Source organism: Choloepus didactylus, chromosome 2 (genome assembly GCF_015220235.1).
Source record: "Choloepus didactylus isolate mChoDid1 chromosome 2, mChoDid1.pri, whole genome shotgun sequence".
In the NCBI taxonomy this organism is placed as follows: Eukaryota; Metazoa; Chordata; class Mammalia; order Pilosa; family Megalonychidae; genus Choloepus; species Choloepus didactylus.
The window spans coordinates 128,755,400-128,899,578 of NC_051308.1; the positions used below are offsets into that span (position 1 = coordinate 128,755,400).

At 37.4% G+C, this 144,179-nt stretch overlaps 1 protein-coding gene and 1 pseudogene across 1 annotated transcript; both read right to left on the minus strand.

Moving 5' to 3' along the window:
* Positions 1–2,439: 2,439 nt before the first annotated feature.
* RAP1A (RAP1A, member of RAS oncogene family) lies at positions 2,440–117,935 on the minus strand. Its single transcript, XM_037826380.1, has 8 exons — positions 117,769–117,935; positions 28,162–28,245; positions 24,098–24,166; positions 18,387–18,443; positions 15,407–15,547; positions 13,652–13,795; positions 7,854–7,970; positions 2,440–3,645 (listed from the first exon to the last, which is right to left on the minus strand). Exons 2-7 carry the CDS (start codon positions 28,216–28,218, stop codon positions 7,884–7,886), a joined length of 555 nt encoding a protein of 184 aa, XP_037682308.1. The 5' UTR covers positions 28,219–28,245; positions 117,769–117,935; the 3' UTR covers positions 2,440–3,645; positions 7,854–7,883.
* LOC119526876 lies at positions 18,451–21,211 on the minus strand (annotated as a pseudogene).
* Positions 117,936–144,179: the final 26,244 nt, after the last annotated feature.

Below are 144,179 nucleotides of genomic sequence, written 5' to 3' on the forward strand. Positions count from 1 at the left end.
CTGTACTCCATTTTCAAGGATAATTTGCATTCTTTACATTTTTTGGGAATATAAATGCTAAAAGGTGGATGGTTAGACTGCCTGAATGCTCACATTCATCTCCCTCCCTACAAGATGGGTTCTTTCCAGATCCTGGACAAGCACCCAAGCCACTCTGCCCTTTTAAGTTTGGAGCTAAGTCAAGAGGGGCTATTTTAACACAAGGAGCATCTTAAGTAAGTACAAGACTCAAATAAAACAAAAGGCTGTTTTACAGGTTATTTTCCTCCTCCAAATACCTGACACTTTCTTTACATTTGGTTCCACCCCACATATAATTTATAAAAGCATATTTTATGTTTCTAACATTCTACTGTGATTACTTGCAAAGGAAAATACTGAGGTATTCCCCATCTCTTTCTATCCCTCAGTCCCTTAAATAAAAACCAGGCACATGATCTGACAAATATATTGCACCTATGAAGATAATGAGGCAATTTATTTGAAATTGGGCAAGTCCAGAAAATGCAGAATGTTTTTTTACTATTCATCTATGGAGAAAAATAACTCCAACCCAAATCACCTGTGATTTTAATAAAGTTGGCAATAAAATAAAAATTAGAATTTTCCTTAAGGATTAAGTTTTTCCAAGTAGGTTACAAATTCAAAGAAAGAAGCTGATTGTTTCATTGAAGAGAAAGCCAGCCAGTTAAGATGGCAGATGAGAGTGCCAAGAGACGATTAATTCAGGTGGTAGGGGGAAGAGATTAACATGCCAACATCCATATTTCTCCAAATACTCCTAAGATTACTACCCTGGGGTGGCCACAGTACAGTATGTTACATTATTCATAGGTTTGATGAATTTTTTCCTATATTTTCCCTGCCAAACTAGATCGCAAATTCTTGAAGGAAAGCCTCTACGCTTCTTTGTGGGGCATGAAATATTTATATAATAAACAGTTTGCACACATACTTCTAATTCAACTCTTGTATAAGTGTTAATTGATACTGACGCTCCCCCTGGTGGAGGGTAAGATTATAGTAAGATTATGTATTTACTGTTCATTTTAAATCTAGATTGTTTGTAAACACTACCAGCCATTAAAATCACTAGTTTTGTTTCAGTGGAAAAAAGAAATCAACTGTGGCATCAGATCTCCTTTAGATTATAAGTTACTCATATAACTAAAGCCGTTACACTTTAATAGTCACAAATATTGATATGGATATCCTAGATATTTGTCACCAGAGTTCATATAATATGCTGGAGAACTTTTCCAAGCTATAAAAATAGATCTTATTTTCAGGCACCCACCTCTCTAGAACCAAGACTAACGAGTTCATATAGGGACAATATGAAAGCACACATCTCACTTTCTAACAAGATTATCTTCCCATTCTACTTAGCAATTACAGATTTCCTTTAGATAGAACATAGATTTCTGATTTTGGTTAGTACTACTCTGCATACCATTGTGTACTAGAAGTGCATTTTTCTTGAGAGTTCCATCTTTAACCCAAGTGGATTGTATAAGATGTGACAAAGAAATCCAGCAACTATCATCCTTCTCTACCATAACTCAGTTTATGCTACTAGTCAAGCAAATTTGCAACTTGGAGTTATTCTCCCTCAATGATTTCCACTTAATCCGGCAAGTAACTACACAATTTATGTAACAAGGTAATATTCAGAAAATTTTAATGATTTATGAGATGTTTGTCTTACGCTTTTAAGAAATGAAATGTTTCAGACATTTTCCAAAACTTTGTGAGTTTTCAAGCAGAATGACTTTAGAGGCCCTTAAAATAAAATATGCTACCCGAACTTGGACAAATTGGCCCTAATACTTCACTTATTGTTTAAATTTATGACATTTTTGGCCCCTCAATCCCAAACATATGCATAACTGGATCAGTAGAAGGGTAGTGTTAGGTAACTAAGTTTTATTAGAAACTCAAAAGAATACAATTTTCAAATATTTTTCACAATATTTTACTCATTTTTATCAGGTTGGTCAGAACTTACATTTGAAATCTGATATTTAAATTTCAGTTTAGTAACTGATGAGCTGACCACACTCCTGGAAAATCTCAGCAAGAAGCATGAACACTTCTTCACACCTAGTTACAACAAAACAGTATTTAGATCCCTGAGCAATGATTTAGACTTGGGGACTGGTCTCCTCCTTAATATTCAGGGACAAGGCACAGGGTTTCCTAAGCTTGGTTCTTTCCTTCTCTAGCACTTAAATGGCTAACAAGTTGTTTTACCTTTCTCTATGGAGAATATAGAGGTAATATCACCCTAGGTCCATGTCCTACTTAAGCCCCATCTTTTGAAAAATGGAAGGAATTGGGAAAGAAAAGAAAAGCACCACTAGAACCAGCTAAAAATTTTAACTTAGCAACCTTTTCCACACTATTACTATATACTACTTCATATAGTCAAAGCAAAAGCAATGGACACATTCCTTTTATGTTTTTTAACTTTCACCTCTTACATCCTTCATTCTATTATAAAGCAAGTTTGAAAATTTCCACATAACATTTCATTGGTGGGCTCAGGTCCAACAAATTAACAATGGCAACAGGATTCCCTTGATGAAATGACAAGCTGTGGCAGATTTGAAATAGTAAAAATTAAACCCTGATACAGTATTATCTTTTTACATATAAAAATAATACACAGTGGGATATTTTCATTCAATAAGATACAATGTTTAAGACTAAGAGAGAAGATACAAAACTATTCTATGTAGTCCGATGTATTTTACTGTATAGTAGGAATAAATATATCCAGAACAAAAAGCCTGAGGTCTGTTTCTAGAGAAATCACAGGTTACTTTGTAGGATTTAAAGCTGAATATTCTGCAGGTACCAGGCAGATAGAGGATACCTGTGTCATTTAAAACAATCTGGTCATTATAAAATAAAGGTCTTCAATCTATAAACAATAACAAAAACACACAAACCAAATGAAAATGTACTAAAATTTAATCATCCATAAAAGCTGTAATTTAATCTGACAGTAAAACACAAGAAGCAATATTAGAGTTGGTTTAGTATATTATATATTTTAGCTTTGAAAGCCATAGAAATCAGTTATCCCAGTTTTTTTTTCCTATAAAAGACCCATTTTTTCAAAGCATTATGCACAATTTTAATTAGAATATAATGACAGAATGATATTTCATAATTTTTTAAATATAAAATGAAGTCAATGACTCAGAAAAGTTATCTGCTGTAATGAGTTGAGGGGAAATTTCATAATCTATATCATTACAGATATAAAGTATAATTGTTCAACTTTTTAGTGCTTGACAGGGAAGAATCATGATAAAAAGGTCAATATGAAATCTTTTGATTATAGTAGCAATATCTAACATTTGAAATGCATCCATGCTCTTTTGTATAATCATATTAGAGTCAAGTATATTTATTTTCACATCTGTTATAACTGCTATTGCAAAGGAGAAATACTATTGTCTTATTTTCCAAGAGATATACACAGAGCAAATTTTTCTCCAGGGAACTTGTGCAAACCAATATAATATCTAAATTCTTCACATAATATATAAACAGGAGAAGCCTCTTCAGATTTATTTTTTGAAGTCTGGAATGCTGGCACTTTCCAATTAGGCAACAGTTCTTCATTCCTGTAATCTAGAACAAACAGATACAGATATACATATATGGTTAATATCTTGATGCCAAAAGATGGTAGTAAACAAGCAGATATCCAGTAATATAGTAAAACACAATAATTTTGGCTGATCATTACTGGAGAACCAAATTATACTAAACAGCTGAAGTAACAGTACTATTTTAAGTTTCCTCTCCTTAAAAATGTTTAAAAACTAGTCACATATAGAAGGCTGAATTCACATGATAGGAGTCTATAACTGACCAATTTCTGTTATCCTTGGTTTTATTATATTTATTGTTTCATAATATGTCTGATAGTCCTGTCTGTAAAGAGGAAAACAGTGATATTTCATTTCTATCACATTTCTTTCTTATTTTTAAAGTTCCTTTTCCACTATGGAAATAATACATGTCTGCATAATCAACTTTCCATAGAAAATTCTTTATTCAACCATTTATGATTGTATATATTAGGATTGCCATTTTTAATACAGATTAAGACAAGAAGAGATGGTTCATAGTGAAGTGATTCCCATATTCAAGGGCAGAAGACTCAAATTTAGTCTCACTCTTCGGCAGAGAATTAGATTAAAGAATCTTCTGAAGATGAATTTCAGAGGTCTTTAAAAATGGGACATATTAACAAGAGATTAACATGGTTTCTACACAATTTTGCCTAAAGGCCACAGACTAGATAAGCTGCCCTCAAGAATCATGTACTCCTATTAAGCAGATTTATTATAGTTACATAAATCTACCCTTTATCTCAGTACTTTCTGAATAAGAATAACATGGCATTTCAAGTTTATCAAACACAATGAAATGCTCTACAAAGTATTCTGACTGCTAAGTGACCTGTTATTTGGTATTATCAAGCATCCATAAAGTCTAAAATGACTTCAGCACACTGTGTGTAAAATTACATGTTGGGGCCTAAGAATTTATGCAGCCAAGATGAAAGTCTTATTTCCAGATCTAGGCCAAGATTTCTCTTGTAGGGTAAAAACTAACAATACATTATCACATAATTGGGCATCCATGGATGAATTTTTAAAATTCTGATAGGCCAGGAAATGGCACCTCCTCTTTAAACATAACTTAAAGGCTATTTTCTGAGAATTGGAAATTAAACTAGGTTTCATGAAGGTAATGGTATCAATAAGCCAGTCAATTAAGAACTAGAAATGGAGTCTTTATTTTCTCTAACTTTGTATCCTTACCTAAACAAATGCAAACACCAGTAATCTTAACAATAATCACTTTCAGGGAGCTGATGATTTATAGTTATTGAATAAAGATTTCACTGAAAGTCTAAAGCAACTGTTTGACCAGAAGCTGCTTTTTCTAAGCCTGATTACCAGAGGTAACCCCAATCCGTTTCCTCCTTTCTGCCCATTTCCCTTTGCCTTCATTTAACATGGGGTACAATTACTCAGTTGCTTCCCTTAAATGACAGATTCATCCATATCTCTAGGGAAGGATATATTAGTTAATTTTTTGTTCTGGAAGAGAGACTTAGTGACCCAAGAGACTTACAAGAGTTAAAGCAACCAGCTCTCAAGTGGGAACAGTTTACTTTCCTCTAACTAGACCAAGTTTAGTAATATGCATTTAATTAGCATAAAATTACAACATAAATCCATTCCATGAAAAAATTCTTTTATGGTATTGTTTGCCAAATTGATGAAGACAAGTAGAAACTGTTTAGGGAACTGACATGCATAATTAAAGATAAACAAATGGCCCCACAGAGCCTGGTTTCTCATTTGACAGGCAGCTTAAATGTTGACACTAATTTTTCTCAAGGGGTTCACTTTATGAAAATTCAAGCAGTACTTAAAGTCAAATACTATTCAGATGTCTACAGATGAAACATTTATTTAAAAAAGATCCACTCATTAGAGCCAGTTAACATTAGAGAGTTAGTTATCTGTTTTCATCTCGAGGTGGCCAATATGGGGAAGCGGAATGTTTATACAAGTTATAAATGTTTGGCATAGTACTTTTGGTACATTGTGGCTTCACAAGGGCCAGTGTTAAAACTGCTTCCATGTTTAAGCAAAGAAAACTGCCTACATATTCGTTTGTCCTAGCAGGGGATAAAAGGGATAACTGGTTTCAGTCACAAGTGTAGTTATTGTGGGTTCAAGGCTGTGGTAGAAAAGATATGCCATGGATTTTACATATGTTGAACCATGTGTATCTGTGGAATACACAGTCTCAATGTGCATACCTTTGACTACAGCTGCAGAAGTGTTCCTTTAGACAAAAGTTGTGACCCAATTTACTCTGAATAAGGGCAGAATCAGTTCACATTCCATTACTTGTAAAGTTACCTGATGTTTGCTTTCATTATTTTTGCCTCACTCATTTTATTTGTATTTAAATGTTTTAGGCAACCTAAGAACAAACACACAAGTAATGATGCAATAAAAATGAGTTGCTGGATATCCATTACTTTGTGTATATCAACCACAGCAGTAAAGCAAAAACCCATGTATTTAACTTTTTTTTTAGGTTTTTTGCTTTTGTGTTTTTTTTTTTTTTTTGATACTTGGCCAACATGCATATGCTGTAAAAATAGTTAACAGGGAAATAACTTAATGACGGCTAGCTTTGTTTAATGTCTTATGAAATTTTCATGAACAAACCAAGCATAATTGTTAAGAACGTGTATTAAGCTGATGTAAGGGGAATAAGTTTCATGAATGGATAAAAAATAAAAAAATAAAAAAAGAGGTCCACTTATACCTGAGAGGAAATAACTACCCAAACAAAAAAAACTACAATGATATACCACCACACATCCACCAGAATGGCTCACGTTAAAGAGACTGATAATACAAAATTTAGGGGAGGATGTGTAAATCATAAACTGCTGGTGAGGTGTAAATTCGTACAATCACTTTGAAGAACATTTTAACCGTATCTACTCAAGCTGTACATATTATAGCTTATGATCCAGCCATTCTATTCATATACATATAATACATATATATATATCCAACAGAAATGCAATGTACATATGCATAAAGACATGCTCAGAATTATCTTCCAAAAGAAAGAACCCAATGTTCAGTAGGAGAATATGTAAATGTATTGCTAGCATAGTCATACAATAAAATGAACCTCTGTTGTAGGCAACATGGATAATTCTCAAAAACATATTTTTGAGTGAAAACAGCTGTGCCGGTTTGTATATATTACGTCCCCCAGAAAAAGCCATATTCTTTGATGCAATCTAGTGTTGATTAGATTGGAATTCTTTGATTGAGTGTTTCCATGGAGATGTGACTCAATCAACTGTGAGTGACATGTTTGATTGGATAATTCCCATGGAGGTGTTACCCCGCCCATTCAGGGTGGGTGTTAATTGGATCACTGGAGTGGTATAAAGGAATTCACAGACAAAGGGACTCAGAGCTACTGAGAGTGACACTTTGAAGAGCAGCTGCAACTACGAGAGGACAAAACACCCCAAGAGCAACATTTTGGAGAATGCCATTTTGAAATGCAACCTGGTAGCAAGCAGACACCAGCCACGTGCCTTCCAAGCTAACAGAGGTTTTCCAGACACCAATGGCTATCCTTCAGTAAAGGCACCTGATTGTTGATGCATTACCTGGACACTTGATGGCCTTGAGACTGTAACTTTGTAACCAAATAAACCCCCTTTATAAAAGCCAATCCATTTCTGGTATTTTGCATTCTAGCAGCATTAGCAAACCGGAACAACAGCCAAACATAAAATAATATATTATTTGTTTTTGTTTATGTAAAGTTCAAAAAAGAGGCAAAACTAATCCATGGAGTTAAGAAATTGGGGCAGGAGTTACATTTGGGGAGGAGTGACTATTTATTGATATGTATGGGGGTATTCATTTTGAAGATAATTCATCAAAGGTACAGTTATCCCCCCTTTTTTTTTTTTAGATGAACCACTGTTTCCCTTCAATTCAGCATGAGTTTATTAGGAGTGATCTAGGAAGGTATTCCATTCGTTCAACCACTATTTTTTGAACACCCATTCTGTACCAGGCTTAGAATCTAGTAGGTGAGAGAGAAAAATTACTCAATGGATAAATATATCTACAAGTTATATATCACATTTACAAGTTACAAAAGGCCAGAAATACCTAGTAAGTATATTGGGAAGTGGTTATGGTTGGGGAAAAGCCCAAAATAAGAGGATGACAAAGGCATTTGTTTTGCTTTTGGCAGCTTACCTGGCTCAGAGCTGCTGCTTTACTGTGGGTTTAGAGCAGCAGACATGATTTCTTTTTAGGCTTCTTCTTTTCCACTGGTGTTTTTCTATTTATCTGTCTGACCAGATCATAAAATATCTAAATGAAAATAAGAAAAAAGTACTTATTCAACCAACATTTGAGACCTTGTTCTAAAGAAAACAAACAAAACTAAACTTTGTTCTGTTCAATATTATTCTGCTCCTAGATCTGTATTTTGCAACTGTTTTTTAAAGGCGGGTTTCTTAGAAGCCACAGCAGACTCTCAATCAGTATCAAGTAGGACTTACGTATTTACAATGAGGAAAATCAACTTGCTCTTAGTTATTCAATATCAAATAAGAAAAAGAATTAGCAGTGGAAAAATAAGGTAGTGAAATTGTATTCTACATAGAATCTTCTATGCTTCAAAACCTAATTATTAAGAGAATAATTAATGTTCAACTTGCTTAAATTCACTTAATTTTTTTTAATTACAAGAATAGTACAAAGAACACCTGTATATTATTCATCCAGATTCACCAATTAGTAACATTTTACTATTTATTTTATCATTTCTCTGCCTCCCCACCCCTTATTTTTTGCATACCACAGGTCTCTTAAGTTGAGCACATTATTTCCTATGACCAAGGTGCATAACCACCTTACAGTTATTACATTCAAGAAATCTGGCATCCATATAATTTATAGTGCAAATTCCAATTTTGTCAATTGTTCCAGTAAGGTCCTTTACAGTAATTTCTACCCCCAGGTACAGGATCCATCCAGGATCAAGTATTATATTTAATTTCCTGTCATTTTAGTCTTTTTAAACCTGGAACAATTTCTCAGCTTTTGTCTTTCATGACACTGTTGTTTCTGAAAGATAAAGCCTAGTAATTTTACAGAATTTCCTTCAATTTGACTTTGTCTTATATTTCCTCAAAACAGAAATCAGGTTATACATTTTTGGCTAGAATAGGACACAAGAATTATTATGTCCCTCTCAAAGAATCACCAGGGAACATAATTTTTGTTTGTCCTTTTTTGGCTATGTTAGTTTTGGTTAAAGTAAAATCTGAATGCTCGAAATTCAGTTAGAAACTCTCACTCAAAGCCTAATGGCAGTGCAGTCCAGCAGAAAGAACATCAGCTCTGAAGTCAGAGACCTGGACTTAAACATCATCTCTAAAATTTTATAAAGCATTGAAAATTAGGGCAAAATACTTAACCTGAGCCCCAGCTGCCTTACTGGGAAGACAGAGATAATTTATCCACATATGGCATTTGGAAGATTAAGATAATGAGTACACAGTGCCTGGTACGTAATAAACACTCCATAAATGATGGCTATTAATATTAGTTTTCAGGTATTTCTGGCTTAAAATGTAGAAATCTATTACCCTGTTCTAGTACTGGGTTTGGCAAACTACGGCCCATGGGCCAAATCTAGCCCACCACCTGTATTTGTATGGCCCATGAGCTAAGAATAGTTTTCAAATCTTTAAATAGTGGTGGTAGGGAGAAGCAAAGAATAATATCTCTTTACATGTGAAAATTATATGAAATTCAACCTTCAGTGTCTATAAATAAAGTTTTATTGAAAAAAACGGCCATACACATTCATTTACATATTGTCTATGGCTCCTTTCATGCTACAACAAGAGAGCTAAATAGTTGCGACAGACTGTATGACCTGCAAAACGAAAAATATTTACTGTCTGGCCTTTTATAGAATAAGTTTGCCAATCCCTGATCTATTGATTTGAAAGTGACAAATAATATCTGTTAATAAATTCTTTTGGATGAAATATGTAAAGTATCAAAGACAAAAAAAACCAACAATGCCACTTACATCACAGAAGCAGATTATATTAATTCTGATATGATTACAGGTTTTATAGTTCATAGGTATATCAAAGTGTTGAAACATGAAACAGAACAAGGAATTTGATTCTTTGCTGTGAAATGCAAACACTTATTTATTAGTGCTTGGAAAAGAAAAAAACATCATAGAAACCCCTTAATATGACTCATCTGAAATAGTGCTTTGCTGAATTAGCTCAAAAATATACTAGCTTTAAGGGGCATTACTGAGATAACTGGTGAAATTTGAAAATGCACTGAGCCTGGATTGTCAGTGTCAATTTGCCTGATTTTGATAAAAGTGTTGTGGCTCTGTAAGAAAATGTTGTTAATATAAGGACACACACTAAAATATTTAGAAATAAAGAGGTAAGATATCTTCAAACTTATAAAGTAAAAGTGGCAAAATGTGAATAACTGGTGAATCTGGAAGAAGGATAAACAGAAAGTGTTTATTGTTCTTAAATCTTTTCTGTAAGCTTTGAAAGAAAAATATTTTAAAAAATTATCCTTTAAGATGGTATTCAAATAAAATAATTAATTTTTCAAATGGTTAAAAGATTACAAAGCTAAATTAACAGTTAAGAAAGAAAAAAAATCTACTGAATAATTTATTCCAAAGCTAGAAATTCATTATATTCTTTTCTTTCTGCTCCACCTTCCCCACTCTCATCTTCTTCAAACCCTTTAACTCTATTATCTTTTTTCTAAGAAAATGTGAAAACACAGAATTTAGGAACAAATGGCAGTTTCTTTCACAACTTCAAAGTCCAAGTTGTGTGCATAAGCCATGGATGAACTCTAAATAGTTCCCTAGCCTAACACATAAGCTATAATATGAGAAATAAAAGGGTAAACTTAAGCAGTAAGTCAATCAATTTATACGTAGTTTCTATTTCAGTTTCTTCATGCTAGCCAGTTTCCAGTTTCTGATACTATACCAAAAGGTTAACTGAGTTTTGTAGTATTCTAAATTATTTCTTTTGAAAACATCGCCTACCTCACAGCAGCAGATGGTTCAGTGATGAGGGCAAGTTCGAACTATAATATTTGGATAGAAATGCTGAAAGTCCCAAGCCTAGGTTCTTCCTCATCTCTCTGAACTACAGAAAAATCTAAAGGGAACACAGAATAGAGTTTCTCAATCCCTCTCCCATTCCTAAATTGGGATGTTGATTCCAATTATAATCCCAGCCTCAGCATAAAACAATTAATTCTTAATTAAGATTGATGTGATTCTGGTACAGCTATGTTTTGTTACATTCTATTTCAGAACATAGCAAAAGTGGTGTGGATAAGAGTAAAAAGAATACCAGAGTAGCAGTAGGGCTCTTTAGCCAAGCAGTATGACCCTGTCTATTTTCAAATTTGAGACCAAGAGCTGAATCTTGTGAAAGTATCATCTCATTATCTTTAGGCATTCAGAAATCACACAAATGCTTACAAGGCATTAGCTGTGTGAGAAGCTACCATCAGAGGAACTTTCTCTAAAGAGAGAAACATTAAAAGAAACTCAAATTATTACACTCTCAAGAATTTCTAGCATGGAGTTTGAATATTTTCCAAAAAAGTAAAGACTTTTAAGATGGCTAATGGCATTTCATTTTGTTTTTAATGTTCTTCTCTTTTTTTGTGTTATAAACCCTCATGCCAAGGGTTGGCTTTAACATGATTGCTGTGAAAAATGGCTCTGCTGCATTGGAAACTGCAACCCAGGAGGATTTGTAGCATACAGATTCCCACAAACATCTAATGCTTAAAAGGGTGAAAACAAGCTCCTTTTCATTGTGCTCCAGCTCCCAGATGGAGAGGTCCTACGCCCTATGCACTGGGCCCTGGCCCAACCCAGTCTCAGCTTGCTGGGTGAGTACCAGTGAGAGTGAGGACAGGGACAGCAAGGGATCAGATCCCTAAGGTCAATCATCCTGCAGATGCTAGCCTTGCACCAAAGGCCTTCCAGGCAAGCACATTCACCAAATCTAATACATTTTTTGTCAAAGTTATTTAAGATTTGTAATTTTCCTTTTGAAAAGTAAGACTGTGCTACAAATTAAAATGTAATGATTAGCTCCATTTTTCAAAATAACGCCTAGGAAATTATGAGTCCATAACAGATAAAGTTAAAGCAGGAAGCTTAACTTCCTTTCACACTTGGAAGTGAATAAGAAATAATTGTTCTTGAAGATGTCAGCAAGACTCATTCCCCAGTAGGAGGTAAAGTTCTTTAAGGTAGGAATAGTGTCTGTCTGGGTGACTATTACCGCAGCGCTTAACACAGTGCCAGACACCTAGTGGCAATTAATAAACACTTGCTGAATATACAAAATCTATGAATTGCTTAGTTTCTATATACTTGTTAAAATTGGTTTTACATAAAAAAAGCAACATAGTCTCCGTATAACCCAGGAATTCCACTCGTAGGTAGATATACCCTTAAGAATGAAAACATACATCCTCAAAAAATTTTTACACACATGTTCATAGTAGCATTTTTCATATTAGTCAAAAAGTGGAAACAAACCAAATATCTATTTACTGACAAATGGATTAACAAAATGCAGTATATCCATGCAATGAATATTACTCTGCAATAAGAAATGACACCCTGATACATGCTGCAATATGGATGAACCTTGAAGACATTACACTAAAATGCAGTCAAAAAGACGACCTATTGTATGATGCCATTAATATGGAATGCCTTAACAGGAAAACCTATAGAGACAAAGTAGAGTCATGGTTTTCTAGGGCTCCAGGGTTTAGGAGGAAATGTAGATACTACTAATGGGTCTGGGTCTTCTGCTTGGGGTGAAGACAATATTCTAAATGTAGATTTGCTAATATTTGCAGAACTCTGAATACTAAAACCCAATGGATTGTAAACATTAAATTGGAGAATTGCATGTTGGGAAAAAACAAACAAACCAAGTGTTGGGATTCTTGATTATTTGTAAAACAAGGTATTTGTAGCAAGCTTAATTTTTTCTTTCTTGCCAGCTGTTTATGAATCAAGGGAAAATGACCATCAGAACCAAAGGCCAGAGAGGAACAGTAAACAAGTAACAGGACTCTGATAACCTAACTCACTCTTACTCTGTTCTATGTTTTAAGTGATCTGAATTCTGATTACCTGTGATGAGACAGTAAACGGCAAGTACACAGGCAAGACCCAACAGCTTTGGCTTATGTTAAAGTTAAAGTAACCTCCTAAATTTTTGCTTGGTTGTTGAAGGCAGATGGGAATTGCACTGATTTTTTTGGAGAGCCCAGTAAATTATTGGCCCTATAAACCCAGCCATATAGTTCACTTGTTGGGCATTCTTGTCCACAGCTATGTTCTCAAGGTAGTGGAGTGCAAAAGTCAGGGACAAAAGAAAAACCCTGTGCACCCTAAAGGAACAAGTGAATTCAGTTACATTTCCACGCTCACAGAATTATACTTTGAATCAGTTATTGCTCCAAAGGTCACACAGGACACAGAACACCAAAATCTGTGATGCCCATGAAGGTAGCATCTTTCTGTATAACACAAGTTCATATCAATTTTGTACTTTCTTCCTTGACTTTACAACCTATAAACATCTGCATAGATAATTGTACAACATAAGGCTGATGTGACAGTTCTAACACACTATTTTCTGGCACATCATTTAGAGGCTCGGGAGGACTTTAAACATACTCTTTAAATTGAACTTCCTCTGTGCCAATAAGGTAAATTTAGGTGTACCCATTATAGCCAATAAAGTGATCTTATGCAAGCTAAAGAATACAGTTTCTAGGAATTACTTAATGTTTTCTATAAGTTAGAATCTAGACTGCATAAAAATAACAAAATAAGGCTTCATAAAATATATATACATAAATCTTGGCTGTTAACTTAAAGAAAAGGAAATTTAAAAAGCACTTGTTTGTTTTTTCCAGCAGCTGTAGGTTACCTCATTAACATTGATCTTCGACTTTGCAGAAGATTCTAAAAAGGCACAGTTACACCACTGTCTTGCTAAATTCTGACCCTGTTCTTTGCCAACTACTCGCTCATCTTCCAGGTCACATTTATTGCCCACCAAAATCATTGGAACCTGTGGAAAGGAAAAAACATAAAATAAGCACTAACACTCCTTACTTAGTTTCTTACAAGTAAACAACTACCTGCCACTTTTTAAATGTATTAGTTAAGAGTGCAAGCTTCACCAAATACTTGAAAAAAGGTACGTCTAAGCACGCTGGGGGGAACAGTGGAGAAAAGAGGGAAGAGAAAAAACAAATGGAAGAGATCTTACTATATTCATCTGTTAAATTATTTTAAGAAGAGAAAACCTATAATTCTCACACAGACTACTATTAATAGTTGAATTCCAAACAAAAAAATCTCAAGGAAATATAATGGGTAGTGGTAATACAGGGGAGAATGTACTTATTGTGGTTCAAGTGCTTCATCTCACAGGTCCAATAAATGCCAAAAATACTGGCAAGACCAACATAGTTATAGGTTCTACTTCTACATCTGGCACCTAGATATAAAGGCCAGTTTAGATGTTAGGGAGAAATAAGATAAAAATAAAGCCACAATGCAGCTGTGTCTTCCCTTTTTCTCCAAACCATAAATGTTTGGCTATGTCCATCCACAACTCCCTAGGTTCTAGTTAAAACAGACAGCTAACAAATTATAACTTCCTTAATTAAAAGTGCCCAGACACAAAGTAATTTGGTTTGTGAGGTGAGGGACACTATTCAAAAGAAAGGATTTAAGGGACATGGTGGGCCTTGTACCTAAGCCAGGCAGTTATCGTGAGTTAAACACACTAAATATCCACAACTTGATCTTTTTTAGTTTATTACACAGAATAAAGGGATTAACATTACCAGAGTTCAGTGATTTGCATTTCACTGCCTATGAAAAGAACTCTTAGACAAATTAATCATGGGAAAGAAAAGAACTATTTATTAGATTATGGATGATCACAACTCATATAGTATAAATCCCTCCCGCCTATAATATTAACAAGGTCCTGAACAGATGCATACGCTGCCATTAATAATTAGAGAACACATGAAAACAAAAAGATAACTTAAAATTTTATCCTAATTCATACAACTAAATTGGAAGTCTCTGTAGTTCATAATTGAGGTAAACATGTAAAATATACCTTTCTCCATCGCAAATAAAAAAAGAAATACAAACACAACAATGCTATTCATCAAATAAGGCTAGAATTCTAAAACAAAAATTTAAAAATATTAAAATCCAGTTAATGAAAATCTTAATATAATTAAAAGGAAAAAGAAAACTGTATATAAGTAAAAACTACATGAATAGAATATTAGAAAAAAGGAACACACCATTGAGGTTCTTAATAATGTTCTTTGAACATGATTTCAAACATAACTACTACCTTTCAAAGTTCAGCTCGAGTCCCACTCCTATGAAGTATTCCTTGACTCTTCTTTCTCTACCAGACTTATTACCCACATAGCACAATGAGCACTTGATCATACATTTCCTCATTCTCTAAACATCACAGCATATAACTTGTAGGTTAACTTTTAAGTTTTTTTTTGGTCACAGAGGCTTTTTTTAGGTATGTGTTAGATACCCTCCAAATCCTCAACTGATTGACAGAGAAGATAGACACTATTTTATTTGGCCATGCAGAGACTGCAGTATGTCTTATAGGGTGAAAAATACTTACATCTTCTGTGTCCTTAACCCGTAAAATCTGTTCCCTCAGGTCCTGTAAGTCATTAAATGTAGACTGAGCTGTAATAGAATATACTAGTGCAAACCCTTGGCCATTCTTCATATATAAATCTCTCATCGCTGTAAATTGTTCCTATAATGAAAAAAATGCAAATAAATTTCTTGACCATCTATTGAAACAGTTCAAATTAAAATAATCAAAAGTAAGCTACCAAATTTTTTATTACATGCCATCATGATAGAAAACATGAGATGGAACATATAGTTTTAAAACCCTGAAGGGAATGTTCCTGTTCCCTGCTTACAAGACTGACTGAACAATGACTAAACCATCCAGGACAGACAGTCTCAATATTTCTACTGGCAAATTCTATCATCTTGACAATCAATAGACTCTACTTTTAAGAGTTTCTTCATATATTTTTATTTTTCTCCCTAATTTCAAACCTTCAGAAAAGGTGTAAGAATCATATAATGAATTCCACATCCATTACTTAGAGTCACCAATTGTTAATGTTTAGTCATTCATCTTAATTTGGTGTGATTAAGAAACATCAAAATTACTGCTGTTTTAATTTTAAGTCCATTTCCTCTTTTTTTTTAATGGTTCTTTATTTATAAACTTGATGCAAGTTTACAGAATTTACTGTACTTTGCCAAATAAATCTGCAGTGAAAAATAAAATCCCCCCAAAAAACAAAGCATGCCAAATGTGCAGCTGTCAATCTTCTGGCCATCAGGATATTAAAGAATTCAATAATGTATTTAAGATTTAGCCTTAGGTTTAAGGAACTTCAATGCTTCAAAGAGTTCTGCCCTGCCACTTGTTATCTGAACTGGGAATCAGAACTTTATATAAATGTAACCAAGAGAACAAAAATGCCAGAAAATCCTTATTTACTGTCCTCTTATCCAAAATAGAACCAAAAGAAATTAAACATACACAATAATTCAGAAGTGCCAAGTCTCACTGAAGTGGTTTACAAAGTTAAAAACTGAATCTTAAAGCAAATGCATAAAAAACACTTCTGAATTTTGTAACTGGTTTGTGTAGGAAAATGTGCTTCCGGATTTCTTTTTAGAAGTGCTTATTATCTAGAATTTACTTTTAAATCAAACTTGGGTATATTAAAAAAAAGTTGATTACCAACCAAACAGGACTGATACAAGTAAGGCAATAAAATGAAGAGTACATTGATTTTAATCAGATTTTATAAAAGAATTAACATGTTGATTTCCCATTAGTCTTTCAGTGTAAAAGCCACTGATATAACTCTGGCAACAAATTTTAAGAGTCTCCAAATTAGATATCTTTTTTGCTTAACTGTGTAGCTTTTGCTCAAGGAGTCTGTCTTTGTGCCAATCACTTTATAAATTTATTAGCTTACTAATGATTGCAACATCTCGTTAATAAAATGGACATGTAAAATGACTCAGTATTTTAAATAACTTCAGGCTCTATACTGCAGCTCTTCTTCCTAAAGAATACTGAACCAACAAGTAGCAGATTCAGCCCAGCAAGACTCTGATGCCCCAGTGGAAATTACTACTTAAAAGTCTTAAGTCCATTTCCTCTTATTTAGTGACAATCATTACTATATGTTATAACTATACTAACACAAGACAGAATCTTATAAAAACATGCTTTGGGATTTGGGACTTTATATATAGTATAAGGAGCATATAAGGCAGAATGTTAAAAATGTATATATCTTGGGTATTTATAAGGTATACAGTTTGGATCTTATGCCTTAAACATATAATAAGGTCTAACTACAATGGTTTCTTAAGCTTTTTACTGCCTTGGATTCCTGGCTCTCTATCGTGACTACCTTTGTTCTGTCCACTACACTTGAAAAAGTTCTAATTGTTCCACCCTGGCTGATGTACTTATTTGGTGCCCCAGAGAGCCAAGCTATGCTACCACTCGGTTATTTCCCTAGTTTCAAATTCTAGCTTCAGTGTGCCACAGGACTGTGGCTCAGCTTTCCATGCTGCTGCCAGTGCATTTTTCATTTCTAAACTTTGGATATTCCAGGATAGTACCATCATGGTAAACAACTAAATTCTGCCACTGTCCAAATGCTTAATTAACGATAAATGAATTTACTTACAAGTATTACAAACACTAACACTGCTATTCCTATAGTGTTCTTTTGAGATCATGGTCTCTGCTACTTAGCAAATGATACACAGGTAATCAGAGCTTTGAAAATCCAATTTAAGAACAGCCCTTTCATGATTGTTGTGGTTGGTGTTTCCTCCTATTGAGAACACCAACTTACCCTAATCCTAACCCTAACCCTAACCCTAACCCCCTTAAAGACATTAACAAGATTCATGCATCCAACAAATATCCACTGAAGGCCTCCTCTGTGCCAAGGCATTGTTGTGTCAAGTGATTTACAATCAATTACTTGTAATTGTAATCCAAGTGATGACTATGATGTGAGTACTAATATCAGTACACTCATTTTAAGATAAGAAAAGTGAAGCTTGAAAGAATTCTAAAGATTTTTGTCATCATCAGATAATACTTATCTGTCACTAGCCCCTTGAGATGTTAAAATGCTAAGGAAAAGCGAGAACAATTTTTATAAAAATGAATGTTGTCAAAGTCTTATTTAAACTCACAGAAATATCTATCTTAACTAAAATTTTGGATTTAAACACTTTTATCTTTGGAAGCACTGATAGCATAATCCTTACCTCAATACAGAGAGAAGAAAACCAACACACAGATTCTATAGGTTAACTTATATACAATTTAATCATGATATGTTAGCAGTAAGGGTATCACAGATGATTTCATACACGTAAGAAAATTTCAGAAGCCCGCATTTGGAGAATTTGCTCTAATCAGAATTATTTTTACTCAGAAGAATAACTCAGATGACCAAATATGTTTTACAAATAAATATCTATCAAAAAAAGAGGGAGAGAGAGAGAGACAAAGTTAAACACATCCTTACTGTCCCTGCTGTATCCAGGATTTCAAGCATACACTGTTGGCAATCTACTTCAACTTGCTGTAGGTAAAAAAAAGGAAAAAAACAACATCAAAATGTCACTGTTATCTTCACTCACAATACCTATTAACAACTACTAAGCCTTTCTCCATCACACTTACTACATTGGCCAGGACAGAACTTGGTATCATAATAAAGAACTGGAGGTCTTAAGCACAATCTATTAATATGATAGAAGCCAGGACTGTTAATGTAAAGGTTAGTTTGATTACAGTAAATTCGGAGACAATGATTTTTATTTGTTATTATTAGAAGGCAAATGGTCATACTCCAGAATTTAAGAAAATCTGCAAACAGGTATAGTTTTAACAGAAAAAAAGTGTGTATAAACAAATATTTATTTTCACAGACAATAAAGTGCAAAAGTATTACACAGCTCAAAATGTGGACCCCCCAAAAAAACAAAAACAAAAACAAAACTTACCAATTCAAGATGTTCAAGTTTGACTAAAATATGCCCAAACTTTAATTATATGAAAAATTGAATTTAAGAGATAAAGGGAACACAGAAATGCTAAAATAAATAGCACCAAGCTCATGCAGTCCTGCATTTTTAAAAAAGGCACTTCTTTGGAAAAGCTGTATACAAAACGGGAAATTTTATACACTGAATTTCATTTTCCCAGTGTCTTATAAAAGAAGAGAAAGTAGGCATAAAGAAGTACAACCTCAACTGTGTGGAAAACTTGTAATAAAGAAGGGATTAAGAAAAGTGGTAGTCCTTCAGCATTCTAGGATAGTTCTCTGTTGTTAAAGCTTTAACCAGCAACTTATTTGGGGAAATTTCAGAAAAGCAACACTGTCTCCTGAAAATATGTCTATTAACCTAAGAACTATTTTAAACTCTGCTTCTGTGTTAGATAAAGAATTGATGAGGAGTACCACTGATGTGTCACAAACTCATTGTCCCACCAGTATGGGACAGATGTGGTGACCTGAAATACATGTAATTGGTTATCTTCAATGAATCACGAATTACATATGTAGTTTCTCAATTTATCCAGATTGCAATTTTTTTTTTATTACCAAAAAAAAATTCAGAATGTCAACAAAACAGCTGCAACTTCTGTTGTTGTTGAAATTATAGAGTGGTATTCAGTTAACAGAACAATTATTTCAGATAAGCTGCTTCAGAGACTAATGAAGATGAAAAAAACTACCATTCCCATGTATAACTAATTTGTGCTGTGCACCAACAACCTACTTTAAATTTCCATGCCAATTTACAACCTCCATATTGTATCAAGCAAGGATAGTGGCTATTGAAAAAGATCTCCAGGACAGGGCTATCTAAAGACACATTTGGTAGTGTACAAACTATACAAAAAAGACACGTACAGTTTAAAAACAAATTTTATACAGCTTTACATTTCAATTTTTTTCTTTAGAAGGAGTGAGTTGTGTATAGGGTGGGGGCATTAAATGTTTTATAGATAAGAAAAAAAAAAACGGCTAGAACCAACTTATTTGTCATAATTTTCCTCCCCCTCCTCTTTTCTTGCTTTTCTCTGCCTTGATGACTCCCTTTTTTGCCACATCAGGTCTGCCTTTAGCCTGGTATGCAGCCATATACTTTTAGTATTTCTCCTTCAGCTCAGCAGCCTTCTTTTGGTAAGACTGCTTGTCACCTGCAGTGATATTATTCCACATCTCTCTCAGTTTCGCTGCAACATCGCCAGGGACAAGCCAGGATATTCACCTCTGATTTTGGGGTGATACTCTGAACAAAACAAGAAAAAGGCTGAAGGAGTCCTCTTGGGTGCATTGGGATCCTTGAACTTCTTTCTTATTTCCCCTTTAGGAGGGATATAGGTTTTCATTTCTCTTTCCTAACAGGACTTATCTATTTAGCCATGTCTTCGAATTTTCTTTTCTCTTTAGCAGAGACTGTCCACCTCTCTGAGCACTTCTCAGAAAACTCTGAAAAGTTGACTGAAGTGTCTAGGTGCGTCGTCTTGTGCTCCTCCTGGCAAGTTTGCAAGAAGAATGCATGTGACATTTTGCCTCTTGGCTTCTTAGGGTTTCCTCTGTCCATGTCTAGTTAGTTTTTGTCCAAGAGGCAGAGTTATCCAGCACCTGGCTTGCACTTGCCCTAGTACTGTCTCTATGGAGCTCAATGTACTGCAAAGGCTGTCTAGAGCACAATTCTGCATTCAATTTGCAGATGGCAAAACTGCTATATTAGTCTGCTAATACCAACTGATGAATCGTTTTTTTTTTCATTTTTTAAATGAAAAATGAAAAATTTTTAAAAATAATTTCAAACTTAAAGAACAGTTGCAAAAATAAAACAAAACCCATTCAGAGATATCAAATATACCTCCAAACCCCAGATACCCAGATCCATCAATTTTAACATTTTGCCACCTTTGCTGTATCATTCTATTGATATATCATCCTTCCATCCATCCATCCATTCATCTTCTGAACATCTGAAAGCAGACTGCACCCAATATATTCTTTGAACACATAAGTCCATGTACATTTCCTATGACCAAGGATATTCATTTATGTAATCAGCTTAAGTGAAGTTATCAAGTTCAAGAAATTTAATGTTGATATAAACCTGACATTCGATATTCCAATTTTGTTTTATGTCTCAGTGTCCTTTTGAGCCTTTTCTACTCCAGTCTTAGATCCCATCCAATATCATGCATTGTATTTAATTGTGATTATCTTTAGTTTCTCTTTCATTTTCTTTTTTTTTTTTGATTGTTGAAACATATATACAATATAAATCTTCCCAACCCAACCCCTCCCAAGCACACCATTCAGTAGGATTAATAGCATTCACAATGTCGCAGTACACTCACCACCATTCACGTTAATGTAACTTTCCTGGCACCCCATTTAGAACCCCTACACCCGTTCTATATTAGTGTAACAACCCACTGCCCCTGCCCCCATTCCTTGTAATGTGCACTCTACTTTCTGTCTCTATGAGTTGACATAGTCTCCTGATATTTTCTTTGTGATTACCTTGGGCTTAAATTTAACATCCTAAATCTACAACAGTCTTGTTTGCTTTGATACCAACTTAACAACTCTAACAGCATACATAAATATGTTCCTGTATCTCTTCATACCTCCACCTTCATGTAGTTCTTTTGACAAAGTACATGTTTATACACTGTGAGTCCAAAACCACTGACTTATTACATTTTATGTGCCTGCCTCTTAGATCCCATAGTAAGTAAAAAATAGAGTTACAAATCAAAAATACAATAGTATTTGTATTTACATTTACCCATGTCATTGTCTTTACCAGAGATCTGTATTTTCTCATGTAGCTTCAGTAAAATGTTTGGTGTCCTTTCCTTTCAACTTGCCCCAACTCCTGTTAGCATTTCTTTTGGGCCAGTCTAGTGGTGACAAATGCCCTCAGGTGTTGTTTATCTGGGAATGTCTTAATTCCTCCCTCATTTTTGAAAGACAATTTTGCTGGATATAGAATTCTTAGTTGGCAGATTTTTGCTTCTAGCACTGTAAATATGTCTTCCTACTGCCTTCTTGCCTCAGTGGTTTCCAATGAGAAAATTGAGACAATGTTATTGAGGCTCCCTTATATGTGACACACTGCTTCTCTACTGTGATCTTCAGAATTCTCTTTTTATCTCTGACATTCAACAGATTGATTATAACATGGCATGGTGTGTGTCCATTTGGGTTTATCCTGTTTGGAGTTCATTGAGCATATTGGATGTATACATTCATGACTTTGATTAAATTTGGGAAGTTTTCAGCCATTATTTCTTTGAATATTCCCTCTTTTTCTTTTCCTTCTGGGACTCCTGCAATACATATTTTGGTACCATTTATGGTATCCCAAGGGTTCCTTGGGCTCTGTTCACTTTTCATCTTTCTTTCTTATTTCTGATCCTCACATTGGATGATTTCAATTCTTATCTTCAAGTTCACTGATTCTTTTCTCTGCCAGTTCCAATATACTGTTGAAGCCCTCTAGGGAATTTTTAATTTGTTATTGTAGTCTTCAACTCTGTTTGGTTTCTTACCATAATTTCCACCCCTCTGTTGATATTCTCTATGTGTTCATCTATTGTTTTCCTGATTTCCTTTAGTTTTTTTGTCCAGGTTTTCCTTCAGCATTTTAAGTATATTTAGGACCATTTTTTTAGTCTTTGTCTGTAATGTTCCAGATCTGGCCTTCTTCATTGATGGTTTGTAATGCTTAAATATTCTCCTTCACCTAGCCATTGCTTCCTATTTCTTTTTATGTTTTGTATCCTTTTGTTGAGACCTGGACACTGATATTTTAGTGTCATATTGCTGGAATTTAGCCTCTGAGATGTCTGTTCCTTATGCTTGTAGCTAGTGTTATGACAGCTTTCTTTGAATGCCAAATGCTAATGGGGAAAAAAGAAAGAAAGAAAGTCTTTCCCACTCTGCAGACTGACCTGCGCCAGTGCACTCCTTCAGGGCTTATCAGCATAGTGAGACTGGAGAAGAGCTCCAGGCCAAAGCATAGGGACCCCTCCCTGATCCTTTCTGCACATGCCTCTTCTCTTGAGCATTCCTGTGTGGCCCTAGGAATTCTCACATTTACATGGGAAACAATTTTCTCATGGTGTAAGCACTGCACTGTATGCCTTACAGCTAGCAATTCCTTGTCCCTGGCAGCATGACTTGACTGCTCTAAGAGAGGTTCCTGAGCTGCCTTCCACACATAGGGCAAATTCTGGGAGAGCAAGTCCCTCAGGCCACCACCAGACAGGCTGAGCCAGACATACATGCTCCCAGTAAGTGCAAGAGGGTTATTTCTGCTTCCCCCAGAACCATAACCAGGGATCTGTCCTGGAAGCATGGCTGGCTCTGTGCCCAGCCGGTGAGGGGTGGGGAGGGATCAGCCAGGGTGCCAACAAAACCTACACCTTTTAAAGTGGCCATTTTCTTGTTCTGGTGCTCACAGTCCTTCAACTCTCTTGCAGAACTTCTAGACAGATGTTTCTGCCAGTTCTTGCTGGTTGTTCAAATATTCCGTGCGGAGATACAGCCCTGAAGCATTTCACTCCACCATCTTGATGGGGGTGGGGTCCCCTTGATGAACTTTTAATCAAACAAAAGTTGCAACACTCTTCAAGGTAAATCCTAAAAATATCTAATAAAGCAATCCTTTCCTATTTGTTGAAAGGAAGGTTTAATTGTCTACTAGTCTTTCTTTAACCATAACATACTTAGGAAATAAAATCATGAAAAATGCCCACAATTTTAGTCAGCTAATTAAATAGAATATTATTTTTTTGTTAAGACCAACTATCTAATTTTTTTGTAGTGTAAAGGTGAAATATCTTTAAAGTTAATATACAACCAAACTAAAATAAAAATTTCTAGTCACTAGATAACTTCAACCATTAAATGATCTTAATTTTAATCCACAAAAAGCAGTGAAAAAAATACCTACTATGTATATGCAATTTTTCTACAATTTTAAAAAAAACCCATCAGGAAAATATGTATGTTATAGAACAAATTACTATCAGTAACAGAACATGGAGTTCTGTATACCTAAGTAGAATTCTATGTGAAAAATTCTGTCTTGGTGAAACATTTTAAAACAGATACAAAAGCAATCCCATGGATCAAGGTTTAAAGTTATAAGGAACCACTTGTAAGCATGTAAACAAGTTTCATTTTACCTTTCTGTAGGAATCTTCTATCGTTGGATCATATTTTTCAACAAAAATTCCCTGAACAAATTGAACAGTCTGAAAAAAAAAAAACAAAACTGAAAATTTAGGAACTTGAAAGAAAATCAAAACCTTTTGAAAGTCACTTAACCTCACAAAATTGTAAAGATTAAATGAAATGATGTGAAAACTCTGGGTAAACATGCAAAAATAAAGTATCATTATTAATTTTTCAATATAAGGATAGACCCACAACTAAGAGTACAGTTATTACAAAAGGAGGTAGTCATGTTAATAACTGTCAGCAATATTACTGCTGACAATATATGGTTAAATAATGACTATACTGAGTTTTAAAATATGAGAATATGAATAATAGAATAGATTCTAATTTACTAAAAATGGAATTTTACCAGAAGTTAAACTCTTCCTAATACTACTTTATGAATCTATAGTAAATTTTATCCATTGCTCTCAGGGCATAAAGACAAAATGTTCCAAATAAAAAATCATTAAAACAGTCTTTCTAATTACAGAGAAAAGATAACTAAAATTTACTGAATTCCCATTATGTTCCAAGCACTGAGTTAGTAACTTCAGATCAATAATCTTATTCAAATCTCATATTCACCCCAGAAGTAGTGATTTTTTCCATTTGCCAGCTGAGAGTCAAATGAATATCTTCCTGATCCCAAAGTTTTACTTTTTCCATTGGAAAACACTGTCCATCCATCCTTTTCAGATGTTATGTATTTTTATCTCTAACATTTCTGTAAGCTCAGACCAGAAACTAGACATTTTATCATTCAGTGAATGAAAATAAATACAGGAAGAAGACGGGTATGAGATCTTTCCTAGACAGCTTTAAAACAGGGTCTAGTACTCTGCTGCCTAAAAGCAAGGGTAAGAATGTGGACTGAGGTCATCTATACTTAAATTACCCAGAGGAATATTTTATACATTATTTTGGCTTGAGCTAAACAAATCAAACTTGAATACAGTAACCTTCAAAGTTCTTTCTCCTATTTAACTTCAAATCTTCAAAGGAAACTCATGGTACAATCACACCAAAAATGTTAACCATCATTTTTATCAAGAATTTAATTACTTCATCTCATAATTTAAATATGAAAACAAAACAAAACAAAACAAAAACCCAGTCTAAAAGGGCTTCCTAATATGCTTTAGACTAGAACAGAGGTTCTCAGAGGGTCCCTGAGGTCGAAACTATTTTCCTAATAATATTATAAAATGCACTCTCCTTCTTTCTTCTGTTTAGAGTGGAGTTTCCCAAAGAGTGTGTAATATGTGCTATCACAACAGACTGGATACAGTCGCAGGTATAAGAATCCAACTGCCTTTTATAAGCCAGAGTTCCAAGAGATTTGCAAAAATGAAAAACAATCTTATAATTCTCACTTCTTTCTTACTAAAAGCAATTTAGTACTCCTCTGAATCCCATCCCTCTCTCAAATCTCAAGGACATCACATTTATTCATATTGATTTTCATTTGATTCCTTTGGTTTTCCTATTGGATTCCCTTCTTCCTTCCGCACCTCCTGAAGGTCTTTTCTACCAACAATTATTCCCTTCCTTTCCTAAATCATCATTTTCTTCTCCACTGGATTACTGCCTAGAGCATATAAACATACTTTACTATTTCCCATCCTAAACAAAACAAAACAAAACAAAAGCCTCCCTTAACTCTATGATGGCTCCAGCTTCTTTCCCCTTTCGCTGCTCCCTTTCATAATGAATTTCAACGTCTACACTGGTGGGTCCAATTTCTCATCTCTCATTTACTCTCCAACTACCCCAGTATGGTTATAGCACCATGACTCTACTGAAGCTGCTTTTATCAAGACCAACTATCAATGTAACAAGGCCATGTTCCCAGATAACCTCATCTTTTTACTTATTTCTTAGTCAAGTAAAGATATATTCTTTACATACAAGATATACTTGTACTTTGCTGGATCGTTGTACCCTATCTACTCTCCAAAGACTGGGGGTTCCTCACACCTCAGTTCTGGCTCTTCTGTTCTCTCTCTATTCTCTCTGTAGACAACCCACTCATTGCTGTGGCTTTTTATTTTTAATTCTTTGTTTTTGAAAGCATAATTCAGGGACATGAGACCAAATTCAAAAAGCACAAAAGAGTATGCAGTAGTAACTAAGCCTACATGTCCCAGTTATCCAATTCTACTTCCTTGGATACAACTAATGTTATTCATATCTTATTTAACTTTGCAGAGCTATTCTATGTATTTTATAGGTATTTCCCCATCCCCCTCTTTTTAAATGAAATGCAAATGGTAGTCTACACTGGTTGTTTTTTCTACATAAATAATACATCTTCAGTATCATTATATATCAGTATATGCAGAACTGCTGCATTCTTTTTTTCTGCTTTAACTTTCTTTTTCCTAGAGAAGTTGTAGGTTTACAGAAAATTAATGCAGAAAATACAGAGGTCCCATATTTGTTTTCTTTAGTGGCATATGGTATTCTACTCTAAATACATATTAAAATTTACTTAACTAGCCCCTACCGGTAGGCAATTAGGTTGTTTTCAATCTTTTGCGATTGCAAAGATCATTGCAATGGATATCCTTGCTCATGTCATTTTGTACATGTCCACTTATGTGTTGGGATACATTTCCAGAAAATGAATTGCTGAATTGAAACTTACATGAATTTAAATTCACAAATAATGCCAAATGTTCTTCACAGAGGTACTAATTAACACTCCTAACAGTATCGGAATTTTCATGAAATTAAATACCATCACCATATATTAACAGTATCCAAAATCATATCATAGGCTTCTCTTATAAGTTATCTTGAAAATGCAATTATTTATTTTACATATCTACTTGAAAATCTCACAAACATCAAATCTGACATGACTTGATTTTCACTCTCAAATCTGTTCATTCTCTAATTTCCAAACTTTGCTTTATGTGGCCCATCCATAAAATTAGTAGCTCAAACTAAAAACTTGGGAGTCATCCTTGACAGCTCCTTCTTAGTCCTCACATAATCAAAAACTAAGTTATGTCACTTCTATCTCCTGCCTAATTCTTGACCCACCTGCTTCTCTCTTCTTCACAGCCGTGGCCCTAATTCAAGTTTATATAATCCATGATCTGGTAGACTGCATCAACTCCCAACTGGTCTCCCACATCCACTCCGCCACTCTTACAAAGTACTCTATGCAGAGCAGCCAACATGCTCTCTTTTATTTTATTTCTGATTCTACTAACCCCTCTACCCACCGCCAAACAAAACAAAACAAAACAAGAAAAAACAAAAAAACCACCCAACCTTCAATGGCTTCTCAATGCTATTATGAATAAGTTCCATGTTCTTATATGATCTTCAAAGCATTGTCTATCCTGACCACCTCTAACCCCATTTCTGTCCACTCTCCTCCCTCTTCCTTCCTGTCCCAGCTATTCTATTCTTTCAGTTTTTCAAATGCTAATTTATGTTCACTTATCACAGGCTCACTTTGTACTTTTTGTTCAAGATACAGTAAAGTAGCTTTTCATTTAATTATGTGTTTATTCCCTTTCCCCTACTATAATGTAAGCTCCACGAGGGATGGTGACATTTGTTCACTGCTGAAACCCTATCATCTGACATTGTAGAAGCTCAATAACTATTTAGTGAATGAATACAACATGTGTACTAGAAATAATCTTCACTTCACATAAGTCTAAGGTGGAGGAAGGCTAGGATTTATTCTACTGGTGTCTGTAATAATTGTTCTCCTCACTAGAAGGCAAGTTCCTTAAAACATGAGAACAATATCATTCCTTTTTGAATCAAACACTGGTGTCTGACACAGTAGGTAGCCAATAAATATTTTGGTAAATGAAAGAATGAATGAGCCACCATTATAAAACTACACATCTGTGGCTCCTGAATTCCTTACCACCTTTGTGTCAGACACTAGGAATATAAAAAATACTGCACCTTTTCTCTTTAGCAACCAGAAGTCTGAAAGCAAGCAAACCTCAAAGTTCTTCTAGTATTATGCTAACTAATTGTTATGTGCCTAACTTACCAAAGCAGACTTGCCCACGCCTCCTGAACCAAGGACCACTAGCTTGTACTCACGCATGGTGTGGTCTGTTTAAATACTGACAATCTGAAAAACAAAAAATAAAAATCAAAAGATTAACAAATACATTAAGAATACTCTACGACTGAACATCTACATCAAATAACATGGGGTTTTGTTTTGCTTTTGTTTTCCTTAAGACTATTAATGGAAAGACACAGAAATCCATGCATATCTTAACGTAAGTTTATAGGAATATGCCAGACATTTTCATTCACTGAAGATCACCTTAAACTAGACACCAATCATTAGCCTGTTCATATTACTTCTAAGACTGTTTTTGTTCAGAAAACAAGATAACTAAAACCAGTATTTATCTTTTAACTATAATAATGAACCTAACTCATTATGAAACCATCATTTAAACAACTACATATTTGTGGTAGTTTGGAGCTGTATGTACCCCCAGAAAAACATATTCTTAAACTTAATCCATTCCTTTGGGTGTGAACTCATTGTAAGTAGGACTTTTTGATGAGGCTACTTCCGCTAAGTTGTGGCCACCTCAATCAGCATGGGCTTAATTCTATCACTGGGGTTCTTTGTATAAGCAGAATGAAATTCAGACACAGAGAAAAAGTCACAGGAAGCCAGAAGCTGAACATCAATGGAACCCAGAAGACAAAGGAGAAAGGCCATGTACTTTGCCATATGACAGAGGAGCTCAGGATCAAGGATCACTGACAGACAGACAACCCCAGAACATCAGTCTTTGGGAAGAAAGCATTGCTTTGGTGACATCTTGGGCTTTCTTTTAGCCTCAAAACCATAAGCTTGTTTCCCATTGTTGAAGCGGATCTACTGCACTGTATTTGCTTGAGCAACCAAGGAAACTAAACAGTACTGTTTCGAAGTTTCCAAAAATATGAGCTCTAAAATAATGTACAGGCTATTTTATTTGCTATCCTATCATAATTCTATAAAATCTTGTACAGGTGTTAGTAATATACTTGTAAGATACAAATTACTAGAGGAAAGAAAAAATATCTAGCTATCAAGCATTCTAATATAGGTGTAATTAGAATTGAGAAGAAAAGAGGAAAGAAATATGAAGAAATAATGTCAAAACATTTTCCATATTTAATAAAATTTGGGGCTGGCTGCTGGAGATCCTTGGTCCTTGGCTTTACTGTCATATCACAATGCATATGGCAATATCTTCTTTCTCTTTCCAGGTCCCCTAGTTGATTCTTTTTTTTTTTTTTTTTTTTGTATACGAGGATCTTAGTTGTTTTTTTTTTTTTTTTTTATTAAATTCAGTTTTATTGAAATACATTCACACACCATACAATCATTCATGGTATACAATCCACTGTCCACAGTATGAAAACATAGTTATGTGTTCATCACCACAATCTATCTCTCTGAACATTTTCCATACATCAGAAAGAACCAGAACAAGAATAAAATATAAAAGTGAAAAAAGAACACCCAAATCATCCCCCCATCCCACCCCATTTGTCCTTTAGCTTTTATCCCCATTATTCTACTCATCCATACACTAGATAAAGGGGATGTGATCCACAAGGTTTTCAACCCCAGTTGATTTTTGATAAGGGTACAAAGTCAGTGGGGAAGAATTAGTCTCTTCAACAAGGTATTGGAAAACTGGATACCCATATGCAAAAGAATGAAAGTGAACCTCTACATCATACCATATATAAAAATTAACTCAAAATGGATCAAAGACCTAATTGTAAGAACTAAAAACTATAAAACTCCCAGAAGAAAATGTAAGGGAATATATTTAGGATCTTAGGCAATGGAACCTTAAGTCTATACACCAAAAGCCTGAGCAAATGAAGAAAAAAATAGATAACTGGACCTCAAAAAGACAAAACAATCCAATTTGAAAAAGGGCCAAGGACTTGAGTAGACATTTTCCCAAAGAAAACATACAAATAACAAATAAAAACATGAAATGATGTTCAACCTCATTAGCCAATAGGGAAATGCAATCAAAACCACAATGAGATACTACTTCACATATGCTAAAATGGCTTATTATTTTAAAAAATGAAAAATAAAATGTGTTGTGGAGGATGCAGAGAAATAGCAATCCTTCTTGCTGTGGAGAACAGTTTGGCAGTTCTCAGAAAGTTATATATGGAATTACCATAAGATCCAGCAATCCCACTTCTAGGTATATACCCTGAAGAACTGAAAGCAGAAACTAGAACAGGTATTTGCACACCAATGTTCACGTCAGCATTATTCACAATAGCCAAAAGGTGGAAGCAACCCCAGGGTCTACCAATAGATGAAAGGATGAACAAAATGTGGTATACAATGGGATATTATTCAGCTGTAAAAAGAAATGAAGTTCTGAAATACGCGACAATATGGGTGAACCCTGAAGACATCATGTTGAGTGAAACAGGCCAGACACAAAAGAACAAATATTGCATGATTTCACTCATATGAAATAGACTATGCAAATTCAGAGAGGCAGAAAGTTGAGTACAGGTTATTAGGGACAGCAGTGAGGGTGAGGAATGGGGAATTAATGCTTAATGGGTAAGAGTTTCTGTTTGGAGTGATAGAAAAGCTTTGGTAATGAATGATGGTGATGGTAGCATAACATTGTGAACAAAACTAACACCACTGAATTGTATACTTGAAAGTGTTTCAAATGGGACACTTCATGTTTTGTACATTTTATGACAATAAATTAAAACAAAACAAAACAAAAACAACAAATAGCAGCATGGTATAATTAAAAGGTAACCACGTCATTACATTAAATATAAATTGTTTAAACATTCTGATTGGGGAGAACCTAAGATGGCGACTGGGAGAGACAGGGCAAAAAGACACCTCCATGAAAAATACTAGATAAAGGCCAGAAAGTGACCCAGAACACCAGTTCCAGCGATGCACCAGCTGGACAAGGTCTGCTAAATCCACAGGGACCATGCACTTGGTGAAACTGGGAGTCTGCGTTCTGAAACGAATGAGTAAGCTGGCTGAATGTCCGGCAGCCACACTGCTCTGTGGGGAAACCGTGGGTTGGCATTTGGAGGAGGACTAGTATTTTTCAAAAAAAACCCCAAAGCGGCTGCAGATATGGCAGCAAGAACTGCACAGTGAAGCATGGCAGGAACAGGCTGTGCGAACGCCTCAATATCTGGCGTGGCAGAGAGCCTTTTGCCCACCAGCTGCTAATTGTCTCCAAGCAAGGAAGGCAGAGGTGAGCCAAAAGGGGAAAATAACCACACCCATTACAGCCATCTTCCCAGAGGGCTGGGAATGCTCCTGCCCAGCACTGGAGCCACAGCCCAGAGCTGCACCAAAAAAGCCAGTGCGACAGGAAGTATTTCCAGCAACACACACATGCCACAATATCAGGTGTGGACAGTAGCCTTTCGTGCACCCACAGCTAACTGCCCTGGAGCTGGGAAGGTGGAGCTGTGTGAAAAGGGGGAAATTAATGCACCCCATACAGCCATCCTTACAGCAGGCTGTGAATGCACCTACATGGCCCAGAAGCCCAGAACTTCTCTTGAGGGACGGCGTGCACCTGTAAAGTAGCACAACCTTCACTCAGCAGAGGCCCAAGAAGCGCATGGCTTGGAAGAGGGACCCACTTGGAAATCCCAGGGACCATACGTCAATACCAAGGACTTGTGGGTCAGTGGCAGAGACAATCTGTGGCAAGACTGAAATGAAGGTTTAGACTCTTGCAACAGCCTTAAATCTCCAAGAACACCTGAGAGGTTTGATTATTTAAGCTGCCCTCCCTCCGTAACTGCTCAGACACATGACCCACATTCAGGGCAGACAGCATCAACAACACACCCAAACTCAGTGCATCAACTGGACCCCACAAGAATCAGACCCCCACATACCACAAAGACAAAGTTGGGGAGAACTGACTTGAGGGGAATAGGTGACTCACGGATGCCATCGGCTGGTTAGTTAGAGACAGTGTACTCCAGCAAGCTGTACATCTGCCAATTAGAGATTGGGCTTTGAATAATCCTACATATCCTAAAAGAACCCAAACAAGAAAAGCAAGTGCCAAGAGGCCAAAAACAACAGAAAATTTTAAAGCATATGAAAAAACCAGATGATATGGATAACCCAAACCCAAACACCCAAATCAAAAGATGAGAGGAGACACAGTACTTAGAGCAATTAATCAAAGAACTGAAGACAAACAACAAGAGCATGGCACAGGATATAAAGGACATGAAGAAGACTCTAGAAGAGCATAAAGAAGAAATTGCAAGAATAAATAAAAAAACAGATGACGTTATGGAAATAAACTGTTGACCAAATTAAAAAGATTCTGGATACTCATAGTAAAAGACTAGAGGAAGCTGAACAATGAATCAGCGACCTCGAGGACCACAGAATGGAAAATGAAAGAACAAAAGAAAGAATGGGGAAAAAATTGAAAAAATCGAAATGGACCTCAGGGATATGATAGATAGAATAAAACGTCCAAATTTAAGATTCATTGGTGTCCCAGAAGGGGAAGAGAAGGGTAAAGGTCTAGAAAGAGTACTCAAAGAAATTATTGGGGAAAACTTCCCCAACCTTCTACACAATATAAATACACAAAGCATAAATGCCCAGTGAACTCCAAATACAATAAATCCAAATAAACCCACTCCGAGACATATTCTGATCACACTGTCAAATACTGAAGAGAAGGAGCAAGTTCTGAAAGCAGCAAGAGAAAAGCAATTCACCACATACAAAGGAAACAACATTAGACTAAGTAGTGACTACTCAGCAGCCACTATGGAGGCAAGAAGGCAGTGGCATGACATATTTAAAATTCTGAGAGAAAAATTTTCAACCAAAAATTCTTTATCCAGCAAAACTCTCCTTCAAATCTGAGGGAGAGCTTAAAGTTTTCACAGACAAACAAATGCTGAGAGATTCTGCTAATAAAAGACCTGCCCTACTTGAGATACTAAAGGGAGCCCTGCTGACAGAGAAACAAAGAAAGGAGAGAGAGATAGAGAGAAATTTAACAGACGTATATAGAACATTACATCCCAAATCATCAGGACACACATTCTTCTGTAGTGATCAAAGATCTTTCTCCAGAATAGACCATATGCTGGGACATAAAACAAGCCTCAATAAATTTAAAAAAATTGAGATTAGTCAAAGCACAGTCTCTGACCACAATGGAATACAATTAGAAGTCAATAACCATCAGAGACTTAGAAAATTCACAAACACCTGGAGGTTAAAAATGAGGGGGAGATGAAAACATTCCTGGATAATCAAAAGCTGAGGGACTTCATCACCAGTAGATCAGTCCTATAAGAAATGCTAAAGGGAATTGCACAGGCTGAAAGGAAGGGACACTAAACAACTGACTGAAACCACATGAAGAAATAAAGATTTCCAGTAAAGATCACATGGTAAATATAAAGACCGATACTACTGTATTTTTGATTTGTAACAACTCCACTATTTACTTCCTACAGGATGTAAAATACATCAAGTGTAATGATAAATCAGTGGTTTTGGACTCAATGTAAAATATGTAATTTCTGACAAGAACTACATAAAGGTGGGGGAATGAATGGAGGAGTATAGGAACATAGTTTATGTGTCCTATTGAAGTTAAGTTGGTATCAAAGAAAACAAGATTGTTATAGACTTAGGATGTTAAATTTAAGCCCCACAGTAAACACAAAGGAAGTATCAGAGAATATGATAATAGAGATGAAAAGTAGAGTATGGGTTCCGAGAAGTAGGGGAAGAGGCAATGGGGAGTTAATAAGAAATGAGTGTAGGGTTTCTGTTAGGGGTAAAGGGCAATTTCTAGTAATGGACGGTGGGAAGGTGATGGCACTGCAACACTGTGAATGTGATTAATCCCACTAAATGGAATGCTTGGGAGGGGCTGAAATGGGAAGATTTATACCGTATATATGTTTCCACAAATGAAAAAAAAGACAGTCAAATAGATAATTAAATACCATAGATGATCCTGGATGAGATCTAAGAATAGAAGAGAAAAGGCTCAAAAGGACACAACTGGGACATAAGAAAAAATGAAATACAGAATGTAAGCTTTAAATCAATGTTAAATTTCTTGAACTTCTTAACTACACTTAATGTGATCACATAAATGAATATTCTTGTTCAGAGGAAATGTATATGTGAATTATATTATTTGTTCAAGGATGTGTGTAACTTGCTCTCATATGTTCAGAAGACAGAGCAACAGAAGATGGATGATAGGGAGGAAAAGAATGAAATGGTAAAGTGACAAAATATTAAAGTTGATAGATCTGGGTATTGGTGGAGGGGGGTTGGGGTATGCTGGAGTTCTGTGTATGGAGTTTGTATTATTTTTGCAACTGTTCCTGTAAGTTTGAATTTATTGCAAAATAAAAAGTAAAAAAAAAAGGACAAAACCAATCTATAGCAACAGAGAGTTGCTTGGGGCCAGTGGAGGTGGAGCAGGGGTCCTGACTACAAAGGAACAAAAGGGATCTTCTGGGGTTGATGGAGATTATCTGCATCTTGATTGTGATGGCAGTTAAATGGGTGTATACATTTAAAATAGGAACATTTTATTATGGCCTTTAACTTATAGCCCAATAGTTAATTTAAGAAGATCCAATGGGAAAAAAGAAAGGGAAATTTCCTATAATACCAAGTATATAGATAAGAAGAATAAATTAGTAGACTATACAGCAGACATGAAGCAAGTATGAATTTTGTTCTGAATCAAACATTTACAAATTATCTCCCATGTACCTGTTCTATACTAGGTGACAGAGATGCAAAAATGAGAAGTATACTTTTCCCATCCTCAAGGAGCTCAGAGAATAGAGATATAAACAACGTTATTAGAGAGAGAAGATTAAAGGGTGAGGAGAATTGAGGAACAGGAGAGTCCAGGACAGTTTTTCAATGGAAGTAACACAAACGTTAAGTCAAAAACTGAAAAGGAATTTCTAGGTACACAGGTAACAGCATTCCAAGAAGAGGAAGAAGCTTGAACAAACACACTAAATCATTAAATACAGATGATTCAGGAGATACCAAATAGTTCAGTGAAGCTAGAATACAGGGTTTTAAAAGAAGGTGAAAGATGCAACTCAGTATGGAGACTGGGTTATGCTTGCAAAGTAATTTGCCATATTAAAATATTTATGTTTTATCTAATAAATAATGGAGAGAAAATAAAATGATTTTTAAGAAGTAATATGGTTGGATTTATATTTTGGAAAGATTAATGATGAGAGTACATAAAATGGACTGAAGGAGAAACTAGAGGCAGGGAGAACAGTTAGGAACCTACTGCAACAGCTCCGATGGGAAAGGACAAGGGACATGTACAGTGGTATTAGAATTGAAGAGGGGATAGTAGTTTTCCGAAGGTAAAATTAATAGGACTGTAAATGATCAGATTATTATTAATGGAATGGAGAAGAGTCAACAATAACTCTTAGATATCTAGCTTGAGCAAATAAGTGGCTGGTAGTATATCTCCACTTAAGACTGGAAATACGAAAGGAGGTTTAAAATGCTTTTTGTCAAAAATTAAGCTTGACATTCCTATTGGAAAACCAGGTAGAAATAACTCGTAGATATTTTAAAATTCAAGTCCAGAAGCTTGGTAGAGACAAATGGACTAGAGGCACAGACTTAGGAGTCACTAGTACAAAAGAAAGTAGTTGATGAGATCAATCAAGTAGAGAAGAAAGCTAAGAACTGAGCCTGAGAAACAATCACATTTTGATACATAGATCAACAGGGAACCTGAGGAAAAAGTGAGGTGGGAGCAGTTTGTGCTGGGCAGTAGGCATCCTATGCCTCTATCTGTATCAGATGGTTCCCTCATTTTCATTAAATAAAAAAAAAAAAAAAAAAAACCTAACAGTTAAACACAACAGAATATATTTTATAAAAACAGATGCTCATTTCCCTTACCCCCTTTTCCAAGCCTTCAGTGATTCTTAGTTTAAGGAGTCCTGTCATTCTAAATAAGATGTGAATTAATCATTTCTCTTATACAAAGTGGGTATATAATAAGAGGGAATCCTAATATATAGTGAGGCTCATTTATATTGCCAAAAATGCCTGCAGCTTGTCTGGGGCAACAGAATTTGGAGAAAGCACTCAGACAAATGGTCAAATTATTTTGGGTATTCTGCAGCAATAAATTTTTGGGCCCTTATTTCTCAATTCAAGTGGTAAGATATTCAATTTATAAAATTGTTTTTCATTTACTGTATGGAAAAAAAAGTATTTTCTTTACACCTAACAAATGCCATGGGTTAAGAAAACATGCATGTGCACACACATGCAAATACAAGAATAAAACAGCTCATATGAGAAAACACAAAAAAATAACAGATAAGGAATAATGTGGGTTAATACTTTCTTCCTAAAGGGAGTTAGTTCTAACTCATTACTGCCAAGTTAGAAACCACTATGTTCTTCCAAGCAAATCTTATGCCTTTTTATGGAAATCTCTTGTGCCCTGCACTTACAGCACAACACCAAAAAATATCTCACTCTAGTCAAGATTTCCTGACAAATAAGGAGGAAAGGAATAAACATTATACTATGTTTAAATTATAAGTCAATCTTGAATCCCTAACATTATGGTTCAGGTTTTAATGTAACAACTTTTTCATCCTTCCTTCAGCAAAAATACTTCTAACTTTCACAAAACAAACACAACTTGATTTTTTTGTGTGTGAAGCAAATTGATCCCAACTTTCTCATTTCTGTATTCTTTAAATACGTAAACTAATGAAGTAAAGGAAGAAGTATTTCCTACCGTACAACTGAACCTGCAAAACAAAATTCCTTAAAGGAAATTTGGTTGTGATGAGAAATTCTGGAGAAAAAAAATTTATATGAAGGAACACTGAAGGTAATTCCTTAACAAGCAGTTATATTCATGGTTACATATAAATTTAAAAACAGGGGCAACTCTACCACAGGATTTACCCTTGGGAAGACTGTTGCTGCAAAGGAGAGGCTAGGCCTCCCTATAGTTGTGCCTAAGAGCCTCCTCCCGACTGCCTTTGTTGCTCAGATGTGGCCCTCTCTCTCTAGCTAAGCCAACTTGAAAGGTGAAATCACTGCCCTCCCCCCTACATGGGATCAGACACCCAGGGGAGTGAATCTCCCTGGCAATGTGGAATATGACTCCCAGGGAGGAATGTAGACCTGGCATTGTGGGATGGAGAACATCTTCTTGACCAAAAGGGGGATGTGAAAGGAAATGAAATAAGCTTCAGTGGCAGAAAGATTCCAAAAGGAGATGAGAGGTCACTGTGGTGGGCACTCTTACGCACAATTTAGACAACCCTTTTTAGGTTCTAATGAATTGGGGTAGCTGGTGGTAGATAATTGAAATTATCAAACTACAACCCAGAACCCATGAATCTCGAAGACAATTGTATAAAAATGTAGCTTATGAGGGGTGACAATGGGAGTGGGAAAGCCATAAGGACCACACTCCCCTTTGTCTAGTTTATGGATGGATGAGTAGAAAAATAGGGGAAGGAAACAAACAAACAAACAAAGGCACCCAGTGTTCTTTTTTACTTTAATTGCTCTTTTTCACTTTAATTATTCTTGTTATTTTTGTGTGTGTGCTAATGAAGGTGCCAGGGATTGGTTTAGGTGATGAATGTAGAACTATGTAATGGTACTGTGAACAATCGAATGTACGATTTGTTTTGTATGACTGCGTGGTACGTGAATATATCTCAATAAAATGAAGATTTAAAAAAAAAAAAAAAAGAAGCCTCAATATTAAGAGAAAAAAAAATACATAGGAACAAAGAACAAATAAGAGAAAACGAAAATAATGGAAAGTTGTCAGACTTGACCCTAAGTATATTAGTAATTACATTAATAAAAGTTCAATAGAGAAAAATAAAAATTTAAATATAAAACAAAATAAATAAAGCAAAAATTGACAGAATGAAAGGGAAAACTGGGCAAATGCACGACGATTGGATTTTAACATTTCTCTCTTAGTAACTGATAAGCCAGGAAAACAGAATCAGTCAGGCTATACAGAAGATTTGAAAAACATAATGAACCAACTTCACCTAGGAGACATATACAGAACACTACACACAGCAACTGCAAGTTACCCATTCTTTTCAAATGCACATAGATCATTCACCAGAACAGACCATGCTGGGCCACAAATCAAGTTGCAACAAATTTCAAAGGACTGACAGAAGTCCTTTTTCAGTAGTTTCTAAATATAATGAAATTAAACTAAAAATCAATACAAAAACATAACTATATAATACCAAAACATTTGCAAATTAAGCACAATTCTAAATAACACATGGGTCAAAGAAGAAATCAAGACGGAAATTAGTAAACATTTTGAACAAAATGATAATGAAAATATGACTTCAAAAATTACTGGATTGGGAGAACCAAAGATGGCGGCTAGGTGAGACGGGGCAAAGAAACACCTCCGTGAAAAATACTAGATAAAAACTAGAAAGTGACCCAAAACACCACTTCCAGTGATGCACCAGCCGGACAAGGTCTGCTAAATCCACAGGGAATGTGCATTTGGTGAAACGAGGAGCCTGCATTCTGAAACGAGTGAGTGAGCCCGCTGAAAGTCCCGTGGCTGCACTGCGGTGTGGGGAAAAGGTGGGCTGTGTTTGGAGATGGACTAGTTCTTTAAAAAAAAAAGCCCAGGAGTGGATGCAGATACGACAGGGAGAGCCGTACAGTGAAGCACGGCGGGAGCAGGCTGGGCTGACACCTCGGTGTCTGGTGTGGAGGATACCCCTTCCCAACCTGCTGCTGATTGTCTCAAGACCAGAGGAGCAGAGGGGAGCCAAAAGGAGAAAAAAAAAAAATGTATTCCTTGCAGCCATCTCCCCAGCAGGCGGGGGACGCTCCTGCCCGGGGCCAGACCCACAGCCAAGAGCCGCGCCAAGAAACCCAGTGTGATGGGGAATCTTTCCCGCAGCACTACACACAAGCCACAATATTGGCTGCGGACAGTGGCCTTTAATACACCCACGGCTGATTGTCCTGGAGCTGGGAGGTGGAGCTGTGCGAAAAGGAGGAAGTTAACGTGTCCCATTCAACCATCTTTGAAACGGGCTGGGAGTACCCCTGCATGGCCCAGCGACCCAGGGCTTCCCTGGTGGGCTGGTGCACACTAGTGATGTGGCGCGGCCCTCCCTCAGCAGAGGTCCTGGAGGAACACAGCTGGGAAGGGGGAACCGCTCGGAAATCCCAGGGACCCTACGTGAATATCAAGGACTTGTTGCTCAGCAGTAGAGACAATTGGTAGAAAGACTGAAATGAAGCCACAGCCTCCTGCAACAGCCTTAAATCTCCAGGAACACCTGGGAGGTTTGATTATTAAAGCTGCCCTGCCTGCCTAATCACCCAGATACACGCCCCACATTCAGGGTGGACAGCACCAGCAACACACCCAAACTTGGGGCACCAATTGGACCCCACAAGAATCAGACCTCCACATACCACAAAGACAAAGTGGGGGAGAACTGACTTGAGGGGAACAGGTGACTCGTGGACGCCATCTGCTGGTTAGTTAGAGAAAGTGTACGCCACCAAGCTACAGTTCTGTCAAATTAGGGATCAAGTAAAGCAAATGCCAAGAGGCCAAAAACAATAGAAAATCTTAAAGCATATGATAAAACCAGATGATATGGAGAACCCAACCAAAACACCCAAATCAAAAGATCAGAAGACACACAGTACTTGGCACAATTTATCAAAGAATTACAGACAGGCCACAAGAGCATGGCTCAGGATACAAAGGACATGAAGAAGAGCATGGCACAGGATATAAAGGACATAAAGAAGATCCTAGAAGAGCATAAAGAAGAAATTGCAAGAATAAATAAAAAAATAGAAGATCTTATAGAAATAAAAGAAACTGTTGGCCAAATTAAAAGACTGGATACTCATAATACAAGATTAGAGGAAGTTGAACAACAACTCAGCCTCCTCGAGGACCACAGAACAGAAAATGAAAGAAAAAAAGAAAGAATGGGGAGAAAAATAAAAAAAATCGAAACAGATCTCAGTGATATGACAGATAAAATAAAATCTAAATTTAAGACTCATTGGTATCCTAGAAGGGGAAGAGAAGGGTAAAGGTCTAGAAAGAGTATTCAAAGAAATTGTTGGGGAAAACTTCCCAAACCTTCTACACAATATAAATACACAAAGCATAAATGCTCAGGGAACTCCAAATAGAATAAATCCAAATAAACCCATCCCAAGACATATGCTGATCAGACTGTCAAATACTGAAGAGAAGGAATAAGTTCTGAAAGCAGCAAGAGAAAAGCAATTCACCACATACAAAGGAAACAACATAAGACTAAGTAGTGACTACTCAGCGGCCACCATGGAGGCGAGAAAGCAGTGGCATGACATATTTAAAATTCTGAGAGAGAAAAATTTCCAACTAAGAATACTTTATACAGCAAAACTCTCCTTCAAATTTGAGGGAGAGCTTAAATTTTTCACAGACAAACAAATGCTGAGAGATTTTGCTAATAAAAGACCTGCCCTACTTCAGATACTAAAGGGAGCCCGAGGGACTTCACCACCAGTAGATCAGTCCTATAAGAAATGCTAAAGGGAGTTGAGCAGGCTGAAGCAAAGGACACTAAACAAATTGACTGAAACTACATGAAGAAATAAAGGGTACCACTAAAGATCACATGGTAAATATAAATACCAATACTACTGTATTTTTGATTTGTAACTCCACAATTTACTTCCTACAGGATCTAAAATACATACATTGTAATGATAAATCAGTGGTTTTGTACTCAACCTAAAATATGTAATTTTTGACAAGAACTACATAAAAGTGGGGGAATGAGGGTGTACAGGAACATAGTTTATGTGTCATATTGACGTTAAGTTGGTATCAAAGAAAAGCAAGATTGTTATAGATTTTAGATATTAAACTTAAGCCCCATGGTAAACACAAAGAAAGTATCAGAGAATATGACCATAGAGATGAAAAGTAGAGTATGGGTTACGAGAAGTCGGGGAAGGGACAATGGGGAGTTAAGAAAAGAGTGTAGGGTTTCTGTTTGGTGTGAAGGGAAACCTGTACAAATGGATGGTGGGAAGGTGACAGCATTGCCACATTCTAAATGTGATTAATCCCACTAATGGAATGCTAGGGAGGGGATGGAATGGGAAGATTTAGGCTGTATATATGTTTCCACAATTGAAAAAAAAAAGACAGTCTAAATAGATGACAATTAAATGCCAAGGATGATCCTGGATGGGATCTGAGGATGGAGGAGAGGAGGTTCAAAGGCACATGGATGGGACATAAGGAAAAAAAAAAAAAGGAAATATACAATGTAAGCTTTGTATCAAGGTTGAATTTCTTGAACTTCTTAGCTGCGTTTAATGGGATTGCATAAAAGAATGTTCTTGTTCATGAGAAATGTATATGTGAATTTTATTGTTTTTTCAAGGATGTATGCAGCTTGCTCTCATATGTTCAGAAGACAGAGCAATAAATGATGGATGATAGGGAAGGAGAGAGGGAGGGAGAGAGGGAGGGAGGGAAAGAGAGAGAGAGAGGGAGGGAGGGAGAGAGAAAGGAAAGGAAAGGAAGAAAGAAAGAGAAAGAATGAAAGAAAAAGAAAGAAAGAAAGAAAGAAAGAAAAAGAAAGAGAAAGAAAGAAAGAAAGAAAGAAAGAAAGAGAGAGAGAGAGAGAAAGAAAGAAAAATAAATGGTGGTGTGACAGGATGTTAAAGGTGGTGGATCCGGGTAACAGGGGAGGGGGGTCGGGGTATGATGGAGTTCTATGTATGGGGTTTGTATTCTTTTTGCAACTGTTCCTGTAAGTCTGAATTAATCTCAAAATAAAATTTCTCATTAAAAAAAAATTACTGGATTGTGGAGACGGAAGAAGATGCTGGCACAGAGAGGAGTGGAAGCTAGTTTGTCTCCCTGGAGCAACTAATAAACAACCAGGAACAACTAGTAAATAATCTGGAATAACTGAGGGGGGACAAAAGTGAATGTACAGTCATCATACACCAACATGAATTGGGAGGAATGCCTGAGATCGCAGCATAAAATCCAAACTGCGGATCCAAGATGGGGGCCCCCTCCCCCCACGGCCCGAACTGCAAAGCCTCGCGGTGCTAGAGAGCAGCTCTCTCCCAGAAAGCAAATATAACTCAGCTGAGCTCAACTGACCTTGGAGAGCAGGAAGGTGGCCACGGACTGGCCCTGAAGGGGGCTTTCTGTCCCTTTTACAGCTCAAGGGAGAAAGCCTCAGCCATTTTCAGTTACCAGCACTCTGACCCCGACAAGGGTGGAGTCAGCACAGGCAGAGAGACTATTCAAATGTAAATGACCTCTCTCCCTAGGGGGTGTATCTTCTCTAAGAGGAAGAAAGTGGTGCCTTTCAGAACCAGACCCCAGAGCCTAGGGAAAAACAGCCACAGTCCACACCTCCTTACACCAGTCTGGAGCTACAGGCTGAAAGGCGCCACCTGCTGGGCAGAAAAACACAATGACTTGAGGCCTCACAGGGTGTACCAATCTTCTAAGACACACCCTCAGGGAGACCTGATACTACTGCCTCCTTCCAAGACCTGAGCCTATTCTGGTCTGGGAAAACCTGATGGGGGTAACCAAGGAAACCAGATGCCTAGACAACAGAAAACTACAACCTACACTAAGAAAAACGAAGTTATGGCCCAGACAAAGGAACAAACTTACCCTTCAACTGAGATACAGGAATTTAAACAACTAATCCTAAATCAATTCAAAAAGTTTAGAGAAGATATGGCAAAAGAGATGAAGTATATAATGAAAACACTGGGAGTACATAAGGTAGAAATCGAAAGTTCAAAAAAACAAATGGCAGATTCTGTTCTTTTTCTAACTTAAATTGGATCCTGGGCTCATTAATTTTCCTTCTTTTCCTATTAATATCTCATACCCTCCATCAGGGATCACTGGCCTTCTACGTAAGTATATCTTTTTAAATTTTTCTTAGTGATGTTCATTCAATTGATGGTAAAACCTCCCAGTTTTTATTTGTCTGAAAACTTCCTTTGATAGCTTCAAACCTGAAAGATATTTTAACTAGGCTTAATAGATATTTACTCTCAGCACATTGAAGTTACTATTCTATTCTATTTTGTTTTCCACTTTTGCTCTGAATAACTGTTAGCAGATCTTTCGTATGTAATCCGGCTTTTCTCTCTGGCTGTTTTTAAAATCTCCGGTTCACCTTTGATTCTCTATAACTATGATGTGTCTAGATTTAGATTTTTAATGTCCTGCTTTAGATTTATGTGACTGCTTAGATATGTGTCTCTCTGCAATTTTTGGAAATTTTCTATTGTAATCTCCTCAAATATTATCCATACTTGATTTTTCTTGACCTCTGGAATTCTGCTTAGATAACAGTTAGGTTCTCATGCTCTTCTCCTGTTAGTTAGGATGTAGACTACGCTGCTGTAATAAGAGACCCTACAGTGGCTTAAACAAAATTCAAGCTTTTTTTTTTACCCCTCGCACATAACAGTCTGAAGGAACAGTCCAAGGCTGATTTGGCAGCTTAGTAGATTCACAGAGTCAAGCTCTTATATCTTGTTGGTTTGTCACCTATTACCCTCTTCTGCAGAGCTAAAAAATATTTCACTGTGTCCACCTTCCAGAGTCAATGGGATTGAAAAAAGACGAGGGAAATTTGGGCAGATAATAAAAAATATATTTACAGCCTCCTCCTCCCCAGCCCCGAGGATCCAGGGGAAGGTGCGGATGTGTTGGACATCCTCACCTGGACTGTGTTGATGTTGTCACAAACATTGGGACTGGCGGTTTGATGTGCTGAGCCCTCGATCATGGGACTTGCCCTTATGAAGCTCGTTACTGCAAAGGAGAGTCTAAACTTGCATATAATTGTGCCTAAGAGTCTCCCTGAGTACCTCTTTGTTGCTCAGATGTGGCCCTCTCTCTCTAAATGAGCCATCTCAACAGGTGAACTCACTGCCCTCCCCCCTACGTGGGACCTGACTCCCAGGGTTGTAAATCTCCCTGGCAATGCAGAATATGACTTCCGGGGATGAATGTGGACCTGGCATCGTGAGACTGAGAGTATCTTCTTGACCAAAAGGGGGATGCAAAATGAGACGAAATAGTTTCAGTGGCTGAGAGATTTCAAATGGAGTCGAGAGGTCACTCTGGTGGACATTTTTACGCACTATATAGATAACACGTCTTAGGTTTTAATGTATTGGAATAGCTAGAAGTAAATACCTGAAACTGCCAAACTCCAACCCAGCAGTGTGGACTCCTGAAGACAATTATATAATAATGTAGATTACAAGGGGTGACAGTGTGATTGTGAAGACCTTGTGGATCACACCCCCTTTATCTAGTATATGGATGAGTAGAAAAATGGGGATAAAAACTAAAGGACAAATGGGGTAGGACAGGGGGATGATTTGGGTGTTCTTTTTTCACTTCTATTTTTTATTCTTGTTCTGGTTCTTTCTGATGTAAGGAAAATGTTCAGAGATAGAATGTGGAGATGAACGCATAACTATGTTATCATACTGTGGACAGTGGATTGTATACCATGGATGACTGTATGGTGTGTGAATATATTTCAATAAAACTGAATTTAATAAAAAAAAAAAAACTAAATAGAAAAAAAAAAGCTAAAAAAAAAAAAAAAAAGATGAGGGAAGGGGCATACCCCCTTTCCTCTTATGGACATGACCTAGAAGTTGCAACCATAACTTTCACTTGGCGTCCCAAATTGCCAAAACTGAATCACAATGGGCAAACCTTACTATTTCAGCTGGACAGCAAATCATCCAGCTAATTCATCCATTGCTTAGAAGAAGGAGAATGATATCAGGGAAAACAAGCAATCTCTGCTACAATTTCCAAGTTTCTTTTCTTCTCTTAAATATTTTCCATCTCTGTCTTTATTTTGGTTAAATTATTTTTTGGATCAACTTCTAGTTAACTAATTGAGTTTCAATCTACTATTAAACATATTAAATGTAATTTGGAGTAAAGAAAACACTTGAAAATTGACTGTGGCAATGAATGTACAAGTATATGATGATACTGTGTGCCACTGACTGTACACTTTGGATGGGTTATATGGTATCTGAGTATATCTCAATGAAATTGCATTTTAAAAAAAAAGGTCAAGGTGAATCTTCCTGGTGAGAAATATACATTAAGTAGCAGAGGAATTCACACCACACCTGCAAAGAGGAATCTGCCACAACTATACAATTTCAGTTCCAATACTATTCCTTTAGGCCTACAGTTGTCAAAAGGTTCCTTTGCTTTGAAAATCTTATATGATCAATGTGCATATCTTCATGAGTGAGAGTCATGAATCTACATTTAATGAAAAAAGTCCATCATATTCTAAAACTAAAATTATGGTAACAATGTATTATAAGAATATCATCCATAATAAAAGCATGATAATTTGATCATAGAGCAATACTTTATATTTTGTATCCCTATATTTTTTTAAAAGAGGGGAGTGAGGGTAGTAGTATCAGAATCACCTGGGCAGAGAATCTACCATGCCTTAGGCAGAGAATCTGTCCACTTCTTTTCTTTCCCACTACCATGATTCTAGTCTAAGAAACCATTATTGTTCTTTTAGGACTAGGAAACAGCATCTTAACCAGTTCACTGTTGCTCACTCTAGTTCCTCCAACCCTACACCAAATTTGTCCTCCATAGTACAGCCAGAGTGAACTTTTCAAGATATAAATCTGATAATCACTGCCCTCCTTAAACAATTCAAGGGTTTCCTTTTGCTCTTAGAATAAAGATGAAACTGCAAAACAAGTCCTCAAAGCTCTTTTATTTGGGCCTATTCAATTTGTATACCAGCAACAATGGTCATCTTTCAGTTCTTTAAAACTGACATGCTCTATTCTACTAAAGGACTTTTGCAGGAGCTCTTCCCTTTGCCTGAAACGCCCTTTTCTTCCTTCTCTACTTAGTTAACACCTGCTCTCTTTCATAGATCTCAGCACAAGTATTATCTACAGAAGATATCCTTACCTTCCTCCTAAGTCAAAAAATCTTATACTCTCTCAAAGTACCAGGTAGCTTTCCTTAGTAATACTTATCACAGTTGCAATTTGATGTTTATTTTTTATTTGTAATTATTGATTAATATCTGTCTCACCAATCCCAAATTAGACTATAAGCTCCAGTTCATTTGTTTTGTTCACGTAGCACATTAAAATTGACATATAGCGTATGTTAAGTAAATATTGCTGAATGAACTAATGAATGAATGACTATTGTAATGAACTGATACTAAGTGATGATTTATAGGGGACTGTCCCACTCCAACACACAGTTTTAAAATGAATACTCCAAATATTTACATACTTATATATTATGGCTTTGTGTAATTCATATAAACTAAAGTATTTTAGATTATAGACTTAATAAAATATATTAACTACTACTAGGAGAAATATTATCTGTCATGTATAGTAGTCTCAGAATTAATGGTAAAAATTACATGTAACAATCTAATTTACCTTACATATCTAGGGTGTCTGTAAAATGATCTGTCTTTACATTCAACTACCACAATGTTGTCATAAATAAGGAACTTTTATCTAATTCTTTATCAAAAAGATCCAAGACTTTTAATGATTCATTCCAGAGTTCAGTTAGGGAAACCAATAAATATATGTTGGAAGGCTGAATTTTGCTGCATAGACGCATAAAAAAAATCCCTAAATGACAGTTTTTCTGGGTATCAGTATGAAGTAATATAAAACCTAATTTGAGAAGAGTCATTAGTCTGAACTTTTTCTAGTAAACAATAGGAAAATAAACATTTTTGTGAAACAACTCAAATATAATAAGTTGGTTCCTACTAATGCAGATTTTCACATCATGAGGCAAATGAGTTGAGAATCTCAACTAGCACTTGTACTGTTTTGAGAAGGCTTCCAAAAAGCCAACAAGAAATTAAATGATTTCCTTTATACTTTGTTTCAATGTGTTTTTAAAATATTCTCACTTTATTGATGGCAAGTTTACTTTAAATTGTCAGTGATGAAGGTCACATATGACAGCTATATATATCACCAGACTGAATAATTTTCTTGAATCAGAGAAACAAATGTTTAAAAAAGACATAAAAGAAAGTAAATATACTACAAAAATCTCAACTTTACTAAAATTATGTTACCTTAAATCAGATTAAATCATAAAACTAAAATGCATTTAATGCATCAAAAAGATAAAAATGATAGAGATGATCTCCATCCTATCTCTCCATCAAAACTTTTCCTCCTAAATGTTTAAAAATGGGAATGCTTCTAATAACAGAAAAAGGGGAGAATATCACAGTATTCAAAAATATCCTGCACACTGTGCCTTTCGTCAGGATGTGTTCTTGGATGCATGAGCTGTCAAAAAAGAGTATATACTGTATTCTCTTTTAAGGATATAGTAAATCATCAAAAAGTGTCAACAGTAAACTTCTGACAGGAAACGGAAAGAGGGTCACTTTTTATATGTATTACCATCTACTTAGTAAAATGAATATTCTTCAGTAACTGTTATCACAGGCAAATAAGACACTTGCAAAGCATGCAGAAAATTTTGAAGACAGTGACTAATACTCTCTAGGTGGGTCAAAAACAAAAAAAAAGAAAAAGAAAAAGAATTTCCCTTAAAAGATGCATTTGACCAGCTTTACTAAATTATGCTATATAGCTAAATATATCAATTCTGGAATCTTGATAAATGCATTTCTAAAATTTACTCTAATTTCATTCCCTTAACATTGCCACACAAACCATATATTCATAATCTTAAAATTTAAGCAAGACACAGCCAACGAAAAAGTATGAATTTAGAATACTTTCTAAAGCAAAAAGGCATAACTGTCATTAAGTTTCTGAAATCTTTATTCCTTAAAAACTACTTTACAACAGAAATGCTGTGACTATCCTTGGTACAGAAGGTAAAATCATGTGACCAATAGCAACTAAACCTGTACATAGCATTCTATAATTTACAAAGCTCTTTCCTTTATATTTTTCTAGTTAATCAAAATAAAACCTATATACCATTACTCCCACTCTGAAGATGAGAAAATTATAAGGTTTAACGGATTAAATGACTTATGCACAAAGTAACTAGGAGGCTGCAGTCAAACCTGTTTCCAGATTTTAAATGCCTTTCTCCTTCCAAGATATTTTGCTTTGTTATATAATTACAACAACACAACCACAACATTAATAAAAACAGCAAACATTTACTGAGTGCTTCCATGTGCCAGGCACAGATTAGGATGTAAGTATTAGGAATCTGCCCAAGGTCATATACATCTAGGGAGAGAAGCCAGGATACAATACAGACTCCACACTCTTTAACCAATTATGTTTGCCTCTATTTGTGTATACACATACCAGACTGTATATGCTTAGAAAACCTTTGGAGGGATTCAAAGGAAACTAAAGGACATGGCTGCTCCAGGGGAACCAGGGGACATGAAATGATGGGAAATATTTCACTGTATACCTTGTATGAATTTCTTGAAGGCCATGCAGAGGTAGGGGTTAGGGATAGAGTATTACAGACATGGAATTCTATGAAGAAAGGCACAGACACAAGAGAATAAATGGTCTAACAGAAAAACCATTAAGGAAAAAAAAAAAGGCAAGGTGGCTTGAGAATTAATAGTGAAAAGTAGAGGAAAGGAAGGGAGTACACATGTGGTTTAAAAGCAGGCTAGCTGCATGACATCCTAAGAACTTGAATCTTTCCTATCAGAGGGAGAAAGCCACATAAGGTTTCTAAACCAATTTGAGAGAAAAAAAATAGCTCTGTGAGCACTGTCTAGGTTGAAATAAAGGAATGAAAAGCTAGATGGAGACAGGGGACAAGATGGAAGGGCAAGGAGACCAAGTTTTTTTTCAAGTGCCTGTTAAGGTCACTTATCACTTAGTCTTCAGCAACTCTTCAAAACAGGTTATTATCTTCCTCTTAAAATGTAGATAAAGATGCCATTCCTAGTGACCAGAACAGTGTTTGACAAATAGTAGATGCTCAATAAATAGTGAATAAATGAAGAAATGGCTGTGCCTGGATTCAAAGCTAAATTTTATCTAACACTAATGCCTATGCCTTTTCCACTATATTCAATAGCTCCCTGATAAAATAATCCAGACAACCCTTTAAAATCTGGTCAAAGTGGAACTGGGATTTGAGATAAAGAGGTTTAATTTTGAAGTAAGTGGCATAGTTCAACAATGGTGCTTTGAGTATCAAATGAGATAATGTATATATAGCATTCAGCCCAGTGGGGCAAATATTATCACTAAAAAAATTACTACTATTACTACTTTACTATTGTAACTGTAAAGTTACTGTTATTGGTATTTTGAGAAGAATTTGGGAAGGTAATATGAGAGTGGGTAGTACTGTCAGATTAGGGGATGGGGTTCCAAATCAGAAGACACCCTAATCAAGTTTACTGATTCTTAACCTTTTTGAATTGAAGGGTCCACAGTTCTTTGAAAACCATATACACAGGGGGATGGGGAGGGGTGGGGTGGAGTTTGGGGTGAAAGGTCCTGGAAACCAAGGAACCCCTGATCTAGAGGAAGAAGGAACATGCCCTTATGCTGGTAAATCTGGGTCCAAAACCAGGCATCTTAGTCAGTGATAAACCTGGGCAAGTTATTTACCTTCATTAACATTCAGTTTTCTTATCAACAAAACAAAGCTGGATTAAGATACTGCACTGATTGCTGGCAATAATTAAATGATATATATTTTAGGTACATACAAAATACCTAAAATATGGGAGTCATATAATGTTTTCTCCCTTCTTAAAGTGTAAACTGAAACAGAAGATCAAATTTTTGGTTAATAAAAACATTGCCACATTAGAAATTACTGTTAGAATTCTAATTCATTAGTTTGATTGCTTTAAGAACTTCAAATCTGTCTTAAGTCTGTCCAAAGTCTATTTCCTATTCTCATAAGCTCTGTAGTTCTACGCAGGTTCATATGGTCAGAGGTTACTGACTTGGTGAAGAAAAATGACACAAGGGAAAGTTTCTAAAAAATGCTGTTGAGGACAATCCTAGCCCTAACTAATTTCCTGATTTTTGAGATGACAGGAGGTTGGAAAAATCCATACAAGAAAATTCTTTCAAGTTTTGCTTTCAATTGATTAGGTTCTGGAAATGGGCCACTGTGATGGTTAGGTTCAAGTGTCAATTTGGCCAGGTGATGGTACCCAGGTGCCTGCTCAAGCAAGCACTGGCCTAACCGATGCTGCGAGGATGTTTGTGGCTGGTTAATAAACCAACAGGCTGGTTTATTAAATCATCAGTCAACTGGCTGCAGCTGTGACTGATGATGTCAATGAAGGCGTGTCTTCCACAATGAGAGAATGCAGTCAGCTGGATTTAATCCAATCAGTTGAAGACTTTTAAGTGAGGCAGACAGAGGACCTTCACTTCTTCTTCAGCTGACCAGCAAAGCGTTTCCTGAGGAGTTCATCGAAGTTGCCAGTCTGTTTCCTGAGGAGTTCATCAAACACATTCAACGCAATTGCCAGTTTGTTGCCTGAGGAGTTCATCAAACATCTTCATTGGATGTTGCCAGTCTGCTGCCTGCCCTGAGGAATTGGGACTCATGCAAACCCACAGTTGCATGAGACACTTTTATAAATCTTATATTTATAGATATCTCTTGTTGATTCTGTTTCCCTAGAGAACCCTAACTAATACAGCCACTAAATAAGAATAACTTACTTAGGGATCCTTTATGTTGTGCCACATGCTAAGAAATTTACAAATCGGTACATGATTATTTGATTTACAGAATTTCTAGAGTTTATTTTGAAGAAAAGTCATATCCTACTTTATCACAATGGCATCAAATGGAGACCCTGCACATTGGGTAATTAAAAGTTACAAATTGCTGACCACAGACATTTATAAATGGACTTCTTCATACGAACCAAACATTCTTATGTTTCAAACCTAGTTTTTCGTACAGCTATCACCCTAGACTAAGCTACCATCAACTTATACCTGAATCACAGCAATGGTCCCTCATCTGGTCTCTCCACATCCAGTCTTTTCCCTGTCCAATCCTTCCAGTTAAGACACTTAAGGATAACAACCACTGCCTTTAAGGATAACGACCAGAAGCATTAACATGCCTACAGAGGTCTGCACAGTTTGGTCCCCAATTTCCTCTCACAATTTGTTCCCTCTCATTCTCTATGCTCCAGCCAAAGCGGCTTTCTTTCAAAGTGGGCAGGATTGGGGAGGACGGTCACTAACATGATTAGATATGTCATTTTATAAAGATCATGTGGAGCTTCGTTGTGGAGAACAGATTGCACAGGGAAAAGACTGGATGTGGAGAAACCAGAAGAGCATGTCCCATGCTCTCTCCTGCTAAAGAGATGGCAATACTACCCAAAGCAATTTATAGATTCAATGCAATCCCAATCAATATTCCAACAACCTTCTTTGCAGAAATGTAAAAGCCATTCATCAAATTTATATGGAAGGGTAAGGGGCCCCAAATACCTAAAGCCATCTCAAAACTGAAGAATGAAGTTGAAGGACTCATACTTATCAGTCTTAAAACTTATTACAAAGCCACTATAATCAAAACAGCATGGTGCTGACATGAGGACAGACATACAGACCAATGGAATAGAATTCAGAGCTCAGAAATCAACCCTCACATTTGTGGCCAACTGATTTTTGAAAAGATGTCAAAGACTACTCAATTGGGAAAGAATACTCTTTTCAACAAATGGTGCTGGGAAAACAATCATCATTTGACAAAAAAGGAGGAGCCCGTTTCACATTATATACAAAAATCAACTCTAAATGGATCAAAGACCTTAATGTAAGAGCTGGAACTATCAAAATCCTAGAGGAAAATGTAGGGAAGCATCTTCAGGACCTTATGCTAGGCAATAGTTTCTTAGACTTTACACCCAAAGCACAAGCAACAAAGAAAAAACAGATAAACGGGACCTCATCAAAATTAAAAAGTTTTGCTCCTCAAAGTACTTTATCATGAAAGTAAAAGACAACCACACAATGGGAGAAAATACTTGGGAACCACATATTTGATAAAGGATTAATATCCAATATATATAAAGAAATCTTTTAATTCAACAACAAAAAGACAAAGAATCCAATTAAAAAATGGGCAAAACACCCTGGTGCGTGGTCTCGCTGCCCTCCCCTCTGTGCGGGACCTGACTCCGGGGGTGTGAATCTCCCTGGCAGCACAGGATATGGCTCCCAGGGATGGGTCTGGGCCTGCATTGTGGGATTGAGAGCATCTTCTTTGGGGGGGAGGGCAGGGGCAGGGGTGAAATGAAATAAAGTGAAGCTTCAGTGGCTGGGAGATTTCGGGTGGAGTTGAGAGGTCACTCTGGTGGACATTTTTGCATACTATGTAGATAACACTTTTTAGGTTTTGATGTGTTGAAGTGGCCTGGGCTCTTGAAGATGATTTTTTAACAGTGTGGCTTGCAGGGGGTGACAGTGTGATTGCGAAGACCCTGTGGATTGCACTCTCTTTGTCCAGTGTATGGATGGATGAGTGGAAAGGCTGGGACAGAACCTAGATGGAAAGTGTCGTGGGATGGGGGTGTGTGATTTGGGTGTCTTTTTTTATTTTTATGTTTTATTCTGATTCTGATTCTTCTCTGGTGTAGGGAAGATGTTCAAGGGTGGATTGGGATGATGAATGCACGACTATGGGATGGTGCTGTGAATGGTTGATTGTACACCAGGGATGACTGTGTGGTATGTGAATACATCTCAAAACTGAATTAAAAAAAAAATGGGCAAAAGACTTAAACAGATCTCTCTCCAAAGAAGATACACAAATGGCCAGAATGCACATGAAAAGATGCTCAACATCATCAGCCATCAGGGAAATGTAAATCAAAACCACAATGAGATACCATTTCATACCCATTAGAATGGCTGCTGTTAAAAAAGAAAAACAGAAAATAACAAGTGTTGGAGCAGATACAGAGAAATAGAAACACTCATTCATTGCTGGTGGCAATGTAAAATGGTGCAGCCATTGTAGAAGACAGATTGGCAGTTCCACAGAAAGCTAACTACAGAACTACCATATGACTCAGTAATCCCCCTACTAGGTATACACCCAAAAGAGCTGAACAAAGGGACTCAAATAGATACGTGCACACCAATGTTCATAGCGGCATTATTCACAATTGCCAAAAGATAGAAGCAACCAAGTGCCCATCAGTCAATGAATGGATAAATAAAATGTGGTATATACGTACATGGAATATTATTCTGCCATAAAAAGTAATGAAGTCTTGATACATGCGACAACATGGATGAGCCTTGAAGACATCATGTTGAGTGAAATTAACTAGTCACAAAAGAACAAATATTGTATGATCTCACTGATTTGAAACAATTGGAATAAATAAACTCAAAGAGTCAGAATCAGAGTATAGGTTACCAGGGAACAGGGTGGGGATAAGGAATGGGAAGTTAAAGCTTAAAATGTACATGGTTCCTATTTGGAATGATGGAAATGTTTTAGTAATGGATAATGGTGAAGGCAGCATAGCATTGTGAATACAATTAACAGCACTAAAATATACATCCGAATATGATTAAAAGGGGAAATGTTAGATTGTATATATGGTATCAGAATAAAAAATTAAAAAAAAAATCCATGGAACTAGACTACATAGTGAACCCTAAATTAAACCATGGACTTTCATTAATAGCACCATTACAAGAACGTGCTATCATCAATTGTAATAAATGTCCTACACCAAAGCAGAGTGTTGGTGGTAAGGTGGTATATGGGAATCTTGTATTTTATGCATATATGTTCTGCAAACCCAAAACCTCCCTAACGGGGGGGGGGGGGGGCACAAAGTTATTTTATGATATAGAAAAGCTTGGAAAAAATTCTTCACCAGTAGACATTAAGAAATCTTAATGGAAGTCCTTGAAGCAAAAGAAAACTGAAACCTGATGCAAATCTGGATCTACACAAAGGAATAAAGAGTATCAAAAATGGGAATTATTATAAAATACATTTTTTCTTAGTATTTTAATTTCTTTAAAAATAATGACTGCTGAAAGCAAAAATAAAAATAAAGTTATGTTGGATTCATAACATATAAAAGTAGAAGTAAAATACATGACAACAACAGTACAAAGGTGGAGAGGGGAGAAATGGAAGTATTCTTTTGTAGAGCTCTTAAACTACATGTGAAAAGTTATATTATCATATGAAGGTAGACAGTGATATGTTAAATATGTATATTATAAACCCTAAAGCAACCACTTGGAAACCAAAACAAAAAGTTAATAGCTAATAAACTAACAAAGAAAATAAGAACCAAACTATAAAAAAAAATCATTCCAAACAAAGGCAGAGAATAGGGAAAGGGGAAATCTAACACAGACGTGATAAAGGAAAAACAAATTGTAAGATGGTAGATTTAAACCCAAGCACATCAATCACATTAAATGTACATGTCTGAAGACCCCAAATGAAAGGCAGAGACTGTTAGAGTGGATAAAAAACAAGACCTAACTAAATGCTGCCTACAAGAAACCCACTTTTAATCTACCTGTGTCTTTGAGTAAAGTAAATGGATGGAAAAAGATGTATCATGCTAAGGTAATCAATAGAAAGCTGGAGTTGCCCTAGTAACAACAGTCAGAAGAGAAAAAGAAAAGAGTATTATCAAGGTTGAAGATGGTTATTTTACAATGATAAAGGGGTTAACTCATCAAGAAAACAACAATTCTAACCTTTCATTTACCTAATAACAGAGTTTCAAAATAAACGAAACAAAAACTGATAGAACTGCAAGGAGAAAGAGATGAAGCTACAATAATATTCACAGATTACCACACTGCCAATAATTGACAGAACAACAGGACAGAAACACAAGATTTGAACAACACTATATGCCAACTCGACTTAACTGACATTTATAAAACAGTCCACCCAACAACAGCAGAATATACATTATTTTCAAGTGCACATAGAACATTTACTACTATGACAGACCATATTCTGGACTATAAAATAAGTCTCAAAAAATTAAAGAGATTTTAATAATTAAAATACATTTTATGACCACAATGGAATTAAATTAGAAATCAATAACAGAAAGATATCAGGAAAATCCCCAAATATTTGAAAACAAAATAACACACGTCTAAATAATCCTTGGTTCAAAGAAGAAAATCAAATGGGAAATTAGTATTTGAGCAGAATGAAAATGAAAATACAACATATCAAAATTTGTGACATGCATTTAAAGCAGTGTTTAGAATGAAGTTTGTCAAATTATAGGCTCACATCAGAAAAAAAAGATTTCAAATCAATGACTTAAGCTTTCACCTTAAGAAACAAGAAAAAGAGCAAATTAATTTCAACGCAATCAGAAAAAGGGAAATAATAAGGATTAACAGAAGAACCAATGAAATAAAAAAAATGGCAAAAATAAATGAACCAAAAAATTGGTTCTTTGGGAAGATCAATAAAATTGAAAAATGTCTCACCAAACTAATTAATAAAAAAATAAAGACGACAGAAGTCATAATATCAAGAATTAGAAGTGGCATTACTACAGATTTTAGAATTATTAAAAGAATAAGGGAACATTATGAACAACTTCATGCCAATAAATTTAACTTAAATAAGATGTTTAAATTCCTTTAAAGAAACAAAAGATCAGAACTAAACAAATTAAAGTTTAAAACCTTCCCACAAAGAAAAATCTACGCCCAGAGGGTTTCATTGGTGAATTTTACCAACTATTTAAAGAAGAAATTATACTCATTTTAAACAAACCCTACCAGAAAACTGAGAAGGAAACACTTTCCAATTCATTCTGGGAGTCTGGCATTACTCTGATACCCAAACCAGACATTTTCAGAAAATTACAGTATCTCTCATGAACACTGATGCAAAACTTCTAACCAAAATTTGAACAAATCAAATCTAACAATATATTAAAAAGTATAATACACAGTCAAAAGACTGGGTTTAGGAATGAAAATTCTGTTGTGAGGAGGTTAAAGTCTGGTGCTATTAATAGCTGGCCTCCACTTAAATGAAAGATTGGGTAATAAATTTATGTCCAATAAATAAATAAGCATATAAGAAATCTGGTAAAGGCACTAGATAAATTAGCAAATAGGACTTTGATTCAGAACACCTGTATTTAAGCGCTGGCTCTGTCACTTATCACTTGGATGGCTTTGGACTGCTTAACCTCAATGAATTCTGTAAGTAACAGCTGAAAACATTTAATACTTTTTGAGGTCTTACTATGTGCCAAGCATGCTTCTAAGAATTTTATTTTTAGTCAACTTATTTAAAACAAATCTATGATATTACAATAACCACTTTACACAAGAGAATGAAATATGACTTAGGGAGAGGTTAAATAACTTAAGAAAGTTCACACATAACTAGCAAATGAACCCAGGCTTTCTGACTCCATTGCCCTCTTCCTGGCTAGGAATAACTGTTATAAGGCATCTTTCATCTTTAAAATGGGGGTGTCACCACCTATCTCGTAGGTGTGGTAAGAGGATTAAATGAGGTATTATACATGAAAGAACATCATAAAGTGTAAAGTGACAAGCAAAAAGAAAGTTTAAGGATTTTTGTTTTAAATAACAAAAAAAGATACTTTGTAGACACAAAATAGGATTTTTTGAAAATGGTAGCAAATTTCTTAAGGGATAGGCTGTGAACTAAAATTCTTATAAGCACTATGTTAAAAGTACCATGGCAGACAGCTCTTAAACTCTTGCCTTCTGGCCGGAATCAAGAACTCCTGCATCAGGCTAAAAGAATGTACAATTTATTCAATGAAAATGACAGAGCAAAGCATAAACATTAGCAGGTCCAATCAATTATTATGCCAGTTTATTAGCCCCTTGAAAACAAGAGATTCACTTTGGCATTTTTTCCTCTTACAATCTTATTTCCCTTTTTGTCAAAAACAAACATCTTGTATTATACCCCTTCCTAAGACCTGTGATGCCAAATCCACTTCCTCTTTTTCTATTCAAATCCTCCTTCCCCTTTAAGGTCCTTTTCAAGCCCCAACTTTGAAGTCATTTCCATTAATTCATGTCTATATTCGTCTCTTTACCTGACCTTATACAGATCTCATTATCTCCTTCTTGAAACTTAATCTCATCACACTTTTTGTTGTTGAGATATTACTCACATACTGCACAACTCACCATTTTAAAGCATACAATTCAGTGGTTTTTATTACATTCACAAGTTTGTGCAATCATCACCACTAATTCCAGAACATCTTCATCACCCCCCCCCCGCCAAAATAATCCTGTGCCCATTACTAATGATTTCCATTCCGCCCCCTCCTTCCAGCCCCTGTCAACCACTAAGCTCCTTTCTGTTTCTATGGATTTACCTATTCTGGACATTTCATATAAATGAAATCTTATAATATGTGACCTTTTGTGCCTGGCTTCTTTCACTTAGCATAATGTTTTAAGATTCATCCATGTTATATCATCTACCAGTACTTCATTCCTTTTTATGGCTAAATGATATTTCATTGTATGGATACACCAAATTTTGTTTAACCATTCCTCATATTGGTATTGTTTCTACATTGTGGCTGTTATGAACAATGCTATTATGAATATTTACGTTCAAGTTTTTGGGTGAACATATATTTTCAATTCTCTCAGCATATATCTAGGAGTGGAACTGCTGGGTCATATGGTAACTCTGTGTTTAACTTTCAAGGAAATGCAAAACTGTCTTCCACAGTGGCTGCAGCATTTTACAATCCCCCAGCAATGTATGGTGATTCTGATTTCTCTACATCATCAACACTCTTTATTATCTGTTTTTATTTTTTTATTATAGCCATCCTAGTGGCTGTGAAGAGATATCTCATTGTGGTTTTGATTTCCATTATCCTAATGTCTCAGGTTACATTTTATTTTCTGTGATATACAGTCCTCTAAATTCAGAATCAGCAAACTTTCTGTAAAGCGCCACATAGTAAATATTTTATGCTTCGTGTGCCACATATGGTCTATGGTGCATATTTTCATTCTTTTTCTTTTTTTAAACAAATTTTTAAAAAATAAAAAACTTTCTTAGCTTTACAGTCATACAAAAACAGGCTGTGGACCACAGTTTGGTGACCTCCACTCTGTTTTATAATTACAGCTTTGCCTTTCTATCAAAGACAACTTTGGTGAAAGCAAAGCAAGGGCTGTGTTGTATTTCTTCACAGTGATTTGCACAAGATCCATGAATATAAGAGTGAAGGTTTTAAATAATACTTGAACTGAACATCTTGAACAAAAAAATGCCCTCAGTTAAAAACATATTATCTGTCCCCAAGTACTACACAATATAAAACACTATTTTTAAAAATTATTAAAAGTAAGTAATTTTTCTTTTTGAAATTGGGCAACTTGACTAAGAATATCCTAAGAATCAGATAAAGAATATCACTTCTGCAATGCCTTTAGAATCAAATTATAGTCAATTAACTTATTAAAATAACTTACTAGCATCAAATGTATTTTGAAAGACATTTTGAATCAACTGTTTCTAAATCAGAAAGTTACAAATAAAATTAAAATTACAGTAATATAATGTGGCAGAATTGGTATCTATTCTTCTTACCTAATACATAGCCCCCCACAAAAAAAGGTACATTATTTTGGCAAATGTGACAAAGCCAGCAATTTCATCAATTTGAGTTTTAAACTCTTTAAATTATAGTTTGATAATATAGAAGGAAGTGATTCTACACAGAAGCTCTTTAATGTAACAGAATGAAAACTAATGTAAGAGCAGACCTTATAACCTATACATCTGTGATGGTTAATTTCATGTATCAACTTGCCTAGGTTATGGCATCCAGTTGTTTGATCAAGCAAGCACTGGCCTGATTATTACTACGAGGGTTTCACAGACAAATTTAAATCATTAGTCAGTTGAGTCCATCTATGGCTGAAGATATCTACAATCAACAAAGGAGACTGACTGCCTTCAGCAATGAGAGAAGTGTCTTCATCCAATCAGCTGAAGGCTTTAAAGGCAGAAATGATGATTTCAGCAGTAAGAACTTCTCTCTACTTCAGCCAGCCAGTATCCGGGAAATTCAGTGTCACCAGAGTTCCCAACATTCAGCTTGCCCTACTTTCCTACAGAATTCGGACTTGCCAATCCCTATGATTGCATGAGGCATTTTATAATAAATCTCTTAATATTTACATATATTTATTTCCTATCAGTTCTGTTTTTCTGGAGGCCCCTGACTAACACAACATCTCTGGGTAAGTCAATTAATTCATCAAAGCCCAGATTTCTCATCTTTGAAAGTAGGAATGACACATCTGTCCTACTTTTTTCACAGATTTGTGAGGATCAAATGAGACAAGGTTTGTAAAAAGCACTCTACAAAAAATATCACTCTTACATATTGCAAGAAGAATTCTAAACCAAAATCAAGTTTTCACTACTAAACGAAGCATAAACAAGAGTTTCCTGGGTGTTCATGGTTATAACAAACTAAAAGTCCTAATGACATCAGTGAACGCTATGATGATTTATTTTTAAGCCTTTTGTTGATGGAGAAATACCAAATTGGGCTGAAAAGAAACAACATGAGCTTATCTGGGGTCTTAGAAATGCAATTCAGACAGCATAGATTCCCAAATTGTGTCCCATTTTGGGGTGGTCAGGAAAGGATATTTAAAGGGGAAAAAAAAAGAGTCGTTTTCCCATAAAGAGAGGTGTTTTGTTTTTAGATTTTGCTAATGTTAATAACAGTGGTTTCAGGGGTGGCATAAAAGCCTTTTGGTATGCATGACTCTCCATTTTGAGTTTCTTAGCCTAAGTTACTCCATTTTGTTTTATTTCTTTTCACATTTCTCCCTTTTGATCAAGATCTTTCTCCAAAAGATTCACTGATCAATATTTGGTATCATCCCCGGGAGGCTCATCCCTGGAAGTCATGTCCCATGTAGCAGGGGATAGCGAGCCTCTGTGCACAGTTCAGCTTAGACAGAGGCCACATTTGAGCAACCAGAGAGCTGGCAGGCAGGAAGGTGCTTAGGCATTTTTATGGATTTTCATAAATATGAGTTTCAAGGACAAAGTTTGAAATGCGCTACTAATCCAATTTCCCCAGGATCCAAGGCCTGGCCAACTAAATAAGTCCCATCCTTTGTGGTTCCCTATTTCAAGTAATATTTGAATTTTTTCTTTGTTATTTTTAATGTTTTGTTGAACTTAACCAGATTGGTTTACAAAGAAGCAACATCGTTTTCCGAAGAGTGCACATGTTCTTCCTTATTGGGCTATAGGATATCAAGTGCTCTGTGATTTTGCAGGACAACTTTTGCTGGGCTATTTCAATTTGGAAGTTTTCTAATGCTTTGATGGTATAACTGCAAGAGCTTTCAAGAGTTCTAGATATGTTTCAGAGGGATTTTTCTAGTTGGGGAATTCCATGAAACCAAATAAAATTTAGAAAATTCCAGTCTGTACCAGGTCTTTGAAAAAGTGGGTTGAGTTCTGATTCTGTGGTGTCTCTTTTAAATCTGAAAAGATCTTTAAGTTGATACGCAAAAGGGCCTAGGTCAGTTATACCTTTTGTTTCTAGCTTGTCCCTTTTTTCAGACCACTGACTAAGGGCTGTTACTGTGCTGGTTCCACTCCACACTGGTGGTAATGATATCTAGGCATTTTTCCTGCATAGGAAGAACTAGTCTGTACTGGCTAGATTGAGAATTAAACCACTACCCTTAATCCAGCAGTTTGGTTTTTGCCTTTCTTGACCCCAGATATGAAGGCATCTCCATCATTACAGATAAATTCTAAAAATTTGTGGGGCCTGGTGGGGTATGAACAAGGTATTTGATGTAGCAGGCTGTGTGAGTGGTTGTAATGGAGTAAAGGGCAGTTAGAGACTTGTGTCCAAGTGATGCCTAAGAATTGATCTACATAGATGGTATGGTTCCCAGTTATAAATAAGAACAACACTGGTGTTCCAATGTCATGAAACACTTCTAATGGTAGAAGAGGCTGTTTCATCTAAATTAAATCAATAAGTGTCAAAGTCATCTTCATCAGCATCATTTCTGACTAACATGTTATTGTAGAGGTCTTCTTCTTGGTCATACCAAAAGGTTTGATTCTAGAGGTTGTCTGGAATAGTGCCTAGATAAGGTCTTTATCATAATGCGCTGTTATCATTGTTTATGCACACAGAGAAATTTATTATAGTTTCTACATTTTGTGCTATGAGTGCAATTATGTGTCCAATGGGGCAACCATCTTTGATATTTATCTATTGAGTGCCCACTCCTTTTGACCCAAACTTGGGCTATAAACTATGCCTTCTACATTTATCTAGATTTAAATGTCTATCAGCACAGCTAATAACTGGGACCCTTCTGTGGAGTCTAAATTAAAACAGACCCAGCAATCTGATAGACTTCCCAGGACAATGACTCTGTGTAGCAGAGAAAAGATGGCAGATGGCAAGGGGCTAGAAAGAGTAGCTAAAGACAAGAATAAAGAGTTTAAGGGGGATGGGATTCATTACCAGAGAGAGAAACAGATGGACTGGGATACAAAAAAAATAAAAAAGTGTGAGGAAGAAAAAATGGAAATAAAAGGGCTAAGAAGAAACTGATGCAGGTATATGGCAGGTGTTATTGAGTCCATTACAGTCTGATGAAAATCAGGTTTGGTCCTGGCTCTTGGGTTAGCTGTCTATATCAGATATTGTCCACTTCTGGGTCACCTAAACCTAAAATCAACAGTAAGCAATAATTACATAGGCCTGGTCCTAGGTCTTGAGTTAGCTGTCTCCTTAGGTGTCATCTGCTACAGATCCTTGGGAATTTTGGGCTTTAGGTCTCCAGTAGAAACGGATTTTACAGATAGGGCTAGGAGCTTTCTTTAAATGAGAAATATGAATCCATTAATCAATACCTTTTAATTTAGCTGTACAAGGATTAGTTAAAAGTACTTGATAAGATCCTTACTAATGAGGTTAAGAGTGTACTTTTGCAAAGGTGTCCTTTCCAATACACAAAACCGCCAGACTGAAGATTGTGGTTTTAGATATCTTTGTCTCCTGGGAGTGTGCTATAAAAGGACTCTTCTACCAAAGTTTCATTTTTTTTGAAAAGTTTCGGTTACTTCCTGGAAACAAGTTAGCATATTTCCTTTTTTTTTTTTTTTTTTTTTTAATCTTCATTTTATTGACATATATTCACATACCACGCAGTCATACAAAACAAATCGTACTTTCGATTGTTTACAGTACCATTACATAGTGGTACATTCATCACCCAAATCAATCCCTGACACCTTCATTAGCACACACACAAAAATAACAAGAATAATAATTAGAGTGAAAAAGAGCAATTGAAGTAAAAAAGAACACTGGGTACCTTTGTCTGCTTGTTTGTTTGTTTCCTTCCCCTATTTTTCTACTCATCCATCCATAAACTAGACAAAGTGGAGTGTGGTCCTTATGGCTTTCCCAATCCCATTGTCACCCCTCATAATCTACATTTTTATACAACTGTCTTCGAGATTCATGGGTTCTGGGTTGTAGTTTGATAGTTTCAGGTATCCACCACCAGCTACCCCAATTCTTTAGAACCTAAAAAGGGTTGTCTAAATTGTGCATAAGAGTGCCCACCACAGTGACCTCTTGGCTCCTTTTGGAATCTCTCTGCCACTGAAGCTTATTTCATTTCCTTTCACATCCCCCTTTTGGTCAAGAAGATGTTCTCCGTCCCATGATGCCAGGTCTACATTCCTCCCCGGGAGTCGTATTCCACGTTGCCAGGGAGATTCACTCCCCTGGGTGTCTGATCCCACGTAGGGGGGAAGGCAGTGATTTCACCTTTCAAGTTGGCTTAGCTAGAGAGACAGGGCCACATCTGAGCAACAAAGAGGCACTCGGGAGGAGGCTCTTAGGCACAACCATAGGGAGGCCTAGCCTCTCCTTTGCAGCAACCGTCTTCCCAAGGGTAAAACCTGTGGTAGAGGGCTCAACCCATCAAACCACCAGTCCCCTATGTCTGTGGTCATGTTAGCAACCATGGAGGTGGGGTAGGCAAATACCCCTGCATTGTCCACAGGCTCCTCAAGGGGGCACTACATCTTTTTTTTTTTCCTTGTTTTCCTTTTTTTTTTTTTAACTTTCCCTTCTTTTTTAAATCAACTGTATGAAAAAAAAAGTTAAAAAGAAAACAAACATACAATAAAAGAACATTTCAAAGAGACCATAACAAGGGAGTAAGAAAAAGACAACTAACCTAAGATAACTGCTTAACTTCCAACATGTTCCTACTTTACCCCAAGAAAGTTACCTAATATAGCAACATTTCTGTGAAGTTGCTCCTACTATATCCATCAGAAATTAACAGACCATAGTCATTCCTGGGCATCACCAGAATGTTAAATAGCTTATCTGTTCTTCTTGGATTATTGTTCCCCCTTCCTTAATTGCTCTCTATTGCTAGTTCCCCTACATTCCACATTATAAACCATTTGTTTTACATTTTTCAAAGTTCACATTAGTGGTAGCATATAATACTTCTCTTTTAGTGCCTGGCTTATTTCGCTCAGCATTATGTCTTCAAGGTTCATCCATGTTGTCATATGTTTCACCAGATCGTTCCTTCTTACTGCCGCGTAGTATTCCATCGTGTGTATATACCACATTTTATTTATCCACTCATCTGTTGAAGGACATTTGGGTTGTTTCCATCTCTTGGCAATTGTGAATAATGCTGCTATGAACATTGGCGTGCAGATATCTGTTCGTGTCACTGCTTTCCGATCTTCCGGGTATATACCGAGAAGTGCAATCGCTGGATCGAATGGTAACTCTATATCTAGTTTTCTAAGGAACTGCCAGACTGACTTCCAGAGTGGCTGAACCATTATACAGTCCCACCAACAATGAATAAGAGTTCCAATTTCTCCACATCCCCTCCAGCATTTGTAGTTTCCTGTTTGTTTAATGGCAGCCATTCTAACCGGTGTTGGATGGTATCTCATTGTGGTCTTAATTTGCATCTCTCTAATAGCTAGTGAAGCTGAACATTTTTTCATGTGTTTCTTGGCCATTTGTATTTCCTCTTCAGAGAACTGTCTTTTCATATCTTTTGCCCATTTTATACTTGGGCCGACTGTACTATTGTCATTGAGTTGTAGGATTTCTTTATATATGCAAGATATCAGTCTTTTGTCAGATACATGGTTTCCAAAAATTTTTTCCCATTGAGTTGGCTGCCTCTTTACCTTTTTGAGAAATTCCTTTGAGGTGCAGAAACTTCTAAGCTTGAGGAGTTCCCATTTATCTATTTTCTCTTTTGTTGCTTGTGCTTTGGGTGTAAAGTCTAGGAAGTGGCTGCCTAATACAAGGTCTTGAAGATGTTTTCCTACATTATCTTCCAGGAGTTTTATGGTACTTTCTTTTATATTGAGATCTTTGGTCCATTTTGAGTTAATTTTTGTGTAGGGGGTGAGGTAGGGGTCCTCTTTCATTCTTTTGGATATAGATATCCAACTCTCCCAGCCCCATTTGTTGAAAAGACCATTATGACTCAGTTCAGTGACTTTGGGGGCCTTATCAAAGATCAGTCGGCCATAGATCTGAGGGTCTATCTCCGAATTCTCAATTCGATTCCATTGATCTATATGTCTATCTTTGTGCCAGTACCATGCTGCTTTGGCAACTGTGGCTTTATAATAAGCTTCAAAGTCAGGGAGTGTAAGTCCTCCCACTTCGTTTTTCTTTTTTAGAGTGTCTTTAGCAATTCGAGGCATCTTCCCTTTCCAAATAAATTTGATAACTAGCTTTTCCAAGTCTGCAAAGTAGGTTGTTGGAAGTTTGATAGGGATTGCATTGAATCTGTAGATGAGTTTGGGTAGAATTGACATCTTAATGACATTTAGCCTTCCTATCCATGAACATGGAATATTTTTCCATCTCTATTAGTATCCTTTATTGTACCCATACCGAATCTCTTTAGTACTGAACCTTTCTCCAAGTCTCTCTGTCCTGTCTTTGTTTCTCTGTCTGTAGGGCTCCCTTTAGTATCTCCAGTAGGGCAGGTCTCTTGTTAGCATATTCTCTCAGCATTTGTTTGTCTGTGAAAAATTTAAGCTCTCCCTCAAATTTGAAGGAGAGCTTTGCTGGATAAAGTATTCTTGGCTGGAAATTTTTCTCACTCAGAATTTTAAATATATCGTGCCACTGCCTTCTCGCCTCCATGGTGGCTGCTGAGTAGTCACTACTTTGTCTTATGCTGTTTCCTTTGTATGTGGTGAATTGCTTTTCTCTTGCTGCTTTCAGAACTTGCTCCTTCTCTTCTGTGTTTGACAGTGTGATCAGTATATGTCTCGGATTGGGTTTATTTGGGTGTATTCTATTTGGGGCTCACTGAGCATTTATGATTTGTGTATTTATGTTGTTTAGAAGATTTGGGAAGTTTTCCCCAACAATTTCTTTGAATACTCTTCCTAGACCTTTACCCTTTTCTTCCCCTTCTGGGACACCAATGAGTCTTATATTTGGACGTTTCATATTATCTATCATATCCCTGAGGTCCATTTCGATTTTTTCAATTTTTTTCCCCATTCTTTCTTTTATGCTTTCATTTTCCATTCTGTCATCTTCGAGGTCACTGATTCATTGTTCAACTTCCTCTAGTATTGTACTGTGAGTGTCCAGAATCTTTTTAATTTGGTCAACAGTTTCTTTAATTTCCATAAGATCATCCATTTTTTTTTATTTAGTCTTGCAATGTCTTCTTTATGCTCTTCTAGGGTCTTCTTGATTTCCTTTGTCTCCCATACTATGGTCTCATTGTTCATCTTTAGTTCTTTGAGTAGCTGTTCTAGGTGCTGTGTCTCTTCTGATCTTCTGATTTGGGTGCTTGGGCTTGGGTTATCCATATCGTCTGGTTTTTTCATATGCTTTATAATTTTCTGTTGTTTTTGGCCTCGTGGCATTTGCTGAACTTGATAGGGTTCTTTTAGGATTTGTAGACCAATTGAAGTCCTTATCTCTAATTTATCAGATCTACAGCTTCGTGGAGTACACTTTCTCTAACTAACCAGCAGGTGGCGTCCACGAGCCACCTGTTCTCCACAAGCCAGTTCTCTCCTGCTTAGCCTTTTTGGTGAGTGGGGGAGTGAGTCTTGTGGGGTCCAATTGGTGTACCAAGCTTGCGTGTGTAGTTGGTGTTGCCTGTCCTGTATATGGGGCGTGTTTCTGGGCAGTCAGGGAGGGGGGTGTGGCTCTAACAATCAAATCTCCCTGGTGATCCTAGAGTTTTAAGGCTGCTGCAATAGTCTAATCCTTCAGTTCAGTCCTGCCACAGTTTGTCTCTGCCACTGACCCACAAGTCCTTGGTATTGGCGTATGGCTCCTGAGACTTGCAAGTGGGCCCCTCTTCCAGGCCGTGCACCCCCTGGTCCTCTGTTGAGGGATGACTGTGCTATGTCACAGGTGAGTGCCGTCCCCCCAGGGCAGTTCTGGGCTGCTGGGCTGTGTAAGGAAGCTCCCAGTCTGCTGAAATGATGGCTGAATGGGGTTTGTTAATTCACACTGCTCTACCTTCCCAACTCTGGGACAATTAGCTGAGGTTGCAGGGAAGGCTAATGTCCACGCCCAGTTTTGTGGTGTGTGCCTGTTATTTGAGGCACTTCCGTCACACTGGGTTGTCTGGGGCAGTTCTGGGCTATGGGGCTGGCGATGGGCAGGAGTGTTTCCTGTCCACCAGGATGATGGCTGTGAGCGGACACCCCCCTTTTCTTGGGAAGTTGTGGTGTTTAGTGAATTTTCTCAGCCACTGGATTATTGCGTTTTGTCTCAGAGGTCTCCTAGTTCTGCTCTTGACTTGACCTGCCCAAATTGCAGGTCTTTGAAGCTTTCTGTATTGGGCTTCTTAGAGTAATTGTTTTAGAAAAAGAAAAAAGGATTGGAAAAAAAAAAAAAAAAAAAAAAGGGCCCTCCTCAGAGATCCAATGGGTTATTGAAATGCTAATAGACAAAGCAACCAGGGCCATTAAGGAAAGGTCCACAGGGCAGAGAGGCAGAGAGATCAGCTTTTCTTCGGGATTTGCATATGTGCCTCAGGGCCCGAGCTCAGGCCTGAGCTCTGCCCTTCCCCCTTCCACGCTCACCAGAACTCCAAAAATCCTCCGCTTTTATTTTGGAGTTTTTCGTGTTGTTTTTTTCCTATGCCTGTCTCCTCTCTGCTGGGCTGGCTGCTCTCAGATTCTCTGGTGTCTGGTCTCCGTCTATCTATGGTTGGAGTTTGGATCGGCAGAATGAGTTTCCGATAAGGGCTGCCACTGCAGTTCTCCCTTCTCCTTCCCGGAGCTGACAGCCCCTCCTCCCCCGGGACTGAGCCTGGCAGGGAGGGGCGCGGGTCCCCTGGCCGCAAAAACTTACAGATTTCGCTGATCTCAGCAGTTCCACGTTTTCATGAGTGTTGTATGAAGTATGCCCAAAGTCAGATTGCTCTGTGGTGTCCAGTCCACGCAGTTCCTGGCTTTCTACCTCCTTTCCTGGAGGAGTAACTAAAACATACAGCTCACCAGTCTGCCATCTTGCCCCGCCTCTCTCTATCCAACACCAGCATATTTCCTTTTATGAGGCAGGGCTCCCATATTCCAGAGTTCATTTTCAAAGATCTCCCTGTTATAATTTCAAATGGGGATAACTTACGTTTTCCAAACGTGATAGTTCTTAGACTTAAAATTATGGGTAAAACCTCTGTCCATGATAAACTGAAGTTTTCTATAAATTTTGTTAACTGAGTTTTTCATGATGCCATTGGTTTTTTTCTAAAAGGCCTGAAGATCGAGGGTGATAAGCACAATGAACCTGCTAGAGAAGGGCCATATTTTACATGTGTTTTTTATATTTTGTGCTGTGAAATGAGTTCCCTGGTCACTATGGCATTTCAAGGGTTTTCCCCAGGTTGGAATTTTTTTTTCCTAGTAATATTTTTGCTATAGCTGCTGCAGTTACCAAATTTCAAAAGGTCTAGCTGGGGGTAAGGCAATATGGCAGAGTGGTGAGGTGTAGGTTTTAGGGAAGTAGGTAGAAAGCCAGGAACTACGTGGACCGGACAATGGAGAGCAATCTGACTTTGGGCAAACTTCATACAACACTCACCAGCGTGTGGAACAGCTGAGATCTGGGAAATCTGTAAGTTTTCCCAGCCAGGGGACCCGCACCCCTCCCTGCCAGTCTCAGGAGGGAGGAGGGGCCGTCAGTGCTGGGAATGAGAAGGGAGAACTGCAGTTGGAGCTCCTATTGAACACTCAGACTGCTGATCCAAACTCCAAACACTGATAGACTGAAACCAGAAACCGGAGAATCCAGGAGCAGTCAGCCTGGTGGAGAGGAGATAGGGCTAGCAAAAACAGCAAAATAAAAAAAACAAAAATAAAAAGAGACTCTTTAGAGTTCTGGTGAACACAGAGCAGAGAAGCCCAGGGCTCAAACAGAGTCAGGCTCATATGCAAATCCAGAGGGTGAGTTTCCTTGTCTCAAGAGCAGGTTTCTCTGCTTTCTTAATTGTTCCTTAATGGCCCTAATCTCCTTGTCTCTTAGCATTTCAATAGCCCATTAGATCTGCAAGGAGGACCCTTCCCTTTTTTTTTTTTAATCTTTTTCTCTTTTTCTAAAACAATTACTCTAAGAAGCCCATTACAGAAAGCCTCAAAGACTTGCAATTTGGGCCCAGACAAGAGCAGAGCTAAGGGAGCTCCCAGATACAAAGCAGTAAGTACAGCGGCTGAGAAAATTCACTAAACACCACAACTTCCGAAGAAAAGGGGGGCATCCCCTTATAGCCATCTTCCTGGTGGGCTGGGAACTCTCCTGCCCGGTGCCAGTGCCAGAGCCCAGAGTTCCCCTAAACAACCCAGTGTGGGGGGAAGTGTTTCCAACAACACGCATCAACCACAATATCGGGAGTGGACAATATCCTTTCCCGCACCCTCAGCTAACTGTCCTCCAGCTGGGAAGGCGGAGCTGTGTGAAAAGGGGGAAATTAACACACCCCATTCAGCCATCCTTTCAGCAGACTGGGAACGCCCCTACACAGCCCTGCAGCCCAGAATCTCCCCTGGGGACGGCACTCACCTGTGACTTAGCACAGTCGTCCCTCAGCAGAGGACCTAAGAGTGCATGGCTTGGAAGAGGGACCCACTCGCAAGTCCCAGGGACCATATGCCACCACTAAGGACTTGTGGGTCAGTGGCAGAGACAAACTGTGTTAAGACTGAACTGAAGGATTCGACTATTGCAGCAGCTTTAAATCTCCAGGAACACCTGGGAGAACTGGTTATCAAAGCCGCCCCCACTCCCTAACTGCTAGGACACACACTGGCCCATATGCAGGGTGGGCAATACCAACTACACACACAAGCTTGGTGCACCAAATGGACCCCACAGGACTCACACCCCCACTCACCACAAAGACAAAGTTGGGGAGAACTGGCTTGAAGGGAATAGGTGGCTTGCGAATGCCACCAGCTGGTTAGTTACATAAAGTGTACTCCACGAAGCGGTAGATCTGACAAATTACAGATAAGGTTTTGAATCAGTCTACACATCCTAAAAGAACCCTATCAAGTTAGGCAAATGCCAAGAGGACAAAAACAACAGAAAATTTTAAAGCATACGAAAAAACCAGACAATATGAATAACCCAAGCCCAAACACCTAAATCAAAACACACAGTACTTGGAGCAATTAATCAAAGAACTAAAGATGAACAAGGAGGCTATGAGAGCATGTCACAGGATATAAAGGACATGAAGAAGACCCTAGAAGAGCATAAAGAAGAAATTGCAAGAGTAACTAAAAAAAGAGACGATCTTATGGAAATAAAAGAAACTGTTGACCAAAATAAAAAGATTCTGAATACTCATAGCACAAGACTAGAGGAAGCTGAACAGCGAATCAGTGACCTAGAGGACGAGAGAATGGAAAATGAAAGAACAAAAGAAAGAATGGGGCAAAAAGCTCAAATGGACCTCAGGGATATGACAGATAAAATGTCCAACTATAAGACTCACTGGTGTTCCAGAAGGGGAAGAGAACCGTAAAGGTCTGCTAAGAGTATTCAAAGAAATTGTTGGGGAAAACTTCCCAAATCTTCTAAACACCATAAATACACAAATCATAAATGCCCAGTGAACTCCAAAGAGAGTAAATCCAAATAAACACACCCCAAGACATATTTTGATCACAATGTCAAATACTGAAGAGAAGGAACAAGTTCTGAAAGCAGCAAGAGAAAACCAATTCACCACATACAAAGGAAACAACACAAGACTAAGTAGTGACTACTCAGCGGCCACCATGGAGGCGAGAAGGCAGTGGCATGACATCTTTACAATTCTGAGAGAGAAAAATTGCCAACCAAGAAATCTTTATCCAGCAAAGCTCTCCTTCAAAGTTAAGGGAGAGCTTAAATTTTTCACAAACAAATGCTGAGAGAATTTCCTAACAACAGACCTGCCCTACTTGAGATACTAAAGGGAGCCCTACTGACACAGAAACAAAGGAGAGATAGATACAGAGAAAGGTTCAGTACTGAAGAGATTCAGCATGGGGACGTTAAAGGACATTAAGAGAGAGTGGGAAAATATATCTGACAAACATAAGCCAAAGGATAAGATGGCTGATTCAAGAAATGCCTTCACAGTAATAACGTTGAATGTAAATGGATTAAACTCCCCAATTAAAAGATATAGACTGGCAGAATGGATCAAAAAAAATGAACCATCAACATGTTGCATGCAAGAGACTTATCTTACACACAGGGACACAAAGAAATTTAAAGTGAAAGGATGGAAAAAAATATTTCATGCAACCTAAAGCCAAAAGAAAGCAGAAGCAGCAGTATTAATCTCAGATAAAATAGACTTTAAATGAAAGGATATTATGAGAGATAAAGAAGGCCACTACATCCTAATAAAAGGGGCAATTCAACAAGAAGAAATAACAATCATAAATGATCATGCACCCAATCATGGTGCCACAAAATACATGTGACAAACACTGGCAAAACTAAAGGAAGCAATTGATGGTTTCAAAGTAATTGCGGGAGACTTCAACACATCACTCTCTCCTGTAGACAGATCAACCAGACAGAAGACCAATAAGGAAACTGAAAACCTAAACAATCAGATAAATGAATTGGATTTAACAGACATATATAGTACATTACATCCTAAATCACCAGGATACACATTCTTCTCTACAGCTAACAGAACTTTCTCCAGAGTAGATCATATGCTGGGACATAAAACAAGCCTTAATAAATTTAAAAAAATTGAAATTAGTCAAAGCACATTCTCTGACGATAATGGAATATAACTAGAAGTCAATAACCGTCAGAGACTTAGAAAATTGACAAATACCTGGAGGTTAAACAACAAGCTCCTAAACAATCAGTGGGTTAAAGAAAATAACAAGAGAAATTGCTAAATATTTAGAGATGAGTGAAAATGAGAACACAGTATACCAAAACCTATGGGATACAGCAAAAGCGGTACTGAGGGGGAAATTTATAGCACTAAACACATACATTAAAAAGGAAGAAAGAGCTAAAATCAAAGAACTAATGGATCAACTGAAGAAGCTAGAAAATGAACAGCAAACCAATCCTAAACCAAGTAGAAGAAAAGAAATAACAAGGATTAAAGCAGAAATAAATGACACAGAGAACAGAGAAACAATAGAGAGAATAAATAACACCAAAAGTTGGTTCTTTAAGAAGATCAACAAGATGGACAAACCCCTAGCTACCCAAAATCAAAAAGAGAGAAGATCCATATAAACAAAATAATGAATGAGAAAGGTGACATTACTGCAGATACTGAAGAAATTAAAAAAATTATAAGAGGATACTATGAACAATTGTATGCCAACAAACTGCATAACGTAGAGGAAATGGACAATTTCCTGGAAACATATGAACAACTGAGTCTGACCAGAGAAGAAACAGAAGACCTCAGCCAACCAATCACAAGCAAAGAGATTCAATTAGTCATCAAAAAAGCTTCCCACAAATAAATGTCCAGGGCCAGGTGGCTTCAAAGGGGAATTCTACCAAACTTTCCAAAAAGAATTGATACCAATCTTACTTAAACTCTTTCAAAACATCGAAGAAAATGGAACACCACATAAGTCATTTTATGAAACGAACATCAATTTAATACAAAAACCAGGCAAAGATGCTACAAAAAAGGAAAACTACAGGCCTATCTCCCTAATGAATATAGATGCAAAAATTCTCAAAATCCTTGCAAATTGAATCCCAAAGGCACATTAAAAAAATCATAAACCATGACCAAGTGGGGTTCATTCCAGGCATGCAAGGATGGTTCAACATAAGAAAATCAATCAACGTATTACAACACATTAACAAATCAAAAGAGAAAAATCATATGATCATCTCAAAAGATGCTGAAAAAGCATCTGACAAAATCCAACATCCCTTTTTTGATAAAAACACTTCAAAGGATAGGAATTGAAGGAAACTTCCTCAACATGATAAAGAGCATATACGAAAAACCCACAGTCAGCATAGTACTCAACGGTGAGAGACTGAAAGCTTTCCCTCTAAGATCAGGAACAAGACAAGGATGCCCGCTGTCACTACTGTTATTCAACATCGTGCTGAAAGGCTAGCCAGGGCAATCTGGCAAGACAAAGAAATAAAAGGCATCCAAATTGGAAAGGAAGAAAAACTGTCATTGTTTGCAGATGATATGATCTTATATCTGGATAACCCTGAGAAATCGATGATGCAGCTACCAGAGCTAATAAACAAATTTAGCAAAGCAGCGGGATACAAGATTAATGCATGTAAGTCAGTAATGTTTCTATATGCTAGAAATGAACAAAGTGAAGAGACAACTCAAGGAACAGATACAATTTTCAATAGCAACTAAAAAAATCAAGTACCTGGGATTAAACTTAACCGAAGATGTAAAAGACCTATACTAAGAAAACTACATAACTCTACTAAAAGAAATAGAAGGGGACCTTAAAAGATGGGAAAGTATTCCATGTTCATGGATAGGAATCCCAAATGTCACTAATAAGTCAATTCTACCCAAACTCATCTACAGATTCAATGCAATCCCAATCAAAATTGCAACAACCTACTTTGCAGACTTGGAAAAGCTAGTTATCAAATTTATTTGGAAAGGGAAGATGCCTCGAATTGCTAAAGACACTCTAAAAAAGAAAAACGAAGTGGGAGGACTTACACTCCCTGACTTTGAAGCTTATTATAAAGCCACAGTTGCCAAAACAGCATGGTACTGGCACAAAGATAGACATATAGATCAATGGAATCGAATTGAGAATTCAGAGATAGACCCTCAGATCTATGGCCGACTGATCTTTGATAAGGCCCCCAAAGTCACTGAACTGAGTCATAATGGTCTTTTCAACAAATGGGGCTGGGAGAGTTGGATATCCATATCCAAAAAAATGAAAGAGGACCCCTACCTCACACCCTACACAAAAATTAACGCAAAATGGACCAAAAATCTCAATATAAAAGAAAGTACCATAAAACTCCTAGAAGATAATGTAGGGAAACATCTTCAGGACCTTGTATTAGGCGGCCATTTCCTAGACTTTACACTGAAAGCACAAATAACGAAAGAAAAAATAGACAAATGGGAACTCCTCAAGCTTAGCAGTTTCTGTACCTCAAAGGAATTTGTCAAAAAGGTGAACAGGCTGCCAACTCAATGGGAAAAAATTTTTGGAAACCATGTATCTGACAAAAGACTGGTATCTTGCATATAAAGAAATCCTACAACTCAATGACAATAGTACAGACAGCCCAATTATAAAATGGGCAAAAGATATGAAGAGACACTTCTCTGAAGAGGAAATACAAATGGCCAAGAAACACATGAAAAAATGTTCAGCTTCACTAGCTATTAGAAACACCACAATGAGATACCATCTCACACCAATTAGAATGGCTGCCATTAAACAAACAGGAAACTACAAATGCTGCAGAGGATGTGGAGAAATTGGAACTCTTATTCATTGTTGGTGGACTGTATAATGGTTCAGCCACTCTGGAAGTCAGTCTGGCACTTCCTTAGAAAACCAGATATAGAGTTACCCTTTGATCCAGTGATTGCACTTCTTGGTATATATCCAGAAAATCTGAAAGCAGGGACATGAACAGGTATCTGCACGCCAATGTTCATAGCAGCATTATTCACAATTGCCAAGAGATGGAAACAACCCAAATGTCCTTCATTAAATGTATGGATAAATAAAATGTGGTATATACACACGATGGAATACTACATGGCTGTAAGAAGGAACGATGTCATGAAACATATGACAACATGGATGAACCCTGAAGACATAATGCTGAGTGAAGTAAGCCAGGGACAAAAAAAGAAATATTATATGCTACCACTAATGTGAACATTGAAAAATGTAAAACAAATAGTTTATAATGTAGAATGTAGGGGAACTAGTGATAGAGAGCAATTAAGGAAGGGGGAACCATAATCCAATAAGAACAGATAAGCTATTGTGCTAATTTAACTTTTTGGGAATGCCCAGGAATGACCATGGTCTGTTAATTTCTGATGGGTATGGTAGGAACAAGTTCACAGAAATGTTGCTATATTAGGTTATTCTCTTGGGGTAGAGTAGGAACATGTTGGAAGTAAAGTAGTTATCTTAGGTTAGTTGTCTTTTTCTTACTCCCTTGTTATGGTTTGTTTGAAATATTTTTTTTTAATTGTATGTTTTATTAAATTTTTTTTTGATACAGTTGATTTAAAAGAAATTTAATTAAAAAAATGAAAAAAATATGCAAAGCCCCCTTGAGGAACTGGTGGAGAATGCAGGGGTGTTCGGCTTCCCCACCTCAATGGTTGCTGATGTGCTCACAGATACAGGGCACTGGTGGTTTGATGGGCTGAGCCCTCTACCACAGGACTTGCCCTTGGGAAGACTGTTGCTGCAAAGGAGAGGCTAGGCCTCCCAATAATTGTACTTAAGAGCCTCCTCCGAAATGTCTCTTTGTTGCTCAGATGTGGCCCTCTCTCTCTAGCTAAGTCAAGTGGAAAGGTGAAATCACTGCCCTCCCCCCTATGTGGGATCTGACACCCAGGGGAGTGAATCTCCCTGGCAACATGGAATATGACTCCCAGAGAGGAATATGGACCCGGCATCGTGGGATGGAGAACATCTTCTTGACCAAAAGGGGGATGTGAAAGGAAATGAAATAAGCTTCAGTGGCAGAAAGTTTCCAAAACGAGCTGAGAGGTCACTCTGGTGGCCACTCTTAACGCACAATATAGACAACCCTTTTTAGGTTCTAATGAATTGGAATAGCTAGCAATAATTACCTGAAACTATCAAACTACAACCCAGAACCCATGAATCTTGAAGAAGATTGTATAAAAATGTAGCTTATGAGGGGTGACAATGGGACTGGGAAAGCCATATGGACCACACTCCCCTTTTGTCTAGTTTATGGATTGAAGAGTAGAAAAATGCGGGAAGAGGAAAAAAAAAAAGGCACCCAGAGTTCTTTTTTACTTTAATTGATCTTTTCCACTTTAATTTTTATTCTTATTATCTTTCTGTGTGTGGTAACAAAAATGTCAAAAATTAATTTTGGTGATGAATGCACAACTATATAATGTTACTGTAAACAACTGAATGCATGTTTTGTTTTGTATGACTCCAAGGTATATGAATATATCTCAATAAAAATGAATTTAAAAAAATTTCAAAAGGTCTATTTGGTATAGGAAAATGTCCTTGTGAACTACGAAGGGGTTTTCCTGGATTGTATGTAGGGCAGATTAAGCAGGTGCGATATATTTTTGCAGCTATTGTAGGGGAAGGTTCCTAAAAATACTGTTTTCACCAAACTATCATTTTGTCAGTATTCCAATGAGTTGTATTGTGAATAATTTCTAATACAGTTTCCTGGAGGCAGTTACAGAGGACAGGTTTTCCAGTAGGACTGATCAGAGGTTGACTCTCTTCTTGTCTTATGTGCAACCATCATGGATCCATGTTTTTTATTTCTTTAGGTGGAGCATTTTAGTGAACTTCAATAAGCATTAATTTTACTTCCCTTGTGTGGGTATTATTCATTATAAAAGCAGTTCTAGAGATAAAAACTACTTGTTTTGCAGCTTTATCAGCCATATTATTTCAAAGACTTTCCTCTGTATTTGCCTGAGAATGGCCAGGAATTTTGATTACAGCTAAAGCCTTTGGTAATAGTATTACATCTAGCAATTGCATTACCTAAGAGCTGTTTTTTTTTTTTTTCCCTCCATTGGAGGTTAGAAAACCTCTTTGTTTCCAAAACATATCAAAATCATGAGCCTCTCCAAAGGCATACCAACTGTCAGTGCTGATATCTTTTGCAAGGATACAAGCTCCTGTGAGCACAAAGTTCTGCTTATTGAACTAACGTGGCTGCAGGGAGAGAGTATTACCCTATTATTTCATGACTCGAGGTTGCTTCAGTTTGCTAAAGCTGCCAAAATGCGATATACCAGAAACAGATTGGCTTTTACATTGGGAGATTATTAGTCCGCAAATTTACAGTTCTAAGGCCATGAAAATGCCCCAATTAAGCCATCAACAGGATGATACCTTCCCTGAGGAAAGGCCAATGGCATCTGAGGCTCCTCTGGCACACGGGAAGGCACATGGCCAGAGTCTGCTGATCCTTTCCAAGGTTTAGCTTCTGGTTTCCGTGGCTTCTGCCTTAGCTTCTCTTGTGGGTCCTTCTTGCTTCTTCTGGGGCAAACTCTAGATTTCTTCTCTTAGCTTCTCCCGGGGGCAAACTCTGGATTTCATATCTCAACTTCTCCGAGCTCTCTCCAAAACGTCTCTGCTTTTTATCTTCTAACTGAGGACTCAAGTAAAGATGATTAAGACCCACCTTAAATGGGTGAGTCACATCTCCAATGATACAACTTAATCAAAAGATCCCACCCATGATAGGTCTGTCCCTACAAGATTGGACTGAAAGAACATGCTTTTTCTGGGGTACATAATAGATTCAAACTAGCAGAGAGGTGATAGCATATCCAGCCCTGTAGTATCCTGACTCATCCCTTAAGTAAGAACCATCTGAATACCATACAATTTCTGCATTTTTAAGGAGGGTCTCTAACAAGTCTGTCTATGAGTTAATAATTTATCTGTTAGTGTTATACAATCATCAGGCATTTCATTAGTATTATCAGGAAGTAGAGTAGCAGGATTGAGGTTATAGCAGCTTTGAAAAATGATATTAAGAGGGAAAAGTAATAGTATCACATAAGAAGTTAATCTACTAGTAGAAAGGTCGTTAGGTATGGTGCAAGTTAAGAAGAGCCTCAACAAAGTGGGGGAACTTAAGAGAGTTAAGGATGATTACATAATTAATTCTTCAACTGATACGAAAACTTTTGCTGTTGTTGCAATGGCTCTCATGTAAGGTGGAAGACCTTTAGCTACAGCATCTAACTGGTGGCTGTAATATCCAAAGGACCTATGGTGGCCTCCATGTTTTCTGAGTAAGTACTCCCAAGGTGTTTCCTTCTTGCCCCTGGACAAAAAGGAAAAAGGGTAATTCATAGTTTGGATGGCCTAAGGTAAGGTTTTGAAAAAAAGTTCTTTTTATTTCTTAAAATTGGTTTTGATTATCATTATTCCAAGTAAAGGGTTCTTTTTGGTCTGCTTTAAGCAGTTTATATAAAGGTTAGACTGTTAGAGAAAAATTAAAAGTCCAACTTCGACAACATCATGCAAGGACCAAAAATCCTCTTAACTGTCTCTTAGTTTTAGGTAAAGTTTGAATTCCTTGAATTCATTCAGGATCTAGGAAAAGTCCCTGAGGGGAAATTAAATGTCCTAAATATTTAACTTGTCAAGAATTAAACTATAATTTCTCTTTAGAAACTTTATGTCCTTTATTTTCTATTTGTTTGAGTAGAAAGATACTGTCTTGGAGGAAAGCCTCTTCAGAAGGGGATCAAAGAAACAGATCATCTACATATTGTATTAAAGTAGATTGTTATATCAGCTATGTCCGCCTAGAGGACTTGAGAAAAATAAGTAGGACTTTTGGTATATCTTTGAGATATTACTGTCCAAGTGTACTGTTTCCTCTCCAGCCCAAGTGAAGGCAAATCAATAATGGTGTTCTGGGACTACTGGCACTTCAGTGACCTACCTTGGTGAAAAATTTGCTTCCCAGTGGAATACCTGTAAGCAAAGTATGTGAGGTGGGTAAAACCAGGTGATGGGGAATTACTAGTTATTTACTGCCCTTAAATCTTGTACAAATCTCCATCTGCATCCATTAGATTTGTGGATGGAGAGGATGAGGGTATTACATGGGCCTGGGCAAGTGATAAGTAAGCCCTTTTGTTTACAGTCCTCAATAATGGGCCTTATTCCTTCAGTTGCTTCTATATTTAAGAGATATTCTTTTATATTGGAAAGGGGTTTGTTTGGTCTATTTGTACCTGGATGAGTGGAGCGGAGACAATGAATACAGTATCAGTGGATGATGTAGACCTTAAGTGCACTGCAATAGGCCTAAAAGAGGGTGATAACTTGTTTCTGTTTCTTCTTTTATTAGAAAGAAAGGAATATGTATGGGGCTTATTTCTGATTGGCCATTTATGGAATCTGGTTTTGCTGCTTCTAAAAGTTCTAAATTTACTTCCCCGTTTTGGGAGCAGGACATATGGGCTTGAAAAAGTGCAAGTAAGTCTGCCAATAAAGTGAATAGGGGCTGATGGCACTAATTGAAATTGATGGGTACCCTGAAGGGAGCCAAACTGAAAGGTGATAGGGAGGGATTTTAAAATGGTCATTGGATTATTAGAAACCCCCACTATTTTTATGGATCCTGTGCTCCAGGGGAGAGGATTTGTGAGTGGGGTTCAGGACAGAAAAGATGGCTCCAGTATCTTTTGGAGCCTGTATTTCCTCATTTCCAATTGTTGAATATGTTTCACCTAGACAAGTGGCATGAACAATTGGAAGAATCTCTATTTGATCCCTGGTGCATCCAAAGCAGTCACATTCAAGGGCCTTTGCCTTCCTAAGGGGACAAAGACAGCATTCAGGTGATTGAGGGACTTGTTTCTTTGGGGATGTGGGAGTTTATTTTTGATTTGTTAATTCTGGACAATCTCTCTTCCAATTTCTGGGTTGTTTACAATAATGGCATATTTCAGAGTCTTGAACCCTAGTGCCAGAGTGAACCCCCAAGGGGTAGAGTGATGTTTAAAGGCAGAAGGGGGTTTAACTGTTGGAGCTGAACTCATGGTTTGGGATAACTGAATTTGAGCAGTTTTGTCTTGGGAAGGTTTTCTCTTTTTTTGCCTTCTTATAGTTGTGGTCTAATTGTTCTGCAAGATTTACTAAGTCATTTGGTTCCACTGTGGTCCAGTTTAATTGTTTACACTTAAGTATAGTGCTGAAGTCTTCTGAAAGGCCATAAACAAAAGTGGAATTGAATAGGGTGGAAGTCTCATAATTAACGCAGTCACAACCTGAAAATTGTTTAAAGGTTTTCTCTAATCTACTGTAGTAGCCACATATGGGTTCATCAGGGTTTTTGGTACACTGTTGGATTTTTCTGTAATCAATTATTTGGGAAAAAACTTCAATTTCTGAAGTTCTTTAGCTAATTTTAAATACTTCAGGTTCATAAGTAATCTGTCGTTCATAAAAAATCATTTAGGAGATCTTTCCAATTAGCTTTTTCCATCCAAATTTTAGCACAAACTTTGCCAGCAATCATATGAATTAATTGATAAAGGTCTGAGTATCCTGGATTGTAAGTTTGTATAATAAGATTAAATTCCTTTGCAAATCCTTCTGGGTCTTCAGTAGGCTTTTGGAAATCTTTGGTAATTGCTCTTAATTCTGCCGTTGTCCAGTGAGTAACAGATGAAGTTTCTGATCTTCTCTCATTTGTTTATTTTTAAAAGGGTAAGGAGATGTGAAGGGTCTAGAGGGGCTTAAGGAGGGTCATGGAAAAAGGGAAGTTAAGCTAAAGTAGGGTGGAGAGGGAAAGGAGGACAGGAGGGATTCAGAGAAGATTCAGAATCAGGGAAATCAAATGACTTTTCCAGTTTAGTAATGCATTCAGTCAAGTCCTTATTGAATTTTGTTAATTAGGAATTTTGTTTCTTGGAGAGAGGGAATTTTGGAGTTTGCACTGCATTTGGAAGCTTCCAGATACCAAGTGAAATAAGTATCCCATTCAGGTTGTTTAGTTACAGAACCTCTGTTTTGTAATTGAGTGCATAAATATACTTAGTTTAGGCGTATCAAAGGACCCCCTTTACAAGTTATCTTTAGGGTCCAAGAGATAAGAATTTGCATGATACAAGAGCATATATTTCTTATACAAAAAACCAGCTGAAGGGCCTGATGGTGGTGCACCATTCAATTTTTTTGAAGAATAGAACCCATTTTTCTGAGTGATAGCAATCCTAAAGCCTAAAAAAATTTGTCTGGAAGTATTTTAGGGTTAGGCTTATGAGGTTTTACTGTGTACCTTACAGAGGATACTTCTGTAACCTGGTGGACAGCCTGTGCTCTAGCTGCCCAACCCATGACCAGGTGTCCCTAGTTGCACAATTGTCTTGAGGGTAAAAGGCAACCTACTGTCAATCTTGCTGTCCATGACCACTTATCCTTACATGGGAATCTTCTTTTTAGTCTTTGGAAACCCAAGGCTCGAAGACAGTGGCAGGCACTCTAATAGCATTTAAATGGCCAACCTATGCCGACCAAAATAATTATGTGGTTGCTCTCAGTCAGGACAAAGGTCAATTAAAACATAAAGGAGGTGTCCCTCTATACCATGTCAGAGAAAGAAAGAAGGGATTTTGAATATTTGAGTACTTGCCAAACCAAGAAGAAATTCCTATAAACCAAAAGAGCAACCAAAAGGACTGCTGCTACCAGTCCAAACCAAAACAACAAAGTTCAGAATACCTTAACTAGAAGACACCCAAAAAAAAGGCTAGAACCTCAACAAAGGAAGGGAGCTTTGGAGCCAAGAGGACTAACCAACAGAAACTTGGGGCCATCGGGGAGACAGGAGAGTGCAAGGGGCTCTAGCAAGTACCATGCTTGAATCCAACAGTGGCTCCAGAGTTGAGAAGGCAGTCATTTTGGATCCCGCTTCTGACACCAGAAATGTCAACCAAGAAATTATACACTGAGCTGCAAAGCAACATTAAGCATTTATTTAGGGTAATAGAATTGCAAATTGGGGAGCACAGAGTCAGGTAGCAACCCATGTTGGTTCCCATTTGGGGGTGGTCAGGCAAAGATATTTCAAGGGAAAAATAGGAAGAGAAAAAGGAAAGTTGGTTAGGGTGGGGGTCTTTAGGAAAAGTTTTTTTTTTCCATAAAGGGAGGTATTTTCTAAGCTTTTAAGTTTTGCTTATAATGGTGATTTCAGGGGTGGCATGAGAGCCTTTCTGATCGCATGATTCTCTGACTCCATTTTGAGTCTCTTAGTCTATTACTCCATTTTATTTCTTTTTACACTTTCTAAAAGAGTAATGGAAATCAGTCTCATATCCTGAAAGGCATAAAGGTTAATCAAGTGCATAAAAGCATTCAGACTAGTTTCCCAGGTCTTATGAATTTAAGACAACCATTCTTTTGCACCTGTAGAATATTCTAGCTTGAAAAGAATAATATAATAAATATTAGTTTTTAAACTAAACTGCCTGCTAAAAATTATGTGGGCACCAAACAGTAATCTCAAAAATCAAGTCAGAAACAGTAGTAAAGGTACTTTCTTTCACCAAAGGAAGAAAGGGTAACAAAGCAATACAAAATTCACAGAATGGTAATACCTAATATTCTGTGCTCAGTACTTTACATGGATCATAACATTTGATTTTCATGACCATAAGGTAGGCACTATTATTTTTTATTATCAGTCATGTTGCATAGCCAAAAAAAAAAAAAAAAAAAAAAAATGAAAAAAAACTAAGGCTAAGGAAACTATTTTGCCAAGGATAACAGGGAATAATCTGGAGGGCTGCAATCAGAATTTAGGCAACAAGACTTTAGACAAGACTCCAGTGAACACACTCCTAACCTTAATCTAAGCTCCATATTGTCTTGCTTTTCTACTGCAAAAATTTTATGTGTTTAATCAAATTTCATTTTCTATAGCCAAAGCAAAACAAAACCCAAGAAAAGGCAAAATTTGCAGACGTGTACTTTACTTTATCTCATTTTCTTTCCATATCTAACTACTGAGAAACTGATAAAAAGTAGTTAAAGACTAGAAAACCACAAAACAGAACAGGGTGATGCATGGAGTTGGGATAATATTTCTAACATAAATTCACTGTAATAATCATTTGTACCAAGTTTTTAAGTTCAAAATTAAGCTTTGTTTCATTACGGCTTTTGTTTTTTGTGTTTTTGTGTTTTGTTTTTGCTTACACTGGCTGGAATTCTTTGTGGTTGAAACTGTACTGATATACTTAATGCAGAATAGGAATACATTATAAATACCTGAAACACTAATTTTTTTGTTGCACAAATATCACCAGGAACTATTTGTAATCATGTAGCTCAACCCACTTTCCACTAGCATAACCAATTATCCCCACCTTTACTCCCATGATTACTTATGTGTATGTCAATGCAAATCTGTTAAATAAATGAGACTACCTGTTTGCAGAAACCAGTGTATTACAACAGTCTCCTTGAAATTTCAACTCTGATCAGTTTTAAAATACAATGAAAACTACTTTGAATACATTTCTGCCCAAAAATATTTTGACTAGAAAGAACATTAACCCTGAAAAACATCTGCTTAATAATAGCATCCAATTCTATTTTTAAAAAGTTACATCTGAATGAATAATACCTTTCTTTCACCTAAAGAACATTCTACAGAAGGGAAAAAAACACCTTGCATTTGATACCAATATGTCAAAGGGCAGTGATCAAGTGTCACAAACATGAAAACATTTAAGGATATTAAAAGATCTGCCAAAGAAATAACATTTAATAAAAGAAATCACTGAAGTTCTAAAACAAACAAACATACAAACAACTCTGGGTGGGGGGGGGCGCGCATGGGGACAATTTTCACGTTAAACTGTCAAAAAAAGAGAAATATTGCTCTATTACATGGCAACTGAAGCTGCATCCACATAAAAACTTAATAGTAATTATATCACAGTAGAGAAGTCATTTTATTTATTATAATATGTGTGAAAAAATATGTTGATTATACAGGGATGTCTATGCAGAATTAATTCTGGACACAACTAGACCAACTATTCTCACTGAAGAATATTCTCACACCATATGCAGTGGAAAAATCGATAATGTTATCTACAACGTTCACACATTCATATTGATAAGAAATATCTCAGTATCTAGAGCTATCTTAATCCTCTAGCATATATGACAGTAAGAACAACCGCTTATACAAATTATGATACCTGAAAAGTGCTACATACAAATAAACGACGAAATTATCAACTCTTACATCATGCTTGAGTACTAATACTTTTTTACTCAAATATATAATATATTGAATTAACATAATTCTCAAGGTTCTTAAAACTTGAGTTACTACAACCTTTTACTGTTATAGTATAATAAATAAATTACCAATTTAAATATGTTCACATTAAAAGATATCAATCAATAAAGAAATACTAAAATTCTGTACAAGTATAAGCAGCTTGCTTTGAGGCCTAGATTTGGACTAAGCCTGTTAACTGGAAAAAACTGTTTACAGTTAAATTTAAAACCACTTGAACAAAGGAGACACCTTAAATATTACTAAAAATGTTGATGCTCAGAGTTCAAAGGGAAATATTACAATTAAACATCGATGATTAAATTTTATACAAGCTACAATCTTAACACATATTAGGTTCCACAGCCCTGCTTCTAATAACACCTTTCAGTGGCAAGAAGCAAATAATTGAAATATTAGCCCATATCAATCTGTAAGGCATACTGAGCACAGCAAACAAAGACTTACCTCAAGATTCAGATTAATATAGAAAAAGCAATATAATGGTCCCAAATATCACAAAATACCTGTTATGTTTATTTTTTTTATGTTTATTATAAGGCAATAAGGGGTAAAGGAAAACAAAACCAGTTACCCAAATTTCATTAAAAAACTGTAACCTTTTTTCTCAAAGTTTTAGTTTGATTAATTTATAAATTATATAGCTAGATTACATACATACATACACACACATACACACACACACACACACATATAGAAGACCTAACAGTACACAAGGAACTAGAAAAAGAACAACAAACTAGTCCCAAATCAAGCAGAAGGAAAGAAATAAAAGATTAGAGCAGAAATGAATTAAATGGAGATCAAAAAACACAACAAAGAATTAAAAAAAACAAAAGTTGGTTTTGAAAGGGTCAATAAGATTGACAAACTCTTAGGTGACAAAGAAAAAAATAAACGAGGCAAATAAATAAAATTAGAAACGAGACGGGAACATTACTACCAACCCCACAGGAAAAAAAAAAGGATAAGAGACTACCATGAACAACTATATGCAAGCAAATTAGACAAATCAGATGAAATAGACAAATTCCCGGAAACACATGAACAACCTACACTGACCTGAGAAGAAATAAAAGACTTCAAGAGACCAATTACAAGTATAGAAATAGAATCAGTCATCAAAAACCTGCCAATACACAGGGCAGTGTGAAGACCCGACAGATACCAGAGTAACTGGCGCAGAGAATAAAAAGTATTTGCAAAGCCCCCTTGAGGGACTGGGGGAAAATGTGATAATACTAAATAAACTTCCCCACCTGGGAATTCTTGCAACCCTGTTATTAGGTATATACTTGGAAAAACTGATAGCAGGGACACACATGGACATTCGCACATGGGTATTTGTGGTGGCAGTACTCACAATTTTCAATGGATGGAGGTGACCTAAGGGTATATCAACTGATAAATGGAATGATGAACTGTGGTGTATACATACGATGAATATTGAGCTGCTGCAAGAAGGAATGAAGTTGTGAATGGACCTTGAGGAGAGCATGTTGAGTAAAATAAGTCAGAAGCAAAAAGATAAACATTATAATGCCTCACTAGTATGGACTAACTATGATCTGAGAGCATAGGTTATCAGGGGAAGGCTTACTGTAAAGGTTCCTAGATTGTAAGCCCTTATAGCTGTCACTTCCATTCATGAGTCGTAATGGTTATTTCTAAATTCTGACATGCTGAACTGTTGTGTATAACCTAGTCGGTCCCTGTAACTTCGGGTATCTGTGTGATACCTGAGACTCAGAGTCAGAGTTCGGCAGCTAAGAAGGTCAGCATTACCCCATATAGCAAATGTTTTAAAAAGCTGAAAAAGAGATCAGACTTCAATTAGAAGTATGAACGAAATGGACTTGGTTGGGACTAAGGTAAATCAGACTAAACCATAAAGGATGCTATTGACTGTGTTTTCAAACCTCAACTTCTGTGTGAGACCAAAGGATGAGATGCTTATTTGGTGCAAAACCTATACTTTCTATAGTATGCTATACAATTTAACTTGAATGGTCCATTTATTCAAACCCCATAATTACATGGAACCTTGAATAGCGGGTGAGATCTGGTTGATTTACACAAGTTAGTGTGAAGCCACAATACATTCCAGAGTAATTTGGGTAGGGAATAAAAAGTATCTGCAAAGCCCTCTGGAGGGACTGGGGAAAAATATGGAAATATTAAACTTCCCCACCTGGGGAATTCATGATGGTCTCGCAAGCATTAGGACTACCAGTTTAGCAGGCTGAGCCCTTGATCTTGGGGCTTGCCCTTACAAAGTTTGCTACTGCAAAGGAGAGGCTAAGCCTATTTATAATTGTGCCTAAGAGTCACTCCCAGAGAACCTCTTTTGTTGCTCAGGTGTGGCCTCTCTCTCCACACCAACACTGCAGGTAAACACACTGCCTTCCCCTCTATGTGGGACATAACTCCCAGGGGTGGGACATGACTCCCAGGGGTGGGACATGACTCTGGGGGATGAGCCTGGACCCAGCACTGAAGGATTGAGAAAGCCTTCTGGACCAAAAGAGAGAAGCAAAATGAATAAAATTTCAGTGGCTGAGAGATTTCAAATGGAGTCAAGAGGTCATTCTGGAGGGTGTTATTATGTGCTATAAAGATATCCCTTTGTAGTTTTTACTGTATTGGAATAGTTAGAAAGAATACGTGAAACTATCAAACTGCAACCCAGTAGCCTTGATTCTTGAAGATGATTGTATAACTAAGTAGCTTATATGGTGTGTGAAAACCTTGTGGCTCCCACTCCCTTTACCTAGTATATGGACAGATAAGTAGAGGAAGGGGGACAAAAATTAAATGAAAACTAGGGTGGGATGGGGGGGAATAGGGTGTTTTAGGTGTTCTTTTTTACTTTTATTTTTATTCTTTTTTTTTTAGAGTAAGGAAAATGTTCAAAAATTGATTGTGTGATGAAGGCACAACTGTATGATGGTACTGTGAACCACTGATTGTACACTGTGGAAAATTGTATGGTATGTGAATGTATCTCAATAAAACTGAATTAAAAAAAAATAGGTCCATGCATTAATGGTCAACTGATATTTGACAAGGCTGCCAAGTCCACTCAATTGTGACAGAACAGTCTCTTCAACAAAATTGGAGACTTTCTTCTTCAAAGGACTTTGTCAAAAAGCTGGAAACACAGCCCCATCATTGGGAGAAACAATTTGGAAACCACATGTCTGATAAGGGTTTAATATCCAGAATACATAAAAAAATCCTACAACCCAACAATAAAAAGACAACCCAATTTAAAAACGGGAAAAAGAATTGAATAGACCTCTCTCCAAAGATATACAAATAGCCAGAACGCACAAGAATATCACTAGCTATTAGGGAAATACAAACCAAAACCACAATAAGATACCATTTCACACCTAAAAAATGGCCACTTTTAAATAAACAAAAAACTATAAGAGTCAGATAGGATATGGAGACATACAGGCACTTATTTGGCCATAGCACCCTGACTCTCCATTGGGAAATTACCCTTGTCTCCCTGTATGTAGTCTCGGCAGGAATGTCTGTCAATACCCCACCTTCTATTGTGCTATAAGGAGACATGTGACCCAAACTCAAGCTCGGCCAATTAGGCTAAGTCTCCCAGGAAGCTGAATCTTAAGCAGCATAACTTGAACATGGAAACTGGTTGGAAACGATTCTTTACACCTGTGGTACACTAAAGACATTGCTCATTCCTGCCACCCAGGTCTCCATTCCCCTAAAGCACCTTGGTTCTCTTTGGGACATCCTGAGGCCTGGTTACTCATCTTTTGCTTAAATTCTGTGAGTTATTCAACATCCTTTAAATAAACTTTTTTTTCTTCTTAAATCAACCATGTTAGTCATTTGTTCATTCTTTCATTGGACAAATATTTATGGAAAGCTGACTATATAGTGCTGGGGAAATACTGTGACCAAAGCAAATGTCTGTTTCTGTTGCTTGCAATCAAAGAACTCCAATAAAGTGATTATATAAACATTTCACTGCTTGACAGGATATGTGCTAATGGTCTAAAGTCCAAACATCATGAGATGAATTCCGAAATTCTAAATCTGATGGCAATAATATTAATTTTCTAGATTCCTTTCAGGCACAGAGAAATTAATGAAGACATGCTTAAGAAAGAAAAGGTATCTAAAATAATTGTCAGAATGTGTTTTCTTTACTGTCAAGTTCAAGGATCTGCGAACCAATCCAGTCCACTGCCTTATTCTTGTCCAAAGTGTGACCAGACAATGGTCTTTACATTCTCAATTTTTTTTAAATCAAAAAAAATTACTTCAACTTCCAGGAAGACAGAGGAATAGGAGACGCAGAGCAGGCTTCTCCCCCATGAAATAACAGGAGAAAAGGCAGAGGACAACCAGAACAGCAGTTTCAGGGTACAAGCAGCCAAAGAAGGACCTCGAAATGTAAAGTGGAGACTTGGTTAAAGGAGCAAAGAAGTTGTGTCTGAAAGGACAGGGTGAGTTTATTCAACAGGGACCACCACCGGGGCTGGCAACTACAAGCTGGCCAGCCAAGTGGGAGAGGGAGGAGCTCTCCACTCCTGCACACCTCTCTCAGCAATTAGCTCGGGAGATAACCCTTCTCAGCCCTGCAGCCAGGAGCTCCCATGAGGGAACTCGGAAGTCAGAAGACCTGTGTTGACTGCACACAGAAAACTTGGTGCATTCACTCTTCCCCCATGGAAGCCTGCAGTGCGCAGGTGTGAGAGGTGGGGATAAGTGAGGGTGCAACACGGAAGCGCTGGGAGTCCCTCTCCCATCCCAGAGGCTCGAGGGTGCATGACAGGCAGGGACCTTGAGGGCTGACTAGAAGAGGGGTGCTTTTGCACTGGCTGGGGGCTGGGGAGAATGGGAATCACCAGAACTACTGTGCCCTTAAGCAGACTCTCTACCAAGATGTACAGGGCCTACACTCCACCCATGGGACTGGCAGGCTCCAGTGCACATGGACAACTGCTGCGCTGACTGGATTTCCACCTGGATGGACCCCACCCAGCACGCAGCCAGTCAGGGAAAGATGGGCTTGAGGGGAAAAGGTGGCTCAAAAGTGCCATATGCTTGGAAGACGGGGAAAGGTCAAACTGTGGTTCCGCCAAATTCTATATAAATGTCCAAATAATCCTGTACTTCCCAAAATAACCTTATCAAAATAAGCAAATGTCCTGAAGTCAACAGAAAATCATAAAGCACATGAAGAGCCAAGAAGATATGGACAAGCCAAATGACCAAATTAAAAAGCCAGAGGAGATACAGAACATGGGGAAATTATTCAAAAATTATTCAAAATCTCCAAAACAACTTCAATGGATTAGCTAAAGACATAAAGGACATCAAGAAAACTCTAGGAGAGGATACAGAAGAATTTGAAAGAGTAAACAGAAAAACAGCAGATCTTATGGAAATAAAAGATACTGTAGATCAGATAAGAACTGTACTAGAGACACACAGCAGCAGATTTGAAGAGGCAGAAGAAAGAATAAGTGAAGTAGAGGACAAAGCAATTGAATCTGAAGGCACAAAAGAACAAATGGAGACAAAAATCTAAAAATCTGAAATGGCTCGCAGGGAAATGACAGGCAATATGAAGCGCACAAATGTAATAATCACTGATGTCCCAGAGGGGAAGAGAAAAGGGCTATGAAAAGTATTTGAGGAAACAGCTGAGGAAAATTTCCCAACTATTACAAAAGACATAAGCATGTAAATCGAAGAAGCCCAGCAAGCTCTCAAAAGGAATAAATTCCAATAGACACACTCTGCAACATATACTAATCAGACTGTTGAATGCTGAAGAGAAGAAAGTCCTGAAAGCAGCAAGAGAGAAGCAATTTACCACATACAAGGGAAACCACATAAGACTAAGTACTGACTACTCAATGGGCACCAAGGAGGCGAGGAGGCAGTGGTATGACATATTTAAGATCAGAAAGAGAAAAACTGCCAGCCAAGAATTCTTTATGCAGCAAAGCTCTCCTTCAAAACTGAAGAATTTAAAATTTTCACAGACAAACAAATGCTGAGAGAATTTGTTAACAAGAGACTTGCCCAACAAGAAATACTAAAGGGAGTTCTACAGGCTGAAAGGAATAAAAAGGAGAGAGAGGCCTGGAGAAGTGCATAGAACTGAGGAGTATTAGCAAGGGTACTTAAAGGAAAAAGGCGGGGGGAATAGATGTGACAAACAAAAACCAAAGGATAAGATGGCTGCTTCGAGAACTGCCTTTACAGTAATAACTTTGAATGTGAATGGATTAAACTCCCAAATTAAAAGATACAGACTGGCAGAATGTATTAAAAAGTACGAACCACTGATATGCTGTTTACAAGAGACTCATCTTAGATCCAGGGACACAAAGAGATTGAAAGTGCAATAATGGAAAAAAATATTCCATGCAAACTGCAGACAAAAGAAAGCAGGGGTAGATGCACTACTATCTACTATCAGACAAAACAGACTTTAAATGCAAGGATGACATAAGAGGCAAAGAAGGTCACTATATATTAATAAAAGGGACAATCCACCAAGAAGAAATAACAACCATTAAGTGCATTTGCACCCCACCAAGGAGCTCCAAAGTACATGAGACAAACACCGGCAAAACTGAAGGGAGCAATAGATGTTTCTACAGTAACAGTGGGAGACTTCAATACACCACTCTCTACTATAGATAGAACAACCCGACAAAGGACCAATAAGGAAACTGAGAACTTAAGCAACATGATAAACGAATTGACTTAACAGACATATATAGATTGTTGCACCACAAATTACCAGGATATACATTCTTTTTGAGGGCTCATGGAACATTCTCCAGGGTAGATCATATGCTGGGGCACAATACAAGTCTCAAAAAATTTAAAAAGACTGCAATTATTCAAAGTACATTCTCTGACCACAATGGAATGCAGCCAGAAATCAATAACCACCAAAGAACCAGAACTTTCACAAATATATGGAGATTAAACAACACACTCTTAAACCATCAGCGGGTCAAAGAAGAAATTTCAGGAGAAATACATTAATATCTCGAGACAAATGAAAACAAGAACACAACATATCAAGATCTATGGGATGCAGTGAAGCCAGTACTGAGAGGGAAATTTATAACTATAAATGCATACATTAAAAATGAAGACAGAGCTAAAACCAAAGACCTAACTGAACAACTAAAGGAGCTAGAGAATGAATAGCAAACCCTAAAGCAATATAAGAGAAGAAATAACAAAGATTGAAGCAGAGATAGACAATCTGGAGGAAAAAAAAACAAAAGAAATAAAACCAAAGGTTGGTTCTTTGAGAAGACTGGCAGGATTGACAGACTATCAGCTGGACTGACAGACTCAAAAAGAGAGAAGACCCAAACAAACATGAACAGAAATGGGGGGGGGGTCATTACTATGGATCCTGAAGAGATAGAAAAAATCATAGAAAGATACTGTGAATGGCTATACGCAGAAAGGCTGGACAACTTAGACGAAGCAGGTTTCCTGGAAACACATGAACAACCTAGACTGGCTGACCCAAGAAAAAATAGAAGACCTCAGCAAACCAATCACAGGTAAAGAGAACCAGTCAGTCATCAAGCTTCTACCTGGAAAGAAAAGCCCAGGGCCAGATGGCTTCACAGGGGAATTCTACTAAACATTAAAAAAAAAGAACTGACAGGTTCCTGCTCAAACTCTTTCAAAACACTGAAGAAGGAACACAACCTAGCTCGTTTTGTGATGCTAGCTAGCATCACTCTACTGCCAAAACCAGATAAAGATGCTGCAAGAAAGGAAAGCTACAGTCCAATCTCCCTAAATGAATATAAAAGCAAAAATTCTCTGCAAAATAACTGCAAATCAAATCCCAGGTCACACTGAAAAGGTTGTACACAATCAGGTGGGGTTCATTCCAGGCATGCAAGAGTGATTCAACATGGGAAAATCAATCAATGTAATGCAACACATCAGCAAACTGAGAGGGAAAAATCAAATGATCATCTTGATAGGTGCCAAAAAAGCATTTGATAAAATTCAGCATTCTTTTGTGATAAAAACACTTCAAAGGGTAGGACTTGAGGGAGGCTTCCCAGTATGATGTCATCCTGAGAGATCGACAACAAAGCTGCTTGAGCTAATGAGCAAATTCAGCAAAGTGGCAGGATACAAGATGGATGCACAAAAGGCAGTAATGTTCCTATACACTAGTAATGACCTAACTGAAGAGGCAATCAGGGGGAAAATTCCATTCACAACACATAAAGGAATCAAATGTCTGGGAATAAACTTGACCAAGGATGTGAAGGACCTTTAAACAGAAAATTACAAAACTTTACAAAAGAAATCAAAGAGGACCTAAATAGGTGGGAAGATGTTCCATGTCATTGGATGGGAAGGCCAAACGTCATTTGCATGTCATTCTGCCCAGTGATTTACAGATTCAACACAATTGCAATCAAAATTCCAAACCTACTTTGCAGACTTGGAAAAGCTAGATATCAAATTTATTTGATAGGAAAAGGGGGCTTGAATTGCCAAAAACATCCTATAAAAGAAGAATGAAGTGGGAGGACTTACATTTCCTGACTTTAAAACCTACTATAAAGCCACAGTAGTCAAAACAGCATGGTACTGGCACAAAGTTCAGAAATAGACCCCCAGATCTATGACAGACTGGTTTTGAACAAGGCCCCCAAATCCACTGAAAACTGGAACAGAATAGTCTCTTCAACAAATGGGGCTGGGAGAACTGAATATCCATATCCAAAAGAATGAAAGAAGACCCCTACCTCACACCCTATACAAAAATTAACTCAAAGTTAATCAAAGACCTAAATATAAAAGCCAATATATAAAACTGTAAAGAGATAATATAGGGAAACACCTTCAAGACCTAGTAATAGGAGGTAGCTTCTTAGACATTGCACCCAAAGCACAAGCAACAAAAGAAAAAAATAGATAAATGGGAACTCCTTAAAATCAAAAGCTTCTGTGCCTCAAAGGATTTTGACAAAAAGGTGAAGAGGCAGGCAACTCAATGGCAGAAAATATTAGGAAACCATATGTGCCACTTTGGATGTATTATGTCTCCCAAAACGCCATTATCTTTGATGTAATTTTGTCAGGGGAGACGTATTAGTGTTGATTAGATTGGAATCCTTTGACTATTTCCATGGAGATGTGATTCAATCAACTGGGAGTGAAGTGTTTGATTGGATGTTACCCCGCCCATTCAGGGTAGATGTTAATTGGATCACTGGAGTCATATAATGGAGTTCACAGAGCAGCTAAGAGTGACATTTTGGAGAGCAACTAAGAGTGACATTTTGAAGAGCAGCTGCAGCTAAAAGAGGACAAAACGCCCCAAGAGCAACATTTTGGAGAACACCATTTTGAAACGCCACCTGGGAGCAAGCAGACACCAGCCACGTGCATTCCGAGCTAACAGAGGTTTCCTGGACACCAATGGCCATCTTTTGGTGAAGGTACCCGACTGTTGATGCATTATCTTGGACACTTTATGGCCTTGAGACAGTAACTTTGTAACCGAATAAACCCCCTTTATAAAAGCCAATCCATTTCTGGTATTTTGCATAAGGCAGCATTAGCAAACCGGAACACCATATATGTGGTAAGAAACTAATATCTAGCATATACAGATAAATCCTACAACTCAATGACAATAGTACAAACAGCCCAATTACAAAAGGGCGAAAGATATGAAAAGACATTTTTCTGAAAAGGAAATACAAATGGCTAAAGAACACACACACACAAATGTTCATCTTCACTAGCTATAAGGGAGATGCAAATCAAGACCAAAATGAGATATCTTCTCACACCAATAAGAATGCCTGCCATTAAACAAACAGGAAAATATAAATGATGGAGAGAATGTGGAGAAATCGGAAATTTATCCACTGCTAGTGGAAATGTAATGGTACAGTCGCTGTGGAAGACAGTTTGGGAGTTCCTCAGAAAACTAAGTATCAAGTTACCCTATGTTCCAAGAATTCCACTACTTGGCATATTCCCAGAAGATCTGAAAGCAGTGACACAAACAGATATTTGCACACCGATGTTCACAGTGGTATTATGCACCATAGCCAAAAGATGATGTGCTGGTTTGAATGTATTATATACCCCAGAAAAAGCCATATTCTTTGATGCAATCTTGTGAGGCAGACATTTTAGTGCTGATTAGACTGGAATCCTTTGAGTGTTTCCATGGAGATGTGACCCACCCAACTGTAGGTGATAACTCTGATGAGATAATTTCCATGGAGGTGTGGCTACACCCATTCAGGGTTGGCCTTGATTACGGGAGTAGTATATAAGCTCAGACCAAAGGAGTGAGTTTGCCACAGCTAAGAGGGACACTTTGAAGAATGCACAGAAGCTGAAAGAGTAGCTGCAGGTGAAAGACAGTTTAAAGACAGCTGTTGAAAGCAGATTCTTGGTCCAGAGAAGCTAAGAGAGGACAAATGCCCCAAGAGCAACTGAGAGTGACATTCTGAAGAGGAGCTGCAGCCTAGAGAGGAACGTCCTGGGAGAAAGCTATTTTGAAACCAGAACTTGGAGCAGATGCCAGCCATGTGCCTTCCCAGCTAACAGAGGTTTTCCGGACACCACTGGCCATCCTCCAGTGAAGGTACCCGATTGTTGATGCCTTACCTTGGACACTTTATGGACTTAAGACTGTAACTGTGTAACCAAATAAACCCCCTTTATAAAAGCCAATCCATTTCTGGTGTTTGCATTCTGGTAGCATTGGCAAACTAGAACAGATGGAAACAATCCAAGTGTCCTTCAATAGATGAGTGTATAAACAATATGTAATACACACACACACACACACACACACACACACACACACAAACATAATGGAATATTATACAAAAGAAAGAAGGAATTAGGTCCTAAAACATGTGACAACATGGATGAACCCTGAGGACAAATGCTGAGTGAAATAAGACAGATACAAAACGAGAGATATTGTCTGTTATAACTAACATGAACTCTGTGAATAATGTAAAATCAGTGCCTTAAATGTAGAATACAGGGGACCTAGAGACAGACAGAAGATAGAGAGGGGGTAATGATTGCCTAATATGTACAGACCTATTAACAAGGTTGAACTTAAGTGTATGAGAATGGACAGGGGTGATGATGGTTCATTAATGGGATAATAAGTATCAGGGCCATACTGAAGGGGAACATGACTGAAAGGGGTTGTTTAAAGGCATGTATTCCACATATTAGCACAACAAATATAAACGAGTGCTTGAATGATCTTCTTCTAAGGTATGACACCAGGACAAAGAGTTAACAACAGAATGGTATATGGGAAAAACTACCTATTGCATATTATGGACTACATTTAATAGAAATACCTTACTTGCACCACATTAATACTAAGGATAAATGATTAGGGGGTAATAAGAGCTTTGGGGTGTTTTTGGGTTATGTTACTTGTTTAAAATTGAGAGTAAGGATGACTGTACAACTAAGTAAGGATGGTGTGAGACGTTGATTGTTTGTCTTAGAATATACGCTATGTGAAAATAGGAACCCCCTACTTATAATAAGTCAGGCCCTCATCTTGAGGCTTGCTCTTGTGAAACTTATGGCTTGTAAAGGGGAGGCTAAACCTACCTATAATTACGCCTAACAGTCATTTCCAGAAAACCTCTTTTGTTGTCCAGATGTGGCCTTTCTCTAAGTCCAAGTATGCAAATAAATTCATTACCCTCCCTTGTAAGTGGGACACGACTCCCAGGGGAGTTAGTCTCCCTGGAGACATGTGACATGACTCCCAGGAATCAGCCTGACCTGGGCATCGAGGGATTGAGAATGACTTCTTGACCAAAAGAGGGAAAAGAAAAGTAACAAAATAAAGTTTCAATGGCTAAGAGACTTCAAATAAGAGTTGAGAGGCTGTCCTGGAGGTCACTCTTATGCAAGCTTCAGCTAGATATTCCAAATGGCCACAGCATGCCATGTCCAAATCAACAGCAGTCCCCAAAATTCAAAAGAATACGAGGTCCCTATCGGAGACACTATAAAATATTCACCCACTAAGTTTATTTCTCAGAAACTTAAATCCTCCAAGTGTTCCTATTCTAGATAAGTCCCAAACCCAGAGGCAACAGCCTCTTCAAGAACATCCACCAGATACATCCCCCTTCCCCATAATGTCAATATCTGTTTCAATATGAACAAGGGAGTCACTGCCCAGATAGCCCTGAAGATTGAGAGAGTGATCAGATGAGAGGGAGGAGTAGCAACAGACAGGATAGGATTTAACAAAGGATTACAAATACTGAATCTTTATATATTTATATTAGTCTCTAGGGTATTAGAACAGCTAGAAGGAAATAACTAAGATGGAGGAATTGTAATCCATATATTCTTTGAAATTTGTTTTTTTAATTCATTTTTATTGAGATATATTCACATACCATACAATCATCCAACGTTTACAATCAACTGTTCACAGTACCATCATATAGTTGTGCATTCATCACCCCAATCTATTTTTTGAACATTTTTCTTGTACTAGAAAAAGTGAAAAAAAAGAATAAAAAATAAAAGTAAAAAAGAACACCCAGATCACCCCCCCCATGTTTTCATTTAGTTTTTTGTCGCCATTTTTCTACTCATCCATCCATACAATGGATAAAAGGACTGCGTTCCACAAGGCTTTCACAATCACACAGTCACCCCTTGTAAGCTGCATTGCTATACAATCATCTTCAAGAATCAAGGCTACTGGGTTGTAGTTTGATAGTTTCAGGTATTTATTTTTACCTATTTCACTGCACTAAAACCTAAAAAGGTTTTCTATATAGTGCATAAGAGTGCCCACCAGACTCCATTTGGAATTTCTCAGTCACTGAAACTTTGTTTCATTTTGCATCACCCTTTTGGTCAAGAAGATGTTCTCAATCCGACGGTGTCGGGTCCAGATTCATCCCCGGGAGTCAGATCCCACATAGTGGGGAGAGCAGTGAGTTCACTCACCTAGTTGGCTTAGCCAGAGAGAGAAGGCCACATCTGAGCAACAAAAAGGTACTCAGGGGGTGACTGTTAGGCACAATTATAAGCAGCTTTAGCCTCTCCTTTGCAGTAACGAGCCTCATAAGGGCTAGTTTCGTAGGGGGCTCGGCACATCAAATCTCAGTCCTCAATGTTTGTGAGAACATCAGCAACAATCCAGGTGAGGAAGCCCAACACCTCTGCATTTTCCCCCAGCTCCTCCGGGCGGCCCTGAATGTATATTTTTATTCTTTGCTCAAATTACTTTGGGATGTGTCGCTATTTCACACTAACCTGTACAAACCTAACACATTTCACTTCCTATTAAAAGTTCCATGTAATTATGGTATTTAAACAAACTGTATGAGTTAAAATGTTTAGGAAATATAGCTCTTGCACTAACTAACCATCTCTTCCCTTGGTCTCACATGGAATTTGAGGTTTTAAAACGCAGTCAGTGTTGTCCTTTACTCTTTGGCCTGATTTGCCTTAGTCCTAACCACATCTGCTTCATTCATATCCCTAGTTGAAGTCTAGACTGACTCTCAGCTTTTTTAACAGTTTCTATATGTTCTAATACTGACATTCATATCTGCCAAGTTCCAGCTCTGAGTTTCAGGTGTCACTCAGATACCAAATGTTCTAGAGGCCAATCAGGTTATACACAAAGGGATCAGCATCTCAGAGTTTGGAGACAGCCATTACAATTCAGGAACAGATTTGACTGCTGTAAGAGCTTACAATCTAGAGACCACTACAAGAATCATTCCCCTGTTAGGCTGTGCTCTAAGATTCAATTCTGAGTTTACACACTGTAATTAGTCCATATTGGTGAGGCATTATAGTGTTTGCCTTTGTTTCTGGCATAGTTCACTCAAAACGCCATCTACAGGTTCCACTCACCTCTTTGCGCTTTTCACAGCTTCATTCCTTCTCACAATTGCTCAATATTCCATTGTATGCACACACAACACTTCACCATTCTGTTCCTCAGTCAATGTATCCTTAGGCCACCTCCACCCATTGCAAATCATGCATACTGTCTCCATGAACATCAGTGTGCAAATGTCCATTCATGTCCCTGCTCTCAGATCCTCCAAATAAATGCCCCCTAATGAGGCTGCAGGACCTTATGGCACCCACATACTTACCTTCGTGTGGAACCACCCCACCGTCCTCCAGGAAGGCTATACCATTCTACTGCCTAACTGACAGTAAATATGTACATTCTTCTCTTCATGTTTTCTCCAGCACTTTTACCCATTTATATTTTTCCATACAATTTCATAGAACTATATTCACAAACCATATAATTATCCACAATGTACCATCAGTTGTTCATGGTATCATCATACAGTTGTGCATTTAGCACCAGTCAGCACCTGAACATATTGATTACTATGGAAAAAAAAGTTTTTTTTAACGAATAATAAAAAAGATAATAAAAAGAAAATAAAATATCATACAATATAATAGTAGGGTCAGAAAACACCACTAGCAAGAATCCCTTATCCCTCCCTTATATCACCCTCTCATACACATTTAGCTTTGGTATATTGCCTTTGTTACATTTAATGGAAACATATTACAATGTTATTGTTGACCACAGACCCAAGTTTGCATTGATTATATTTTTCCTAAATACCATCCCCTTTCCAACGTTCTGCATGGCTGACATTCATTTATTTCCCCACATGCAATATCAGTTTTATATTTGTACATTTAGTCACAATCCTTGACCACTCCAGTTTTTGCTAAGTTAAACAGTCCCAGTCTTTATCATGTATCTTTACCTCAGGTGTCATTCATGCCCCTAGCCCAGAGGTTTCATTTTTCCTCATGGACTTCTTTATTCAGTGTAGTTATAATATTGTCCTACCATCACACAGTATTATACTATCTATTTCTGAATCTATACAATCCATCCTGGTGAACATTCTGTAGCCCTTCAGCATCAAATGCCCTATCTCTACCCACTTTCTATCTCCTGGTAGCCTGTGTTATCAACTTTTAACTCTCAAAGTTTGCTTATTAATGTTAGTTCATATTAGTAAGACCATACAGTATTTGTCCTTTTGTTTCTGGCTAACTTTGCTCAACGTGATGTCCTCAAGGTTCATCCATGTTATTTTATGTTCCATGTCTTTGTTCTGTCTTATAGCTACATAATATTCCATCATGTTCATGTACCACAGTTTGCTTATCCACTCGTCCGGTGATGGACATTTGGGCTGTTTCCATCTCTTGGTTATTGTGAATAATGCCGCAATAAACATCGGTTTACAAATGTCCATTCGTGTCTTAACTTTCAGTTCCTCTGAATATATACCTAGTAATGGAATAGCTGGGTCATATGGCAAATCTATGCTTAGCTTCCTGAGGAACTGCCACACTGTCTTCCAGAGTGGTTGTACCATTCTACATTCCCACCAACAGTGAATAAGTGTGCCTCTTTCTCCACATTCTCTCCAGCACCTGTAATTTTCTGCTTTTTGGATAATGGCCATTCTGGTAGGTGTGAGATGATATCTCATTGTGGTTTTGATCTGCATTTCCCTAATAGCCAGTGAAGTTGAGCATTTTTTTTTTCATGTTTTTGAGCCATTTGTATTTCCTCTTTGGAAAAGTACCTGTCCATGTCTTTTGCCCATTTTTTTTTTAGCATTATTCTAACAGCTTTAATTTTTTTTAATTAAATTCAGTTTTACTGAAATATACTCACATACCGTACAATCATCCATCGTGTACAATCAACAGTTCACAGTACCAACATATAGTTGTGCATTCATCACCACAATCTATTTCTGAACATTTTCCTTACATCAGAAAGAATAATAAGAATAAAAAATAAAAGTAAAAAAGAACACCCAAAGCATCCCCCATCCCACCCTATTTTTCATTTAGTTTTTGTCCCCATTATTCTACTCATCCATCCATACACTAGAAAAAGGGAGTGTGATCCACAAGGATTTCAATCACACTGTCACCCCTTGTGATCTACATTGTTATACAATCATCTTCAGGAGTCCAGACTACTGGGTTAGAGTTTGACAGCTTCAGGTATTTACTTCTAGCTATTCTAATACATTAAAACCTAACAGGTGTTATCTATATAGTGCATAAGAATGTCCACCAGATTGACCTCTCGACTCCATTTGAAATCTCTCAGCCACTGAAACTTTATTTCGTTTCATTGTGCATCCCCCTTTTGTTCAAGAAGATATTCTCAATCCCACGATACCAGATCCAGATTCATCCCCGGAAGTCATACCCTGCGTTGCCAGGGAGATTTACACCCCTGGGAGTCGGGTCCCACGTAGAGGGGAGGGCAGTGAGTTCACCTGCTGAGGTGGCTTAGTTAGGTAGAGAAAGAAGTTTTGCCCATTTTTTTAATTGGGTTATTTTGTCTTTCTGTTGTTGAGTTGCAGGATCACTTTATATATTCGGGATTTTAAACCCTTATCTGATATGTGGTTTCTAAATATTGTCTCCCATTGTGTAGGCTGCCTTTTCACCTTTCTGACAAAGTCCTTTGATGTACAAAAGTGTTTAATTTTGAGGAGATCCCATTTGTCTGTTTGTCTTTGATTGCTTGCACTTTGGGTGTAAGGTCTAGGAAACCACCTCCTTTCTTAAGATCTTTAAGAAATTGCCCCACATTTTCTTCTAAGAGTCTTATGGTCTTAGCGCTAATGTTTAGATCTCTGATCCATTTCGATTTAATTTTTATATAAGGTGTGAGAGAGGGTTCCTTTTTAATCCTTCTGGAAACGGATATCCAGTTCTCCAAACACCATTTATTGAAGAGGCTGCTCTGTCCCGGTTGATTTGGCTTGACTGCCTTATCAAAAATCAATTGTCTGTAGATGTGAGAGTCTATTTCTGAACACTCAGTTCGATTCCACTGGTCGGTATATCTGTCCTTATGCCAGTACCATGCTGTTTGGAGCACTGTAGCTTTGCAATATGCTTCGAAGTCAGGTAGTGTGCGACTTCCCACTTCGTTCCTCTTTCTCAAGATATTTTTCGCTACTCAGGGCACCTTGCCTTTCCAAATGAATTTGGTTATTAGTTTTTCTATTTCTGCAAAGTAAGTTGTTGGGATTTTAATTGGTATTGCATTGAATCTATAAATCAGTTTAGGTAGAAGTGACATCTTAATTATACTTAGTCTTCCAATCCATGAACACGGTATGTTCTTCCATTTTTGTTAGCTACTGTTCAATTTCTTTTAGCAGTTTCTTGTAGTTTTCTTTGTATAGGTCTTTTGTGGCTTTCATAGGTTTATTCCTAAATATTTGACTCTCTGGGTTGCTATTATAAATGGAATTTTTTTCTTGATTTCCTCCTCTTGTTCCTTGTGCATAAGAACACTACAGATTTCTTCGTGTTGATCTTGTAGCCTGCCACTTTGCTGTATTCACTGATTAGTTCTAATAGCTTTACTGTAAATTTTTCTGGACTTTCTACACATAGAATCATGTCATCTGCAAACAGTGAAAGTTTCACTTCTTCCTCTCTAATTTGGATGCCTTTTATTTCTTTTTCTTGCCTGACTGCTCTAGCTAGAACTTCCAGCACAATGTTGAAGAACAATGGTGACAGTGGGCATCCCTGTCTTGTTCCTGATCTTAGAGGGAAAGCCTTCAGTCTCTCCCCATTGAGTATGATGTTAGCTGTGGGTTTTTCGTATATTTCCTTTATCATATTGAGAAAATTCCCTTCTATTCCTATCTTCTGAAGTGTTTTCATCAAGAAAGGATGTTGAATTCTGTCAAATGCCTTTTCTGCATCAATTGAGATGATCATGTAGTTCTTCTGCTTTGATTTATTGATGTGGTGTATTACATTAATTGATTTTCTTGTGTTGAACCAGCCTTGCATACCTGGAATAAACTCCACCTGGTCGTAGTGTATAATTCTTTCAATGTGCTGCTGGATTCAATTTGCAAGTATTTTGTTGAGGATTTTTGCATCTATATTCATTAAAGAGATTGGTCTATAATTTTCTTTCTTTGCAGTGTCTTTGTCTGATTTTGATATTAGGGTGACATTGGCTTCATAGAATGAGTTGGGTAGCTTTCCCTCCTCTTCAAATTTTTTGGCGAGTTTGAACAGGATTGGTACTAATTCTTTCTTGAATGCTTGGCACAATTCACATGTAAAGCCATCTGGTCCTGAGCTTTTCTTTTTCGGGAGCTTTTTGATGACTGACTCAATCTCTTTACTTGTGATTGGTTTGTTGAGGTCATCTATTTATTCTCGAGTCAATGTTGGTTGTTTATGCTTTTCTAGGAAGTTGTCCATTTTGTCTGTTTAGTTTATTAGCATATAGTTGCTCACAGTATCTTCTCATTATCTCCTTATTTCTGCAGGGTCAGTAGTTATGTTTCCTTTCCCATTTCGGACTGCATTTATTTGTATCCACTCTTTTTTGTTGTTGTTGTCTGCCTAGCTAGGGGACCATCAATTTTGTTGACTTTCTCAAAGAATCAACTTCTGGTTTTGTTGATTCTCCCTATTGTTTTCCTATTTCAATTTCATTTATTTCTACTCTAATCTTTGTTATTTCTTTCCTTCTTTTTGCTTTGGGGTTAGTTTGCTGTTCTTTCTCTAGTTCTGTCAGGTGAACAGTTAATTCCTCAATTTTTGCTCTCTCTTCTCTTTTAATACAGGCATTTAGAGCAATAAATTTCCCTCAAAGCACCACCCTTGCTGCATCCCATAAGTTTTGATATGCTTTGTTTTCATTGTCATTTGCCTTGAGGTATCTACTAATTCCTCTTGTAATTTCTTCCTTTACCCATTGGTTTTCTAAGAGTGTGTTGTTTAGTCTCTAAATATTTGTGAATTTTACAGTCTTCTGCCTGATATTTATTTCTAACTTCATTCCATTATGATCCAAGAAAGGGTTTTTTATAATATCAATATTTTTAAATTTGTTGAGACTTGCTTTGTGACCCAACTTGTGGTCTATTCTAGAGAATGTTCCACGAGCACTTGAGAAAAATGTGTATCCTGCTGTTGTGCGGTGTAGTGTTCTACAAATGTCTGTCAAGTCTAGTTCATTTATCGTACAATTCAACATCTCCATTTCCTTATTGATCCCTCTGTCTAGATGTTCTATCCATTGATGAGAGTGGTGTACTGAAGTCTCCAACTACTATTGCAGCGTTACCTACTTCTTTCAGTGTTCTCAGTGTTTGCCTCATGAATTTTGGGGTGAAATTTGTTTTATAACCACTTGTTGAATCACACTTTGAAGGTTGTCACTTTTCGGTATATATGTTACATTTCACAATAAAAAATGTTTAAAAAGAAAAGAAAAATTACTTCGTGATGTGACAATTACGTGAAATTCAAATTTCAGTGCCCATAACTAAAGTTTCATTGGAACAATGCCATGCTTATTTATTTACATATCATCCATAGATGCTTTTGCCCTACAACAGCAGAGCTGAATATTTGCAACAGAGATCTTATGGCCCTAAAACCTAAAATATTTATTTTCTAGACCTTTATAGGAAAAGTCTGCTGACCCCTGCTCTAGTTTATAAGATGAACATTAACTTATCTTCAGGAAGAATGGCAAGAAAAGAGTAGAAAATGTTAGAAAAAAGGATACAAGAAACAAATTAATCACAACTATTATTAAATTACCATTTACAAAGTACTGTTTTAAGCAGTTTACACATATTAATATTTTTAATCCTTACAACATTCCTATGAAGTGGGAATTATTATCCCTATTTTATAGATGAGTCAAAGACAGGCTAAAAAACACTTGCCCAAGTTCAACAGACATAAATTACAGAACCAATTTTACAACCCAGGTAGTTTGGCTCCAGCATTTGTGTGGTTAACCACAATACCATACTGCCTTATCCACCACTTTATTTACCTACTCTCCTCAGCTGAAATAATTGATTTCCCTTAAAATTAAAGTATTCCAAATTCTGTGGATAAACCAACACTGGAATAAATGAGGAAGTAAGTGGCAGTGCCTTCCTTAACAGAACTTGAAGGATTACAAAGACCTATCTATGCCTATGTAAATCTCTTCCTTCTTAAAGGTAGCAAACTTAGGAAAGTAGCCCTTGGATTCAACCACTGCCCTCCTCCAAGAAATAGTTGAACTCAGAAGCTTATGCAAGCCCCTTTATGTAAGGCTAAGATAAAGCATGTTTTCCCAAGTGCTTTGCCTTACTCATCATGACCAACTAAGTAAGAATCTCTGGATGGTAGAAGCAGGACATGGATATTTCTCAAATCTCCTCAATTAATTTAGCATACAGCCAAGCAACAGTTGAGACTTCTCTCCTTCCAAGGAGAAGAGTGGTTAAAACAAAATTTATCTCAACTCTTCTAAAACTCCATTGTTTATTGTAGGGTTCTGAAGATGATCCTCCGTGTTTCCTTCTAGAAATTTTATAGATTTTGTTCTTATATTTAGGTCCTTGTTTTATTTTGAGTTAATTTTTGTATTTGGTGTGAGGTAGAGGTCCCCTTTCATTCTTTTGCATGTGGATATCCAATTTTCCCAGCATCATTTCCTCCACTGAGTAGAGCTGGCACTCTTATCAAAAATCAATTGTGCATACAACTAGGTAGGTGAACTCACTGCCCTCCCCCCTACTTGGGACCTAACTCCCAGGGGTGTAAATCTCCCTGGCAATGCAGGTTCTGACTCCTGGGAATGAATCTGGGCCTGGCATCGTGGGATTGAGAACATCTTCTTGACCAAAAGGGGGACATGAAATGAAACTAAATAAAGCTTCAGTGGCTGACAGATTTCAAATGGAGTCAAGAGGTCACTCTGGTGGACATTCTTACGTACTATAGAGATAACACTTTTTAGATTTTAATGTATTGGAATAGCTAGAAGTAAATACCTGAAACTATCAAACCCCAACCCAGTGGCCTTGATTCTCAAAGACGATTGTATGATAATGTACTTTACAAGAGGTGACGGTGTGATTGTGAAAACCCTGTAGCTAGCACTCCCTTTATCCAGTGTATGGATGAATGAGTACAAAAATGGAGGCAAAAAACTAAAGGAAAAATAGGGCGGGGAGGGGAGAGATTTGGATGTTCTTTTCTTCACCATTATTTTTTTATTCTTATCACTTTTTCTGGTACAAGGAAAATGTTAAAAAAAATAGATCGGGGTGATCAATGAACAACTATATGATGATAAGGTGATCAACTGATTGTATATTTTGGATGACGGTATGGTGTGTGAATAAATCTTAATTTAAAAAAAGTAAATGAACAATGGGGGGAGGAGGGGAATGGGATGTTTTGGATGTTCTTTTTTTATTTTAATTTTTATTTTATTCTTTGGAGTAATGAAAATGTTCAAAGTTTGATTGTGGTGATGAAATCACAACTATATGACAATACTGTTAACAACTGATTGTACACTTTGAATAATTGTATGTTATGTGTTTATATCTCAATAGAATTGCATAAAAAATAATAGGGGTGAGTGGTGGGGGCAAGAGTAGTGATGGGTGGACGGACAAAGCTTGTCTTTGAAGAATGGAATGTTAATTCAGTACCACAGTGTATTAGTAAAGATTGTTTCTAGTCTTCATGTCTCACTTCTACATCTGAAGACTTAAGAAAAAAACAAAAAGCAAATGTGAAAATAAAAGTATTTCTATGTTTATACAGGAAATGTCTAAAGGATACACAGCAAACTGATAACCATTATTTTTCCCTTATTTATATTTCATATTTCATCTGTAAGTTCTGCATTCTTCATTTATTCTTTTTACAATGTATTACTTAAGTTAAAAAATTATTTTTAAAAGTGTGACTAAATACATGTTCAAGAATTAGTTCAAAAATATTTTGAGTAGGAAAAAAGTTACGTCAAGAGCTATTAAAAATTACTTGATATCTTCCTGAAAAGCAAGATATAAAAGCTTTTAGTCAGAGCTCAAAACATCAAAATAAAATCTCACAACTTGTACATGCAGTGGAGATGTATATTCTTACATATCTATTTAAAAAAATCCATTCTACCAGATGGCTATTGCTAATTAAAGTCTTGCTGGTATAATTTATCACAATCCTTAGGGTGAGGGGGAAAATATGTTAAATAATGAGAAATAATAAAATGGAAATATTTTGAAATTTTATGAACACAAACATCTATCACACAATCTAAATTTTGTTAATAGTTTATAATAATCTCATAACATTTAGTTAAATCAAATATCCTCTTTTTTTAAAAAAAATTCTCTTTATATGAGTTATTCATTTAAATGAATTTGAATTAAATGAATTTTTATATGGCTTCAGGCTTTAGAAAATGAAGTAGGCAATGAGGGTGGTAAGGCAGTATCCAAGCAATCCACAGGCTTGGCCAAAGTTCTCGAGTCACAGAATTTAATGCTCCAGCACGGGTTGTCATTTGTTTGCTCCTGTGATTCTGTGATAAAGGACCCAGCTTCATATACACTCACAAAGTGTTTAAGTTAAATTGTGCACCAAATAATAAAATCTCCAACCCAGTTAAGTGGTAAACCTCAATAGACAAAATCACATTTGAGATATTAATTTCTTAAACAAACTATGCATTATTAAATAAGAAGTTAGGAAGACTACAAGTTAAACCTTACACCACAAAAGAAAAAAGACTTCTCCTCCATGAGGGAGAACACTTGGTTTTTCACCTCCCTAGAGGAATAACCATGACCTAAAGCAAGCTGAACCTCTTTGTAACAAACCTAAACTCCAAGAGAGGCAACTCTTTAGAAAAAATGCCTTGTCTAAATTGTCTGGCTCATTCTGCTTACCAAATACCATTTATTACACCTACTATGATTAGCCTTCATTCTAGTGGTGAATGTAGTACTCTGGGAGAAAAATTTTCATTACAGAGGCAAACTAACTTTCAGAACATTGAGAGCATTTGAAAATCTCACTTGACAGTACGTCCTAAAAAGAAAGTTTGCTCATAGATGGTATGATAGTTACTAATAAGGTCAGAATCAATACCTAAAAGATTTTAGTAATGTTGTGAGTGGCTAAATTTAATTTAAAGGAGAAACTGCCTCAGGAAAAAAAAAGTATTTTTTAAAAATGAAAACCCACTGAAAACACTTCTACTTTGAAAACCAAAGGATAATTTCTTTTGCAATGTTGAGTGGTTGCCCATAAAGAAACTTGCTTGAATCTAGCAAAAACACTAGTTAGGTCAGAACTTACAAAAATCAAATGCCAATTCACAAAAGCATTACCTAATATATCCATTCTGTACTATTAGACTCTGAACCTCAGAAATGAATAACTGAAACCATTAAATAACTTAAGCAACTCTATAAGATAAACAGAAATAGCACAGTAAGATATCTAAAAGTAAGTATGATTACCAGCATTGTAAAAAAGAGGGAGAGAAAACACCTTATTCATAAAGGACTAAAAGTTGGACAGAGAGTGTATGTCCAAAATACTTCAATCAATAAACCAAAGATTAAAAGGCATATTTGACAGAAATGTAGTTCCAGTATTCCCAGAAAGCTCACAGCTCAAAAACTTGTTTGTTCACTGTGCAACTTAGAGGTGTTTTTAGAGTTCTGAATTATCGCCAGGCACTAAAAGTTCTCAAACCTAAAAATGTATTCCTCACAATCTCTATTATTCTAGTATAGTTAAAGTACATATACTCATCTTAAAAAAAAAAAATCTAGCCAAAATTTACACTGTAACTAGTAATTTGAAAAATATACAGGCACACCTGGCTACTTAATAAAACATTTTATATGTCCAGATATAAAAGTACAAGAATGTAACACTAAAGTAATTAAAATCTGGTGCCAACACCAGAGTAGGCAAAAAAAGGAATGAAACAGAGTAAAAAACCTATAAAACGTTTCAAGCATATGAAGTACTTCCACTTCCTAAATGACCCAGCAATCCCACCACTAAAGGGAATTTACCATACTTACATATACAAGCAAAGATGTATGCAAAACAACAACAACAACAAAAACAGGAAACAAGGTCCTTAATAGAAGAATGGATAAATTACCGTATGCAAATACAGTAGAATACTGCTAAAAAGAAAAGAAGCAGAATTGTATCTAGTAGCATCATGGCCAAAATATCTTAAGGCATCATCTAGTCCTCCTTCTCAAAAAATAAAGATATATAAAACTGTTAGCATATACACAGGAAAAAGTTGGACAGATACGCAAATTGTTAACTGCGACTGTCCTTGGGGAAAGGGACTTTCACTCTTCGTTATACATACTCCCAAATATAAAAAGGTACAACAATAAAACAATTCTACTTCTCATAATTTATCCTGAGGAAATAATTAAGGATGTGTGGAAAAAATTTAGCTGCAGTGATATCCATGACAGAATTTTTATTTAAAAAAAATTGGAAATCATAGGGAATCATTTTAATAAATGATGACAAATTCACATAATGTAATATTATGCTTCCACACTATCCACTAGATATGATATTGTCAAAATACATTTATTTGTTATGAAAAGTTCACAATATATTAAGAAAAAGAGGAGAAAAGAATATTATGTATATGACCTCATCTTTATTAAAGAAAAAATATATATGCAACCATTGGGAAAGATGTACACCAAAATGAAAACAGGCTGGAAAGTAGAATTAAGGGTGACTGTTTTTTAGCTCCTTGCATGTATTCTCAACAATGGCAATACCAACCCCAAGGGGGTGAAAATTAGCTCTGAAGGGGCAATAAAAGATCTTACTCTTTTAATGCATAAAGCACAGACATACAGTATATAAACAAGTATACAGTATATTCGAGGTATTAAAATTCCATGAGGGGGCAATTAGAGGAAACGTGTAAAATTGCTCCTTGTGGGGGTGATAATGATAAAAAGGTTGAGAAACACAAGTTCACTGGTATTTTCTTACTATTCTCCTACAATGAACTTGAGATAACTTTGGTTTGAATAAGTCAATATATGTACATTTAATCTATTTAAAAGTAAAAGGAGATACACAATGAAAAGTTAGACATCTTAACATTAATTTTCATTCTTGAATATAAAATTTACTCCTTTACTTCTAAGGCTTAAAAAAACAACATAAAATTTGAAAGTATAATACTAAAAATGGAAATACACATAGAAATAAATTGGAAAATGTTGCATCAGAATCATCTGGAGATCACCTGGAGTAGTAAAATACAGATTCCTTGGATCCACCTAATAAATCAGTATCTCTATGGGTGGGACTGTATTTTCAAGTATGTTTTAAGAACCACAAGCATTGCTTTTATTAAACGAGTTACACTTACATTGACATCATCACCAAATGTGAACTTCACAGATAAATATATTTTAATTTGGTCTAGGAAAATTGTTTAGAATTATGTTCTGAAGTGATAAAAATAAAAATAATCTAAGAGCCCAGAAATCCGGAATCCCCCCTAAACTCCTCCCTTTCCTTTAATAAATGTAAAGATTCAAATTTCCTATCAAACACCCTCTATTATTTATTATCATTACAGCTATATTAGGAATAACACAAAAGAAATAAGCAACATTCATAAACTGTCATGAAAATAAACTCTCACTTCATAACCACAGTATTGCAGAATAACATGAGTTTACCTAAATCTACAAAAACCAGCATTACCAGCTGGCTTTCTCTGGGCACCATTATTCACAAAGAAACAAAGTTTTCAATCCTATGATGAAACTTAAACAAGTAGATAACAAAAAGTCACCATTATTGGGTAACAATATCTGGGGTATGGTCGGCTACACTCACTTCAGTGAAGAGAACTGTTTAGCAAATAAGCCTTGAGATATTCAGGATGTGAAATTATGCCTACACCAGATTACAGATTTCCCATGTTACACTCTCTGGACCCAAAATGTTAAACCCTGAATGTCAAAGATTTATTGTATACATAAATAACGAAATTACCTAAGTGCACAGTTAATAGTCCCACTTACCTAATGGGAATACACAGGGTTAATCAAAATAGGATATACAAAGTGTAAGATATTGTTCTAGTCCCTAGGGATCTGTCACTTCAATTAATTACAGACAATAATAAGAACAGCAATAATATTTAAGTGGTTTTTTTGGTATGCCAGGCATAAATATAATAATTTATTTACTCCCCCAAGCATAAAAAATAGATAATGTTCATATTCCATCTTATAGACAAGTAAACTGAGAAACCAAGAGGTTAAGTAGTAGCTGCTTGGTACTATACACAAACTTTCACCCAGGGTTTTGTCTGCTGACCATAAACACATTATCAAATGAACAATTGAGATCTGGCATACCATTTATATAAATAAGTTTAAATCCTGTAATTAGAAACTTATCTACAAAACAGTATATAAATGAATGTAACTGAGGCAAACCAGAATTAGCAGATTCGAATGAGAGGTTTCCAAGGCCTGGTATCAATGATAACAATATTTTTCCCAGTTTTCTCATTCCCTACACCCAGAAAACAGCAACTCAATTATGCATTGATTTTAGTTGGAAAGTACAGGTTTTATTTTAACACAGAGTTACATCTCAAGGAATACACTCTATTAATTTATTTGTAAAGCCTTGGACTCATTTTCTCTCTTAAGAATCCTCATCTTAAAAAATTTTATTAAGTTTAATTTAATATATCAAAATGAATCCATTTAGAATTTTTTACTTCCTGATTATAAATATATGAACAACGTATTAGATACAGGAAATAAAAAGTTTGAAGAAGAAAATAAAAATCACTTGTAATACCGCAACCTAGAGATAACTTGGGTCCTTTTGGTGTGTCTCCTTTCAGCCCATATTCTACATAACAATAGACATTTTGTAAAAATAGGAACTGAAATCATACTACATGAACATTGGGAATCAGCTTTTTAAAAAAATAGTGCAGACAAATGTAACCATATAATTGGTTTTCTACAATACATTTTGGTTTTTAGGACTAAAAAAATAGTTATATTGTGAAAATTAGCCAGAGGGTAGGAGGGATAATTGGTCCTTCACTTAAAGAGCTCTTCCTCATCTGCAAGTATTTGACTGTTACAGAAAATCATTTTTAAATTCTCTGTGCAGTTTATTTCCACTATTAAAAAACTTCTTATGTCCATCTTCAACACATGGAGAGCAATAAACATACATGGCTATGGAAGTGTTCTGGTTGCAAAAAAATCTGTAACAATCCACTGTAAAAGAGATGCTCAGCACAGCACACTTGAACCCAAGCAGAACCAGCTAAGACCACAAAGCAATAATTCTTTACATCCAGTATCTAAGGCCTACTACTGCGTATATACACATGTAAGCAGATGGCACTGGGTGATCTCAGGCTTGTTCTATTGATGACAGTAGTCCAAGTCTACAGCATAAGGGGAAAAGGATGACAACATCTAAAACCCTCCTACCCATAGTTTCAACTGCGATTTAGGTTGGTTCCTGAATTATAATACTGTCATATTCCAGTGTAAAAGATACGACATTTGAGTTAAATACTAGTTAGAGGTTATCATTTATTAAAAATTCACTAAGAGATGTTTTACAAATGAAGTCTGTCATCAAGTGTGAAACTTGATATTCAAAAGGCACACTTAAAAAAAAAAAAAAAAAAGGAGTATACTATTTGGCCAATTTTTACCAAAGTCCCAGGCTTCTTATTCATTTGGATACAAAACAAATACAACCAAAATAACCTAATACCTGAAAATCTAAACTTACAAATAAAAATGTATCTAATTATAATAAGATTCACCTTTCTGAAAGCGCTTGCCCATGGATTCTTTAAGTTAATCTACCTGATACGCTTAAGCAACTAAATTTCTAAAAATTCCACCCACATCAATTTTTAGAGATACAAATCTATAAAGCAAATCGATACTTATATTTTATATGCAAAACAACTTTCTGAAGCATGAAAACTTCGTATCAGGGGGTTATATATGTCATTACTAAACCAATTGTGTGATTAGAATACAGAACAGCAGGATATAATAGTAGAGCAGTATAAAAGTTGTCATATACAAACCTACCAACAATTAAAAAAAAACATACACTTTGAGTATACCAAGAACAAAAGTATCATGAGAGTTATCTTTTACAGATCCATCATATTATAATCATCTCAGAAAACGAGAAACAAATTTTAAAATGTGTTCTTTCTTCACAAAAACCCTCTTATTCTAAGCTTACTGTATTTCTAACTCAAACCAACAACTAGACAGAACCCATACTTCATGAAGGAGTGATCATTATACTGCCATAAACAGATTCAACATATCCTTGCTGATCTAACATTGGTTACACCAAGGGTTAAACGCTTTAACTACTGTTATTCTACCACCTAATTTCAGGATACTACAGTAAACTTTTAAAAGGTTAAAAAAAAAAAGAGATACAAACAGAACCAAAAGAAGATGATATCTTTAATGTGAATATAAGGGTCTAAAGCAGATTTTTAAAATATTTTTTTTTGTGTGTGGTAACATATATACAACATAAAATTTCCTATTTCAATGACTTGACACAATTCAAGGTGCTAATTACATTCACAGTGTTGTGCTACCATCACTACCAGCCATTACCAAATTTTTTTTTTGAAACAATGAAATCTTTGCAAATTACCCAGACAGCAAAATTTAAGGGGAAATTGTACTTTCCAAGTTCCTAGTCTTTATTTCCATCATCAGGATTCTTACTGTATGATTTATTTTAAGTAACTTTAACCTCATTATTTTAAGGGGTGGGAGTGGAAGTCCACAGAGAAAAGATAAGTGAAGTCAATTATTTCTGAAGAAATTTTCTAGATTCATTTGTAACAAAACAAAAGGAAAACTCAAAACAGTGCAATGCACTGAAGCAAGCATTACAGGGACAGAGGTGATCTGTCATTCACTCACTCACTAACTCATTTAATAATTCATGTTTGCATGTAAGCAAGATACAAATATTTACTGATCACCTTCTTTGTGCTATGGACTGCAGCAGTCTTTTCTTTTGGAATTTTACTATCAGCTTGATCCTCTCTAATTAGAGCTGTATGCATTTTCATAAATTATATAACTACTTTGCATTTCATCACCTGTAAAAAACAATAACAGTAGCTATTTCATAGATTTGCCAGGCACATTAAAAGAATGCAATGTCATGGGACTGAGAAAGCCTTCTTGACCAAAAGGGGGAAAAGAAATGAAACAAAATAAAGTTTCAGTGGCTGGGAGATTTCAAATGGAGTCAAGAGGTCATTCTGGAGGTTATTTGTATGCATTGTATAGATAAACCCTTTGTAGTCTTTAGTGTATTACGATAGCTAGAAGGAAATACCTGAAAATGTTGAACCACAATCCAGTAGCCCCGATTCTTGAAAAAGATTATATAACTATATAGCTTTTACGGTGTGACCGTGTGATTGTGAAAACCTTGTGGCTCACACTCCCTTTATCCAGTGTATAGACAGATAAGTAGAAAAACGGGGACAAAAAATAAATGAATAATAGGAGGAGATGGGAGTATGGTAGGATGTTTGGGGTGTTCTTTTTTACTTTTATTCTTTTTTTTTTTGAGTAATGACTGTGTTCAAGGGCTGACTGTGGTGATGAATGCACAACTATATAATGATACTGTGAACAACTGACTGTACACTGTGAATGATTGTATGGTATGTGAATATATCTCAATAAAATTGCAGGGAGGAAAAAGAGAAAAAAAAGGAAAAAAACAGGATGCAATGGGTCTACCTTCAAAAAAAATTGGTTCACTTCTAAGTTCCCCTAGGGGTAGAGGGACTAGAGATTAGAATACATATCAGTGGTTTCTAACCTATAGTAAGGTTAGAAACTATGGAAAAAACCTCTTTCATTATAACTTTCTCCATGGACTCCATGTCTTTCAAGATTTTGTCTACATATGCATTGATGTTTTATTAATCAGATAAAGAGCGGCTAATCATAACTCTCAAATTGTCAAAAGACTTAAAAATACAACTCAATGCTTGATTCCTGAGGGGCAAGCACAGTATTTTATTTCATTAACAAACTGCAATCACCATAGTGTATGATAATGATTTATGATGCTGTGCCCCTGAAGATTTGGGTCAATATAATTATTGGTCAAAGCAAAGGGCACAATAAACCTACTGAGGCAACAGTATAAACCTACCGAGAGAAAATATACAATTTTCATTAGGCTCTTGGCAATACTAAAACTAATTCATTCCTATCTCTGCAGACACCTGAGAAAAACATATCTATGTACCATAGGTTAGTCATTTTGTATGTCTGGAGGAACCACTGCTCACCCTACAGATTTGTTTTAAGCCAATATCATATTAGTAACACCATCTCCAAATTCAAAAGTTATACATATTTATCCACAAAAAGAAGTAAATAATATACAATGTCTTTTCTTTGTATTTTTAAGAAAAATAGATCCAGACCCTTCACCGTAGTCCTATCTGATTTGTCCCTTGCCAACCTCTCTGACATAATCTATCAGTCCCCTCCCAGCTTAGCACAATGACCGTCCTTGCTATTCCTCAAACATGACTAGCTGCTTCCCACCTTAGGGCTTTTGCATTAACAGGGTCCCCTGCCTGGTTCACTCTTTTTGCAGATCTTTTACACAACTGGCTTTCCGTCATTTATGTCTCATTAAATATCACCATCCCAGGGAGCTTTTCCTCAACACTCAATCTAAATCTTTCCACTACACTCCATCACTTCACCCTGTTACAGTTTCTTCATGGTATTTGTGACCTCTGAAATTACCTTGTTCATTTGTTTATTTACTGCTTCTCTCCACAACCACTAACTTCCTCCTAGTGTAAAAACCTCTGCGAGAGGTCTTATTCACTACTCTCTCTCTGGTTACTAGAATAGTACCAGGCACCCAATAAATATTTGATGGATGACTAACCAAATTGTTTAATATTATTTTTGGAAAGGACTCTGATTTCTTAGTTAAGAACTTACATTTATGTAAGTTACATTTATCCTTCATGATCGCTGATTTAAAGGGAATAAAAAATTTTCTTCTGCTAAACAGAACAAGACAAGCCAGTTTGCTTCATTTTTCTCTTATTTATTCCTTAGGGATAGAAGGATAAAAAAAATCATGTTTCTCATACTTCATATGTCACCTCATGTAAAAATTGAATGAGTTGTCTTATGATAGTATATCATGAGCTGCTAGCTACCCAATCGAATAATGATTTTTCATGCCAAGATGCAAGCAGGTTTCTAAGAATGCAAGACATACAGACTAGGAAGGCTACATTTGCCATCATAGTGACAGTGCCAAAATGGGTCAAAACAAGGAAAGCCCACTGGAGAAGAACGTTATCTCTTTATTCTAGTTTTAGGAGGATGAAGGGGTTGGGGGTGGTGCACAGTGAACTGGAAAATGAATATAGTTCTGATTTCCATTAACAAGCAGGCATAAATATCCTTAAAGCAACTCAAAATAGACTCAACTAGAATCTTAGATTTTGGGACATTAAATCACTGTTTTGAATATCTGAGGTTCCTTTAGTAAAAGAAATATCATTCAGCTAACTAGATCTGGCCTTTTACAGCTTCACCTAAGAAAAACATACTACCTGTAAAAAGTAAAACACAATCCCCAAAAAGCATGCGGCTAAATTTGCTTATTAATTTAAAAATATTTTCAAGGATACTTTTAAAGAAAAGAAATTTTAATAAAAATAATAAGAGTTTTATTTCTGAGTTTTGAAAACTAACACAAACATAAGAAATGTGTAACACTTCAATGGCTTCAAAAATGCAAATGCCTTGGAAGCACCACAAAACTGTATTTATTTTTTTAAAACTGAGGGCTGCTTCTTTTCTCAATTGGTAATATTAAAGGAAGACAACAAACAGTTAATGCAAATTCATGTGAGTTTACTTATCAGTAGAAAAGAAATATTAATATCATTATCAATCTTGAGGCTAACTTGCTTACATATTATCCTGCCAAGTAGAAAGTATAAGTAGAGTAGAACCAGGTATTAGAATGATTAAGAATGGGATTTGCTAAATCTTTTTTTTTTTTTTTTAGGAAAATTAAGGAGAAGGGGAGAGAACAGGAGAACTAAAAGAAAAGTAATATTTTTTCTAAAGATCATACACTTCAATTTCCTACTTTTGGTGCTCCATATTTCACTGCCTTCAATATTCTAAAGTGCTTAACAAACAAAAAGTCTATACTTGACCTCTCATCACCCCTGCTCCCCCTACTGATGTGTTTAAAGTCCAGCAGTATTCATGAATGCTGGAAATATCACATGTTGAAGCATTTCACCTTTTAAGATAATACCACCAGAAATACAGAATCTAAAAGTGCCTGGTAACTAAGAACTCAAAATGCTAAATGAATAAAATTTCTGCAGGAACCTATGCATACATCTAGAAAATAGCATAAACGATGCTTTTCACAGATGAAATGATGAAGATCTTTTACCGTCCAATTTTTTTAAAAAAGGTAGCCACAACCAAAGTACACCAACTCCTATCTTCACTCAAAGTTGCCTGATTCCATTATCATACAGCTTAGCCCTCAGACTCAGACAGTTTGAGTTTCATCTCCAAATTGGATTCACTTGGGAGTCAGGTCTTCCAACAGTGACTCCCAGCAACTCCCCCAAAACATTCCCTCTTGCTTTACTTGAATTATTAAACCAGCCTCCCCGTCTTTAGTCTCTTCCTTCCTCAACTCATTCTGTACGCAGCAGACTCATCTTCCAAAAACCCTGTTCTCTGAACATGTCATTTTCCTCCCATCAAAACAAGATACTTGTGCTCCTGAATAAAGCCTAAACTTCTCAACCTAGCATTTAATACCTTATAAAGTCTAGCCCCAATCAATCTTTATGGCCTCATCTCCATATTTTCTAACTGTACAAGCCTAAGCTTCTGTCAAATCAATCTCCTGTCCTCCAACATGTCCTGAATTTTCTATCTTTGCTCATGCTATTCCTACCACAAAGAATGTTCACCACACCCCTTCTGCTGTCTTTGCTCACAGCCCTTCTGCATCTCTACATATTCATGTAAACAAGAGGACACAAAAATGACAGTTTCTGCCCTCCAGGAAACTGGCAGGAGAAAAGAAATTTTACGATAGCTAGCTTTTATTAAATACCTACTATGTGCCCAGCATTCCTAACACATTATTTCTAATCCTCTCACTAAGCCTATGTAATAGGTATTACTACTCTCCTTTTAAAGATGAGAAAGCCAAGGTTCAGAAACATCAAACCATAAACTTAGTAAGTTTCCACAAATCAAGTACTTTGTAAGTGGCAAAGCAAGGATCTGAACTCAAGCTGCCTAATTCCAGAGCCTTTGCTCTTAATCCTAACAGTTTTTTTTTAAATGTCAGAACCTGGTAACTACCTTCCTCATCTATCTGAAATAATTTAGTTTTACATAATATTTCTCCTTACTATATACTATAAAATAAGCTTTCTCAAGTTTGTCATTTTAGTAAAAGGAGAACACTAAAATTCTATTCCTCTCCAATATAAGGGCAAGCCTCAAATTGCAGCTTCAATTAAGCCACCAAGATTACTTTTATCTCAGTTTTTTTAAAGAAACTCATTCCAATCAAAATTTTGAGTAATAACTTCAAGTTACTAATCACACACTATGATGGTTTTACAAATTATTAATAATATGAGGATTTTGTGATTACCATCCACAAAGATAACATATCTATCAAATTGGCAAAGATTTTAAAAACTGACCTACTCAATGCCATTGAAGGTGCTGTGAGACACACACTGTTATACACAGGGTAACCACCCTCTGATCCAGTTATCCCACTTCTGGGAATCTATCCTAAAGGAAGGGAAAAAAAACAAAAACAGAGATGCAATCAAAGATAAATATACAAAAATGTCTGCCCCAGTGTTATTTTAAATAGTAATATAAGAATCAACCTGAAGTCCCACACTAGGACACCAACATCCTGTTCAGAGAAGAGAGTAAGATCAAAACCTTACATGAAGTATAATTCCAATTTCATAAAAATGAAAAATCTCCATACATCAAGGAGAGAACTGGAAGAATGTACATTAAAATATTAGTAGTACTTATCCCTGGATGGTGGGATTATGGTTGATCTTCAATTACTTTTTTACACTTGTGTTATTTTTAAATTTGCCACAATGAAACCTGAATTACTTTAAACAAGAAAAAAAAATATTTAGCAGTTATAACCACTGCTAAATGATCCTGAACCTAAGAAGTGCATGTTACTTGGATTAGAAACTAATTTCCAGAGCAAAGGAAACATCAGACTTGACTGTATAAGAAATATTGCCCCAGACTCAGTAGTATTCATGAAACCGTACAAGGCTTATTATCTAATAGTCAGCCAATGCTACAAAAGCATCACAGTTAAATGAATGATTTTATTGTATATATCTACTGAGAATAATAAATGTCCAATTAATCCTAACTCAAAACATGCAAAGAGGAAAAACAAGAAAAACTATTCTATATTTTGCAAACTAACTAAATACACTTTTTTGCCTCATAAGCTCATCATGGTGGTGGTGGTGGGGAGGAGCTTGCAAATAAAGCTGGCAAGGTACCAACATTCGCTAAAAATGAAAAATGCACGCTGATACATTTTGTCTACATACATATTTCTGTCCTAACACATAGTTAACTTCAGCAGCATGGATGATTTTAGTCAGCGTGGACAAAAATATTAACAAGCATTTCTACAAAAAAATCTTCTCATGGTAAACACAGAATTAAAATTGTTAACTGAACAAACAACTTCCCTACAATGTAGTATACATAAGAACAATTCACAGATACAAAAGATTTTGGATTGGAGTAAAATAGGTAGTACAGTAAATAACTTTATTTTTAAATTTTAAAATAGTTCACTATATTTTAAACAATTGGGAAATTATGGTTTCCTCTAAAGCTAAAAAGCTGTTAGAAAATAAGACCACGGAAATAGCTGCTGAACAACTGAAAGAGTTTAAAATATTCACATTGATTTTACTTAGAAAATGAGTATCATTCTATTTTTGCCCTACCATGACAATACAACATTTATTTAAAAAACATATATCAGGCTCTGACAAACATAAAATAAATTACATATATTCCTTAAAGCAGAAACTATACCTTCATATCTCAGTGTCACTCAAAACATTTGCTCAATCTGAAACATATTAATGAAATTATGCAATACCTTCACAAACATAAAATGGATTTTACAAGGTAGTCCCAAAAGCATCAATAGATTTGGACTAGATATTGTAAATTACATAAAATCCAAAAATTAGTGTTAAATTTCAACTGTTACAATTATTGAGTTAGTGGCTGCTTGCTTAATATGCTATAATACAGTCAACTTGTCTACAACTGAATGATCTTATTTATAGATGAATTTAAAAATATCACTGAAAATGCCATGGATGAATTTATTCTCCAGATTCAACATGTGACAGATCTGAAACATTCAGACTGCAATAAGAGAGGATTTCCTACTACTAACTTATAGTCTTAAACACTGCATTTGGGATTTGTCCAAAGAAACAGTTGTGCCTGATTCTTTGTGCCTTACTTTATAGTTTTCTCTTTGAACCACAGTCCCATCCTGAGCAGAACTATTTTTTACCACCAGAATACATGGATATAACCTAGAATTTCAATAAACTAAGAATGAGTGATATGTTAATGCCATATACTGTGAATTCAAAGTAAGGCACTTCAGGTTTTAACTAATACAATAGTGATTTATAAGGAATTTTTTCCCCCAGATTTTCTAACCCAAATTTATGGAGCCTAAATAATTAAGTCATTAGGGTTATAAAAGAAAAAAAAGCCATTAACTCATTTAATGGTTGAAGTTAATTTCATAAAACATATTTAATCCTCCATGCGTATACTGTGTACTTCTGAAAATAATATTAAAATTATTTTTAGAACACTTATAAAAGCACACTATTTCCTGTTTCAATTCCACCTTAATAATCAAACACAATTTCCCTTTTTTATTGGTGTGTATGCGTGCATGTGTACCTTCTGCCTCTACAAGGCCTATTTGCAAGCGGAAATGAGAGCATGGCATAGATCTCCGTTGAACTGCTATGACGATCACAACATGACGATAATGCATAAAGCTAAGCTTACAGGGTTCAACACTGATTTGGATCATTTAACTCTGAAACAAACCACACTCTTAACCAGCCACCTCAAAACTGTGCAAGGAGATTAAGAGAGGTGTGAATCACTCGGTGCAAACCCAGAGCCACTATTAAAAAAATTCAAAATGTGCATAGGCCAATACTATCTCTGTTCGTGAAAGGCTGAAAAGCACATAAAACCATCGCTTGCAAACTCCAAATTTCATGCACAAAAAGGGGGAAAAAATGGACACTTTATGTGTGTCAGTAACATATGAAAGCTTAAATATATTTATGTTTAACACTAATTGTTCCACAAGACGTGAATTTGGCTTTGTCATACAGCAATGTACAACATCAAAATGAGCAGTACAACATCAAAATGAGCAGAAGACACTTGGAAATACACTGTAACTTTTTCAATTTGATGAGGTTAATTTGAAAAACAACATTAGGAGAAAGTTTATGCTCACAATTTTAAAGCCACGACAACATCACAATATAAATGCTTAAACAAGTTATTTTATTCAACATCTAAAATAAGAAAATTTTAGAACCACAGTTTAGAGGTTATCTGAGGTTCAAGGAACATTTGCTGGTCCCTAGCCTAAGCCAAATACAGTGCTAGGTTCTTTCACACAACTCATTTAGTTCAACCTATTCATTTTATAGATGACAAAGTTCCCTGCTCATGCCAAATCAAGCCATCTAAATTTCAGAACCAGAAACACTGAGCAAAGACCTCACAGTGGTATAATTTTCTATCAAAACAGACTAGTATCATCCTCTCCTATAAACTAAATAAAGGTTCAAAGATTTAATGTTGACATTATTAACAGTAACAATAGTCTCTGTGTTTTGAACAACTCTGAAGAACTACAATTTAAAAATTAAACTGAGATTCCTCAACTAAGTACTAGTTGCATAATTTATTTCAAAGGACAAAACATCGGACTCGCATACTTCTAAAGATTCTAAAGACAACATACAAAACGAATTTAGCATATTATAGATACCTTTAAAAAATTCTTTTGTAGGGAAAAAAAAAGAATTACCAACATGAAAAATTGGATGCCTGACTGGAATGCCTATTTTGTATAAAAGATCATCAATCATACACTAACAAAGTCATGGGTAACAACAAACATTGGCAAGATATGGAGTTAACCATTAGATTACAAATTACACCAGAATGTAAAATTCCCTGAGGGCAGAGACCCTGCTTTATTCATCTATGTTTATCCCCCAAAATTAACACCCAGTTGTTAAAGGTGAAGAGAGAGGTGAGCTAACTTAGAAACTCTAAATGAAAGCTATTGAAAAATTCAACCTAACAATCTAAAATGTCTCTTTTAATAGCTCAAATCATTTTTTAAAAATATTAAATAGTAATACCAAATGCAAGTGGCATTGACATGAAACACATGCTCAACAACTGTGGCTGTCACTTTAACTGGTACAACCTATTCTTTGAAGGCAATTCAGAGATACATCAAAAAGACAAATACATTTATATATTTTGATCCAGTAGTTCATCTTCTGGAAATCAATCCCAAGGAAGCACTCCAAAAGATTCCAAAAGAAAGAAACTGTTACATGTGCACAAATTCCTTTCATTGATATTCTGGTGGGGGGGCTGGTGGGGGAGAGGGGTAGGGCTATGTCCAACTATTTTGCAACCACCAAAAAAGGTTAAAAATGAAAAAAAAATGAAGATTATTAACCTCCTAGTTAGTCTTCCTACTTCCACTCTTGCCCCTATCACCAAGTTGATTTTCCACACAGCAGCCAGAATGATGCTCCCTCACCAACTTAAGTCAGAATAGGTCTCTCATCTTTTTGAAACTGTCCAACAGCTTCCCACCTCATTCAGGGAAAAATCAGTGTCCTTACCATGGCCTCCAAGACCTTATAATGGTCCCAGCTACTTCTGTAGCCTCAAACCCTGTCATTTCCTCTCTTGCTGACCGCCCTCCAACTACACTGGCCTCCTAGCTGTCCTCAAAAAGGCCAAATACACTCAGGGGTCCTTGCGTCTGTAGTGCTCTCTGCTGTAAACTTCTTCCCCAAGAAAACACAGATTTCTCACTTTCTTCAGATGTCAGCTCCAATCTCAGGTCTTCCCTAACTACCTTCTGCACCACTGTTTCTATCCAATCACTTAACTTTACTCTTCTTCATAGAACTTATTACCTGCGGTATTCCCTATTCACTTACGATCTGTCTCTCCTAATTAGAATATAAACTCTATGGCAGCAAGGATTTTGTTTTTTACTCATATAAGAACTTGTTGAATTAATATTGGATGTTGATGCAATAATTATTAACTGCATGAAAACCATGCATATGAACAAGCTTAGAAGAGGAAAAATGAATACATTTGACTTGTGAACACTTTCAAGTGCTGATTATGTATCTATTACGCAGTTTGTACAATAAAAACCATAAGTCATTCATGATTATGATTTTAAGCCGCCAAAAGTGACCAGAACAATCATATTTCACATGAAAGCTACCAGTGTGTTAGTTTAAAACTGACTGGTAACAGTTATTAATGAGAACTTCTTCTCCATAAAATCATAACAACAATCACTCTCAAATCTCATTCCCAAAGATCCAAAGTTTAGTCTGTAAGTGTAGACACTGTCATTCTTGAAACTGCACAGAAAGTGAACCGAAGCTTTTGAATTGCTTTAACATGGAATTGAATAATGCTCAGAGATTTCCAGTTTACTTTTAAGGGTTCATGGTTGGCTTCAGAAGGTTTCTGAAACTGAATGCAAAATTTTGGACATAAACACCTATTATTTTTTCTGGATGGAGAGTCCATATATCTCATCATATTCTTAAAGGTGTCAGTGGCCTAGAAAAGGTTAAGAATTACTCTTTTGTATACTTGAAGTGAAATGCAATATGCTAACATATGCTACCTCTCAAAAGGACAGAAGATACCTAGACACATCTCTGTACTCATTCAATTCATTCACCAAATACCAAGTGCCTACCAAGTGCCAGGTACTGTGTGATCCTCAACATCTTAACACTTCAAAATAATTGTATCTTGAAGTAGAATATAATTCAAAACACTGAAGAAACAAGGTAAGATTCACCGAAACACCAGACTAAAAAAGATTATCAACCAACACAAATATTTGAAAATAGAAAGTGTTAGAGGAAAACATAATAAAGACAGAGAGGAGTCCAAGGCTTGACTTAGTGCTTATCAAGTCAAAATATAGCAGGTATCGATTACACCAAAAGAAAAGAAAAACTACACATGTGCATGCCCACCCCCACACACTGACAGGAAACCCAAAGAAAGTTTCCAAATCCTGTTTCCAGCAGCATCTCTTCTGAGACTAACCTTCAGCATGCTTTTGAAGGCATGAACTCCAAACCAATACTTTACTCTTATCATGATGAAAACAGAAAGAATCATCACCCACCGCCCAGGTAGCAGAATACAGTGGCTACCCATAAGGCTGTGTGACCTATTAACTTCTTGCTGAGTTTTTCCTTACATTTCTTATTCTCTCCTCCCTTCAAAGCTATGACCTAGCAATCTTCCCTCCAAAAAACAAATACATTACTCCTCAATCCTCCTTCTTTTCTAAGAGGTCAAAAGGTCACCTAAACTCTGGTTCTTAGCCCGGTGAGGAGAGCCTCCTTTTTAGATACAAGTGTCTTCCTCTCTTCTTTTCCCCATAGCAGTAAATTACACAATTCCGCTGAAGACACTGTCCTTAACTTCCTGAGTGAGGGAGCAAGTGACAGTCCTACCAGCCCAGTTTGATGGAAGACAAGAATTAGTGTGACCTCTTCCCTAACAAAATTAAGAGAAGCAGCACGAAAACCAAAGCTGAAAAGGCGAACACATGACATGCTATGGAAAAGATGGGAGAAAGAGGGCGGGAAAGGGGCTGGGGGGTGGAGTGGAATGTAGAGATGTCAGCCCTCTCTACTGGGAAAATAAAGGACACTCAGAAGGTAAGGGACACCCTGAACCCCGACAGAAGTGAACACAAACAGGTAATGCTCCAGTCTACCGCACTTCTCTAGCAGGAGAGAAAGGGCAGAAAATTCACCCAATCCTCAAACCCCCTCCTCGCGTGTCCCCCCCGAGGGAGAGCTGGATTTCAAGGAAGATCTGACCCTAGTCTGGGGACATGCAAGGGAAGGAAAAAGCAACTATATCCCTCTTCTACGCATCTTAGGCAGTGAGGAGCCAAGGCACCGAGTCCGGGGAAATGGTGAAGGCAATGAGCTTGTGCCATGACACCTCGGGGAGTTGGAGGGTGGGGGACACAATGTCCTCTTTCTCTCTCACACCCGGCCCGGGCCCCTCCCGTCGGTCTCCTGCAGGCCCAGCCACAGACCGGCTCGGTCCGCGGGCGTGGCTGGCTCTTCCCCTGGTGGCGGCGGCCGGGCCTCCCCGAGTCCCGGCCCCTCCCGCCCGCCAGGCCCCCGGGCCGCCGCCCCGGACACGGACGGAACGCGGGGGAGGAAGGGGGAACCAGAGAGCTGTCTGGCGACATCAGCCGCTTCAGACCCGGCTTCGCGGACCCGCGCCCCCCGCTCTCTCTGGGAACGGCTTGGGCTCCCCGCCCCTCACTCACCCCCCCGGTCCGGCGCCTCCTCCACCTCCTCCTCCTCCTCCCTCCTCTCGGCCACGGATCCCGCTCCGGCTCTGCGCGGCTCTGCGCGGCGACGGCAGCGGCAGCCTCGGGAGCGGCGGCGGCGGCACCTCCAGAACGCGCACGCACGCAGTACGCAGGTCCCGCCCCCCCAATTCCGCTCCGCCTCCCCGAGTCCGCGTCAACCCGGCATTAGCCGGGTTCGGGTCCAGTCCCGCCCCCTACCGTGGCGTTTTGGAGCCCACTTAAAGGAGCCGCGCAGGAAGGGGTGCGGAGGGCTCAGAATGCTGGGGAAGGAGCCGGGAGTTGAGGCCGGGAGTTGAGGCCTTGCGGAGGGCTGAGTGGGGTGTGGAGGTAGGGCGGGAAATGAAATGAGGACAGGTCTGAGGATTCAGGAAGTCTAGAGTTTTGGGGGTAACGCATCCATTCAACAAGTATTAATTAAGCATCAACTGTGTGCCAGTCCTGTTTTAGATACAAGGGATAAAGCCATAAACAAGGCAAAGGTCCTGCATTCTAGTGGTGTGAGAAAGATGGGGGACCGACAACAAACAAACATTTCTGGTAGTGATGAGAGGTGTGAAGAAAAATAATGCAGAGAATGCGGTGGTACATAGCAGGTCAGTTACTGCCTCTCAGAGGAGACCTTTAACCACGTACACACATGATATGAAGGAATAAGCCTAGCGACTACCTAGGGGACTTGCTTTCCAGGCTGAGAGGGCATGGGCCAATGCCCAGTGAGAACATACCTGGCACTGTGCAGGACCAGCAACAGGCCAGTACGGCTGAGCAGTCAGCAGGGGAGGTGTGCAGGTGGCCAGATACTGTGGAGCCTTATGGGTCATTGTAAAAGCAATGGAAGTGGCCACACCTGATCCACATTTTTTAAAGTTACTTTTGTTGGTGTGTGGAAAATAAACAATAGGGGAGCACAAGTGTATGCAGGGAGAACAGTAAGGAGGCTGTTGATGGTAGTGTGGTCTAGCATGGCAGCAGTGGAAAGGGAGAGAAGAGGGTGTATTTGGATACATGTTGTATTTGAGTGGATTTGGAGAAGAGTGTATGAAGGAACAAAAAGGTCATTTAGGTTCAGGGTCCAAATGATTGGATTAATGATAATCCCATTTAATGAACTGGGGAAGACTCCAGGAGGAGTAAATTTGGGGTGGGGAAAATTAAGAGTTCTGTTCTGCACATGCTACTTTTACAATGCCGATATACATCCAAGTAGAGATGTTGACTAAACAATTGGATGTATGAGTCTGGAGACATAAATTTGGGATTCAGTTAGCCTATAGAAACTTTTTAAGCCTTAGATCCAGAATCAAGACTGAGCCTTGAGTACTCCAACACCTAAGTAGAATCTAAGAAGTAGCTGCAAGTTAGATAGGAGGAAACTCCCTCCCCCACTCCCCCCAGAGGGTAGGGTGTTGGAAGACAAGAGAATTGTTTCAAGAAGTTGGGAGTGATGGATCTTATCAGATACTGCTAAAATAAGTAAGATGAGAATTTGAATACTGGATTTGGTCTGATGAAAGTTGCTGATGACCTTGACGAAAGCAGTTTCAATAGAGTCATAAGGGACAAAGTCTGATTAGGGTGAGTTAATGGGAGAATGGGAATTGAGGAAGAGAGGGTGTTTATAGTAAGTATAAACAATTCTTGAGGACCTTTGTTCAGAGAGGAAGTGAGAAATGGTACAGTAGCCAGAGGGGTACTTGGGATCAAGGGAGGATTTTTTAAAATTTGAAATGTTTCCTCATGGTGGTGGGCTGGAATGATTCTTCAGCATTAGAGTTATGATGCAGAAGACTGGAGACAACTGGAGAAAGATTGTTCTTGCAAAGGTGAGAAGTAAGGGAGCCTAGCACAGAAGTGAAGGGGTTGGCCTGATATAGGAGCAAGGACAGTGCATTCACACTGTTTTAATAGAGAAGGCAAAGTATATGGGTGCAGATGCAGGTAGATCAGGCAGTATACTTGGTGTACAGTACTTTTGGTGGTGGCATAATCAGTGCCATTGCAAGGCAAAAGGGGGAAGGTGAGAACTGAAATCCAGCCCTGGTTCTGCCTGAGGAGCTGAGTGCCTAGGTGGGGCCACTTCAGCCTGGAGCAAGGGGCATATTTTCTGATTGCTACACACATGTACATGCATGCACACATTTTGTGCACCTTTTTCCAATTTGTATTGAGTAGTCATATTTTGGCTCCTTCACTAGGCTTGATTCCATAGATCTAGACTGTGTGCTTTCCTTTGCTCTATGCAATAAAAACCTATGAGTAGAGAGGGGCCTTTGGCTACTTAAGGAGATAGAAGATAAGGCATAATCCCCTTGAAGAGTGGAAGAGTGACTAGTAGTGTAGTGTAGAAAATGCCGAGGGCCCTCTTGAGTTCAGGGTCCTGAATTTAAAGTGAGAACACTCATCAAGGCTATGTGATTTTTCTCCAGCCACATTCCATTGCTTGGGACTGAAAGAAGAGTTGGACTTGACCACAGCTGGGTTTTGCAGATGAAAATCAGTGAAGGGGGTGGAATTTATGCAAGGGAGTGATTATAGTGATAGACCTTGAAATCTAAACTGAGAGGGGAGAGAGGGCAAGTAAAAAAGTGATGGGGTCAATGATTTGGCGGTCCCTGTGGGAAGAAATAGTTCAAGAGGAAGTAATCAAATAAGTGAGGGCAAGGGGACTTTCCAAGGCATAAGCATGGGGAAGGGTGAGTGAGGTGGTTAGGGTAAAGGAAACTGAAGTGCAAGGTATCTGCGAGAAAAGGCACCTGGAAGCTGGGGAATCAGTCAAGCCCTTTGGCCTCTACCCTCTTCCCGGTACATGTGAGCCATTGTCCTGGGATAGGTTGAAGGGCTGGATTGTCTGCTCATGATCTTTGAGGAGCTGCAAAAGTTGGGGAGAAACCGAACTCGGGAAGGGGTAAGCCAACTAGATATTGCCGGCTTCTTCCTTCCTTTCACCATGGATACTGGCACATGGCGTAGACACTTTATTTTGCCAGTTGTTTGACATGAACTTTGCAGTATTGTTCCTCCTAAATCTAGCTCCTCCTCCTCCTGACTTCCCCTTTTCTGCTCATGAAACTGCCATTCTCAGTTACTCATTTGCCAAACCTCAGTCTCCCTTTATCCTCCTTCCCTGTCCCTACATCCATTTAGTCCCCAAAGTGTAGTGATCAGTGCTGTCTAATAGAACATTCTGATATGATGGAGATGTTCTTTTTCTGCATGGTCCTACAGTAGACAGATGTAGCTACTGAACACTTGAAATGCAGCTAATATGACTGTAAGTCATTTGACTTTTAATTAATTTAAATTTAGATTTAAATAGCCTCACATGTGGCTAGGAGCATGCGTACTGGACAACACAGAGCACAGGTATAGATGCTTCCTATGGCAATGTTTCTTCCATCTACTCCCTCCTCTCTATCTCCACTGCCATCACCCTAGGTCAGTGAGAACCACTAGTTTGGACTTTTTCTGTAATCTCCTGTTTGGTCTCCTGCTTATTGCTTTCCCTTAAGTGATGGTTAACTATATATGTCAACGTGGCTGGATTATGGTGTCCAATTGTCTGGTCAAAACACTGGCCTACATGTTGCTGTGATAGTATTGTGTAGATATGATTTGCATCAACCATCAGTTGACTTTAGGTAAAGGAGATTAGCCTCAACAATGCGGGTGGACCTCATTCAATCAGTTCAAGACCTTACCACCAAAGAAACAAAGTTTCCAGAGGAAGAAGAAATTTTGCCTGAAGACTACAATATCAGCTCCTCTCTGAGTTTCCAGCTTTTGGACTTAAAATGTCAATATCATTCTTACTGAAATTTCCAGCCTGCCGGTCTGCCCTACAAAGTTTGGACTTACCAAACCTCATGATCACATGAGTCAATTCCTTAAAATAAATCTCTGTATATATACCCTGTTGGTTCTGTTTCTCTGGAGAACCCTGACTGATACAACTTCGGTCCCTCTTACATTCTTGCCCGAACCATCTGCTTGCAAGAGTGGCTAGATCATGATTCCACCCTATTTTTAAAATTATCGGTTCCCTGTTATATTAAGTACGAATTACTTAATCTGGCACTTGCCCAGTTATGTGTCTGCATCCCACTTCTCCAGCCTTACCTTTAACATCATCATTACATATGTAGAGTTGGTTCTCAAGCCACATGAAACTACTTGCCATAATTCCTAACAACTTTTTACAATGAAGTTGGCTTCATTCTAAACTCTTTCTCTGCTTGGAAAAACATCTCTCATCCCCTCTACCAGACATAAAATCTGTTGAAATCCTTGAACACCTGTCTCATATTGCAGCTCCTATTTGGAGCCTCTTCTGACTTTCTGCTCCTCTGAAATCCCAGTCTGTCTCACCTGTGACACTTACATATTGCCTTGTAGTATGATATTCTGTGCAGACATTCTATTCCCGTTACTAAATTTCATTCCTTGAAGGTTGCTGTGTCTAAATTATGTTAGTGTCCCTGACCATGTGAGTCTTGCACTATATATGTATATATATATGAGGTTCCCTTCAACCACTGAATTGAGTTATATGCTTCCATGAATCTGAAGAGCATTCACATCCTTGTCTTAACTCTTAATAGTAACGTCACTAACCCTCAAAGAGAACATCTTCTTACACTGGAAGAAACTTTCCTAGCGTGGAATTCAAACTTTTGAAGAGAAACAGACTAATTATATTTCTTTCATGTTGTTTCCTAAGAATGAATTTCTTTCAAATGCTTCCCAAACTTAGAGTAATTTTACAACTCAATTATAGCTTGTAATCCTAGAGGGCATGGATATGCTTAGAACTGGCAGGGCCAGCACAGATACTCCTAGGGTCAATTTATGGCAAAGGCCTTTAAAGGATCATTCAGAGAATAACACAAATCAATAAAAAGAGACTTCCATCTAATAAATGCTTAGAAAATGTACTTCTAGAGCTGGAACTCTTAGAAATGTGTGACCCAAAAATAGAATACCTAATGTACTTTTCCTGTTGGTACAGTGGATTATAAGGATTTGGAGAGCAGGAACAATGTTTCAAAGAAAAATGTACCTCACGCGTAAAGGACTTTACACACATTTATTCAACAAACCCTAACTGAGTGGCGGAGACTTGCCAAATACTTATGCTTGCTGCTGAGGATACAAAGACAGGAAAGATACGGTCCCTGCCTTCAAGAAAGACAGACACATGGTAAAAATATGACCTGGCATTAGTGTATCATTTTATGGTTTTCAAAATGATTCCATAGTATCTAATTTAATCCTAATGAGAATGGTGTTAATGTAGGTATTAGTCTCATTTTGCAAAGGGGAAAATTTGTTCAGAAGGATTAAAGCAATTGCAAAAAAAGCACAGAGTTACTAAGTGGGAAGGCCACCACTGAAACCCAGATCTTTGGGTATTAAGATATTGGATGAATTAGATCTTGATTTCCCTGAGGGCAGAGACTTGTTCTGTTTTGTTCGTTATTATATGCCCAGAGCCTAGAAGAGTAAGAGGTAGATGGTAGGTTCTTGATAGATATTCAGGAACTCACACACACACACACACACACACACACACACACAGAAAGAGAGAGAAAAAAGAGAGAGAGAATATAAGCCAACCATCTAATTCATAAGTATATTTGTATATTTTAATTAATTATGTACTAAACGGATCTTATCTATATCAGTGCTTTTCAAAGTGTAGGTCACAGACTGGTGCTGTTCCACAAATTATTTATTACCAGTCCACCCTGAAATAAGCAATTAGAATCTTTTATGACAACTTGACCTTGTTGTGATATCCAAGAGTGTGATAGGTCAACTAGGTGGCATAGACTAGTTCAGCTGTCAACCAACGTGTATGGTTAGTCACCTGAGGTACAAGCTCTGTACTAGTCATATGATATCTAATTTAATCTTCTAGTTTGGCCATTTGCCACCTACTACCTCCCGTCCCAGATATTCTTTACTACTTAGCAAAGAGAGCACTTCATGTCTTTGGCATGAAAGAATCAGCAACAGGATTGAATTTTTTTTAAAACTGCTTCTTTCCTGCAGAAGCAGTCCATGCTGAACTTATGACGTGGAATCATTATTGTGCAGCAGTTAAGCATGTATTCTCATAAGTTTAAAGGCAGGTTGTGCCATTACCAACTGCGTGACCTTGGGCAAACTGGTTAAATTGTTGCAGACTCAGTTTTCTTTTCTGCAAGATGGTGCTACTAATACTACATAATTCCTTAGGGTTTTGATAAAAATGTAAATTGTTCTTCATGAAGCCTGTCACAAAATAACAAAATATTGTTATTTTTATTATTATAATAAATATTATCCAACATCATCAGTACATTCTGTTTTCATAAAAATTCACATACTTGAAAGATTTTTTTAAATATTGACTATAGAAATAATTCTATAAATTCTGATGTGTAGATAGTCACTTTTCAACTATCCACATCATTAAAGAGGATAATGATCGGCTAATTCCAAAGACTTTATTTTTGTTTTTTAATGCCTTGGGTGATCTGGGGATAATGCATTTACCTTTTAGTGACCTAAAAGCCATTTTGGTTTCTTCAGTTCAAGTTATCTAGGTAGTGAAAGAAGGCAGACATATAGGTACATGTGCATTGCATGAGAGCTAGATTAAAATGGAGAGTACACAAACAGATAATCAAGAGTTAATTGTTTGGTGGTGTATATATTGCTTGATTATATGTTTTATACAACAGACTTTATATGCTGTGTCATTTTCTATTAAGCTCTAACCAGCTCATTCTTTTCCATTTCCTTCTGTGAACATTATCGTCTGGAAGGAATCAGCTATTCAATCGTGCTGCTCCTCAACTCTTAGAAAGGGTCAGGGATTCCTGCAGCAAGGAAGCTGGATTAGGAAGAGCAGCAGGCAGGACACAGCTGGCCACTAGAGATCCCAGTGTAGTCAGGAGGCCAGAATGTGCCAACAGTAAGCAACGTCTTTTCTTATCAGAAGAGAAAAGCTTGTACATAGCCGCACTATCAGGGAGGAGGCTGTCACCAGACCAACCAAGTCTTCTATAAAAGAGGGCGAAAGGAACCCAGGAGGTTTGTCCTAGCTTTGGGAATGTGAATTAACATCATTTATTCTGTAACAAAACCCTGACATATGTAGACTACAATTTAAAAAGTAACCTCAATACATAGATATCTGAAATTATAGAAGACAGAGCAGCATGGTTAGTGTTGCCTGATTTAACAAATAAAAATACAAGACACCCAGTTAAATTTGAATTTCAGATAAACAACAAATATGTTTTTAGTATAAACATGTTCCATGCAATATTTGGGATTTGTTTATCTGAAATTCCCATTTAATTGGACATCCTCTATTTGAGCTGGTGACCCTAAGTGTGGTTAAACACATAGGCTCTGGAGTCACATTGTGTGAGTTCAAATTCTAGCCCTGCCACCCATCAGCCATGTGACCTTGGGTAAATGATTTAACCTCTCAGATTCTCAGTTTCCCTATGTGCAAAATGAAGACTGTATGTCCTGCAAGGGAGAGAGAGGAAGTTCAGGGAAGGCCGAAAAAGGAGTTGAGAATTTCCTTTTCCTTTTAATAACTAGCTAAGCCAGATACCAAGCTTTTTGTGTAAAAAATTATTAGTTTGAGACCAGAAAGTAGAAAACACACTTCCAGTAAATTGACATTGTTAATTTTAAGTTGAGGGAGGAAATCCCAAATTCAAACCAGATTCAGAAATCATGACCTCAGTCTTTCCAGAGTTTCTACTGATTAGGCTTGCTCACACATTAACCAGAGGTAGAGTGAATTAGGGGGGAAAAATAAAAGAGTAAAATAGAATGCATTATTACACACAAATTCTGAGAATGAAATTTCCGCCTTAAGCATTTGCTGCTAAAAAATGAGAGCCACAAAGAAAGAAGTGTGGTATTTTTGAGAGGGAGTGAGGTATTAGGATTTTGCCAAGGAGATTACCAAGGGGGACAGTCATTTTTGGTTGGAAGGTCATGAGGAGTGTATAGTTTTGCAGGGTAGTACAAGGATGCTAGTGAACTAGGGGAGGGAGGTTGGTGGTTGTAGAACGAGCTTGAAGACTGTTTTGAAAATCGTAATCAACCATTATATATTGAGTGTCAACTATGTGCTCACCAGCTTAAAAGTGTTCAGGGAATACACTGATGTATAAAGCAGAGCACCAGCATCCAGTGAGTCTCATTTAGGGGAAAATAACTTATGAGCCTATGTGGAGACAGACTAAGATAGAAGGAAAGCTTTGTAGTTAGAGAGTTAAGAAATCTGGAATAACTAACGTTTGGGAAAAAAAAAAAAAAAAAAAAAAAAAAAGTAAGGGCTGAATTCTAAAACAGAGCATTGGAAATAGAATTTGCTACCAAAGAGGACCCTTGGCACACACACACACACACACACACACACACACACACACACACACAAAGGTACAGGTATGCAGGGAACATAACTGAAGACCTCACTGGGGCTTTGAACTTGCCAAAGGGTAGAGGTGAAGCATTTCCCAAATCCTTCCCTCCCTCCTGTGGAACAAAGGTGCCTGGTGTGAAGGAAGAAAAGTCCGTGCATGTGCATCTATGGACACCGACATCTGAAATGCATCATAATCCCCTGCTGGGCATTGTAGGGTTCTCACAGCCCCTCTCCCCACCCCCTGAGCTGTAATTGCCAAAATGGACAGATTATCACAATTCCATCCTCTGTAACTATCTCACTAACGCTCATTTGCTGACTTTAATGAGCTCCAGAACCAATTTGTGATCATGTAATCAGCCCAGGTTTATCGCTGAAAGAAAGTGCTGTAAATCTGGCACGGAGAGGTCAGCTTGGCAGAACACAGCAGTGATACATCAATATGAAAATGAATTCAAATGGATTATTGTGGACACGGTAAGGCGTCACTAATACCATTAAGCACAAAAAATGTTAGGTGTTGGCCGCCTGTGCGAGCCTACTCATGTGCAATACCTGTCTTGCAAACTACACTGAAGTATGCTTTTGTTCGCTCTTCTTTTCTAATTTCCAGATTCCTCTGCCCTGCCTAAAAAGGAAAACTCACATATTCGAGCTGTTACAATAAAACTATTGGCAGCCTGTAAAGTGAGAACATAGCCTTGCCTTAACTTACTGCACCACACAGATTTATTACACATCAGGTTAATAATAACAACACTGTGACTTGCTGCCTGAGACGCTCCTGCCTTGCTCCAGTAGGAGTGTGTGTGTTGGGAGGGAGGGGAAGCTTGAAGGGCCCTGCAGACTCCCTGTATGGTGCTGAGCGCAGCTGGGCACGCTCTTGGCTCAGTGCCAAGAGGTGATGTGGTACTACCAAGCCGTGCAGTGCCAAGATGTGATGCAGAGCTGCTGAGGAGATGCATATTTGGAGAGAAAACACTGGAAGCCATTTGCCAGGTCTGTGAGAAGAGTATTTCCACAGTTACACATTGCCAGGGGAATAAGCATTCCCCAGCTACCTTTTTCCCTTAAAAGGTTCCTCAACCTGAAATATGAAGAGAAACCATTTTAGAACCATAGAGGTAAAGGAAGCATTTGAGGACATTTCACCTATCGCCTGCCTTTAGTCAGAACCACACTTAAAAGAATCTGAGGCTGTCCCAAATTTAATCTGTTCAGAAAGAGTTTCTGAGGAATGATGAACACAGTGCAGAATGAAAGAAAACCACTCTTCAGGCCACAGATCTCCTTCAGGGTGTCAGCCTCCCTTCTGGGCTGCTTGACTATTTCTTCATCACAACTTCCTAGTCCTGGGGCACCTAATAAATTTTGCTGCTTCCAGGGAAATGCTCGAAGTCTCTCAAAAAGCACTCAGCTTGCCCATGGTGACAACAGTGACATACTTACAGAGGATGGTGTCCATCCAAGGTGCCCTCCAACTGCTCAGCTTGCTCTGGAAGCCTCTCATTATGCTTTCTAATTTTTAAGATAATGAGCAGTTATCTAGGGATTATTTTGCTTTTCTCTCACCAGCCAACCCTTTTGTATCAGAAGCCCTGCTGCCCCTAGCTGCACTGCCGAACAAATTGCATCCTGGGCAAGTGTCAACTGTGACCTAGGAGGCTGCTAACATGATCTCAGAACAACACAGTCCAATCCGGTTACCCAGTTTCCTTTCCTCTTATGCCAAGAGTTTGGCCAGTAACAGCATTTGGGTTTCTAGCCAAGTTGGTGACTACTTCTGAGCCTTCTTTCTACCCCCATGAAGTCTTAATTCCTAGAAAGAAACGTCTTTAACAAATCTTCAATGAACTAATGAATGAAATCTAAGCATTTGGGGACCTCAGGCTACTGCTGCTCCTTTTCTCCTCCAGGCCACATTTTATAAAAATGGAGTATTCAGTCTGGCCATAATCAATCACCTGGTTTTATTCTAAGATAGAGATTCACTTCCCAAGTCAGTACTGAGACTGAAATGATTAGAAAATTAGATATGATTAACCCCTCGGAGGAACCAAATGACTCAGAAAGTACTTTTTGAGACCATTCAATCCTGGGGATCCACAGACATTGTCCTGGTCCTCTGAAAAATCTTTGGTTTTCTCCCCAATAAACATTCTTACATTTGTTTCTGCGTTGGCAAGTGGCAGTCACTGGGGTAAATTGGCCTTTGGAGATTTTTATCCCTCCAAAATGATTGGCCAACCACAAAAATGTGAAAACCACAATCCTTAGTACACCAAGAGTGCCAAACCCCTCCTAGAACAGGTTGGCTCTGAGGCTCCTTTCTTCTGTTATTTGTTAGCCATTAGGACCACTCAAACAAATCCTGAGTCTTGGAAATCACTTCAGTCCTGTGTTCACTGATCGTTGGCAGCAAGAAACCACGTCTGTCTTCTCTCTGAGGCTCAGTGGAGAATTATCATTACTAACTTGAACATCTGGCTGTAGGTCTTCATCTCACAAACTGACCCCCAAAGCAATCTTACAATACAGAGCCCAGAGAGTCAAAAAGGAGGATGAGTCACAGAAATGGAAATAAACACCTCCCATGTGCATTTAGAGAGATGACAGACCCAGATGCTTCAAAGCACATTTTTTAAAAATGCAATTTTATTGAGATATGCTCACACACCATATAATCCATCCAAAGTATGCAATCAGTGGCTCACGGTATCACCAAATATTTGTGCATTCATTGCCACAATAATTTTAGAACATTTTCAATTTTCCAAAATAAAAAAATTAAAATTAAAAAAACACCCAAAGCATCTCATACCCTTTATCCCCCCCATTACTTATATATTTTTTTTGTCTTTATTTTATTATTCATCTTGTGCATCACTTTTTTTTTAATATTCATTTTATTGAGATATATTCACATACCATGCAGTCATACAAAACAAATTGTACATTCAGTTGTTCACAGTACCATTACATAGTTGTACATTCATCACCTAAATCAATCCCTGACACCTTCATTAGCACACACACAAAAATAACAAGAATAATAATTAGAGTGAAAAAGAGCAATTGAAGTAAAAAAGAACACTGGGTACCTTTGTCTGTTTGTTTCCTTCCCCTATTTTTCTACTCATCCATCCATAAACTAGACAAAGGGGAGTGTGGTCCTTATGGCTTTCCCACTCCCATTGTCACCCCTCATAAGCTATATTTTTATACAATTGTCTTCGAGATTCATGGGTTCTGGGTTGTAGTTTGATAGTTTCAGTTATCTACCACCAGCTACCCCAATTCATTAGAACCCAAAAAGGGTTGTCTAAATTGTGCATAAGAGTGCCCACCACAGTGACCTCTCGGCTCCTTTTGGAATCTCTCTGCCACTGAAGCTTATTTCATTTCCTTTCACATCCCCCTTTTGGTCAAGAAGATGTTCTCTGACCCACGATGCCAGGTCTACATTCCTCCCTGGGAGTCATATTCCATGTTGCCAGGGAGATTCACTCCCCTGGGTGTCTGATCCCACGTAGGGGGGAGGGCAGTGATTTCACCTTTCAAGTTGGCTTAGCCAGAGAGAGAGGGCCACATCTGAGCAACAAAGAGGCATTCGGGAGGAGGCTCTTAGGCACAAGTGCATCACTTTTGATGGAGACCCTGACATTGTTTTAATTAACTAATTGTTTTAAGGATAAGTTGATAAGAAAGAAAATATGCTGTATAGCCATTTGTGGGATGGTTGTCAAAGGATTGGCCCAAAAGAAAGAACAAGAAACAGGGCAAAAATGAAGGCAAATAAAAAAGCAAGGCGGGAAGTAGGTTGAAACGGTAGCATTGTAAACAAATGAAAAAGTTAACAAATTGAAATATGTCAGTGGTTGGGACTCATTTTTATTTATTTTGATGATAATGATATTTTGTCTTTTATTTTTAGGGGAGTCGCTGAACCATGGGCATCCTGGCCACTGAGAATTAATTTCAAGTAAAACCAGGATGTAAGAGGGACCACCCAGAAGAATTTGGATTGAGGCATGGCTGTGAGGGGGAACACTGAGAAGGCAAAAATGAGGCAAAGGGTCTTGTCCAGTAAGAAGCAGTCACCCAACTTGAAAGGATGTCTTGTGTCACTGACAGCATGGTGTGCAGAAGCTTGGCTTGCCAGCCATCCTGATGTTGACAGATAGGGCAGCTCAATGCGGAGTGCTAGGCACATGCTCACTTGCTGCCTTCGTCCTTCTACAGCACCTACAGGTGCTGACTTTGCTGGTAGAGTCAATGCCACAACCACAGGGCCTCTTCCCGCTCACCCACTTCCTCCTGTTCACGTTGCTCTTCCCCTCAGAGAGGAGCCAAGAAGATTCTGGGCTGCTTTGCATCTCTTACATCAGAGGTTTGGGACAGCAGATTGCAATTGATGAGTGCAAACGTTTCCCTTTGTGTTCTTAAAGTTTGAACAGAGAGGAAAAGAGTAAGTGGCCCAGAGCAAATGAAGTCTACATTTCTAGAATGACTCTGAAATGAAGCTCATCTGAAAATGTAGCAGGAGACAGAGACACCTACCTCTCAGGGATAAAGTTGAGCAGGAATTCATAGAGTCTTGATTCTGCAAATGTTAATCATTTTGTTAAAAAGAGAAGCAAAGAAAAAAAAAGGTAGATAGCACCCCCTTAGTTTGGTACGGTATGAAGAAACTAAAACAGTTCCACTATTTTTTTATTGCAATCCTTAGTATCTTAACTCGAAGGAGTGGGTTTTGTATTCCATCGCAACAGTCCATGACCCAACCTTGAAAGGGGAGAAGAGGAAAGTATTTTACAGAGGAAAAAAATAGAATAGTTATTACCTAAGATTTTCTACCATGACAAAAATGAAAAAATCAACTTACAATGTAAAGGAACATTCTGTCAGATTTTCACTGCACCCCAGCCAACACCTTACTCATTGTTTAACTCTGCCTAATTTTGGTACGTTTCATCTCAGAGTACTTGGTAAATACTAATTAATTTTCCCAGCATTCTGAAGTTGGTCAAGTCATTCATTAAAAGTTGGGCAAGTAGGTAACAATTTTCCTTTGTAATCATTGCCCTTCCCACTTGCACAGAAGGAAAGAGGTAAGACCGTTGACTTCAAGGTCCTTGGCCAAATCAGCGGTACTCTAGGAACAAAACCTTGAACATTCTTGACATATCTGGGAAGTGGCATGTTGGTTCAGCAGTGGCACTTTCCAATGTCAGCACCTGTGTGTGTCAACAGCTTAGACTCCTGTCCGAGGGAGCCCAAGTCCTCGGCCTCTGGTTCATCTTAGGAAAGCTCTCTGGAGATGAAGAGAATGGGGTTGGTGGGAAAGTCGGATGAAGCTTCAGTGAGTTTGATGTTTGGTGCTTGAATGGAATATAAGAAGGGGAAGAAGGGCTCTGTGATTGTGAATTAGTACAGTTAGCAGTAACTGACCTGGAGACTTAGCTTTTTCCCTAAAACTCTAATCAGGAACTGGCAGGACTCCTCCCTTGATAATCAGGCATCCCGGTGCTGTGCCTGGCCTCACTTCTCCTGCCCCACTGAGTGTTGTATACACCCCTCAGACTTTGGAGAGGTGCCCTATAGGGGGCAGATTTTCCTGTGGCTTTGTTTCCACCTTTAATAGAGATAAACAGGACACTTATTCCTGTCCCCTTGGGTGTCGCATACGTCCCTCTGACTTTGGAAATGTGCCTATTAGGAGCAGATTTTCTTGAGGCCTTATTTGTTACCACCTTTAATAGAGATAAACAGGACACTTATTCCTGGGTTGGTTGAGATAGTCTTAGAGTAGTTAAATAATTTGGTTATCAACTGGGCTTTGATCATTTTTTAAAGTACTACAAGAAAAGGATGGACACTTTCTACTAGTTATGAAAGATTAGACCAATGGGTACTTGTGTCCTCCTATCTTCTTCATGATCTCTTGCCTCAGAAAAGTGGGGGAAGAAGAACCAACCCACCATTTGATGAATGCCCCTCCTCGTGCAGTAGTCCAGCTGGAGAAGCTGCCTCAGCAGAAGAGGGGGAAAGGGGAAGAGGGAACAGACATTTACTGAGTGCCAACTGTCATTCATTTCCCTTAATGTGGGTATCATTATCCCCATTTTAAAAGAAAAATAACTCTCCTAGCCCATCACAGTTAATAAATCATGAAGCTAAGATTTAAAATCTAGAGAGTCCTAACTGAAAATTACATGTTCTTTCTTTTTATCAGGCTGAAGTGCCCATTTTGAATGAAGACTGAATGGATGCTGCAATCTGCCTAAAAGAGGAAAAGGGCAGTGGTTCTGTCTTCTTATTCAACAATCATTATCAGAACTTAACTAATGGAAGGAAGGGTCAGGATGCCAAACTGGTTGCTTCAAAACCATATTTGATTTGGAGAATTTGATTTATTGAATGAACATATTTCTTTCCAGGAGTATGGGGTGCAGATCCTTGCAAAAGTGTGATTGGCCTGTGGAGGCAGATACTCTATGACTTGTTTGCTGAAATACTCAATTAGATGTTTCCTTTAATCACTTGTCAATAAATGTAAGGACACCTTAAACTAGAAGGACCTTCGAAATCACACAATTCCTACCCTTGTATTAAAAAAAAATAATAGCCAAATTTATTGTGCCAGGCACTATTCTTTAGGTTTTACCTGTGTCATTTAATAAAAAATCCTTTGAGAAAGGTGTTATTAGTGTCTCTATTTTACAGATGAAAGTGCCAAGGCACAGAGAGGTTAAGTAGTGTGACTAAGGTCACACAGCTAGGAAGTGGCAAAACTGGGATTTGAACTTCCAAATCCATGCATCTATCAACTACATTTTCTGATGCCAGTCATTAGGGAAGATCCTACATAAATAGGAAGGATCATTTCTGTACTTGGAGTTTGTTTCTGTACTTAGAGGAGATTCTTCTTTTATTGTTCTCCATTTCTCCTTTGCCCAAATATATGATCAGCCTGCTAGAGAAGTCTATTCAGTGTAACTCCTTAGTTCTTCATTACCTAGCTTTGTTCTTTGCTTTCCTTCTCCTCAGCTGGTCTTGAGCATCTTCCTCTTGTGGAAATGACGGGTGATTGTAGACTAGGATCTTCTTTCTCAGCTGTGGGCTACCACCCTCTGCTGTGGTCATTGTCCTGGATGCCCCCAGGTATTAAAGAGTGGCTAAAAGTCCACTCCTTGGACACAAAGGATCCCACTATCATCAGAGGCCATGCAGTTTAGCCACACCCAACGTTTTGGTCAAGGTTACATGGTCTAGATATAAGTATGTGGACCCAATGGGGAGAGGCCAGACACTTAAAGAAAGATCTTGGGGTTCACATCCTCTGCCATTGTGAAGAGGGGGAGCGAGTGAGGCTGCTGCAGCCTCAGCTTTTGATTTTGACTGATGAAACTCACAGCTGCCTACCCTTTCATGCGTGAACCAGGATTGCAAAATTACTCACCCCTCTCAGATGTGCTGAGAAAATGTAGTTTCTTTTTTCTCTAAATCACTCTGATATCCCTTATGATCCCCCACCTGCTGGGTGGCAATGGGGGAAAAAACGAATTTGAGTTCAATAGATTTTTAAAACAGTCTGTTTCAATTTTGTAAAACCATTTCTTTAGGCTAAACTCCTTTGGGTTAGGGCTCTGTCTTTTGTTTGCCTCCCTTCCTCCTCTTGCTTCTCTTAAATGGTGTCCGTGGTTCTGAGACCAGACTTGCTTGTACCCCCACCCCACTGCTCTGGCAGTGTGAGGCCACTACAAGCAGTCTCCTAACAAGCATCTTAAAGGGGAATGGGGAAAAGCTCTGGTGCCCTAGATGTTCTCTTAACTCATTTCCTTCTCCTTCAGGCAGAAAACTGGAGAGGGGAGGCCAAGAAAGGACAAAGGGACTCCTTGCCTGGGATGTGGCCATCCCCTGCATCTCCTTCTAGAACGCAGGCTGGAAGGGGAGGTCTGCTCACATCTGCCAGGGGCAGAGGGACATCCTCTTTACACTAAGGGAGAAATTCTAAGATCAGTGGGCTTGGGTTTTGAATCTCTAAAGAGGGTTGACTATCCAGTTTTGTAAGGAACATTGTAAGCTCATTATAAGTAACAGTCCTACCCTCCCCTGAGGCATTAAGCTGCCAGAAGACAGAGGTTAGGAGTATCTATTATATCAATGTAGGCTTGTGGTGGTTGAAGGGGAGAGTCAACAGAATGTTCTGAAAAGCAGTCCTCAAAGGAGAGGCAGTGCAGTGTAGTGCCTAAATGCATGGACTCTGGATCCAGACTGGGCTCTACTATTTCCTCATGACTTGGGCAAATTTATCTGCATGTAAACTCAGTTTTCTTACAATGGGCTAATAGCAGTTATCTACCTCAAAAAAGGTGGTTACAGGTTTAAATCTGTCAACATATATAAAGAACTTAGACTTTGCCTATCTCATAGTAAGCACTCAACAAAGGTTAGCTATTTAGATTCTAAACACATATACTATATAACTTTATATTTTAAGCCTTTAGAAGTTTGTTACATGTGATATAGGGGAAAGAGAATGGATTTTGGATTTTTAAAATTGACAGCCTAAGTTTGGATACAAAGTCTACCAGTTACTAGTTATATGATTTTGAACAAGTTATATGACCATGATGAGCCTTGGTTTGGCATCACAGGAAGGATAGCTGTGAGAATCAAATGAAATAATGTATGTGAAGCACTTAGCAAAGAGTTTGGCACATAATTGAGGCCCAACCAAAGTTTCTTCCCTTTTCTCCTTATGTCAGTAACATTGTGTCTTGTGATTATTTACTGTTATATCCTCAACCAGGAATCTTAAACTTTCTTTTTTTTTTTAAATCTTCATTTTATTGAGATATTTTTTTTATCATCATTTTATTGAGATATATTCACATACCACGCAGTCATACAAAACAAATCGTACATTCGATTGTTCACAGTACCATTACATAGTTGTACATTCATCACCTAAATCAATCCCTGACACCTTCATTAGCACACACACAAAAATAATAAGAATAATAATTAAAGTGAAAAAGAGCAATTGAAGTAAAAAAGAACACTGGGTACCTTTGTCTGCTTAAACTTTTATAATCCCCTGACAGACTAACACATAATAGAAACTCAATAAATGTTCATTGACAGATTCAAATGAATCTCCAAATCTGAGGCTCAAGATCTAAAACCCTTTCCTGTTGAGGGTACTTAGCTAAAGGACAGCTGCCGTTCCTCCGCCAACAACTTGGACTCTTCTAGGCATATGTTTCCCCCTTCTTGTCTATTAAAGTTACACTGAGGTCCTTTGGAGGCATTTGTGTCTGCTTTATTCATATTGCTCAACCCACATTTGGAGAGAAATCTGTTTGCATAAATACTAGCAGATGAATTTTTTAAATATCACTTTTTCTCATCTGGCACTCTGTAAGAGAAATGAGCAAATATAAACAGAGGAGTATTACACTAGAAATATAGCAGATGGGTTCCTCCTGGGGATCTGGACTTTCCTGGAGTTAACACATTTGGGAGATGTAGGATTATGACAAAACCCATTTGTAATGCTCTTGCTTTTTATTTCTTGGTCACAATATTAATTGCTTAAAGACTGGGCTTAATGTACATTGTCAGCGCAAATTTCCCCTTTAGGGAACAAGCAAGATGCTGTTAACACTCTGCTTAAGAGGGATTCCTTCCTAAGCTTAGCATAAATCCAGTTTGATTAAGGAATCCCGAAGAAGAAAGAAAGTTTATCTTCACTCTCCACTGCAAGGGCAGAGGGAAAAAGGAAGATCTTAAGTTCTCATTCCCAATGGCTTCATGCTTATGACCAAGAGTTTATCACGGATATTAAAAAATAGGAACAGACTGCACATATACCCTGACCTATTCTGATTTTGGCCACCTCCATTCAGACTACACATCTTGAGAAACACCAGGGGAGTTGATCATAAGCCATCTTTAACTCTAGCCCACACTTTTGTGAGACTTGGTGAGCTATTATATTCATTCATTCATTCATTCATTCAGTACACTGAATGAGCATCTACTGTGGACTAAGCACTATATCAGAAGTAGGAATAAAACAAGGAAGAAGATAGACTTGATTTGTGATTGGTCGCACAAAACTCAAATCCAGTGGGACAACAGGTACTTACTTTATGATCTAATCATTGTATAATACAGGTATTTAAAAATTCAGTAGAAGCAAATAGTTCCCATTTTCATCAACCATAACCGGCCTTAGAAACAATGGGAGGCGGAAGCTGCCCCGTACCTTCTCTGTTGTCAGAGGCTCCTTGGGGCCCTTGAAACCACCCCACAGAATAGTTCCTCATCCATACTGGACTTGGATGATCCCTCATCTTCAGATTTCAGACTCTCCCATAGGTTGTCTTCAAGACCCCTCAAGGGAATGCTTTGCATGATCCTGCCTGCCCATAATGGTGACTTCTGGATCTCAGAGAAAGCCTCATCTTGAATCAATAAGTATTAACTCATTTTTTATTACAAGCATATTTATCCATTCGGTTTAACAAGGGAGGTATCATGATCTAGTATAAAGACTCACAGGTTTGAAGTCAGTCCTGGGTCCTAACCTTGGCTCAAACACATATTAGCCCTGCCAGCCTTGGGTTAGTTGTTTTACTTTTCTGAGGCTTCATTGCCTCATATGCAAAATGGGGGAAAGAGTACTTAACTCTGAATTGAGATTCTTAAATGAAATAATCATTATGAAGTGCTTAGCACACAGTACACCTCCATTATACTCCGGAACTGTATTCTATATGTCACAGAACTTACTTGCCTTTGAAAGAAAACAATATTTGCCTGAAATATTTAATGACAATACAACCCTGAGCTATTTGGTACATGATAAATTATACCAACAGCGGACTCTGGCCACT

Coding starts and splice junctions, on each gene's coding strand:
- RAP1A (XM_037826380.1), bottom strand. CDS start 28,218: ATGCGTGAGTACAAGCTAGTGGTCCTTGGTTCAGGAGGCGTGGGCAAG. Junction 24,167..28,161: donor GCGTGGGCAAGTCTGCTTTG/GTAAGTTAGGCA, acceptor TTTTTTTTTCAG/ACTGTTCAATTTGTTCAGGG. Junction 7,971..13,651: donor CGAAGATCAATGTTAATGAG/GTAACCTACAGC, acceptor ATTTTCATTTAG/ATATTTTATGATCTGGTCAG.